We start from the raw sequence: 144,179 nt of genomic DNA on the forward strand, positions 1-144,179 counted from the left end.
CTTCTACATTGTTTGCCACTGCCAAGGCTTATTGGTGCTCACGCTGGACACTGACCCCTCAGCACTCGACATCCTTAGTGGGACAGCTCGCCTCCAGCTGCGAGGACCCGGAGACGTCTAGGATGACCAGGAGCCGAAGTCAAGACCACCGTCAACACACCTGAAGCACCCCACATCGGTCGGCATTCGTCAACATACCTACTTTTATAACTACTGTGTGGTTCCCCTTTTATTTAGCCAATACTATAAGGTTGCACACTGGTAAAACAAGGTGCCTAACATTCCTTCAAGACTTAGCGTGAAGGTTGCTCTCCATAGCTACCACTAGGATAACTTTCACTAAATGTTATCTTTGACCTAATCAACATAAGGGTTGTTTGGACTGGTTCAACGAGCCTACTTTAATCAGTGGACAGCATATACCAGGCCAACTTCTCACAATACTACTTTAGAATCTTCCATCCTGCAGTGTTCTTTTAACGTAAAACGCCCTAGCTCATCCTCACTTACGGGCTCATCCTTTCAACAAGTAAGTGTTTTTGGTTAAAAACAGGAGGCAGTGTTTTCTCATTAATATGAACATCTTTTAATATCAGAGGAGGTCTCTTTGGACCGAGGCTGGCAAACTCTCTTAGCTGACGTTCACCACTAGAAAAGCTGTTTTTAGGTCAAAGGATCTGAATCAAAGCCTTTCGTAGGTTTAAGCTGTTTTTAGGTCAAAGAATCTGAATCAAAGCCTTTCATAGGTTTAAATAGGTTCTGTATAAATAAAATAGGGACAATAATTAAGTCCTAGCAAGATACAATCTCCCTAACAGAAGGTTTCTAGTGTACCAGTCCTTATGAGTGGCATTGGACATTTTTCAGTACTTAATGAGCTTGATATATTGTAAAATTTCATGTTTGAATTTTGAATTATGTAGTATCATTTTTTCTTCGTACCTACCAAAACCGTATCTGGTACCATCTGACAATGATTTTTTCGAAAATATCGTTATCATAAATATCACCCCATTGAACTTAATAATAGAAAAGCTACACCTAATCAGACATTATTTTTGCAAACTTATTTAGGACAACATATTTATGCGGACGATATCCTCTCATACTACAGCCTGGTTAATTTGGTCTTGTGCCAATCCATTCAGTGATAATAATATTGTTCACCAGAGTGAATCCCTTCTGGTCTATAGATATATGCTCTGAAAAGACATAAAATAATTAAATTGTCAGAAAATAGATTTGCAGCAATAAATAAGTTACTTTATAGTTATGGTAGGAACAAATGCTGCATTATTGGCTGAAGTTCATTTACTCATTTCATAATCTAGGTTGGGCTGTTGCAGTGGACATGGGTAAATCTTATGCATATTTGCTTGGAATTTGAAAAAATATGTTATGAACAGGCGAATGACTGATAGTGAAGCTGTCGTGTGATTGGGTTTGAGCATTCTATATTTTGTAGTCTGAAGATTATATCAGAAAATGAGAAGTGGAGGCACATAGGAGTCATATGAAAATCACCTCTTGGCACTTAGTTCTCACTTCTGCCAGAATCCACTAGACAATGTTTGCCTTTCTATCATTCGATGTTTAAAGTAGCAGGCATTGAACAGACAGGAATGTATGTATTAAAGAAAGAGCTGTTACCAATATTCCGGTCAAACATAGGCCAATTTCACCAGCAGCAAGTCCATGGTCATGCAAAACTCCACCCTGTAAGAGGACAGAAGAAAATAAGCCACAGACACCTTCTAGTAGAAGCAGACCAGGCCACACAAACCACATCTATGTAAACATTCAAATTTGTAAATTGGCTCCATATCCAACAATTGCCTGTTTCATCTATGGGGCAGATTTTTTCACAAAGGTTACACAAAATGTGCTTTATGCTGGAAAGTTGGCTGAAACTAATATTCATTGATTTGCGGCAAGGGAGATGTTTGATGGATAGTAAAAGGTTGTTTCCATGCATCCACCCACAATCATTCATGCAAAACCTAATCTCCTAACAATAGTAGCCAAAGTTTTGCACCCAAAAATAATGCTTCTTTGAGGCAGGTGTATAAAGAAGAAACACTTATTTTTCTCTAAACTTTTCCTACTTTGCATATGTGCTGCAGACACATCCAAAGTTAGGAAACGTTTTAAAGTTTGGCTAAGAACAGTATTTTGCAATAGAAGGGTACTCTTCCAGTACAAAACCTGTGCTAGACATGATGCAGACAGCTTTGTAATAATGTGCAATGGTGGGTATATGTGGCGCTAGGGAGCTTAAACGTGCACCAGTGCTAGAGGAGAACAGGATATCTGAGAAGATATGGTGGTTTTCTGCTCTCCTCCTCTCTCACTACAAAGCGCAGCAACATTGGTTGATGCACTGCATTTCGTGACATCTTTGTAAATCTGAGCCGATGTACCTTCTAAGAACGAGGACTTGCACTATCAGCAACACATTTAAAAGCATGAAATGTAGTCCTTGTTGTCAATTCTCACATATGCAGGCTACTCTGCCACAATGAACAGATCTGTGATTATGTTTTTAGTCACTTTCTTAGACACACTGATAGTTCACTAGAGTCATTTAGCAGTCATTTCTTGGTTTGGTATCAATGACTATGGCCCTCTTAAAACCCTTGTGAGAATCTAAGTGCTCATATCTGTATGCTAATTCTTATTTCTAGCCTCACATTTCCAGAGCCTCAGTATTCACTAGAGATACCACTATCTGAGGAAATATGAATTCCACAGAGCTCAGGTTATCCCCTTCGCAGTATTACCTCCCAACCCACAATTTGCAGCTTGAAATGTGAGATAAATGTTTAATATGAGGCATTTTCGCACATCTTGCTTTGTATAACTTAGAGTGTTGCTATTTTTCTCCACTCAGCATTTGCCAGATTTTGTCTGATGAAATTTGTTTTGGAATTTTGCACAACGTGGAATACAATACGGGGAGCAAACTCCCATGTGCACTCAAATCCAGATAACCAAGGCACTTCCAGCAGTGTCCCCTGCCATTTTCTCCAACAACACAATAAATGTATGTCTCTGTCAGACGTTGACTGCAAAGTAGATCTGTATTACATTTATATTGGTATTCTCTATATACCATGTTTTAAAGACATGTATTTCTATATTGACATAGACTTCATGGCAACATCAAACTCTGTTGTACATCTAGATCTGCATAGCTCTAATGATGTTTGTAAAGTGTTCTGAAACCTGAGTGTGAAACCAGATGAACAAGACATCATGGACCCGATGAAAGTACTGGGTATACTTCTCTTCGTCCAACTACAAGTTGTATGACCAAATTCCATTTGCAACAGGGGATCCATCTTCTAGCAAGTGGGCTCTGCTTTAAAGAGCTCTGATGAAGATGGCTTTCATAGGTACCCCCCCTACAGTCTGTAGTGAATCAACAACGTATGCCAATGTTTAAAGGTTTGTCTGAGTAGCACTGTATTATTTACAAGTGGTTTGCACTGGAATCTGCCTGTTCCGTAGGTCACTCCTCCATTTTAATGTGTGTTGGATTTTCTAACACCCACTAATAGTTTCACTACTGAATATTGAAGCTCAGAATATCGAGATACAAGAATACTGTAGACAAACCATCGTAGACCAAAATATCAAAAGGTAAGTACATACAGCAGAAACACAGATTTACTATGCCCAACTTCACAGTTACCCCCCCCAGGAAGATATATATATCACAAAGGATCATATGTATGGAGTTGGGTACAGACAATATATACTCGCCTTAGGATAATTTGGATTTAATATTTTATCCTCGAGATTTGTATACTTATGACTATTCTGGCCAAGCTATGTGAAGTAGCTTGCTGAGTGTTGGGTGGCAAGCAACCTAAGTTTTATGGTGAGGAATATACTCAATGTTGGCAGGTGTCCGGCTGACAGGTGGTAGAGACACTCTACGATCTACTTCATGTTGTAAAGTTCAGATATCACACTAAAAGGTTATTATGCATGACGTGTATTGAAGAGTTTGGAAATGTAAAGCAAAAACAAGTTCTATATTTAGACTTAATCAGGAAATTTTCAAGCACCATGTTTTTTGTAAGAAAGTGAACTTACCAGTGCTCCTCCCAGACCAGCAAAGAAACCATCGCAAGTAGTTTCCACGTATGCAATTTCTCCCAAATTTCTAGACTAAGAACATTTTAGAGAAAGAGACATTATTGATTGTTAATTGATTACATTATTTGAACATCAGTTGAATATATAGCCTCAAACATTTTTTTAAAACATCACAACACATTTCAATGAACCTATGCTGCGTTGATGAAACATGGCTAAACATCTGTTTCTTATTACATCCTCACTTGAGAGGATGCAAGACCTAGGTAGGGCTTTCAAAATTAGGAACAGAATGATTACACAGAGAGAGAACATTACATTTTGTACATCACCAAGCTCATGAGCCAAATTTTTCTCTTTAGAAGAGTAATAGTAGTCATAACACATTAAAAGTTATTCAAGTAGGCACAATAAAAAAATATAAAAATGAAAAGTCAGATGTATGTATTAAAAAAAAGTCAAAAGTGATGCCTCCTAGTGCTGTTAGAACTGAATCACGGATCAGAGAGAATAAAAAATAAGCAATGGCAAATCCAATAGGTCTGGCCTATTGTTAGGGGAAATGGCTGGTAACGATTGGCTGCCTTTGTGTCACCCCCAGCTGTAATAGAAAGAAAATGTCATATAGAGAGAAGAGCCATTTTCCTGATTACACTGAGTTACTAGAATTAAACTTTACTCTCAAACAAGTGTGTTATGAAAAGGATCCGGGATATGAAATTGACAATTTACCTGATGAAGTTAAAACATATAAATAATGAAATATTGCATAGTAAAATATGTTTAAAAGAGACCAGCATTGTCATTGCATCTTTAAGAAAGCCTATGTGTGTACATGTCTTTACTTTATAAAGAAAAAAGGTTGCAAATCCAACATGTTGATATGGCTGCAAACTGGAGTTAATGAGCGCCAAAGAGCAATTAGTTAATGGCACTCTGTCCTTAGGGAAGGTATCAAACAAGAAGCTACCCCATAATGAATGATCAATAAACTCACCATTGAAATGCTGCCATTTCAGCAAAGTAAATACATTGAAAAGAACACACTGGCCTTTGTCTAATAACAGGACAACGCATCAGTCATTTAGAAAAACTGTAAATGATAAAACACATATTGCTCACTATTTACCACTTTGGTAGGACAGGAAATATCGACCGAAATGCATCACCTTTCTGTCTTGAGGTTGTATTTGTTTGTGATATGCTTAAACCTCAGTACCAAATCTGATATATGATTCAAGCGTTCTGATGTTTGATTTTTTGAGATACCGTTAACACATGTTATGGAGAATATATCACCTGGATATCCCCAGCAGTTTTTATTTACATTATGTTGCAATGAACGCTCAAGTTGTTCAATCTTCTCTCACTTTACTGTGAGTGCTTGATTGTGGCATTTTTGGAAATGCTGTCATCAGAAATAAATTTTCCCAAAAATGTCAGTTTGATACAGAGGATTTTACTTACAATAGCCTTTGATTGAGGTACTGAACCACATGCGATCTCCCAATACATGGATGATGTCCTTCTTTACATACGTGACATCCGACAGGGACTTGGGAGCATCAACTCAGTGCTTGACCAATTTAAGAACGCCTCAGGTCTGGGAATGAAAATGGACAAGACTTGTCTTGTTCCATTGAGACCGTAATGCCCTCCACAGCCCCACATGGCAGGACCCCACCAGGTGCACTGGAAACCATCCAAGTTCCGCTACCTTAGCGTTCATATCTACTATAAAACCCGTGATCTACATGATGGCAATCTTACGCGGGCAAGTACCACCTTGAAGCCACAGATATCCTTCTGGAGCACGCTACCCCTCACGGTGCAGGTGAGCTTCTCTCTCTAAGATGGTGATGCTCCCCATCTCCTGTATTACTTCCAGAACCTGCAGGTCACTGTACCACTCTCCACCTTCCACACACCGCATGGGATGTTGGGCTGCCTTATCTGAAACAAAATGCAGATGGACTACCTCATTGCAACCCTTCTCCACCCTTTAAGTTGGGATGACTAAGGGCTCCTAACTTTGAGCATTATTATCTTGTGGCGCCATGGCCATCAAGATGGCGGGCGGGCGTGTCGTGTCTTCCTCGCAATAACGACAGACTACATCTTTATGTATCTAAGAGCTTTATTAAACAGGTGCTCTCAGTTCCCCGTCCCTACTCTAACTGACTAGCCCATCCCCTGGATCCTCTTCTTCCCCCAGCCCACTAACTCCGCCCACCCAACTACTAGACCGCTCACAATCCCACATCTCCCCCTTTCTTATCAAAATGGAATAACTAGTTAATTCATAGTTCCTCAATTAGTCGTCTAGGCCGTCGAACATCTCGTCGAGGCCGTTGGGAGCCTCCATCATAGGCAGTCTCACTCTCAGGCTGAGCGTCCACACTTGGAGGGTCTCTTATTTGGTCACAACTCTCACTGCATTCACCACTGGTTGGTTGAACTGTTCTAGTGAGAGCATCTCTCAGAGCTTGAGTTCATCTTTGGAAATGGGATATATTCCTGCTAATTCTCCGGCTGTCTGATTCTGCAGTCACCATGGTGCCCTTCTGGCGCGTAATGGTCAAAGGATCATCTCGGAATCGACAGTCCGTTTTCTTTTGTTGCTCTTGTTTTACCATAACAGTATCTCCTTCCTGCAGGGAGGAGGGTCTGGTTTGCCGGCGTCGATCAGCATATGATTTCATGATCTTTGTTCGCACCATCGGCAGCTCGGACTTCGGAATGATTGCGGGCAGGGGACACGGGTCTCAGCGCGCCTTCACATGTGGGAATTCTGGTTCGGATAGGTCGACCCAGCGTTAATGTCACTGGGCACTTGCCCGTGGTGGCATGTGGGGTAGTTCTATAGGCCCTCAGCACTTCATTGAGAGCCACTTGGAGATCTCGCTTATTCAAAGTTGCTTGTTGAAAAGTCTTCTTGAGAGTGGCCATGAATGGTTCCACAGTGCCGTTAGCCTGTGGCCATAACGGGGTGACTTTCCGGTGGTGGAAATTTAAATGCTTTGCAAAATCCTCGAACTCCTGACTAGTGAATGGGGGACCATTGTCTGTTTTCAGCTCTTTAGAAACACCCCAGGCAGCAAACACCTAATCTAGTATTGCAATTGTGCTGGACGCACTGGTGGACGATACAAATTGAGCAATTGGGAATCGTGAATATTCGTCAATCACTACAAGGACATATTTGCCAGATTGCAGCGGGCCATAAAAGTCCGTGGCCAATTCCTGCCACACTCCTTGAGGCAATTTAGTCATTTGCAGTGGCGGCGGCAGATCTCCAGACTTGACCAATTGACATTGAGGGCAATCCCTTAATGTGAGTTCGACCATGTGATCTAATCGAGGGAACCAGACTCTTTCTTTCAACGCCCTTTTAGTTGCTACAATGCCACAGTGACCCTCATGCGCCAGATTGATGACTCCCTGGCATAGTTTCTTGGGAATGACAATTCTCTGATTCCTTAACAGGAGTCCCTCTGAGGTGGATGACAATTCCTCTTTGATGTGCTGAAATGCCTGCATTTCTTGCCGAAGCTGTGACTCACTCTCCCCTTCCTTATCAAAGTCTCTCCACCGGTTGTTTCGCAAACAGCTCATAACTTTTTGCAGCGCTGCATCATCTCTAGTGGCTTTCTGAATGACCTCGAGGGGAACTGCCGGTGGCCTGGCCTGATCCACCACAAAATAAAGATACTCCTCAGCCATAGATGGCCCAGTGATCTGAGACCGCTGCGGATGGCGTGACATATAGTCAGCAGGATTGGCCGACTTCCCAGGCTTATGCACAATTGTATAGATGTAGTCTTGTAGTCTCAAACCCCACCGTTCAATGCGAAGCGGCATCTTCGCTCGAGGGTTGCCAAATATCGTCACAAGGGCCTGGTGATCAGTCACCATCATGAAATGTTTGCCATATATGAAGACGTGAAAATGTTCACACGCCCACACAACCGCCAGGCTTTCTTTCTCTGGTTGTGAGTATGCCTTTTCTGGGTCTGTCAAACTGTGACTTGCATAAGCCACAATGTGTCTTTGATCAGTGTCGTTATCATATTGTGCAAGTACTGCACCTACTCCCACCGGACTGGCATCCACAGTGATTTACTGTGTTACGCTTGGGGTCAAAATATGCTAGGTTGGAGGCAGACTCTACTGCCTTTTTGATCTCACAGAAGGCTCTCTCACATTGGGGGGTCCATTCAAATGGCTGACCCTGCTTGGTGAGGGTTCTAAGAGGATGACTGATGGTAGCATAGTCTTTGATATACCTGGCACAATAACTTGCCATGCCCAGGAATGACCTGATGTCTCCAACGTCCTGTGGACTCTTGGCGGCATTAATGGCAGCTACTTTGTCGGGGTCAGGCTTCATCCGGCGGCTGAAAAAATGTGCACGAAGAACTTGAGTGTGGACCGGTGAAACTCACATTTCTCTCGATTCAAGGTCAGGTTGGCTTCCAATAATGCATGGCAAACTCGATCTAGTGCCTTGTCATGTTCTTGAGTGGTGGACCCATACACCAGTATATCATCACTGTAGTTCAGGGTGTTGGGTATATGGTGAATGGTTTGATGAATGGCTTCCTGAAATATTTTCCGCCGCTGAGGATATGCCAAAACTCAATCGCTTGTAGCGAAATAACCCCAGGTGTGTGACAAAGGTCGTGATATATCACGACTTGTCATGCAATTCTAACTGGTGATATCCTTTATTTAGATCAAGTTTGGAGAACACTTTTGCGCAGTTTAAGGCAGATATCATGTCACTCAGATGGGGCCCTGGATGGCGCTCCCGTTCTATGGACATGTTAGGCACTCGCATGTCCACGCACAAGCGCACTCTCTCGGGCGTCCCTTTCTTGGGAACTATCACTACCTGTGACACCCAGGTCGTGGGACCATGCGTACGTTCAATCATGTCAGCTTTCAGTAACTCTTGCAGTTCATCTTCGACGGCCTGCTGGAGATCGAATGGCACCCTGCGAGGGTGATGAGCAACAGGACAGACTTGTTCATTTATGTGAAGTTTAATCTGACACTTATTCATCTTCCCCAGGCCAGAGAACAACTTTGGAAATTTATGAATTATATCAGGATCATTGTTGACTTGATACAGAATTTCTACTAGGCGAAGGCGTTCAGCGGTTGGCAAGCTGAGAAGGCAGTCCGCCTCTGGACCCTCAATAACATGTATGACATCTGATATGGACTTAGCCACTGAACTGTCTTGGGCAATTCTCCACGACCCTTAAATATAAGACTCTTTAGCCATCCATGTGTACACCCGGACATGTGCTGGGTTCAAGGTGGGCATTGGTTTCATTTTTCTATACTCAGTCACTGGGAGATAATTTAGCGATGATCCGCTGTCTAGCACAAACTTAGTGCAATGGTTTCCTACGAGGATATCGAGTCGGGGGTACTTTTTCAACTGGTCCGGGTTAGCCATCATGCTTGCATATTCATTGGTGTCTGTATGTGGGAGCTCATAACCACAACAATAGCATTTCTTGGTACGATCCACCCTTTTGTCTAGCCGACGGGTTTCCGGGCACCGGTGCCCGGCGAGCTGGTGCCAGGCAGATGACCTGTTCCTTCTGAGCCTTTCTCTGGAACGCTTGCGGGATCTGACATTCTGGACTCTGTTGGCCTGCTCTCTTTTCTTCGCACGCCCTGACTTCATCTTCTCGGCATGCTCCTCGGCCTCATCGTTCACCCTTGTCATCTCCTCAATTTCATCAAGTTTGTGACTTTTCTTTAACAGCTTCCTTCTAAGGGCTTCGGATTGACACCTGTCAATGATTCGAAGCCGTTTGGCATCTTCAGTGGAAAATGTGTCAAAATTGCAATATTGTGATAGTCGGCGCAGTCCTGTTAAGTAAGTGCTCATCAGCTCTTCTTTGTCCTGTCGAGCCTGGTGAAACATGTATCTCTCGTAATCAACATTACGCTTGTGCAGGAACTTTTTGTTTAAGGCTTCACAAACTTTGGCATACGTCCCGGTTCCAGCCGGGGGCAGTTCTTTAATTACTTTGCTAATGTCTTTTCCAACTAAATTACGCAATGCAATCAACTGGTCTTCATCCACCGTCACCTTGGACCCTTTGATGTAGTACTCGAAGTCTTCAGCCCACTCCTGCCACAGTGGACCCATACTTTCACCAGCTATCAGAGTCAATGGTTCTGGGGGCCTCAGGTGGGTCATGCCCACCAGGATTGGCTTGGCTTCTCTTTGTGGTGAATTGTGCATGGACATGATGAATGATTTATCTAATGTTCCTGTTTCCTGTAACACTCTATCTCTCTTGACCACGTGTGTCATTTGGATTGTCTTGTGCTTGTTCAAGAACTCTGTTGATGCCTCTGGGCAGTCGTGTGATTCACTGTTCACAGTTTCAAGCGATGCCCTTATTCACGCTGAGCAATCATCTCATGTTATTCATGTTTTCATCAGTTCCTTACCGTGTGGCTTGGAATGTCTCGGGCTTGTCCTCATGCAACAGGGTCACCTCATTCATGTGACTCGTCGGTACACTGTACTCGTGACACTTTATGTCTGCAATTCTGTGCAACACTACAAACGCTCGTGTCCTTCTTTGTCTTGCCTCTTGGGGTGATGCGCTCTTGGTACAGTCCATTATTCGATCATTACTGTGCTCGAATTTCTTTAATTGAATGGCACGCACTGATGCCTGACTCCAAGATGGCCGCTTCATTATTGACCAGGGAGGTCCTTCCCATCTTGCCTGACTTCAAAATGGCCGCTTGACTGACAGTTTTCACTCTGCGATGTCCGACGACATGCACTCTTCACTCGCACGATGCGTTGCAACAGGGACTCACCGGTCGCACCCACACTGCTGGCACATCGATCTCTCCAATCGTCTGCTTGTCTCTCGCCGGCCACTCCCCTTCACCAGATACGCTTGGGCCACAATTCAAACTTCGGCTTTTCGCACGCATGCCACTTCGCACGCTTTTGGGGTGAGGTTCTCTCGTGGCGGGCTATCTCATCTGTTCGGGACTTTTCCACGCATTCATCCTGATCTCAGCCTTCTTACGATTTCATAGCACAGTGGTACTGGGTGACTTCAGAGCTTGTCAGTAGGCCTCACACCATGCCGGGCCTAATCGCTTCTCACCACTTCAGGCACGGACCGGCGCCAAATTCATAACTTCACCAATGCTTGACTGCGCTTCTTCGCTGGGGCTTTACGCGATCTCCCGATCACAAAACAGATACGAACTGCTGGCCTCTCTTCTCTGGGCGGCAATTCTTCTTGGGGCACTTGCGTCGCAACAGCGACTTCCTTCCCAATTTCTAGGAACGGGACCGAATGTCATTTGCTGGTTCAGGGACAGCAAGCTGTGCATTCCACCCTCGTCGCCAGTTGTCGTGTCTTCCTCGCAATAACGACAGACTACTTCTTTATGTATCTAAGAGCTTTATTCAACAGGGGCTCTCAGGTCCCCGTCCCTACTCTAACTGACTAGCCCATCCCCTGGATCCTCCTATTCCCCAGCCCACTACCTCTGCCCACTCAACTACTAGACCGCTCACAATCCCACAGTGTGGTCGACATCTGGCTGAGCTGGCTCATCTACACTGGGCCAAGCTGCTCAAGTAATACATTAACTTCTGTTGCCGAATGGTAAACTCCCCCTGCATTTCAATACCCTATTGAGCTTCACTCTGATCTTTAGCATGTCTGGTACATGTGTCAGAGTTAGATCTATAGGACCTTTTCAGGGATCTGCTCTGAAGTGAGAGGGTCGAACTTTGAGAGGCGGGAGAGGCAGTCACACTGGGCACCTTGTTTCACTAGGGAGCTCTTGCACCTTTTGAGCACCTACACAAACATCATGAGAAACCCTCAGACCATTACCTAGTGCACGGCACAATAATCGATGAATTACAGCGGCTTTGACATATTACAAGAACCTGCGACACAACCATTGTTCAACGCAGTCTATGTGAGGGATCACAAGGTTCACACACACAATGGCCTCTAGTTCTTGGGGCTTGATGCAGCCTGCAAAATTACACTGGGACCAAGACATTGGCCATGAGAGCACTCCTAAAGAATGAAATAGGGCACTCATCTACCCCCATAAAAATTCCAGAAATACAAAGTTCCAATACATCCAGCTCAACATCTTACACTGGGCCTATCGTACCTCCGAGAGACAGCACAGCAAATATGAAAGCAAGTCTCTCTGCCCCAGATGTGATTCTGGAACTGAAGATATGGCACATATGCTCTGGAACTATCCAGGGGCACAGTTATTATAAGGGGCGGTCTTAGTTGCCTTGGCAGAGGTTGCGGGTAGAGTGGATCTCAGCACCATGGAGGTGGAATTACTGAGGATTTTCTGACATAGGAGACAGAGAGGCCCAACAGTCTGATTCATAGACTTAGTACTAATAATAACTAAACAGGCAATTGCCATGAACTGGAAGGGTGCCTGCCTTTTGCACATGTCCGACTGGAATGTGGCAATGTTAAAATGGAGTAAAGCTGAGTCCACTGCGCTGTGCAGGGAGGAGCTGAGGGGCCTATGAAGGGTTCCAATCGTGCAGGAGTGGGATGCTTTTGTGTGTGAGTTACAGGTCCACTTTGAGGGCACCAGGGAAAGGGTGTCCGACAGTGTGTGGTGACTCTGTTCCCACACTCTTTCTTTGCTCCCAAAGCCATGCCTGGAGTGTCCCACTATCTTGGTTCATTCCCACTTCTTGGTGTGGCTGAAGCGGTGCTGCTGTGGGTGAGAACAGAACTAAATATCAATTGTCACACATAGACCCCTCTACATAGGAGACACAGTTCTTGTCTCTGGAAATTTTAGTGCTGGGCCTGTTCAAACTGTAAACAATATCATTTGTCAAGGTTACGTTAATGAATAGACCAATGTCCCCTTCAGATGTTTCCTCTACTATATTTGATATAGTGACCTAATGGGACATTACACATTGATTATCTGAATCATTAAATGATACTGTACAATGTACAATATGCACTGTGCTCATGCTAAAGCCCAATAAAAGGGTTCTTGAGAAACCAAATACAAGAGACTTTGATTATTTTTTTAAGGTGAATATTCGTGTGTGCACATGCAGGGGTCGTTACTAATGCCAAGTAAAGATAACTCAACTCATACTTTGATAGCTATCATCCCTACACTGAGATGGATTTCAATAAATGCCACAACCGCGCAACTATTCCTACATTATTAATAGTAACATACAAGATAGCAAACTTACCTGAGCAATCTTCACGAGTTCCAAGTAGATGTTGTAGTCATTCTGTAACAAAATAAAACATATATTGAACTTGAGGTTCAGACAATGGTGATTAGTTGGCACTTGCCTAATAATTGGACCAGTGACTGGTTTTACAGATTTGAGAAAGTGTAATAGGCGATATGAAGGAACATAAAGCATGCATAACACAACAATCACATGATTACATGAACTACATTTTCTAATTTGATCACTAGAAAAAAACAATCGAACAGAAGGATGGATGGCAAAGGCATGTTATGTCATTGGATACATTGCAATATTGAGAATCTACACATTTACCTAAATCCTGATTCACCTATTCACATCCAGCAGGAAGGGGGTTAGATGTAAGGTCCATTTTTGGTGGACTACAAAAGAGAAGAGGAGGTCAGGTATACGAGGCTGAATGCAAGGACAATGAGATAAGAATAATCCAAGAGCCCTCAAACAGATGTTGGTGGTACTAGGGCACCCTTTTAAAATTGATTAACAGTTACTAAATTGTCCCTTTCTTTCCTGCCTCATTCAGAGTGCAGGGGGAGCCAAATTACCTAATTTTGCAATCACCACCAGCTCGTCAATTAGAAACTCTTTTTTAGTTGACTTCAAAAGGGCAATTCAATTTAGTGTGTGTCCTCCCAGTGCTGTTCCTACTAGTATCTTTTTTGCTGGGTCTGCCCTTTACTCCCTTGAAGTCTCATGCAGAAAAGTTCAGAACTGTCCCATGCACACTGAAAGAAAATTAGAAGTGAGTGAGGAACATTAGTTATATTGTGTCTGAAGAAGAGAAGTCTGTCTCTGTGGATCTGTCTTCTGAAAAAAATATAAATGATGGCATGTCCAAAACAACACAGACAATCTTAAATTTGGAGCGTCTGCCATGCTTGCTTCTGGTGCACCTGCAATATGGCCATGACCATATTTAGGCAGTCTATGATTTAGATATGAGTCACCGGAAGTGGGTAATGTCTCAGCAGGAATGAGTTGCAAGTAGACAGGATGTCAGACCTTCACTGAAAACTACCCAAGGAGATGAAACTAAATTACTCATCATGTAGAAATTGACAAAGGCTCGCCCAACTCAGGGAGCCATACATATGGTGGTGATCTGGGTAGAACCAGGGATGTGGTGCATCATGACCTTTATAGGGAAGGTCAGTGCAGGATTGGCTGACGGTTGGCGCTGTACTAGAGGCATTTGAGTGCTTCCTGGGCTGTTGGAGCAAGTTTGTCAGCTTAGCCCATAAAAGGTGCTGAGAGGCGGCAAATGGGTCTCTTTTCCCACTGGCTACTATGGACAAGACGCCACCTCTCTACCCCATGTGCTTGGAACCCAGAGTTTTGCCTGCATGTTTCTTTGTTTTTCTGTTTCTTTGTTTTAGACTCCTGTGGGCCAATGCTGATTACTGCCAGCACTATGGTAATGGTCTCGAATATCTTTTTTCAGAATCTTCGCATCCAGCTTGGCAGCCAAGGTCCATCAAATGCCTAATAGAGCCACGGGGGCTTGAGAGCCATGTCCCACCATACCCAAGTGCAATTTATGAATTCCTGTACTCAGTGGTGGCTCCGATGGGCACTTCTAGGCTGTGGAGGCGAGGGGGCACTGGGTGGTTTTGGGGTTCCTTTGTTTTCGTTGTTGCACCAATATCATTCATTACTTGGCGTTGTCTGCCTAGGGCTAACTGGAATTCAGGTAAAGCACTCCAATGCATTTGGCTGATTTTGAACTAATGTAGTTAGTCCGGCAGGGGAAATTGAAGTATATTTTGTGGATGCGTGGTTTGCATCCAGCAAACAAGCAAGGTCTCATGCACGTAGGTATCCAATTAGAGGGCACACCTTAAATATGGGAATTGTCTCAAATATCCTCTTTTTAAATATTCACATTGGATCCAGTTTCTGTGAAAGGTGAAAATTCAATAAGGACCTTTCATTGACGGCGTCAACGGGAAGAAACTGCAAGCGGGAGCACTGCTAACTCAACCTTTGCCAGAAAGACCCACAAGCCTATGCTTTCCTAGACACATTCCACACACCTGCTGCTACCTGCACAGAAAAAAAGGCACTTCTCCAACTGAAAGGGACGACTTGCTTTGTGTTGGTGTCTGCAAGCCTGGTTGGCATGAGGAGGAGTCTCCTGAGACTGTGCGAGTGGGGCCAGCCATCATTCCCAGTCCAAAGCATGTGCACAATAGAATGGGTAAGTTGGTTAAGCCAGCCAGTGGCATTATCTATATCCCAGCCTGCATCAAGGCTAGGCGGTTGGTTCTCGAAGGGTGGGGTACACTGCACTGAGGAAGGTAAGAAAATATTCTTGAGAACTTGGTGGCATGGCTAGGACATGTCCAATGCAATTTGGTTGGAGGGAGGCCAGATAGCAGGTGAACTATGCTGGCCTTTGGCTTGTGAGGTCCTGATTGGTTGGACATTTATGCTCTATATAAGGTATCCTTTTCCTTCTACAGCAAAATAACAACAGCATCACAGGACCCTCCAAGGACTGCTGGCAGTGAGTTCAAAGGAGTTTACAGGGGCACAGGTGGTAGGGGGTAGCCTTTGACCTGCTCTCTTTACCTGCCATCCACCCCTGCAGGCACACTGGGCGCAACCTAGCACAATCCCTTGGAGAGGCAAATGATGGGTGTAGGAGGTATACAGTAGAGGTATCCCAGTTGGCAGATGGGCCCCCTGCACAGGAGTATCCCGGTAAGGAAGATCCTTGTGCGGGGTCTTCCCATAAGGAGGAACACACCCAGGTGCAGCTTTGATTGGACACAAGATGTTAAGAGGAAAGGACACTAGGGCCAGTGATGATCTCACCCAAAAATGAATTTTGAGGATGCAATGGAACAAAAATGTTGTTATGGATAGGAAATAAATGTATTAGTGTCTTTGTTAAGGCTAGGCTTTGATTCCTGTAAACCAACTGTACAAATGTTTGTTACTGTCCATAAAGTAAAATGTGTTTTTTGTCTCTTTTATATGTGTAAATAAATACGGTCAGGGATTTATGACCCCAAACCAAAAAAAAAGGACCTTTCTTCAGTTTTGACAATTGTCAGGGGTTTCTGGAGTTGAGGAGAAGGGGTCAGTTAACCAGGAGGCATCGGCAATACCGGGCCATAGTAAATGCGGCCTAAAACTACATAAGAAAGAAATTTTAGAAACACAATCTATTTTGTAAAGTCTGTCGTCAGAACAAAAACGTTGTGCAACCAAGGAAAAAGGTAAAAACATTGAGGCAAAATGCCCATTCCAAGTTGCAGAGGAAAACTACATTTATGGATGATGAGTACTGATGAGCACAACTAGAACTAGGGGGTCTCTACTGACTGTTGCTGCTGTTTTGCTGGGAGCAGGCTGCCACTTGTTATCCTTATCTGCTAACCCCACTGGACTACTAACTGCTCGCCGGACCCGCTTTGCGGGTCACGCTTCGCAGTTTGAGGAGGGTGCCTACTTGTATTTGGTCCAGAGCGTGAGGGGCATCGAAGCATCTGCGGCAGGGCTGCGAGCAGAGTAGGAGGGACTCCGTTTCCCAGGAGCCCCTGCTCAGACCATTGTCCACACCTGGTCCGCTCTCCCTGCTGGCCACGCCCCCCACCCCTTCATAGCATAAACAGGACACTGCTGCGCGGGAGCGTCCCGGGAGAAGCCATGGACAAGGGCGGGACCGTCTGTGGCCGTCAGAAGCCAAAGGAGGCTGGGCTGGGCCCGGTCCCTAACTTTCACACCTTGCCCACTGACGTGGTCAGGTTAGCCAGCTCACGGGTCACCTTATATGTTTAGGTCTACCCCAGTTATGTCTAGTTCACTGCCTTCCTGTGTAGGAGTCTCGATCCTTGGGCCTCTCGACAAATATTTTGAGAAGGCTCACAAGGAAATAGACAAAGAACTCCTACTGGCGGAGAAACGTGCTCAGCGTCGCCGCTCTATAGAACAACTTAAACAAAAAAAAACAATGTCTACCCCACCAGATCCTAATAATTCACAAGATATGGGCAGTATAGGTAGGCCGGACAAGAGATATTGATCTACTTAGTACTGATCAAATCCCTAGTATTTTTTGCGTGCATAACACACCATCCGCTCACTCCGCCTCAAATAGTGAAGGCATTTTAAATAGCCCTCCTATTGTTTCAAATAGCCTTATTGATCTTAATACCCCTGCCACCCTGACTATAGTCCCTCAACTTCACTCAACTCTTACGAATCATTCAGTAGATAGTGTAGTTCCCATGGAGGAGATTCCGCCACTCACCAAGATTGACACCGGACTTAAACCTATGAATTTACCTAATGTTGTCTGTTCCCCGCCAAGGAAAAAAAGGAAAAAGGGTGGTGTTAAAAGAAAAGGCCCCATCCATCAGGGTTCCCCACCCCCTTTAGCTGACCAAAATACCAATTTAACCGATTTTCCCGTGAGAGAGGCACCACCAGTTACCCACCGTTCACCATCTCTCCCTCAAGAAATACCACTCACTAATAAACAAGAGCATATTGAACTTTTCGATAAGCTCTTAAAAGCATACATGCTTCCATTAATGGAGAGAGACAGGATCTTGGGGGAAAAAATGGATAGCCTATTAGATTCAGCTGATCCAACCCCATTTCCCCAGTCAACGAAATCTAAGGTCCAGTCCCAACCGAAAGGTCAGCCTAGTACTACCACTACGATCCCAAGTAAACCTCTAAAAAATAATGGAAACATAATACCCAACAATTCAAATGTCCCCCAAAAACCTACTAAACCAATGTTAGTACCCAAGTCAGTTAAAGAGAAGCCCGTGATGACTGCAAATAAACCAACCCCACCTACAAATGAGGTAACTATGTTCCCTACAAATAAGGTAACTATGTTCCCCGGGGTAGACAAAACAAAAGCCACAAATCAAAGAGCACCTTTTAATCGTAGAAACACAGTGGACCTACCCCCTGACTCGTCAAAATTTGTGATTCTATTAACCGGTGTCCCCCCGATCTCAAATGGTAATCTGGAACACAATGTAAACTTAAAAAATAAAGTTATCTTCTGGCTGAGAGCAAATAGACCCCTCCCTGCCCACCTAAATGGAGAAATTATTTCGGTAAGAAGAAGCAATTGGGTGGGTCTCCGGCCAAAGGATATAGATGGTGACATTGTGATCATCAACTTTAAAGACCACAGAGTTGTTTCACATATAAGTGACTGGTACTCAGGGAATAAGGCAGGAGGCATTACTACACGAAATTTAAGCTATTTCTGCCCAGAGGCTTTGATTAGATTTTACTGGTCAAGTCCACACGGGTGATATCTTAATAGCTACCTGCATCTAAGGAGACATTAACTTGAAATTGTTTGATCTTTGTCTCCCCATACGCATAGGTGGCTGTGATTTTCACCGGTCACATGCTGGTACACGTGGATGCTTAAACACGGTGCCCCCCTGAGTGGTGCTGGTATGTGCTAACGTAGCACCCTCAAGGTAAAATTACCTCAAATTGTGTGCCATTTTTAAGCTGCTACGGTGATGCCCCATTTGGTGGGGTTTGAACGGCGCTCTTTTGCGTCTCTTTTTTATTTCTCACACAGGTCCATAATTGCATGAAAAGACTGAGAATTTCCTACCCCTCATTGCCCTGATGAAATCGCTAAAATTGCAGCGATGAAACATGTCGGCTTGAGTAAAAAGAGAGTCATGGTACATATTTACCATTTTTAAGAAGTGGGGTTCTGCTGCATCAGAATAAAACGGTAAAGCAAGCACAACCCTACCACACTTTTACATATTATTTGTGTGTTTGGTTAGGGGTCTTTACATCTTTTCTCTGTACACTATAAAGTGTGTGTTAGTGGTGAGACGTTTGTCACTATTTGTGTTTTTCACATCACTATTCTCACGTTTGCACTATTATCTCTTTCTAGTGCACTTTTGTCTTTTCACATAGAGAGAGTGGCCAATGATGAGAAGTGGGTATACCGGCAATTACTAACCGGGAACCCCCTCGGGTGGTGCTACCGTGAGGTACTCTCTCTATCTTTCACATTTTTCTGGTGGATGAGGTAATTGTGGTCCTGTGTGATTTTAGTATCTACACACATTCCAACCATAGGATTTATGTCATTGACAAATCCCTGGGGACACTAATAAGAAGGGGTCCCTATCCCTGGTGGTTTTTTATATGGATGTGTACACATGTAGGTGAGGCTCCATTTGTTTAAATACTGTGTGAGTGGGGGGCTTCATCACCTATTCCTCTCCCCCTATATCCCCTAGTGATTGTTCTGCTTTGATTAGACCCCCTGTTTACCCCAGATCTAGTAGGTATGTCCATCCTCCGAATCTGGTTAACCATACATCTCTTTTTTCCTACCCTGTTAATAATCCCATTACCCCCTTTCCCCCTCCTCCCCGCTGTCATCCCCCTAGCCACTTTTCCATACCAAATAACCGTACTAACTATACCAACTACAATGAGTACTGGAATATCCCGTTGCACAATTTGTACGAACCCCTATTATTATTATTATTATTATTATTATTATTGATAACATTTTTAGAGCGCGAACAATGGCCCGTGGGCGTCTCAGCGCTAGGATATCTGCAAAATGTAACCAATGAGGGGAAAAGTGGGTCTACTGATTAAAAAGCCAGGTCTTGAGTTGTTTGCGGAAAGACCAAAGTGAACGGCTTGATTTGATCGAGGGAGGCAGAGTATTCCATAGTTTGGGGGCTGACACAAGAAATCTTCTATCTCCCCATAAAACAGATTTGCTGCGAGGAACCACAAGATCATTTAGACTGGATGTACGTAAGGTTCTAGAAGGACAATAAGGAATCAAATTTTGAGTGAAGAAAGCAGGTCCCATGTTGTGCAAGGCCTTGAACACTATACAGAGAGCTTTGAATTTTATCCTATTCCTGATAGGTAGCCAGTGTAATTCTCTAATCGTTGCAGAAGCAGATTGGTATTTGGGGATTCTGCCCAGAAGCCTGGCTGCTGAGTTTTGGATTATTTGCATTTTATTCAAGACTCTTTCTTGTGCATTCAAGAACAGAGCGTTGCAATAATCTAAGTTCGACAGTACCAGTGAGTTGACCAAGGTTTTGCCAGCTGTATCGGGAAGGAAGGGAAGGATTTTCTTGATTAATCTCAATTTGTGAAAAGCGGCGGACGTGATCTGGTTAGCATGTGGGAGAAAGGTGAGACGGTCATCAAAAATGACTCCCAGATTCCTCACCTTGCTAACAGGCTCAGGAGGAGGGCCTAATGATGAGGGCCACCAACAAGAGGACCATTCCGGGGTCAGATGACCGAAAATAACTACTTCCGTCTTGTCGGAATTTAATTTTAGGCAATTGGAAGCCATCCAGTTCCCAATTGCCAACATGCCCTAATTGAGATCATCGGCTTTTTTGTGGCCGTCATTTCTTATGGCAAGGACCAACTGAGTGTCATCTGCATAGGAGGTAAGGCTCATCCCATGTGCACGAATGATATTAGCAAGGTCCGACACGTAGATGTTAAAAAGTGTCCGACTAAGGGATGAGCCCTGGGGAACTCCGCATGGCAGAGACAAGGTGGAAGAATGAAAAGATCCCATTGTAACCACCTGAGTCCTATCGGCTAAAAAGGAGGCCAGCAGTTTCTTGGCATTGTGTTGGACACCAATGTTTTCGACACGGTCGATCAAAGTAACATGATCGACCATGTCGAAAGCCGCCGACAAGTCAAGCAGTATCAAGACTGCTGTCCCCCAGGCGTCACGGATGGATCTGACATCCTCCGCGGCTTTAATCAACGCCGTCTCCGTCCCATGATATTGGCAAAAGCCAAACTGGGAGTCGTCAAGTAGATGATGTTCCTCTATGAAGGCCGAGAGTTGTGAATTCAGTGCTTTTTCGGCTATCAGGGCTGGACTATAACGATTGACTTGTTATTCCACACGTAGTTCCAGAGGCTATTTTAGATTGTACGGGTATCCTCTCTACCCCAGATATTGTTATTTCTCATGTTGAAGCGTTAAAAGTCAAGCCAATGTACTGTGGAAATGGGAAGTTTGACCCTCTGGCTGGGGCGAGGGGTATGAAACTGGAATCAAATGTGGAGGTTCAGGCTGTAGTGACTCTAGAGGTTGAAGACGAGGTGACTTGCATCAATGGAGAGTCACATATTGGTTGCCGGGAACCAGTGTTGTTAGCATACGGTGAGGTTGGTCTGCATAGATTGGACATAAGGAGTGATGATGTTCCCCTACAGGATGCTCTAAGTTATAGGGGGTTGTTCGTTGATAATGGAGCTTCTCCACCTCATGATGTAATATCCCCCTACCCCAAGGCCAAAACTACTGACCAGGTGGTCGTAAGTGGCTCCAAGTTTGGTAGTTGGAACATTGCTGGGTTTGAGTCCCGTTTGTGTATTCCGGATTATACAGCAAGGTGATGTATGGTCATTCCAAGAAACCTGGGCACACTCACCGGTGTTCCTTGTTGGCTACTTAAATTTCAGTAATCCAGCAATTAAAGGCCACAGAGGATGTGCCATGGGAGGTTTGACTACCTGGGTACGCCAGTACGAAGGTGTAAGAGTGGAGGAGGTTTCGATTGATAGCCCTGACATTTTAATAGTTAGCGTAAAATCTACCAAAGGCCTTAACATTCTCCTGATTAATATTTATGCTAGGGGCATCCAGGGCGGAAGGGTCTCTCCAACCCTCTACCTTCTGGATGATTTCCTATCAGGTGCACGCTCAGATGGGCCCACGGTTGTGAAGGGGGTCTTTAATTCCTGTTTCGAACCCCAGAGTCCAGATGATGCCTCACTTACTGAGGCTGAAGACATGACCTGGGGGATTCCCCAGCTTGAGTTACCCCCGATTGGTAAATGGACACAATCTGCCACATTCATTAAAGGGGTGTGCCAGGATCAGGGCTTGCGAGCACTAAATGGTAGAGTGCGATCAGATAGGATGGGTAGACATACCTTTAGCAACGGCAGACACAGTAGTCGCATTGACTACATTTTAGTCGATGTTGCGCTATGGGCTGCAGTTGAGAATATAGTGGTGATGTCCCACCCGGAAAGCGACCATGACCCGCTGGTAGTGGAACTAAGGGATCACAGCTTTCTTGGGTTGTATCCCAAATACCGTTCAGGACGAAGTCATATTTAGTAACAACATGAGAAGGGTACGTTGGCCAAAAATTTCTGTTAATGTGGAGGCACGTAAGGAGATTAGAACTCTGGTAGCTAACTCCTTGGAAGGAATCCTTAAATGTGAGTCTCAGGACTTCATCAATGCTACTATAACTAACACTCACACCAGCTTATTTTTGGAATTGAAAAAGCTGTTCGTGAAGTCTATCTCTAAGCAGGGTAGGAGGGGGAAATTGAAAACCATAACATGGTTTAATGAGGAGTGTCGCTGGTCCCACGAGGACTTGTTTACAGCAATTAAGCAAAAAAACCTTAGCCAAATTAGGTCCTGTAGAAAGGCTTATAAAGATGCCAAATACAAAGCCAAGACCAACTGGGATGAGGAAAGGTGGCTCTCACTATCCGATGCATGTAGCTCGCGGAACATGCGACAGTTCTGGCATCTATTAAAATGGGGTATATCTCTGGAAAATCGCCCTAGTCCTGCTTCGGTAGGCCAACATCAGTGGGTATGCTACTTTAAGCAACAATTTAAGAACCATAGTAGTGCCCAGGTAGATATTCCCTGCCCCCCCCGCTGGCTGCTCCTCTCATGTTTATGAGCAGTGAAGTTAAACATGTCTTGCAATCTATACCGTGGGGCAAGGCACCAGGCTCAGACTGCATACCAGCAGATATATTCCAGAATGACCAGGATCTTTGGGTCCCTTATTTAGTCCTATTGGCAAATGTTCTAGCCTCTGGTGCTAAGGTTCCCGAGTCCTGGTATGGGGCAGAAACCCTGCCAGTTTACAAGAAAGGCGATTGGTCGGTTCCCTCCAACTACCGGCCGATCAGCCTTATAGATGCGGTCCAAAAAATCACAGCCCGCCTTGTACTTGGCAGTATTTAGGACTGGATTTGTGAGTTTAATATTCTTACTCCACTCCAGGCAGGGTTTCGGTCCCATTTGAGCACCCTAGACCAGGTCCTACGGTTCATTCTTCTTTATTGGAAGACTGTCATCCTAAGCAAAGGTATTCTATACGCAGCCTTTGTGGACTTAAGGTCTGCATTTGACCTTGTCCCAAGGGCAAGGTTGTGGAACTGTCTAGCAAAGTTGGGTATGCCAGCCCCCCTTGTTCACCTCTTGGTGAATTTACACGCTCAGACTTTTGCCCAAGTACGCTGGGGTAAACCAGGGGAGGTACCGGACAAATTTCCAGTTGTTAAAGGGGTAAGGCAAGGGTGTGTATTAGCCCCTACCCTTTTCTCATTATACATAAATGGGGTTATTAATTATTTTATCAATCACCCCACCGATGCCCCGTCCCTGGCTGGCATGAAAATCCCATTGCTCATGTTCGCTGACGACACTCTTCTAATCTCCAAGACCAGACAGGGTCTCCAACAGGCCCTGATAAGGTTTGAATTGTTTTGCAGTGAGCATGAGCTTGAGGTGAATGTGTCAAAAACAAAATTTATGATACTTAGAGGACACACCCCGATTACAGCTAGGGTTACCATGGGGGGCATACCCCTGGAACAGACTAAACAGTTTACCTACCTCGGAGTGACGCTTAGTGAGACCCTTAGCTGGTCCCAACAGGTCAACTTATTGGCATTAAAGCATGCGCAGATAGGAGGAGCCTTGATCAAAGAACATAAAAGCTCCCTTACCCGGCCCATGTCCTCTTTAATGAAGATTTATGGAACAAAAGTTCTTCCATCTGTCCTGTACGGGGCGGAGCTCTGGGGTCAAAGCAATCTGGATCCCCTGAAAGCTGCTCAAAATAAATTCCTTAGGGTGGCTACTGGCCTACCACAGTCTACACCGCGGATCCCTCTTTTGTACGATCTTGGGTGCCAGCCTGTGGAGGACCAAGTCAGACTGCGACCATTAGCATTCTGGCGTCGCCTTTGGACAACGCTTGAACTCCAACTCTATGCGAGAGCTTGCATTGAGGTTAGAGATATTCCAGGTGCACACAACATAGCTTGTTTCAAGGAATTAAGAACTATGCTGTGTGCCTTGGGGCATGGTGAACTATGGCTTAACCCCGCTACTGCAACCTTCCCCTCCAAAAAGGACTTGAAGACACAATACTGGGATTGGGTTGTGCAAAAGAGACACTCGGGCTGACTGTTAGCAACCTTACTGGCTTGTTCATTGCTATAAAGGATGTCCCCTGCCTTGAAAAATATTGGGATGCTATAACCAAGCCTATGGACCGCCAATTATTCCATCAATATAGATGCGGTTCTCTGCCCCTAAGGGAGTTCACTAAAACGTGGGGTAAGGGCGGGTCTGGGCACTGCCCTAGGTGTTCAGGTCAGGGTGAAAGTATAAATCATTTTCTATTTGTTTGCCCACTGTATGTTGCCCCAAGATCAAAGTGGTTAAGTCCAGTTTGTAGGAATTTGGGCACACGCTCAACAGCAATTGCTAGTAGGATACTAAGGACAGATCTGTCACCTATGATTGTTACTGGTGTAGCAAAATATCTAGGTTGGGCCTGGATCATAAGAACAAGGGGGCATATTATCAAGCCTGTGCGCTAAAATTATCGCCGCTTTATCGGCCGAAAACGGCCGATAAAGCGGCGATAATGGGCTTGATAATATGCTCTGTGGAATTCCAATCGAAGCCCATGTTAGATGTCTTCACATCTAACATGTGCTTCGATTGGAATTCCATAGAGCACATTATCAAGCCCATTATCGCCGCTTTATCGGCCGTTTTCGGCCGATAAAGCGGCGATAATTTTAGCGCACAGGCTTGATAATATGCCCCTAGGTTCATTAACTCGATCTAGATTTCTAACCTAAAATGTTAGGCTTTTAGTGTTTATGTGTTAATGTGTAACCATTTACAGTGTCCAAGCTACTATGGTTACTCATCTAAGGATTCATTGTAATCTTTTAAAAATTCGCTCAAATGAAGTCTTGTACAACTGATTTAATACGATCTTAGACTGTTATAATATTGTTTTATTCTTTTAAGGGAACACATGTATTTTGCTATTGTAATTTGTGATGCATGTCAATTCAATTCAAATGATCTTTATTCGGATTTTAGTGCATCCATAAAAGTACATACAGAATGAAAATACATTTAAAACACATTAAAAACATGTATAGAAAAATTAAAAACTGATTATCCAGTTGGGTTTAAGCAGCATATATATCGTAAAGTGCGATGTACATAGTATAAAGTGCAAAATACATAGTGGAGGGAGAAACATTAATCTATTAGTATACTTAGTCACAGAGTTCAATTTATATACTCCCGACGTGATCGTTTATATCAAGACACATATACAATTAAATCTGTAGTCAATTTGTAACAGAGTGATAAAGTGCAAAAAGTGCATAAGATAACATAGTACTGTTATCCATTATCCATGTTCCATACTTGCCCTCGATCTCACACAAACTTTTATAAAGCAGCTTACAGTATATATAACTTCGTCTGTGTGCAGCATTTGAAAACATTTTAATGCAAGATTGAAGTCTCTAAGGTTGTATTTGCGAAGAATCGGCCTTAAATATTGACAGGTATACAATTTGTAATGGCCACAGAAGAAGAGATAGTGCAACAAGCTTTGTTTTCCGCCTTGAGAGCAGGGGCAATCCAACTCTTCTAGTTTTTTGTTATAGCCAAGGGGGAAGCTGAGCAAATTGACTATGCTTCCGTCCCGAAACCTGAACAAAAGGCTCCGATTCCATCTTCCTATTGGGATTGACAGGTATCTGAAAAAATTATTCAAGTTATCATTGCCTGAATCAATAATGCGCAGATATCTAATAACAACAGGTTTAATAGATTCAGATCTCATTCGTTCCTCTTTATATGAGTCAAGCAATGCCCATTTGATACTATTCTTATGAGCGGGTACAATAGTATTTGGAGAACTAAACAGAGAACCTTGACCCACGCTCTGCAGGCTATTCTTGACTGCATTTAACCAAGGTATGTGATGGAATCTTTTGCATAACAAACAGTCAGATATTATACTGCGCGTTAAGGATGCCGCTGGATTTAACCATATTTTGATCCAGAAAAGCGCGGGCCTAGACCTAATAAAATCAACATTGTATGGCAGCCTCAGTTCATTGTGACAAATAAATGTAGGGGCACAGAGAACTCCCCCCAGCACCCTCCTACAAAATCTATTTTCCTCTGACTGGAGAGACGTGCTGTTACAATAACCCCACACTTCTGCTCCATATGTCCCAGTTGGCTGACATTGGGTACGATAAATGTTGAACAGGGGGGTAACGACAAAAGCCAGTTTGGGTTGTCGGAGAGATAAAATTAAATTGATTGACTTGCCAATTTTATTTCTCGCATAGGCAGCATGTGGCTGCCATGAGCCTGAGTTGGAGAATAACAACCCTAAATAGGGGAAAGTGCTAGTGCATTTTAAAATATTGTCGCCGGATTTAATTGAAGTAATATTGTACTTTTTTGGTCCGCAGTTCATGATAAAAGATTTTTTAAAATTGGTATTTAAACCAAGGTCGGACATGAAGGCAACAAACCCAGAGATTAAAATGCGTAAAGCATTCGGGGTACGCCCCATTAATACTGCGTCGTCCGCATAGAGTAAAGAAGTAATGGGGGAACCATTTATAATTGGGACATCCTTAGTGATCTTACTCAAAGTGCTACTCAACCCGTTAATATATAAAATAAAAAGCAGTGGGGCGAGTACGCAGCCCTGTCTAACTCCTCTGCTAATAAAAACATCATTGGATAGATCGCCATCATTATTGATTCGTACTCTCGCTTTTAAGCCCCTATGTAAATAGGAAAGAAAATACACCAGTGAGTCATCCAATCCATAATCAAGCAAAAGTGACCACAACCTAGAACGATTAACAAAATCAAATGCGGAACTCAGATCCATGAAACCTAAATAAAGAGGGGATTTTTTAACAATGGTGTATTTGGCCATGATCAAATTCAAATTTATGAATTAACAATGGTTTGAGATGCACACCGTTAGGTTATCTCTTCAGATTTTTCATTTACTTAATTTATCCCATTTATATCGAAACACTTTCAACGTTTTGGCGTGCATGAACTTTCTTCGCGCTCGTCTCATTGCGCTGTGACAATATGTGCAAGTACGATGGGCCCGATTCCGGATCCACAAAAGTTGCACAGCCAGTATCTGGATTAAATCCAATGAATCAAGTTTGTTTTCAATAATCTTATCTTGTTATATTCATATCGTTTCATTTTAACCATGTATTTTTAATTCAATTCATTTTATTCAATCTGTTGTTTTCACATGTTAAACAGCACTCAGAAGCGTGGGGTTCATTCCATGTCACGATTTATTACTTGTGGTCCAATGCATTTCGGGAGGAAACCTCCCTTCGTCAGGGACATCTATAATTGCAAACAAATACATCATTTTGAATATTCTATGCCAAGATAACAGTGTCATCATGTTACAATTTACAAGTGGTTGAAAACATGTCCATTTAAATATCTAATCCACTGTCATTTATTATGCTCTAACATGGAGCGTGCTCAAACAACATGCTAGGTTCACCATTCTTACACTCGGTATTCTGGTCAGTCTCCCAAGACTAAACTCGGTTATTTAAAGGAAATCCCACTATTTGCTCTAATCTAATTTATCACTCTATACAAGCTCCTGTGTGAAGTATACGCTTACCGTGACTTATAGATAAATCAAATTGTTAAAAAGGGGCATCCCCTTTCATCCATCTCTACGTGAAAAACGTCTCCATTTCTTTTCATTTTCTTAGTGAGCCATCGCGACCAACAACTTCGTTCTGGAGAGCTAGTTCTAAGAACTCTCTCACTCTGCATTTCAACGTGTTCCCGCCCTCCTTAATGATCAACAGGTGATGTACTACACACAAGTTAACCTCCTCAGCCCTCGCAGTAAAAGATTCCTTGCTCTACCAGAATGCATCATTCCTATATGCTCTGATCCCCGTTAAACCTTTAGCTAAAAACATGCGTTTGCTATTATTTCACTCGCAAAATATTTTCCTCCTAGTCTTTGGCATAGCTACTTGTAAACTAAAAACTTCAAACACAACTGCAATGCCTGAAATGGTCAAAATGAATAGATCCCTTTTAGCGTGGCACGTAATTCTTCCCATGCGGTCAATAGATCTTCTGTATGCTTAGAGTCTTTTAGCATTACTGCTGTTTTCAACGTCATTTCATTGATATATTGTTCGGTGGGTGCTATCTCATTATTTGAGACGAAAAGTTCATATTTGTGAATTAACAATGGTTTGAGATGCACACCGTTAGGTTATCTCTTCAGATTTTTCATTTACTTAATTTATCCCATTTATATCGAAACACTTTCAACGTTTTGGCGTGCATGAACTTTCTTCGCGCTCGTCTCATTGCGCTGTGACAATATGTGCAAGTACGATGGGCCCGATTCCGGATCCACAAAAGTTGCACAGCCAGTATCTGGATTAAATCCAATGAATCAAGTTTGTTTTCAATAATCTTATCTTGTTATATTCATATCGTTTCATTTTAACCATGTATTTTTAATTCAATTCATTTTATTCAATCTGTTGTTTTCACATGTTAAACAGCACTCAGAAGCGTGGGGTTCATTCCATGTCACGATTTATTACTTGTGGTCCAATGCATTTCGGGAGGAAACCTCCCTTCGTCAGGGACATCTATAATTGCAAACAAATACATCATTTTGAATATTCTATGCCAAGATAACAGTGTCATCATGTTACAATTTACAAGTGGTTGAAAACATGTCCATTTAAATATCTAATCCACTGTCATTTATTATGCTCTAACATGGAGCGTGCTCAAACAACATGCTAGGTTCACCATTCTTACACTCGGTATTCTGGTCAGTCTCCCAAGACTAAACTCGGTTATTTAAAGGAAATCCCACTATTTGCTCTAATCTAATTTATCACTCTATACAAGCTCCTGTGTGAAGTATACGCTTACCGTGACTTATAGATAAATCAAAATGTTAAAAAGGGGCATCCCCTTTCATCCATCTCTACGTGAAAAACGTCTCCATTTCTTTTCATTTTCTTAGTGAGCCATCGCGACCAACAACTTCGTTCTGGAGAGCTAGTTCTAAGAACTCTCTCACTCTGCATTTCAACGTGTTCCCGCCCTCCTTAATGATCAACAGGTGATGTACTACACACAAGTTAACCTCCTCAGCCCTCGCAGTAAAAGATTCCTTGCTCTACCAGAATGCATCATTCCTATATGCTCTGATCCCGTTAAACCTTTAGCTAAAAACATGCGTTTGCTATTATTTCACTCGCAAAATATTTTCCTCCTAGTCTTTGGCATAGCTACTTGTAAACTAAAAACTTCAAACACAACTGCAATGCCTGAAATGGTCAAAATGAATAGATCCCTTTTAGCGTGGCACGTAATTCTTCCCATGCGGTCAATAGATCTTCTGTATGCTTAGAGTCTTTTAGCATTACTGCTGTTTTCAACGTCATTTCATTGATATATTGTTCGGTGGGTGCTATCTCATTATTTGAGACGAAAAGTTCATATTTGTGAATTAACAATGGTTTGAGATGCACACCGTTAGGTTATCTCTTCAGATTTTTCATTTACTTAATTTATCCCATTTATATCGAAACACTTTCAACGTTTTGGCGTGCATGAACTTTCTTCGCGCTCGTCTCATTGCGCTGTGACAATATGTGCAAGTACGATGGGCCCGATTCCGGATCCACAAAAGTTGCACAGCCAGTATCTGGATTAAATCCAATGAATCAAGTTTGTTTTCAATAATCTTATCTTGTTATATTCATATCGTTTCATTTTAACCATGTATTTTTAATTCAATTCATTTTATTCAATCTGTTGTTTTCACATGTTAAACAGCACTCAGAAGCGTGGGGTTCATTCCATGTCACGATTTATTACTTGTGATCCAATGCATTTCGGGAGGAAACCTCCCTTCATCAGGGACATCTATAATTGCAAACAAATACATCATTTTGAATATTCTATGCCAAGATAACAGTGTCATCATGTTACAATTTACAAGTGGTTGAAAACATGTCCATTTAAATATCTAATCCACTGTCATTTATTATGCTCTAACATGGAGCGTGCTCAAACAACATGCTAGGTTCACCATTCTTACACTCGGTATTCTGGTCAGTCTCCCAAGACTAAACTCGGTTATTTAAAGGAAATCCCACTATTTGCTCTAATCTAATTTATCACTCTATACAAGCTCCTGTGTGAAGTATACGCTTACCGTGACTTATAGATAAATCAAATTGTTAAAAAGGGGCATCCCCTTTCATCCATCTCTACGTGAAAAACGTCTCCATTTCTTTTCATTTTCTTAGTGAGCCATCGCGACCAACAACTTCGTTCTGGAGAGCTAGTTCTAAGAACTCTCTCACTCTGCATTTCAACGTGTTCCCGCCCTCCTTAATGATCAACAGGTGATGTACTACACACAAGTTAACCTCCTCAGCCCTCGCAGTAAAAGATTCCTTGCTCTACCAGAATGCATCATTCCTATATGCTCTGATCCCCGTTAAACCTTTAGCTAAAAACATGCGTTTGCTATTATTTCACTCGCAAAATATTTTCCTCCTAGTCTTTGGCATAGCTACTTGTAAACTAAAAACTTCAAACACAACTGCAATGCCTGAAATGGTCAAAATGAATAGATCCCTTTTAGCGTGGCACGTAATTCTTTCCATGCGGTCAATAGATCTTCTGTATGCTTAGAGTCTTTTAGCATTACTGCTGTTTTCAACGTCATTTCATTGATATATTGTTCGGTGGGTGCTATCTCATTATTTGAGACGAAAAGTTCATATTTGTGAATTAACAATGGTTTGAGATGCACACCGTTAGGTTATCTCTTCAGATTTTTCATTTACTTAATTTATCCCATTTATATCGAAACACTTTCATCGTTTTGGCGTGCATGAACTTTCTTCGCGCTCGTCTCATTGCGCTGTGACAATATGTGCAAGTACGATGGGCCCGATTCCGGATCCACAAAAGTTGCACAGCCAGTATCTGGATTAAATCCAATGAATCAAGTTTGTTTTCAATAATCTTATCTTGTTATATTCATATCGTTTCATTTTAACCATGTATTTTTAATTCAATTCATTTTATTCAATCTGTTGTTTTCACATGTTAAACAGCACTCAGAAGCGTGGGGTTCATTCCATGTCACGATTTATTACTTGTGGTCCAATGCATTTCGGGAGGAAACCTCCCTTCGTCAGGGACATCTATAATTGCAAACAAATACATCATTTTGAATATTCTATGCCAAGATAACAGTGTCATCATGTTACAATTTACAAGTGGTTGAAAACATGTCCATTTAAATATCTAATCCACTGTCATTTATTATGCTCTAACATGGAGCGTGCTCAAACAACATGCTAGGTTCACCATTCTTACACTCGGTATTCTGGTCAGTCTCCCAAGACTAAACTCGGTTATTTATTTATTTATTTAATCAAATTTAGACATTGTTTGACAGTGCCTACTTGGCTTCTAAATCCCAGTTGACTACAATGAAGGACATTATTATCCTCAGCCCAATTCCTTATCCGTTTAAAGATTACCCTTCCTTATCGATCAGTGAGATCGGGCGGTAACAGGCGGGGTCCGACCTGTCACCTTTTTGAATATCGGTACGATGACACTGTTCGACCAGGATTCGGGAATTGAGCTGTCACACAGGTTATTAAATAGGTTGCATAATAGAGGGGCCCAAAAATTAATTTCAGATTTAATCTGGTCAATAGAAAGACCGTCCGTGCTGGGGGCTTTATTACTGGCGCTATCGATTATAGCATCCTCGACCTCCAATAATGAAAAGTTCAGAGGTTCAACGCTATTGGATAGGGGGACAGTATCTAGGGGAGTGGCTGATATAGCATAAATTTGGGAAAAATGCTCTACCCACGCCTCACCCGTTATGTTACAGTTGATTGGTTTGATGTTAGAACCAAAAGATCTTAGGGACTTAACTTCTCTCCAGAAACCTGTTGTGTCCTTTAATGTGGCAGTACGCGTGAGGGATTCCCAGTGATTAATCACTAAAGCCTTGGATCTAGTGCGTAGCGCAATTTTGTATTTTGATCTTAATTCTCTCACGAGTGGAGCATCCCTTGGGTTAGTTTTTAAGGCGGCCCTCAGGTCCCTATTGGCCTTAGAGCAGGAAGAATCAAACCAGCGGGGACCAAGATCTATATTCTGCCTAGCTGGTTTAGAGGATTCTCTTTTAATAGCCCCGCATAGATTGCCAAAGGCAACAACCACATCGCTACCAGGACTCATGTATGACAGGCAGGTCTCTACTGTCTCAGGATGTTTTTTAATTACTCTGGCTAGAATGTCTTTGTTGTCCACTCCTTTCCATATTAGTCTTAATCTATCTGTAGATAATGCCAGATTTTGTGCCCCAATCTCTAATCTCGCTGCAACCTTCATGGTCTGTGGATTGTGTAAATATATTCTAAGCGGATAGTGGTCGCTATAAGCGGAACAGATGACTTCTGCTTTTAGAATTATATCGCTTAATGATGGGCATGTAAATATGTAATCTATCGTGGAGGCACAGCCCTGACCTATAAAAGTAGGTGTTGTTATATTATTTGCACTAGAACCTGCAATTTCCATTACATTTACTAGGTCACGGGAGGCTAGATGGTTTTTCAGCTCCTCACCGTTTTTGCATAGTGGGCTATTGCGATACATATGGGCATTAAAGTCCCCTCCAATGCAGATGCCATCAAAGGGCCCATACTTCTGCCCTTCCATAATTTCGTCAATAAAAATAAACAATAACATAAAATTATCATTAGGACGGGTAACAAAATCATTATTATAAAAATTAATAATCCATAATTTCATTCTGTTAGTGTACTTCATAGCCATAAAACAATTACCCGGTGTAGGGATCAATTTGGTTTGCACCCCGGATTTTATTTTGGACCAGATAGATAGACCCCCACTGGGCCGACCCATATGAGAGGGGGAAGCCTTTAAGTTATAACAACAAAAACCCTCCATTGTTGGTGTAGTTGTGCACCAAGTTTCTTGTAGCATCAATATGTCGCAGTTGTTGTCGACCCAGTTTAACCATTCTTTAAATTTCAATTTGGAATTTAGTCCCGCTATATTCCAGCTAACAAGAGATAGTTCGGAATCCTGGGGCGATTGTCTATGAATCGGGGGTTTTTGACTCATAACAGTCCGTGGCAAAGGTTGTGGGACTACCTGGGGTTCGGAAATTGGTGCCAGAGATGATTCAACTGAGTTAGTCAGAGGTGGTCAATCTTGTGATGCATGTCTTTTATGATGTACTAATCGAATAAATACTTCTTTGACTTGCACAACTAGAAATTCAAAGAGAAGCAAGGATGGTGAGGATACTTTGGAGACCAGTAAAGAGAGTAAGAAGAACAATGTCGAAATAAATTAGGGACATGTGCAACGTTAACAAAGTGTAAAAGTAAGAAAACATATTTTACACTTGAATGCCAAGGTAATAGGCTCAGTGACAAGGTGAACAATCGGAATTACAGCAGGGAAATATGCTCAAAAGTAGAATACGAAGAGTGGATGAGAAAACTTGTGAGGTGAAGACAGAAACTGGACCCTCCACCAAAAAGTGCTAAAAAGAGTGAAGGAACATGTCACAGAGAGAATAGTGATTGAAAGAAATGCAAAGGACAGAGAGAAAACATTTTTATTTATTATTCCTGATGTAGTAATTTCAAGTTTAAGGGATTGTTGCATTTAAATGTGAACTATGCGTGGTCGAATTAGGTGCACAAGAAGTGAGGGATGATCCTTTTCACAGGATGCTTTCCCCCACGAAAGGCCTCCTCTTCATCAGAAGATTATAGGTCTACTCCTTTCTTATTTTTTCATAGCCATAATTTTTCGTGGTGATGTATGAATTTTCCTCATCTTCCTATTGTGAGATTTTTTTAATATATGGATTTTATTACAATATGGATAAAATCCCTGAGAGGCAAAAACAATAAACCGTTAAAATTAATGTTTACCATCCTCTCCTTGAGGGACAAACAAAGATTTATCTGGCATGTCCAGGATAGATCTAGGAGGCCTGATCTATGCGAGATTTTAAGAATATACATGTCAGATAAATTCACATAGAATGAATCAAACCTAAATATCTCTGTGGATCCTGCCCTTGGATGACCATGGTCAGAGATGTTTTAGGGCATCAGCAAAGTGGGCAATTGCCGGGGCACCCATTTTCCAAGGGGCTCCTGGGAAAGTGTACTTTCTCTCTATTCCACCTACTTCTCTGTATTAACCTCTCACCCTCTTCTCTGTATACACCTACCCCTAGCCCTGCCTCCATCTCTGTCTCTGTCAAACCAGTGTCTTTTAAGATTGGTTGAGCTGAGGACAGGACATGTTTAACAACTTTGTTGTGACCGATTTACTGAAAGTTCAACTTATGACTAAGTATTGTTTGGCATCATGTGCGGCTGAATTATTAGAATTAGGTAATAAAATTCAAAGTTGTTCTGAATAGGGGCCTTTCCCCATGTCATTTATTTGCACTTCAATAATGGGTGTAACTAAATCGCCTGTTTCGATTGGTAATCATAACCATGCAAACAAAATGCACATGTAACGATGCGATGGATACAAATCTCTGATTTATGCCTGCACACATATGTGCAGATCCAAACATACCATATTCAATTTGACTCAGACCCTTTCTAATTCTGCCTCCATTTCATTAATGGTCTTAATTGTATCATTGAAAATGCCATGGGAACTTGCATAACGTTTCATAAAATTAGCATCAAGCAATCCTGTGCAGAAATTGTTTATGTGGCCAAATGTTGAGTTCAAAAGACTTGAAGATATCAGTTAGGGGATTGATTAGGGAAAAATCCCCTATAGAAAAAATATGCAAAAGTTTGTTCCAGTAAAATTTGAAAAAAATGCATATATTTTTCTGATTTAAAACAGTTTGCACAGGTCTAGTCTTACCTGCAGGATCTCAAATCTGCATCCCATAGGCTTCAAGAATATTTAGTAACTGAGGCTAGAATCAATTGACCTATCACAGTGGTTTACAATAGGGTAACACTAGAGCAAGAAAACTCTTACCTGATTAAGGAACAGCTGTTGGGTAGACACTCCACAGCTGGCTGCAGTAGTTTCCTGAGGGTAAAGAGAACTTGGTCTGTAGTAAATATATATTCTTGAAGACATCATCCACACTGCTAACCCAGCTGTTTTTCAGGAACACATGGGCAGTAAAAGATGCACTCAGCTGCACGCGTGACTTGGTAATACCCTTCCTGTAAGACATTCTCTTCTGACTTGGCTCAGGCAAGCATGTTTACATCCCTGCAAATCTCATCTGTGTTTTATGTGGAAGATGCTGCAACAATGCTTGGAGTTAAGGAGTCAATGGGTACAAGCTCCTTGTCCCTAACCCGAGACCAGCCCTGGGCGTGCCTGTCAACATGCATCACTGGCATCATTAAAAAACCTCATACACGGTATCTGGCCCCACCCTGTGTGTCCTCTCCTCAACAAACGCCACGGGCTGCTTCTTCTACTCAGACACATCGACATACACCAGTTGAGTCTAACTGAGTCAAATAACACACACAAAATATCATGACATTAAAATTGTTATCATTACCACAAATCTGACGCTGTTTACTACAATAAGTTCATAGGATTCTGCTTTCTTGTTCACAGGCCGATTCTGAAAGAAACAAAGATCAAGAAGTTACTTCAGTATTTGCCTGTAAAGTGTTCAGGCGGGTACGTTTTCGGTGATGTACTGTGTGCCAAGTGGTTCTGTGTGAGGATGAAAGTTGCAGGGACCTTCATGCGATGGATCTAGGAGGGGCACCAGTCTGCACCTTTGTAAATATGAGCTACCCTGGTGTAAAACCAGAGTGCAGGTGCATCAACGCATCATCCTCCCATCCCCACTCACTGCAACAAAGCACCTTTAGCCACCCCGGCCCGTGTATTTTCTTGGACTTGGTGGTAAAGTATGAGGCAGAGACTCTTACCCGGACTGAATTGTAGAGGCAGACAATGCCTTGGAACATGAAGGCGAACATCTGTGCTTGATCCTTCTGCAAGACAATTTGGGAATAAGTCAGTACATTCCTAGATCAAAAAGCAGTTTTATAAATAGCCATCTGAAAACCAATTTGAATTATTATACTCAGTCCTTTCAACTTTCAAACACCGGGACCTATGTTAAATAAAAATTACTCTTGGCAGTAAAATACGGTTATGCTGAAATTAGTACTGGGCAAAGGTGTAAGTACTTTATGGGGAAAATTACTGACAGTAACTCCTACAATCAACTGCAAAGGTTTTGTCATTCTTTAAACAGTTAAAAAATAAACTAGGAATGAAATTAAGCAAAATACAAAAAATAATATCCGACGAAACAAGAAGTCTAAATTTCAGGACCACTTCAGAGCAAAACACACCTCCATCTTTACCTCATGCTGCAATACCTACTAATTTCAGGTTAACCTCAGAGGTGTTCCTAGGGTCCTTCTTAAATTGAGGCCATGAAGTTAAGATCTGGAATCAACTCCAATATACTATTGAAAGGGCTTCGAGTGGAATAAACTCTATTCTTCAAAGGTACTTTATAAAGATACTAGCAGCCCGTACCGACGTTGTCCGGGTATGAATTGCTACCGGCCAGTAGTATATTGTTTTGTAGTATTTCGTTTTGATGGCATTTCTTATCTGTGACAGGCCTGTGAAACGCTCCGATTCACATTGCACTGCTGATGCACTTAAGAGTACGCATGTGAATTCCAGTTTCTCTACTTTATTTTTCCTTGCAATATTATATAGGGCAAACTCGACAACATGGCATGAGCACAATTTACATTACAGAAGAACACATTCATTTGTGGTAGGCACGGGGAGACAAATCGATTTGCCTAGAATCACAGGATGTTGAGCTGATGCCGAGATTTGAACGTAGCTCCCCAGCTCTAAAGTTCGCAATTCTAGAACTTGTGGCGGGAGGTGTGTCTAAAAGTGTATGTCGGTGCTGGCCATCAATGAGAGAAACGTGTGCATTTTTCAAATAGGTGGTGAAAAAATATGAGTATGTTGCAGGAGATGTGGGCCACCGTGCCACCAATGTACTTACCGGGGGAGGGTAAACACCCATTATTCCGCAACTTTCTTTCTGCATACCATCACTTCGCATACTTTCTTTACGAAAGTACCATGACCCCGCAATGCCATTATAACGCATGGCATTACATTTTATATGCTTTTACCATGCATACATTTACAACGAAATTCGTTGTAAATGCATGAATGGTAAAAGCATGTTTTTTTTAAATGTTTGGATAAGGTAAGTATGGGTATAGGGGTATATGTTTTGGGGTACTGAGGTATATGTTTTGGGGTGTTTGGGTATTTTAAGGGTTCAGATATAGTTTTGGGTTATGGGGTACAGGGGTAGATTTAGGGTTTAGGGATAGGTATAGGTTTTGGGGTACAGGGGTATTTTTAGGGTTCAGGGCTTGGTTTGGGTTTTGAGGTATAGGGGTATTTTTAGGGTTCAGGGGTAGGTTTGGGTTTTGGGGTACAGGGGTATTTTAAGGGTTCAGGGGTACAGGGGTATTTTTAGGGTTCAGAGGTAGGTTTGGGTTTTGGGGCACAGGGGTATTGTAAGGGTTCAGGGCTAGGTTTGGGTTTTGGGGTACAGGGGTATTTTAGGGTTCAGGGGTAGGTTTGGGTTTTGGGGTAAAGTGGTATATTTAACGTTCAGGAATAGGTTTGGGTTTTGGGGTACAGGGGTATTTTTAGGGTTTAGGTTTTGAGGTACAGGGGTATTTATAGGGTTCAGGGCTAGGTTTGGGTACAGGGGTATATTTAGGGATAGGTTTGGGTTTTGGGGTACAGGGTATATTTATAGGGTTAAGATGGGTTAGTGTTTAAGGGTGTTGGGGTAATTTAAGGAGTAAGGGTGGGTTATGATTATGGGGTGCAGGGGTATTTAAAAGGAGCAGGGTGGGATTAGCACACGATATGAGACATGGCATGAAGGGCAGAACATACCAGCTTTTGTCACGCACCCAGCACACGCCCACAGCACAATGCAGACACGCCCACAAGGGACTACTTTGCTGGCACGGTTCTTTTACCTTTTAAATGTATATGATGGGCGTCTGCATAGCCTATGTCCTTCTGCTGCAACTGCCCTTTCCAATGTTGTATTGGGTGTTGTGATTGGTGCTGTGGTTCCTGAGATTACCCGCCTCAAAGGTTTGGGCTCTCTCTTTATTATATTAGAATGGATATCCCCCTGAAATATTACTAGAAAATACTAACCCCCAGATGCATTAACAACCCATTTTGCTATTCCTTCATAGCGAAAAATAACAATTTGCTATTAAGGAATAGCAAAATGCAATGCATGAAGAAATCACTAAAAAAATAGCGATTTCATAAAATTCCTTAATTGCGACTCGCAAACTGTGGGCCTAGAGGCACATAGGAATGAAAGGGAAGACATTCTCAATTTGCGAATCGCAATTAGAAAATTGCAAATTAAGAATGCGATTTCAAGCGTGCAGGGGTGTCCAAAGGACACCCTGTTTCACCCCTGAAATTGATCCGTGCACATATGTTGCGCACACACATGCCCTTAGTGCATTTTTCAAAGTTTTTGCAAATTACCATGAAGTTCAACTTCATGGTAATTTGCGAGCCCTATTAGCGAAATCACTATTTTTAAAACTTTAATGCATTGCATTTAAGGTATTTCAATTTGAGATTCCTTAAATGCAAGTAATCGCAATTTTGCGATTTCTTAATTTGCGATTTTTGCATTTGGGATGATGCATCCCAAATGCAAAAATACTGGTCGCAAAGGGGCAGATTCTGAGAATCTGCCCCTTTGCGAGCGGATTTTACCTTGATGAATCTATACCTAAGACCTCAAACTCCTCACCCACCAGTGATACCAAACAACTAAGCAGAGATATTCTCACTGCACCAAACTCCCACAAAGACCTAAAGATGGAGTAAGGAGAACCACAGCCAACTCTTCAATCATAAACACTGCGACCTAATGTGAAGCACCACACACTATTCCACAGGTACACCTGTGACATGTAGTTTGACCGGTGACAGTCACTGTTGGTTACTATTTTGTTTGCTTTTGTCAGCAGTGTTCACTATTTGTTCCTACAGCGTAAAAACTGCACCCCGTACCCCTTTACTTTCCATGCAACCCTATGTGCCTTAAGACCATCCATGCTTGCCCTGTTACTTACGGAATACATTTTCTGTTCTTCAACAGTTCCCTTAAATCCATCTGGAATGAAATGAAACATTTAGCATACCATAGCAGCTTAAATAAAGTATGTGATCTGGTCTCTTGAGTGTGGTTGGGTGACAGGAGATGCAAGGAGAAGCATCTCTGGTGGTGGACTTTACTCATGACTGGCAACAGTACTATTATGTTGTGACACTCTTGTTGGTTTGATCGACTTTCACAAAAGCAATGCAAAAAAAGGACTGTTAGGTTTGTAGTTTGTTAGATTTCTGCTGCCATGTATTTTTTTGTGGCAAGGGCTATACTCTGCTCCATGACAGGTAAACAGTAAGGAGTAACATTGGTAGATATAACCCTAAAATGTTATATGGTAACTTCTCAGGAATAAAATAATGAATGATGATTGTTTGTGCATTTTATTCTGTACCCATCATAATAAGTACATATCCATATCCACTAAGAGGTTAATATATGAGATGGTACCCACTTTTAAAGGCTCAATCAATGGGTCGATAATTGATTATATATTCATTTCCCTAGGCCTCACCTCAAAGGTGAGAGATTATAAAGTAACTGCCTCATCCCATAGTGATCATAACCCTCTGTCAATTGAGATACACTGGAGTGACTTATGGCGTAAACAAGTGGGACAATCCCGGGTTTGCACCATGGCGGTGCCCAGTGATCAGGGCAGAGGGCTCAAATGGGGTAAGGTTGTGGAGGAAAAGTTTATGGATACTTTATTGCCCAAAATTGAGGGACCATTGGAAACTTGTTTGGATCAAACTACTTCAAATCACCAAATCATTACAGCTTTTATTTTTATCTCTGCACAAACCGCCAGGGACCTCACAAAACCTTTATCACAGTACCCTATAAAGCCTCATAAATGGTTTGATATCAAATGCTCAAGGTCCCACAGAGATCTGAAACTGGCCCTTAAGGCTAAGGATAGAGATAAAGAACTAATCTCAAATTTGAGGCGGGCCTATAAAGCAAATGTTAAGGCAAGGAAAAACGAGATCAAAAACAATGCTTGGAATGATCTTCTTAATATAGATGTCCTCAAAAACAGCAAACAATTTTGGGACATTATTAATCATTCTTTTTTTTCGGGGGATGATAATATGGTTACTCTCCTCCACAAGCGCCTCGCACTGCTGTACATTTATTGATTGTGCCGTGTGTCTGCCTTTGTTGACTCTTGACCTGTAATCGGTGCCTGTGTGCTTAACTGTGCCCACGGGAATATTTTATTTTAAATAAGCATTTCCATAACCTTTATTTGCTTTTCTTGTGCCCTAATATCGGCGTGTTAGCCTTTGTGTTTTGTTTTATACGTATTGCCATTTGGTTGTGCCTTCAGCCCGTCCCTCCCCTCACGCTCCCGCCTCCCAGCCGCCCCGCCCACCCACTGGCTATCTGCACCGTCCGGTCCGACATTTCCCTGTGACCAGCCTGTTTCCGGATGCAGCGGTTGCTCCCCCTTGCCTCCTGCAGCTTCTGGGTATCCTAGCACTGTTCTCCTCCACAAGCGCCTCGCACTGCTGTACATTTATTGATTGTGCCGTGTGTTTGCCTTTGTTGACTCTTGACCCGTAATTGGTGCATGTGTGCTTAACTGTGCCCACGGGAGTATTTTATTTTAAATAAGCATTTCCATAACCTTTATTTGCTTTTCTTGTGCCCTAATATCAGCGTGTTAGCCTTTGTGTTTTGTTTTATACGTATTGGCATTTGGTTGTGCCTTCAGCCCGTCCCTCCTACCACGCTCCCGCCTCCCAGCCGCCCCGCCCACCCACTGGCTATCTGCACCGTCCGGTCCGACATTTCCCTGTGACCAGCCTGTCTCCGGACGCAGCGGTTGCTCCCCCTTGCCTCCTGCATCTTCTGGTTATCGTAGCGCTGCTCTCCTCCACAAGCGCCTCGCACTGCTGTACATTTATTGATTGTGCCGTGTGTCTGCCTTTGTTGACTCTTGACCCGTAATTGGTGCCCGTGTGCTTAACTGTGCCCACGGGAGTATTTTATTTTAAATAAGCATTTCCATAACCTTTATTTGCTTTTCTTGTGCCCTAATATCGGCGTGTTAGCCTTTGTGTTTTGTTTTATACGTATTGCCATTTGGTTGTGCCTTCAGCCCGTCCCTCCCCCCACGCTCCCACCTCCCAGCCGCCCCACCCACCCACTGGCTATCTGCACCATCCGGTCCGACATTTCCCTGTGACCAGCCTGTCTCCGGACGCAGCGGTTGCTCCCCCTTGCCTCCTGCAGCTTCTGGATATCGTAGCGCTGCTCTCCTCCACAAGCGCCTCGCACTGCTGTACATTTATTGATTGTGCCGTGTGTCTGCCTTTGTTGACTCTTGACCCGTAATTAGTGCCTGTGTGCTTAACTGTGCCCACAGGAGTATTTTATTTTAAATAAGCATTTCCATAACCTTTATTTGCTTTTCTTGTGCCCTAATATCGGCGTGTTAGCCTTTGTGTTTTGTTTTATACGTATTGCCATTTGGTTGTGCCTTCAGCCCGTCCCTCCCCCCACGCTCCCGCCTCCCAGCCGCCCTGCCCACCCACTGGCTATCTGCACCGTCCGGTCCGACATTTCCCTGTGACCAGCCTGTCTCCGGACGCAGCGGTTGCTCCCCCTTGCCTCCTGCAGCTTCTGGGTATCGTAGCACTGCTCTCCTCCACAAGCGCCTCGCACTGCTGTAGATTTATTGATTGTGCCGTGTGTCTGCCTTTGTTGACTCTTGACCCGTAATTGGTGCCTGTGTGCTTAACCGTGCCCACGGGAGTATTTTATTTTAAATAAGCATTTCCATAACCTTTATTTGCTTTTCTTGTGCCCTAATATCGGCGTGTTAGCCTTTGTGTTTTGTTTTATACGTATTGCCATTTGGTTGTGCCTTCAGCCCGTCCCTCCCCCCACGCTCCCGCCTCCCAGCCGCCCCGCCCACTCAGTGGCTATCTGCACCGTCCGGTCCGACATTTCCCTGTGACTTGCCTGTCTCCGGACGCAGCGGTTGCTCCCCCTTGCCTCCTGCAGCTTCTGGGTATCGTAGCGCTGCTCTCCTTCACAAGCGCCTCGCACTGCTGTACATTTATTGATTGTGCCGTGTGTCTGCCTTTGTTGACTCTTGACCCGTAATTGGTGCCTGTGTGCTTAACTGTGCCCACGGAAGTATTTTATTTTAATTAAGCATTTCCATAACCTTTATTTGCTTTTCTTGTGCACTAATATCGGCGTGTTAGCCTTTGTGTTTTGTTTTATACGTATTGCCATTTGGTTGTGCCTTCAGCCCGTCCCTCCCCCCACGCTCCCGCCTCCCAGCCGCCCCGCCCACGATCCGCCCCCCTCCACCCTCCATTAATGACAGCTGGACAATCGCGCAGCGGTCGCGCCCCAGTTGCGCCGAAGGTGCGCCAAAGGTAAGCCCGTCTACACCCGTCCGCGCCAAGCCCGCGCCCAGCGCCAGACCCCCTGGCTCTTGTACCAGCCACCCCACCCGCATTACATATGCCACCTCCACCCTCTTAGCCCTTAACCCCGGTCGACCTACGCCCAAGCCACCCCTAGACACACCCATGGACCCTTCACATGCAACTCCTGCAAGTTTGACGGCACCAAGACCAACTCCTCATCCACTAACACAAAACAGAGACCTGACACCAACCACCTAAAATGCATCCTACTCAACACCCGCTCGGTCCACAGACACGCCATCGACCTCTGGAATCTACTAGACACCATCTCTCCGGACGTTGCCTTCCTAACTGAAACATGGATGAACGCCTCCTCAGCCCCAGACATCACCATTGCCATCCCGGAAGGCTACAAGATCATCCGAAAAGACCGCACCAAGCAAACAGGAGGAGGCATCGCTATCGTCCATAAGAATTCCATCCGCATCTCAACCAGCTCAGATGTCAACCTCGCTAGCGCTGAACAGCTTCACTTCCAGATCCACACCGACCCCAAGACCACCCTCCTCTACAGGCCACCAGGACCCCGTGCACAATTCAGTGAAGACATCACTGACTTTATCACCCCACACGCCCTCCCCTCCGAGGACTACATTCTTTTGGGAGACCTCAATTTTCACCTGGAAAAAAACAACGACAGCAACACCACCACCCTTCTGGACAATCTCGCCAACCTCGGACTCAAACAACTTGTTAATACCCCCACTCACTACGCAGGTCACACACTCGACCCTATCTTCACCTCCAGCAAACATATCTCCTTCAGTCACACCACAGCTCTCCATTGGACGGACCACAGCTGCGTTCACTTTATCTACAAAAAGACCACAACCCACAACCATCCTCAACCTACTCTGCGAAGAAACTGGAACAAAATCACCATCGACCAGATCTCCTCATCGCTTCTTCAAAACCCCCCTGCCCACTCTTCGAACCCCAACCAAGCAGCCATTAACCTCACTCAATGGCTAACCAACAGCGCCAACAACCTAGCACCCCTGAAAAAACGTCAAATCAAACTAGGCAACAAAAACGCCCCCTAGTTCAACGATGATCCTAAAAAATCCAAGAAACTCTGTCGCTCCCTTGAGAAGGCATGGAAAAAAGACCCAAACACCAGCACCAGGGACGCCTTCAAAAACGCCACCCGCAGACACCACCAACTGATCCGGACTGCCAAGAAAGCCGCTTTCAAAGACCGACTTGACAACAACGCCCACAACAGCAAGAAATTATTCAACATCGTCAAAGACTTTACCAACCCCTCTGCCAACTCCAACGACATCACTCCCTCCCAAGCCCTTTGCGACTCACTAGCTTCGTTCTTCCACGACAAAATCGCAGACATCCACAACAGCTTCGACAACCAACCCGGAGACCAACCCACCCAACCTTCTGCCGTACCTTTACCCCCCTTGAACATCCTTAAAGACTGGAACCCAATCTCCACTGAGGACACCATCCGCCTGATGAACTCCATCCACTCAGGATCCCCCACAGACCCATGCCCTCACCACATCTTCAACAAAGCAGATTCCATCATAGCACCACACCTCCGAGACGTCATCAACTGCTCCCTCAACTCCGCCACCTTCCTGGAAAGCTGGAAACACGCCGAACTCAGCGCCCTTCTGAAAAAACTCACAGCTGACCCCACCGAACTCAAAAACTACCGCCCCATCTCGCTCCTTCCATTCCCGGCCAAAGTCATCGAGAAAGATGTCAACAACCAGCTCGCCGCCTTCATCGAAACCAACAAATCCCTCGACTCCTCACAGTCCGGCTTCCGAGCCAAGCACAGCACTGAGACCGCACTCATCGCAGCAACAGACGACATTCGAACTCTACTGGACAATGGAGACACAGTCGCCCTCATCCTCCTCGACCTCTCCGCATACTTTGACACAGTCTGTCATAGCACCCTGTTACAACGCCTCAGAAACATCGGAATCCAAGGAAAAGCACTGGAATGGATCACCTCGCTCCTCGCCGGAAGAACCCAGAGAGTCCGCCTCCCACCATTCAAGTCAGAGGCCACTGAAGTCATTTGCGGCGTGCCACAAGGATCCTCACTCAGTCCCACCCTCTTCAACGTATACATGAGCCCCCTCGCGGCCATCGCACGCCAATACAACCTCAACATCATCTCCTACGCTGATGACACTCAACTGATCCTCTCACTCACCAAAGACCCTAACACCGCCAAAACCAACCTACATGAAGGAATGAAAGAAGTAGCCGATTGGATGAAGCACAGCCGTCTGAAACTGAATTCCGACAAAACAGAAGTCCTTATCTTAGGTACCCCCCCCTCTGCCTGGGACGACTCTTGGTGGCCAGAGTCCCTTGGAAAAGCACCCACCCCGACAGACCAAGCACGGAACATGGGCGTCATCCTGGACTCCTCACTCTCGATGACCAGACAAGTCAACGCCGTTTCATCATCGTGCTTCAACATTCTTCGCATGCTCATAAAAACTTTTCGCTGGATCCCCACCGAAACTAGAAAAACGGTCACCCACGCACTGGTTACAAGCCGCCTGGACTACGGAAACACTCTATACGCCGGTACCACTGCAAAACTTCAGAAAAAACTCCAACGCATCCAGAACGCATCAGCCAGACTCATACTAGACATCCCCCGTAACGACCACATTTCTGGTCACCTGAAAAACCTCCACTGGCTCCCCGTCAATAAGAGGATAACATTCCGACTCCTAACCCACGCACACAATGCACTTTACGAACTTGGACCCGAATGCCTCAACACACGACTTTCATTCTACACCCCCCCCCGCCAGCTACGCTCCTCCAACCAAGCCCTTGCTGCTGTACCTCGCATCAACAAAACCACCATGGGAGGAAGATCCTTCTCCTACCTGGCGGCTAAAACCTGGAACTCACTTCCCATTCACCTTCGCCTCACTCAGAACCACCTAGCATTCAGAAAGCAACTTAAAACGTGGATATTCGACAAGTAATTCCCCACCCTTCTCCAAGCGCCTTGAGACCCTCTGGGTATGTAGCGCGCTATATAAATTAATTGAATTGAATTCAATTGAATTGTGTAATTCCTGACGAAAAATGGGTACAGCATTTTAGTAATATATATGGAGGTAACAAAAATGAAACCATAGGCATTACTGAGATGGACCATTGTTTAGCCACAGTAGAGTTCACTGAAGAGGAGGTTTATAAAGCCATAATGGAATCTACAAAAAACAAGGCACCAGGCCCCGATGGAGTGCCGGCGGACTTTTTTAAATATTGCCCGACACTCTGGAGCAAAGTATTGGCTAGAGTGTTCAGAGTAACAAACGAAGGAACCCTCTCTGAAACATGGGCAACATCTATTATTGTACCTATTTTCAAGAAGGGAAATCGGGAGGACCCAGGGTGTTACCGCCTGATTTCCCTTATTGACTCTACCTTTAAAATCTTAGGTAGAGTCTTATTGGTCAAACTGAGGGATAATTTAGAACAGCATGGGGGGCTCTCAAATATCCAATATGGGTTCCGTGAAAATAGAGGGACGCTTGAACAATGTTCCAATCTTCACCTCTTGGTTTCCAAGTATACGGTGGCCAGGGAGGGGTCAGTATATCTGGCTTTTATGGACCTCTCCTCAGCTTTCGACTTGGTGAACAGGAGTAAGCTATGGACTCTCCTTCTTGAGATAGGTATAGAGGAACATCTGGTGGCTTTTATTGCTAGGTTACATCAGGACCTTAATGCCAAAATAAGAGTCACTAGGGATGGAAGGCGTACAGACAGCTTTAAATCTGAGAAGGAGGTGCGCCAGGGTTGTATCCTGGCCCCCCTTCTCTTTACCATCTATATAAATGGGCTGGGCAAAGACCTTGAAGCAGGAATGGCTGACGTACCGCGTGTAGGAGGAGAGCAGATACCAGCCCTCCTATACGCGGACGATGCCGTTTTAATTGCACGAACCGGTATCGGTCTACAGGCCCTTCTGGACCGTTTTGGCTCCTTTATGGAGAACTTAGATCTGAAAATTAATGTTTCAAAGTCTCATACCATGATCATAGGACGTAAAGTAAATATGTTGCACAAAAAATCTTTTACCTGCAAGGGCGAGATTCTCTCTAGGGTACCAGTTTTTCCATACCTGGGGTCCTTTTTGATCAAAGAGGGTCCTGGGTCCCCCAGATCAAAGCAAAGAGTCTTAGTCTAGCACGATCATCTTCTGCTCTGCTGGCCTTCACAAAAAGATTAGGAGCTAAACCGATGGAGGCAGTGATTAAAATATATAACAGCAAGTGTGTCCCAATTGCTATGTACGGGGCCGCTATGTGGGGATATGCAAACTTGGTAAAAATACAGAGGGTGGAAAATGGTATTATTAGGAAAATTCTATCTGTCCCAAATTCCACACCCACCTTCTCGATCCATGAAGAAATGGGCTTGCCCTACATTGTTGATAAATTAAAACTAGCCCCACTTCTTTTCTGGTCCAAAACATGGCTGAACCCCGAGCTAACGCTAAATCACGCCATCCTTAAAGATGTTATCTCAAGGGATAATGCCATGAGAATACCCTGGCTGAAATATATCAGATCTACTTTTTCTATGCTGGGGAGACCGGAACTCTTTAATGACCCAATTAACATCAGAAGGGAAGATATTGGATGGGTCAAGCAGGCGTTTCTGGAGAGGGCATGTATGGCAAGAGAGGAGTTGGAGCTTAAGAAACTCTCGGTAAGGGCGCATATAGTTTTAACGACCACCCCCTCCCTGGAACCGTACTTAAAAATTGTGACCAACCCACTCCATAGACTCCTACTTACAAAATTCAGGCTGAATTTAATTCATTATTCATTAGGAAATTTCCCTGTGTGGTCAAAACTTGAAGACGGCCCACCCTGTGATTGTGATCAATTCTCAGTACAAGATACCCTCCATTTTACATTTTTCTGTGGTTTTTACACTAGGGAGAGGGTAAAATATCTACTTCCTGTTTTAAGGGCCGTTGGTTTTACTCAAATAAGGCCAGCTTTAATTTTTCTTCAAATGTTGGCAGACACCCATACTATGTTTAGTGTTGCCTGTTATTTAACAGCTGCATTCAGATCAAGGAAGAAAAGATTACCTAACATAGCCTATTTTTAATCAAAACTTGGTTTTAAAAGGAGATTTTTAATAATTGTAATAATTTTTAACTTTTGTAACTCTTTGGTAAAATGAAGTTAACATGTTGAAATTTAGTAACCAGATCAATTGATGTTTTAAATTGTATTTGTATGTTGTCCTTTTATGATTTTAACAAAAGTCGAATAAAGAGTATTTTGACTGACACTAAGAGGTTAAGGTTATAGCACGAGGGCCGGACTGGGAGCTGTAACTGGCCCTGGCAAACGGCTCGGCCGGCTCTCTGGGGGAGTGGCCGAGCTGTTTACTAGGACCGGTTTCTGACAATTTTTTTTACAGTGGGAGGATATTGCCGGCTCCCGGTAACAAAATTGACCAGCAAGAGCCCAAAACAGGCCCCCACCCTCGTGGCCCACCAGGGAAATGCCAGTGCCAGCTATGACCAGTCTCACCCTGTAAAGAACCCTTTATGTGTCCAGAATATTCAAAAGTCAAAGACCATCCAAAGCTGCATTTTAAGGCACCATCAGTTGTGGTACATTTAGCGTTAGGACAAAGTGAAGAATTGCCATTTAATATGGAAGCCCCCAATTGTCTGGTGAAGCCTGTAGGTCTTTGTATTAAAAGGATGAGCTTTTGGCTTTGCCACATCTTGCCCATACCGAAATATGAAAGCGTGCGTCAAGGTGCATGCGCATGTTTTGTAATTCAGAAATTGATTTCCTATTTAGGGACACTTGTTCTTATATGACTACCATGAGTTATCTTGCATGCATACACATATGTCATAATAGGGTCACCATTTCCTTCGTTTTTTTTATTTACTGTTCCAAGATGGCAGATGATTACTTTGGAGTAGTTCATTAAAAAAATGAGTCTCATTTTGATAACATTGTGCTGCAGTAGCAAAATACAGCAGCCGGGCCCACAAGTCAATAAATAAATCAACAACACAAAAATGTAATCGATGGGACAGGGAAGGGACGGTGTGGAATGGTAGGAATGGAAAGTTGGCAGGAAGTAAACACTGATGATTGGTGGGAGCAAAGGGGAAGACACAAATGAAGATCTATATTTACAAAAAAATAAGTAAGAACTAAAAGCTGGAGTAACGGGGAAGCAACATGCAAATTGGCGGGGCAATGTGAGGAGAAAAAGCAGCACACAGGCAAGAGAGTAAGAAATATTATATGCTCCATGAAGTCCTCAAAATAAAAGAACATTGTAGTTTCCTGAATGCAATTAGGTTGGAGTGCCGAAACTTCAACATCAGCAGAGGACAGATACAAGTTAACCTCAAAACAATGTGAGACCGAAATATTCTTGCACGTGACAAGCACAAAAATAAGAAGGAAAGCCATCGAATCAAGAGAGGGAAGTGAGATAGACTACACATCCCTTTAATCATGTGTAATGAAGTAACCCATAAGCTACTCTAAGTATTTGGGAAACAACAGGCCTGGCCAACAGACAGCTAAAGAATTATGTAGGCAAGGAATTATGTAGACTTTTAGGCTTTTACATGCCTCAATTGAGGCCCAAATTACAATAAGTGTGGAGCAGATTTCCAGTGTGGCATTCTGCTTGGCATTATTATCAGGAAACCCGTGTACCCAGTCCAGAATCTCCAGGTGCGGTTGCACTGGAATATTTTACCAGCCAAAAATCTACATTGCACCCCTGCACCCAGTTCCTGCCCCCCCCTGATCCTTAGCGAAGGCATGGTGGATACTTGTAATGCTATGATTATGTATGGTAATCCCCATTACTCTTAGTCCTACTCGTCCTCGACCCAGTCATCACTCATGAGGTATTCCACAGAGAGGAAACAAAACAGGAAATGCTTTTAGGCTACACCCCCCCTCCTGCCAGGTGCTATATCACACCTAACCACCAGAAGCACATCCTGACACACCAAGCAACAAAGGGAAGGAGGGTGGGAAGTATGACTGGGTCGAGGACGAGTAGGACTAAGAGTAATGGGGATTACCATACGTAATCATAGCATTACCTCTACGTCCCTCATCCTCGACTCAGTGATCACTCATGAGGCATACCAAAGCAACGCCCAAACAGGCCTTTGGCAACCCACACACAACAAAACACAGACCAGACACAAAGGAGTGCAGCAAGAGAAAGTTTCAATAAACAAACAGAATCAGAGCGGAGGGGGAACCCCCACAGCCTGCAACACCCCACAAGCAAAAACTGGTCCGGTCAGACAAGGCACAACCCAACCAGCAGTGCCTCACAAACGTGGACTCGGAGGCCCAGGTCCCAGCCCGACAAATTTCACCAAGAGACACACCCAGGTAAGCAGCCCAGGAGGCAGACACGCCCCGAGCGGAACGTGCCTGGACACCCACCGGACAAGGTAATCCAGTACCAAGATAGGCAAGAGTGATGACAGTCTTAATCCAGCGACCCAAAGTGAGCCTGGAAGCAGCCTTACCCTTACCAGCCAAGCCAAAGGTCACGGAGAGAGAGTCAGAAGAGCGAAACACCCCAGAACGAGCCACATAAATGGACAAGGCACGTTTGAGGTCAAAAGAATGAACAGAATAGCCACCTGGTATGACAGAAACTTAAGGTCCACAGACTCCAAAGGTTCAAAGGGGAAAGACTGCAAAACCCCCAACACCAAGGAGAGACCCCAAGGGGGCACTAAACAGCGAACAGACGGAAAAGAGAGAGAGAAACTTCGAAAAAGGCAAGAAACCAACAAGCCATCAGAAGGAAGAAAGGAATCCGGGTCTCGGAAGGCACGGAAAGCAGCCCATTGGCCACGCAAGGTAGATAAAGCAAAGCGCTTCTGAAACCCATCCAGAAAAAACAGAAGAACAGAAGACAAAGGGCAAGAGGAAGGTGACAGACCAGAGGAGGAACACCACCTCGAAAAAGAAGACCAGTACTCAGAATAGGAAGACAAGGTAGACTACCTACGAGAAGCCTTCAGTACCGAAAGCAAGTGGTTGGGCAGACCACGGGCCCCAAGAGACAACCATTTAACCTCCAAACCGCCAAGGTGAGGGGAACCAGAAAGAGGGACGGAGACCTCAGAGGAGAGGGGTAGTGGGGCAGAAGCCAAGGAGGCCCCACCCCCAGGCCCAGCAGCAGAGGAAACCAGGACCTCCTCGGCCAGTGAGGCAGCACTGCCACCACCTGAGCCCACTCCCGCTGAACCCTCAGCAGAAAGGCAGGAATCAAAGGAAAGGGAGGAAAGGCCTAGAGAAGCCAAGGAGGGCAAAGGAGAGACAAGGCATCCACCCCCCAGGCACCCACCTCCGGAGACCAGGAGCAGAACAGGGGTACCAGGGCATTGGACCCCGAAGCAAACAAGTCCAAAGCCGGAGTCCCGAACCTCAGGCAAAGCATCCGAAAGGTCCTGGGAGCCAGACACATGGACAGAGACGAGGGAAACCTCCGGCTCAGCGAGTCCGCCACCACGTTGTCCACACCCCGAATGCGTTGAGAAGACAGGGCCAGAAGATGAAATTCTGCCCAAGCCGAGATGGTCCCTGGATCTGGTGGCCTGTTCCAACTGCGGGTCCCCCCCATGTGATTTATATAAGCCACAGTCACCGTGTTGTCCGATTTCACCAGGACATGGCAACCCACCACATGAAGATGGAAACAGCGAAGCGCCCCCTCCTCTGCAGACAACTCCCTCCAGATGGATGACCTGTGAGACTCCGACGGGAGCCAATGAGCCTGCACCACCCAATGGGCCAGAGTCGCGCCCCAGCCCGAGGCGCTGGCATCCGTCATCACAACCAGAGGAGGAGGGAGACGAAACAACATCCCCAGGGAAAGGTGGGAGGGGTCCAGCCACCATTGGAGAGCAGACACAACATCCAGAGACACAGGAACAGGAACAGCAAAATCCAGGACAGGGAAGGGGACCCACCGCAGCACATGCCACAGCAGAGGCCACAGATGAACCCTGGCCCAGTGCACGGTGAAAACAGAAGCAGCCATGTGGCCCTGAATCTCCAGCCACTGAAGGAGGGGAGCCGAGGCTTGCGACAACAGCTTCCTCAGCAAGGACTGAAGGCGACGAATCCGGGCGTCCGGCAGGAACACTCTGCCCAACACAGAATCGAACACGGCTCTGATGAAGGACCTTCGGGTCGCAGGCTCCAGGCGACATTTCGGCAAGTTGATCAAGAAACCGTGGCCCCTGAGTGCAGACATGGTCGAGTGAAAGTGGTGAGACATGACCTCCAGGGACGGAGCCTGAACCATTCAGACGACCAAATACGGGAATACAGACACCCCCAGGAGATGGCCACCAAGGGAGCCACCACCTTGGTGAACACCCGGGGGGCGGACCGAAGACCAAAGGGGAGGACGCAGAACTGTCACTGCTGATACGCCAGGCAGAAGCACAGGAAACGCTGACCCGTCACAGCCATGGGGACGTGCAGATACACATCTTGGAGGGCGAGAGTGGAGAACACCCAACCCAACTGGATCAACGGAATAACTTTCTGGAAGGTCTCCATCTTGAACGGGATCTTCCGCATGAAGAAGTTCAGAACCTGAAGGATGACGACCACCCAGAAGCCCCCCATGATCTTCGGCCCCACAAAGATGATGGAGTAGACGCCCAACCCCCGCTCCGCCATTGGAACAGGGACAACCGCAAGCTCGCTGACCAAAGAACGAACCCCGTCCACCAAGGCTAGACGGCGGGAGGCATCCTGAGGAGAAGAGGTCATCACCACCCAGGAGGGGGGAGGGGGGGACAAGAATTCGATCCGGTAGCCCCTCGACAAGAGATCCAGCACCCATCTGTCCGAGGTCATCAGGCGCCAAGCAGGAAGGAACCGGCAAAGTCTCCCACCAAACAGATGTGGACCACCAGCGAGAACGTCCCCAAGGGTGGCATAGTCAGGAACGCAGTGGACCAGACCCGGCACCCCTCTGGGACTTCTTCTGAAACTCCAGTGGAAAGGACCGGCCAGTGCCACAATGACTCCTGAAGGAGGACTGGCGAAACCTGGAAGGCTGGCGAAAAGACCTGGCACCAGCGAAGGAGGAACCCCCACCGGGCGGAAGGACATGAAAGGACAAAGAAAGCTTACGCTCTATAAAAACCATGTGCAGTGACTCCTCCAGAAAGATGCCAAACAGACGGGCACCAGTAAAGGCAGCCTCAAAGCCATGGAACGCTGGGCCGCGTCCGTCTTCCAAATCCGCGGCAACAGGTCCCGACGGGCAGCAATAGAGGAACCACAGGACATCGCAGAAGCCCACACAGAAACAAAAGCATTGTCTGACAGGAATCCCGCCAGGCTCTCCAAAGACTCCAGCAAATCAGGACAACTGCCACCCACCTGCATAGCAGAAAACAGGTACTCGAAACCGGGCAGCAAAGACTGGGCAAAATAGGCTCCATAAATCCCAGAACGAAGAGCCAGGTGAGAGGCGGCGTAAGACACCATCAGAGCCTAATTCAACTATTATCAACACCGTCCATCAGAATGTCATCATCGGTCATGGAAGGACGACCCACAAGACTGGCCACAACGGAATCAATAGGAATGGAACCAGGCAAAGAGCCCGCCATATCCTACAATGGAGAAAGCATGGACATAAACCTGGGCATGGAGAAATGATCCGGGTCCTTCCACTCCTTCAACAGAACCACGGACATAAAAGGATGCACCGGCAGAGAAGAGGCAACAGGCCACCAGAATTGCGGCAAGAGAACATCCAGAGAAGTGCTGGGTGCAGAATCCTCAGGAAACCCCATGTCAACCCACACATGGGAAAGGACGTCAGGCAAGAGCTCCCTGGAAATGGATATGCCCTGCAGCGCAACCGCAGCAAGCGAAGACCCATCAGAATCATCAGAGGAGGAAATATCCGAAGAAAGGCAGAAATCCCAACAGCAAGCCACTGATTAGCCTTAATAACAGAAAGAGTCTCCAGAATAAGGCACCCAATCCGGGCATCAGCACACTTCCAGGGACGCATCACAGGAGGGGGGGGGGGGGGGAGGTCCCCACCGGAATCAGGGGAAGAGGCAGGTACAGGAGAGGAATACCTCCTCTCATGATGGAGATTGCCCATGACTAACGCTCCCAAGCACAAAGCAGCAAGAAATGAACCACAAAGAAAAGAAAAACAGCGGCCAAACAGCCGGGGTGCAACTACCCCTTTAATAACATTAGAGGGCAGTAGAGGGGACGTAGCTCAGTGGAAGAGCGCATGCTTCGCATGTATGAGGCCCCGGGTTCAATCCCCGACATCTCCAGGAGTCTCTGTACAGTATCCTGGCTTGGGCTTATTCATTTATTTATTTATTTATGCAACCGTGCAGGAACACGGAACAGGCATGACTCTGCCCAGCGAGGAAATGGCCCCAAGAACCAGAGCGCCCGGAGCCCACCCGTACGCCCGCCTACACCAGCACCCGGCACCTAACACGGCAGACGGGTGCAACACAGGACAATGCGCATGCGCGCAAACCCAGGAAGACGCCGCTGAGACAGCCGACAAAGCACCGCCGCCGTCCGCCCCAGTGCAGCAGGGCGAGCAACGCGTCCCAGAGGCACACTCAGGAGCCGACACCAGGGCCCCCACAAGGCAATGAGGCCCCTGCGAGATCGGGGAATCCAAAGGGGAGGAGCGCGCTCCACAACAGCCCAGCGCTCACAGCCCCAAACCCCTACCTGCACGGTCGTGGTTCCAGCAGGAAAGAACATCGAGCAGCAGGAGGAAGATCCACAGCACACCAGCAGCTCGAACAGAGACCAGGGCAGTAAACGAAACAGGAAGACCCACGAAGCCAAGCAGCATAGGTCACCTGAGCCCAGGAGGAGAAAGGGAAGCCCAGCAGCCCCACTCCAAGGAATCCCACGACAGTCCATGGGAGCCCCCCAGAGCCCAGCAGAGGAGGATCCACAGGACTAACAAAGCAGGTAAGCGCCCGGCACTCACCCTAGCGCCTCTCATCAAGTAATCCACCTACAGGAAACAAAACAGGATGTGCTTCTTGTGGTTAGGTGTGATATAGCACCTGGCAGGAGGGGAGTGGAGCCTAAAAGCATTTTCTGTTTTGTTTCCTGTCTGTGGAATACCTCATGAGTGATGACTGGGTCCAGGACGAGGGAAGTAGAGGTAATGCTCCTCCATTAGATTACATTTTCTCGTTCTCTATCTATCCCTTTACATAGAGGTGCTGCAGATATTCACCAGTGCCTGGAGCAGGTGATAAATACCTGTCTTAAACCCCTTGGAATCAGGAATAGTGTGTGGAATTTTGAAAGGCAATCTAGGTCTGCAGACTTTTCCCCATTCCGAAGGGTTCAACTCATAACTGAAGGAATCCTGTGTCACAAAAATAGCTAGTACCAGTAATTCTGCTGCTTGGAATGTACTCACAGAATTTCTCCAAACACATATTGGGGCTGTCGGAAGGGTTGTAGCAGCACCAAATATTGGGTGTTATCCTGTTTTGATCACGGACCTCCCAGAGATAGGCATGGGGCATAGGGCCACTGGTTAGGAGAGGAGAAGGGAGCTGAGAAGGTACGCTGTACTTCTGTTGCATCATAAAACCGAATAAAACAACATTGATTCTAAAGCATAGGGACATGTAATTGGTCTGTTGAGGCAAATGGCACTTTAACTCATGTTACATTTATTTACTGTTTCAGATTTTGATATAAATATGCAACATGGTTTTCGAACCGCTTTTCAAGTTTTCAGAACATGTGGAGGACAGGTATTTTTTTTACATCACAATCCATCTGCTCCTCATTCATGTTGTCGGTTTCATCTGTATTGCCTGGGTTTTATATTGTGTATATTATATTGGATACAGTAGTTGCATCTTCAATATTAAGTGAAAATGGGTTTATACATATTGTTAAACAACATGTTATAACACTAGGGTTTTGTGTTTTTGTTTATCAAGTTTGTATTGCAAGTTTTTGCAAGTACTATGTCATAAGGTTTAACAAATACAATTGAAGAGGCAGTCTCCCTAGATATGGATGTCTACCCTTGGTCCATGTGGGCCACATGTTTGCAAGATTTTCAGAAGACCCACAGTGGCTAAATACCCCAACAATGCAATTGATTGGGAATCCTTTACCCCATCAATTGCTGTCCTGAGCGTCTAACATGAATCCGGTCCATGCGAGTCAATGCTGGCCACCTCTACAATGAGATCACTCTTGAATGAATCTTGTTACACAGTTCAGTGAAAAAGATAAACAATTAAACGCTGTCTGACTTACTAGACCTTAGCTTGGAACGGTACTCCTCTTGGGGAGTTTTCTCTAGCAGGGGGAGTCAGAAAGTGGGCAGTCCTTAAACGGAGTTTCTGGACACAGTCCGTGAACTTTTTTCACATGGCTCGAATGCAGCCATCCTTTTCTTCCTTCCAGCTTGACCGCAGTTCTTGTGGATATCAACACCAATTTAGGCTGTTTCCATCTGGGTTCCAGCGGACTCTTCCTGTCGAAGTTCCTCACATAGACGAGATCACCTGGAACGACGTCATGCGGTTTTACTTGGGTGTTGTCCGGAAAGGCAGCCGCGACCTGTGAACGACAAGATTGTAGTGCAGACATCAAGGATGCCAAGTAATCTGTCAGCATAGAACTGTCAACATCAGTAATCTTACGGGGCATAGGCGTCCCCCACATATTCGGAGGCCTACCGAAGACCACCTCATACGGGGATAGCCCTGTCCTAGAATGAGCTACCATTCGCATGTAAAAGAGTGCAACTGGCAAGGCAACTATCCAATCTACACCTTTCTCGGCACATATTTTGGCTAGGCGTATTTTCAGGGTCTGATTATGTCTCTCTACGAGACCTGCGGCTTCAGGATGTCGGACACAGTGGAACTTCCATTGGTAACCTAACAGGAGTGATACCTGCTGCATGAGCTCGGACGAGAATGGCTGTCCATTATCAGAGTACACGACATGGGGCAAACCGTACCGTGGGAAGAACTCACGTACCAGCTGTTTGGCAGTGGTTGCAGCAGTGTAATCGGTGACTGGATATGCTTCTGTCCATCGGAAAAGAGCACATACAACTACGAGGACATACTTGAATCCTCGGCATCTGTCCATCTGGATATAATCCATCTGGAGGACTTCAAAAGGATGGTCAGGAGGATGAAATCCACCCTGTTCCACGGGGACACCTTTTCCTGGATTAAACTGACAACAGATCATGCAAGTACGCACTTTCTGTTTCGCTGCTGCTCGTAAATGTTTGTTGAACCAGAGATTCTGTAAACTGTCTAACATTGCTTTCTCTCCTAAGTGTGCTGGACTATGTGCTGTGTTAATGATGATTTGAACCATAGAGTCGGGGCAGAACCATGTGGCTCTTCCCTTCGTCATCCATCCCTGATTTGTTTGGATCCCTCCTTGTTCAGTCCATTTCTTGATTTCATCTGGGGTTGCATGTGTCTGTATGTCGAGTACATCTAGAGTGGGATCCTTAACTGTCAGGCAATGTGTCAATGTAGTTATATCAGTCTTTGTCATGTCAGTCGGAATGTCTGTCTGAGCTGTGAGCTTGGCTGGTCGATCTGCCAGGTCGTTATCCTGGGAAATAGTGTCAGTGACCTTGGTATGTGCTTTGCATTTCATGATGGCTATGGCTGTAGGCAAGTGTATTGCTTCTAACAGAGCTTGAATAAGGGGACCATCCTGGATCTTGGTACCGTGAGAAGTTAAAAAACCTCTCTCTTCCCAAAGGACTCCGAAGTCGTGAACGACTCTGAATGCATACTGTGAATCTGTGTATATGTTAACTTTCTTGTTCTTGGCTAATATACAGGCTTGAGTCAGAGCAATGAGCTCTGCAGCTTGAGCAGATAGTGTGTCAATACGGTGTGTTTCTATGACTTCAGTTTCAGTGGTCACTGTATATGCGGCCACTAACTCTCCTGTGCTTGTTCTCATACATGAACCATCCACGTAAAGTGTCAGGTCTGGATCGGTCAATGCAATGTCTGTCAAGTCTTGTCGGGGCTTTGTCACTGTATTAATGACTTCCACACAGTCATGTGGTGCTGGATCTGTTGTACTCGAGGGTAACAATGTGGCAGGGTTAAGTATGTTGCAGCGTCTGATTTCTATGTGTGGCTGGAACAGTGTCAGTTCATAACCTGTCAATCGTGCTATGGTCAGGTGCTGAGTCTGGGTACGGTTCAGAAGAACTTCCATGGAATGTGGAACCTGTACTGTCAAGGGATGTCCTAACACTATTGAATCACTTTGTCTGATAGCTAGAGCTGTTGCTGCAACTGATTTCAAGCACGCAGGCAGAGCCTGGGCTACTGGATCCAATGTACTAGAAAAATAATCACAAGGCTTATGGTGTCCTGCTTGATCTTGTGTGAGAACAGATAATGCTGTGCCATCACGTTCTGTGACAAAAAGTGTAAAAGGTTTACTGTAACATGGTGTCGCTAAAACTGGTGCTTGACATAAAGCTTTCTTCAAGTCATTAAAAGCTTGTGTATGTTCCTGAGTCCAAGGGAGGACAGTCGAAGTCGCTGCCTCCTGTGTTGACAACTGTATGAGTGGCTTGGCTAGAAAAGCATATTGGGGAATCCATTGTCTGCTGTACGAAGTGAGGCCAATAAAGGCCCGTACTTCCTTTTGAGTCTTGGGTTGTGGCAGATGTGCAATTAACTGGATACGATCTGGTGTCAACTGTCTACCCCTCTTGGACAGCAAGTGTCCAAGGTATACCACTTGCTGGGCACAGAATTGGAGCTTCGAAGGGGACACCTTGTGCCCCTTTTCGGCCAGAAAATACAAGACTATCAGTGACGCGCGCTCGCAGTCACGTTCGGTCCGTGCTGTGATCAGTAGATCATCAACATACTGTAGTAGAGCAGTGTCAGTAGGCATGTGAATACTGTCTAGTTGTCTTTTCAATGCTTGGCTGTAAATACTAGGACTTTCCGCGAACCCTTGAGGTGCACGTGCAAATTTGAAGCTTCGGCCATTTAAACAGAATCCGAAAAGGTATTGGCTATCGGGATGAATGGGGACGCTAAAGAAGGCGTTCTTAAGATCAATTACAGTAAAGAACGCAGCTTCGGAATCAATGGCAGTCAATAGTGACGAAATGTCTGGGACCACTGGGTACTGTGGTACTATGCATTTATGGAGTTCTCGAAGATCGATCACCAGTCGATAGACTGGAGGTGCATTTGGGTCAGTTCGTTTAAGAATCGGAATGATAGGAGAATTACATACATTGGAGTCAGTTTCTACAACTACTCCTTGAGCAATAAGTTCGTCTATAATTTTCAGTAAGGCTGCTACAGCCTCGGAGGGCAATTTGTATTGTCGGATTCGGGGCAGTACAACACCTTGCTTGAGTGTGACACGATAAGGAGTAATGTGCATACAACCTACATCAGTTGGACCTTGCGCCCATAAATGCTGTGGAACATTTTTCAATCTTACATCAAAATCTCTCAACACATAATGACCCTTAAAATCACGAAGGAATAATCTCACTCCTTCCGGAGAACAACATATAACAGCTCCTAGAGCTTTCAGTGTTTTAATACCAAGCAAGTTTTCAGGACACGCTTTCGTAAGTAACAGATCTGTAGTACGGGACAATGGACCAACTGCAAGGGAAACTGGCTTTGATACTTCGTTAACAATAGGCTTTCCTGAAAATCCAAGGGAAACATTCTGTGAGCCTGAGAGGGGTGCCCCTGTAACCTCGTCATGACTAATGGTAGTTCTGCTCGCCCCTGTGTCAATCAAAAATTTTCTGTCTTTCCCTAATACCTGACTATGTACATAGGGACCATCTTGATCTACAGGAACCTCGATAAGGGGCAAGCCAACCTCCCTCTCTAGGCTGTTTCATGTGTACTGCTGATAATCGGGGTAATCGGACTGTCCATACTGGTACATTTGCTGTGTGACGTGTTGTGTTGCGGCAATGGGTTGGGGTTGGGGTACAGCTACTGTCTGTTGCTGTGCATTCTGTGGAGGTTGCGGATTCTGTGGAATATTCTGTGGAACGTGTTCTGGTCTAGGCGGACGTGGTCTTTCTTTTGTTTTGCCTGTAGAAATATTGCGTCTGAGAACGGCACATTCATTTATAAAGTGACCTGGCTGTTTGCAGTAATTGCAATTCCCTTTAACAGGAGCTGCAGAATGACTAGTCTGTGTGTTCTGCGTGTTACCCCTCTTCTGACCATCTGCTGGAACAGACTGGGCAACTAGTACTTTCATTTTCGTGTCTTTCATACGTCTCTGTTCATGATCGTGTTCCTCTCTAATTCTGTTCTGATGGTACTGTAACATTTGCAACATTTGGGAAGGCCTATTAGCTTGCCATGTACTTTCGACTTTCAATACTCTGTTTTTAACCTGGGGTAAGGAATTCTCTACTAATTTGGTCACAAAAAGATGTGGATATGATTCGCTACTTGTTTTAAGGCCACTATTAATAATGAAACATTTCTCGAATCTGGAATAAAAATCACTAGTGTCTTCGTCTTGTTTCTGTTTGCAGGCTGAGATTGCATCCCAGTCTTCCTTTTTAATTGTCAATAATCTAGGCAAAACCTGTACTAATAATCCTGGTAATGCTTTAGTTTTGTCCCCAAGACCTAAACCTGGGGTACGTCTATTTTCCTCGTCTTCTAATTCAGTCCAAATAATCTTTTTATCTCCCACCTCCCATTCTTTTTCTTTCAGTTTTTCGTAAATCCCTGCTGGCAACAATACTTTTAACATTTTAAGAATGTCGGAATACGTATAATCTCCCATAAGTAACATGTCTTTTAATTCACGGTGGAATCCTGCAGGATCTTTATCGTGACAAGGTACTATTTTCTTCCTTTCCAATAATTCCATTTTGGTCAAAGGAGTATATACGAATACGTGTTCAAGCGTACCCCCTGTATTCAGAACGGGATGAACTTCTCGTAAGGGATTCTATCTGTCTAGGTGATATGGCTGTCTTACTGGGGGTGGAATGGAAACAAAATGTGGAGTCAGGAAAGTTCTGTATTTGTGACGTTCTAGAATGGTATCAATTAAATCGGTACCTAGGCCTCTCCATCTTCTCAGGAGTAAGTCTTGCAATATATTATACAATGGACCTGGATCAGATTGCTGATTTTCATATAATGTAATGAGATGTTGGATCATGTATATACCAGCTAGTCGCTGTTCTTTTGGAGTAAGGCTCAAAAATGTTTGCACTACTGAATCATCTTTATATATACTGTCATTTCCAGCCCATTGGACTGCTGACCGGGCTAGTTCCTGATCACGTAAGGTATTAAGTTCATGATAACCTATTCTTTCTTTCAATATTTTATCAGTAATTTGGAACACATGTTCAAGAGAACATTGCTCTGGTATCGGGGAAAGGAAACGTTTCTTGTTTTCTAGACGAATGGGCCTGTCAAAAGGGCTATCAAAAGGATACTGTTTAGGGAGTTTCACTCTACCTACGTACGCTATTTTATCCTCAGTCGCTACTGGAGTCTCTGTTTCTTCCTCCTCCTCCAAGGATTCATTCTTGTCTGACTCGGCTTCCTTTTCAGCCTTCTGTCTGTTATGTATTGCTACTATATTCTTCCCCTTCCTAAGCGCCTTGAAACCCTCTGGGTATGTAGTGCGCTATACAAATTTTTTTGACTTTTTGACTTTTTTTGACTATTTCTTTACGGATCTTTCTGGACATGGCATCTATACAATTCTGTTTATCATGTTTACAATCTGCAATATTTTGACTCCATTTAGTCAGTACATCCATCTCTTCTTTGACAACACCTGGCCGATCTTGTTCCCTTATCAAACAATTAATTAAGAATCGTAATATTAACCCTTGTGTCTCAGCTTTCTGATATCCCATAGCTTCACGAATACATTCTGGTCTCTTCCCAGTTCTAATAAAATGATATATTTTGTCTATATGGTCTGGCATTTCTGGTAATTGCATCAAATAATCTGTAACACGTCGTAGACGTAACGAGGCTAACATCATGTCTCCTTTCTTGCCAGGTACTGGATCATATCTACAATCCGTAATATACTGTCTAAGTTTTTCATGTGTCATCGCTTTCGGAGTACGTTGCGTTGCTAGTTCTCTGATTGTCATTCGGTGTACTTGTGGCGGCGTGCGAAGGTGGCCTCCTACGGCACCTCCTGAAGCAGAAGCGAGGGCTTGACCTGAGGTCATGGCGGGTAGAAGAGGTACATGTAATGGAGATGGACTCTGAGTAACATCTGTCGCAAAAGGGTTGAGAGGACCAATAGTAGGGGGACCAGTAGCAGCAGCAGCAGAAGGGGAAGTGACAACAGGCGCGGGAAGCGAATCTTGGCGTGGAGGGGTCGTGGCTTGAACAGGCGGAACAGGCTGCTGTACATTATTAATGGGTGGTACGGGTACATTGGTATATGCTGGAGCTACGTCATCTAAATAGGAAGAAAGGAAAATGTCTGCTTCGGTCTGTTTGTGACGGAGTTTAGTCGGAACCAATGGTGGTGGCAAGTTACGGGGTACTTCCGGGGTCGCCTTGGGCAGGCCCTCGGCAAGAACTGGATACATGCCTGTAATGAGTGCATTTCTTTGGCGGTCTAATTGTTCTAATCTGACCTGTTCTCCTTCTTCTAGTAACTCTTTTTCTTTAGCTTTTTCGGATTCTTCTCTACTTTTCTCTGTTTTTCTGATTGCTTTTTCTGTTCTTCTATGCGATTCTTTACGCCACAATTCTATGGCATCTTTCTGAGATTGTCTGGCTTTCTTTTTCCACAATGCTTCTTCTACTCTCATGATGCATTCAGCATCCCATATCCCTGAGACAGGCCATCTAAACTTCTCTTCCAGATCTTTGGTGTAATCCACCCATAAGTCTAAATACAGCACAGCATCTAAGCCGTGTTTGTGGTACATAAAATATCCTGGAGTGTCCCTAGGCGGGACAGGAACTGCTTCTTTGAGTATCCCTTTCCTAGTACCTATCTGACGTAATTTCAAAAACAGCGGCATGACTGGAGTGATTCGGACGTGAACACAATAAACACAGTAATAAACGGTAAACAATCATTCATCCCACGACATTAAAACACATTAAAACATGTCGAACTGAAATTACCTGGAACACAGAAAACACATATTCTGAAAATCTCGAGATAATACTGAATAACTAGATGCACTGCTAAAACAGTACAGACAATACCGGTCTCATAAAGAGACACGTCAGACCGTATTCACCTAAGTGAACACGTCAGGACCAGGTCTGTGTACCCAAACCTGTCTTTACCGGGCACAAATTAATGAACCCGTCTAGATGCGTTCCCAACAACGGTACTCACTTGGAAGCAAGAAACTGAAGGCCTCGGAAACTGGACTGGACTGGACTGCTACGACATCTGACTGTGACGCATCACGCTACCACGCATGCGCTTCGCAACAGGTGGGCCTCCGGACACCTCAGACCTTGCTCTCTCCACTAGGGCTCTGGTCGGGATCCTCCGCATTCCTCACCGCCTCGTCTGGACGCCGGACCGCAGTCTCCGTCTCCCTCATGGGCCCGAGGGAAGATAGCAGGAAAACCCGCAAACGTGCACGGTTTCCGTCGGGGCTGTAGAAGGGGTCAAAGGCCGCGTGACTTCACCGGCGAGTGGGGAAGGAGGGGTCCCTATTCGGGCACCAAATTATGTGGTAAATACATTTTACCAATGCATTTTTCCATATAATTATCAATACAAGACAGCTCATTTAAATGAGAGGCAGAGTCCGTGGTATCTGAGTCATACGGGCTTTAATGGACAATGATCCTCGAGGATGGGATATCATGTTCCATCACCTCTAAGGTTCAGGAAGGGACATTCAACATTTTATTAGCATTACACATTATATATAGTAAAATGATACAGTTGAAACCAATACAGTAGGCGTAACAGGTGGAAAAGAAAGAGATAAGAACACATGTGCATAATAGGAGGCGTGAAAAAGGGCGTACACATGGGCGTGCACTGTGTATGTCAGAGAAACGTCACAAGAATCGTCACATGTGGGTGGATGCATACAGAAAGTTGCAGGATCAGCAGGAACCCTTGACCTGTATGCGCGCGCAACTGGCATGACGTGTAACTGGGGAGAACTGGGGGCTTTGACTTTAGCACTAGTGGAGGAGACTGGTGTCTGGAATGTCAGGGCAACCTGTACCTATAGCATGTCTGGTATCTCATGTTTGGAGGATGTAGTGTCTGAAGTAAAAGGTCTCTTGGGCAGAGGCCGTTCAATACTGAATGCTAGTGCGTGCATACGTGTCTTGGTGCAACGTGCGGAGCCATGGGCCTACCATGGTAACGGATTCAGTAAATCACTTGCAAGGAGGACAGGAAGCCGGGCCCTTTGCTCTGCAGCCGGGAATATGTTTACCTATGGCACTAGACTGGAATGTGTTTTCGAGGAGGCTGAGCAGATAACTGTAGGTAAAACATGAATTTGGCAGGCAGGACAGGCCGAGCCGGGCACCGCTTCGCTGGCAGGGAGTAAGGCAGGGGTCAGGGATGCGTACAGCTTTCGGAGACAGGAGAGATGAGGCAAAGAGGCCTCGTTTAAGGGCCTAGCTCAACTGGGCCAGGAAACATGGAGAAAACGTGTGCGAAATTCAGAAGTGCACCATGTAAAGACGTTGGCACCATATGCCTAGAAGCCTAATTAACGGGATTTCTTTGCATGACTGGATAGCTGACATGTTAAGGATGGACGCAAATGTATTTGCGTCTTTCTAGCATGTACAGAACAGAAGTTACACGACACACAAGGAACATGGGTGCATGGATAGGGTGCGAGTGGGGGACACATTAGCTACCTGAAAATTTCTATTACCTCACAACGCCCCCGTTACTCCGCCGGAGCCGCAGGCGTTGCAGCCTGCTCCATATCCGCTGGTCCCTGGGCAGCACATGATCGAGGCCTTCCTCATGGCTATGAGGTCGCTCACTCCTCCGTTGGGTTCCGCTGTGCCTTCGGGCCAAGCAGCCCCGACTGGGTCCCCCTACGGGCCGGGTGCTTCGGCCCCAGCGCCGTCGGGTGCTTCGGCCCCGACGCCGTCGGCGACTTCGGTCCCGACGCCGCAGGGTCCCGCCGGATCCGGGTCGCCGCCAGTCGACCTCACGACCTCGCTGGCGCCAGCCCCCAGGGTGTCGCCCCCGGCGCCGTCCCAGGACGACGCCATCCCCACTCCTACCCACGATTCGGGGCAGGTCTGCCTGTAGATAGGAACATGGCCAGGCACCACCGCCCAGCTCCGCGTGACCCTTGCTTCCTGTCCACCCACCCCACCCCCGAGAGCCTGGTCATCCAGGCCTCTAACTCCCAGACCGCATTCCCGTCGGCTCCCCCCATCGGGAATCCAAGAGGTATGAGCAATATGGAAAGAAGGCATTCTCCTCCCTGAGTTTGGGACTGAGGTCAGTCAACACCGCATGCCTCTTAGGCCGTTACACCCACTCTCTGTGGGACAGGGTCCGGACTAAACTCACCCAAGCCCTTGCGGAGGGTCGAGATGCAGCACGGTATTCCATCTGGTGTGGGCTGGATACCACGGACTCACTGGGCAGAGCGATGGCAACGAAGGTGGCGATTCGTCACCACGCCTGGTTGAGGTCCGCCAACTTTTCGGCTGATGTCCTAAACACCCTTATGGACATGCCGTTTGATGGCCGTCGCCTCTTTGACGACAAGGCAGACCATGCGCTTGAGCGCTTTAAGGACTCCAGGGCTACGGCAAAGTCCTTGGGCTTCTCGGCCCCGCGCCAGCAAACGCCTGCCTTTTGACCCTTTCGTGGCCAAGGAAGGGGCGCCCCCACATGTTCTGCCAGCCACGGGACGCAGACTACCATCCAGCACGGTGGTGGACGTGAAAACCGCAGTGGCGGCAGTCCGGGACAACGGCAAAGCCAGTCCACACCTGCCCCTGCAGCATCCACCTCAAAACCCTCCTAGTCCGTGCTTTCAGGCCCATGTGACGCCAGTGGGGGGCAGGGTCCGCCATCACCACCATCACTGGCGCACTGTCACATCGGACAGGCGGGTGCTGCAAATTGTCCGAAGGGGCTACTCCCTCCCCTTCGAGGCGTCCCCTCCAGCCATGCCACCTCAGTACCACCGTGTGTCGGGGGATCACTTGAAACTTCTACAAGAGGAAGTTGTGGCCCTCTTGGCCAAGGGGGCCATCGAGAGAATTCCTGGGCCAGAAGTAGGGTTTAGGTTGTTACTCCCACTACTTTCTGGTACCCAAGAAGGGCAAAGGGGGCCTACGCCCTATTTTGGACCTACGGAACATCAACGGCTTCCTTCAGAAGGAGAAGTTCAAGATGCTGACACTGGCTCAGGTCTTAGCTGCCCTGGACCCTGGAGACTGGATGGTAGTGTTGGACTTGCAGGACGCATATTTCCACATCCCCGTCCTGCCGTCCCACCAGCGTTACCTGCGATTCACGGTAGGCCACGAGCACTTTCAGTTTACCGTGCTCCCCTTCGGCCTTACCAGCGCCCGACGGTTGTTCACGAAAGTGATGGCGGTGGTCGCAGCTCATCTGCGCAGGTTAGGGGTTTCAGTCTTCCCCTACATCGACGACTGGTTGTTGAAGCAGGGCTAGCCCCAGACAGTCGTCAGCCACCTCCAGACTACGGCTGACCTCCTGCACCTGCTGGGGTTCTCCATCAATGTGCCGAAGTCACACCTGTGTCCCTCTCAGAAGCTCCTCTTCACCGGAGCAGTTCTAGACTCGGCACAGTTTCGAGTTTATCCTCCCGGACAGCGGGTTTGGGATATTCAGGCTCTGATTCCGATCTTTCAGACGTTATCCTGAGTCTCGGTCAGGTTGACGCTGCGGCTTCTGGGGCTGATGGCCTACTGCATCCTTGTTGTGCATCACGCCCGGTGGCGGATGCAGGCTCTGCAGTGGGACCTGAAGTTTCAGTGGGCCCAGCATCAGGGCAACTTGTCTGACCATGTCTTGATCTTGGAGGGCACTGCAAGACAGTTGCAGTGGTGGCTCACGGACCGCGATTGGGTCAGCGGCAGATCCCTCTCCCTACTCCCAACCGGAGCACGTAGTTGTGACGGACGCGTTCCTCCAGGGCTGAAGAGGCCACATCGGAGAGGCAGAGATCAGAGGCCTCTGGTCTCCGGCGGAGTCCCAGCTACATATCAACCTTCTGGAGCTGCGGGCGATCCCGCTTGCACTGAAGGAATTCCTCCACTCTGTCCGGGGGAGTGTAGTGCAGGTGTTCACAGACAACACCACCGCCATGTGGTACTGCAACAAACAGGGCGGGTGGGGTCGTGGACCCTATGCCCGGAAGCTCTGCGCCTCTGGCAGTGGCTGGAACATCAGGGCATGACCCTGGTGGTTTAACACCTGGCAGGTTCCCTGAACACCAGGGTGGATGAACTTAGCCATCAGAGCATGATGGATCATGAATGGCGTCTGAACTCGGACGTGGCGCAAGGCCTCTTTCAGCAGTGGGGAGAGCCTTGGTTAGATCTATTCGCCACAGAAGAGAACGCACAATGTCATCAGTTCTGGGCGTTGGAATTTCCAAGGCGGCACTCGTTCAGAGGTGCTTTCGAGTGGAGTTGCGGTCTATTGTATGCCTTTCCGCCTATACCACTTCACGAAGATGTTGGTATCCAGAGCTAATCAGCATGTCTGTCGATCCCCCGATTCATCTGCCTCTTCAGGAGGACCTTCTGTTGCAGCAGCAGGGGACGGTCCTCCACCCAAACCTGTCCAGTCTCCACCTCCATGCTTGGAGATTGAGCGGCGACATTTGAGGCCATTTTACTTGCCTCCCGAAGTTTGTAATGTGATTCTGGCAGCCAGGCGTCCCTCCACAAAGTCGGTATACGCCTGCAGATGGAACAGATTTGTGGCATGGTGCACAGCAAAGGCTGTGGATCCACTCTCTGCCCCCCTTTCTGAGATTCTCCTCTTCCTTCTTTCTCTTGCCCAGCAGGGCTCTGCTCTGGGCACTATCAAGGGGTACCTTTCTGCCCTTTCCGCCTTCTTGAGGCTACCTGATCAGCCTTCTTTGTTCAAGTCCCCGATTGTTAACAGATTCTTGAAGGGCATCACTCATATGTTCCCCCTGTTCCTTTCGTGATGCCCCAGTGGGAATTGAACCTGGTTCTAAATTACCTGATGTGCGCTCCTTTTGAGCCGCTTCATAACTGTCCTCTCTGTCTTCTTACACTTAAGACTGCTTTCCTGGTTGCCATCACCTCTGCCAGAAGAGTTAGTGAGCTCCAGGCTCTTTCCTCTAAACCTCCTTTCCTTTCTGTCCATCCGGACAAGGTTGTGTTGCGGACAAGACCCTCTTTCCTGCCCAAGGTAGTCACAGTCTTCCACATTGGGCAGTCCATCACCTTGCCCACCTTCTTTGTGCCTCCGCATCCCTCTAAAGAGGAAGAGCTGCTCCACCGTCTGGACCCCAGACGTGCGCTGTCATACTATCTGGATCGCAAACGCCAGTTCCGGGTGGATGACCAACTCTTTGTTGGTTACGTGGGCGCTAAGAAGGGGCGGGCGGTGCACAAATGGACCATCTCTTGGTGGGTTGTGTTGTGCATCAAGGAATGCTACTCTTTGGCTAAGAAGGAGCCTTGTGTTGGGCTGAGGGCCCGTTCCACTCGGGCCACAGCGGCTACTACTGCTCTGGGTCGGGGAGTCTCCTTGCAGGACATCTGTCAGGCAGCTTTGTGGGCCTCGCTGCACACGTTCGCAAGACACTGCTGCCTGGACAGCCAAGTCCAGAGGGATGGCTTCTTTGGCCGTTCCGTCCTCCAGGACTTTCTGGTGTGATCATTGGTTCGCAGACCCACCACCGGGGTTGGTATTGCTGGGGTATCTATTCTAAGGTAAGGAATCTAATATTAACCTGTTTCTTTCAGATGCACAAGTTACTTACCTTCGGTAACGATATATCTGTAAGAAACAGTAGTTAGTATTAGATTCCTTACCGCCCCACCCATCCTCCCTATTCTGTGAACCGATATCTAGGGTTAAGGTCATCCCCTTTCAGGGCCCTAGTTCCATGGCACCAGTGTTGGTTTTTATCATGGCTCTGAGTTTCTGGCACGGAAAAGCTGTGTATAAGAACTGATGTCAGTGCGCGAGGGCGGGTTCTAAGTACTCCGGCGACGTCATCCCGGCGCCGCCGCCAACGGACGTGGAGCCCCAGATGACGCCTACCGACGCGTAAGGGTACTGCTACGCAACAGTTTCCAGATCCAGTCTGACGCCTGGGGATATTCTAAGGTAAGGAATCTAATACTAACTACTGTTTCTTACAGATATATCGTTACCGAAGGTAAGTAACTTGTGCGTTAATGCTAAACACAGCGGCACCCCTGAGGTCAGCGCCCCCCTCTCCAGGTCAGCATCCAGTGTGTCCGCACCAGTCACACTGCCCCAAAGCCATCTCTGTCTCTGAGGAAAACATATTTTCTCAAAGGAGAAAGCTCAACACAACAAAATGTAGGGGTGATGCTTCACTCTTTGGATCCTGGAATTATAGTATTCCAGCTCTTGAAATTAGTAATTTTCCAACCATTTCCACAGTGGGAAAGTTTTGGATTTCAGTTTGTAAATACCCACAGAGCTACATTTTTGCGGGAATTTACAAACTTCCAGACAAAACTTGCCTTGCAAGGTCCAAGCCCCACACCTTAAATGGGATTTACTAATACAGATTTCTCTATATGTAATCATGACTGACTGCACAAGTTTTGGGTTTTAATTTAACAACCAAATACATTCAGGGAGTTGCAGTTCTGGTTGTCAATAGATGATTCCAATTAGCAAAAACACCAGAATAATGATTTGTAAAAGAAAAGCCCAGGACTGAACTACTGCGTCCTTAGTTGCAGGTCGTTTTTAAACCCTAGCTAAAATATTATCCTCCGGGGCCCCACCTGGTGCAGGCTTGGTGGGAAATAAATACACAATGAGTTTAATCCAATGATGGTGGATAATGGCCACAAAGAAGTATATGCATACGAGCCAAGTTCCTCAGTTCGCTGCATGACTAGGAATGCCAGACCTGGATTTATCTTAGACTTCTGGGACTTCTAGTCATGTTTAACCCAGTATAAAACCAGGACTAAAAGTCCCAGAATTCCTAGAAAAAAACTGGACTAAACTAACTAGTCACGTGTGAACCTGGGATACTTGCCAGCTATGTATATGCAGCAGGGTTAAAAAAATCAACATTACTAATTTCCTTTAAAAGACTGTAATGGGAGGCTGCTACTGATCGGTAAGTGAAAAATGGTGGCAGACACTAATGGACCAAAGCACCAAGCTATCTTTTTAGAGATAGAAATATAAATATTATAGTTTTCTTCATACAAATTGATAGATTTCCAACTTCAGGATATTTACCAAAATGTACTAGAGTACTAGTCCTTGTATGGTTTGTTGTTTGGGCATTCACAGAAATAAATCTGACTATACTTTTATTTTTATTTTTACAGAACAGTATTTCTCTGTTAGAGAAATGCCTTCATGTAGACCCTTATCAAATAACAGGGTGTGTGAGGTATATTAAAAACACTTGTACAAATGTACTACGACCATTGTATAGAGTCTATTTGCCTGTGTTAGTAGGGTGGGGAAACTGGGCAATGTATTCTGTGGCCGTTCACTGTATTCCAATGGCACATCCCGATACCTCATTTGAGAACACCCATGTCTACACCTTTTGACTAAGACGTACTTCTGTGGAAAATTGGCTGCACTGAAATATTTTCAATAACAGAAAGTTTCATCTGAAGGTGTAAATGTTCAGAAATACTGGTTACATGATATGTTTTTGACTGGAATATTGTGAGTAAATTGCATGCCAGGACATACATCACATTCAAAAGTCACACAAGGCATTTAGCAGAATACTAATTTGAGAAGACCATGCATTACAACTGTGGCATACTTCTGTTTCATTGTTCCTGCAAGATACTTCAGACTAGATCCCATCCTCTCCAGGAAAAAAATAAACATTGGCAAAGCAAAGCCAATAGGTTTCGTGTTTTTTAACCATGTTGTACCACAGTATAGCGTACAAAAAGTGCCATGACGCGATCAATGCTGGCCCCTTCATGCAGTTTTCTTTTTAACTTCAACCATGCTGCACAGCAACTAACCAGCTGTACAATATGGAAAATAAAACATCTACAAAGCATACGTGTAGCTGCTGTGTAGCATGGTTGAACATTTTTAAAAAGCGCTAAAAGGCAACCAGTGTGGACCATGTCAAAACACTTTTTCTGTCCTTTTAGTTGGGCTGTACAACATGTATAAATACAAATTTGGCAAGATCTACTAGCTTTGCAATGTTTATTTTAAAAAGTTTTTTGCAGTTTTTATTCAGGGCCCAATCGAAGCAAAGGCATAAGCAACAGTTACATTCCACAGGGTCACTTCCATTTTTAGGCACAGTGAGATACGTGATGCGCCCAGAATCTCAGGATGTTGACTGGACACAGGGATTTGAACCCAGTTCTAGAGGTGGCTGCCCTTTCTCAAACCTCGACCATGCAAATAACAACTTAGGGGAGCCAGAAAAGAATGGTGGGTGCAAGGAAAGAAGAAGGGTTTAGGTAATTTTAGCTAAGACGGGAAATTAGAATGTGCGTATGTGTGTGGACCAGCATGACTTAAACAAATGTATTTGGAATGATCAGCATCCTCTTACTGACATTGGTGATATGTTGATGAGTCAAGGGTGGTAATTTTTCTCTACGCTTGATCAGTCATCAGCATATCACCTGATCACACTACATCTGGAGTCAAGACAACTCACATTTTTTTACACCAATGAAGGAGTATACTGGTTCAAGCGTATGCCTTTTGGTCTGGTATCCGCGGCAGTAATGTATCAAAGGGACATGCACCACTTGTTAAGAAAGAAGATAAGGTGACTAACTTACAAGATGACATCCATGTTTTTTGGAAAGATATTAAAAAGCATGATGAGTTGTTGAGGAGATGGCTGAGGATTGGTGCTGAGTTGTCATGTTCCAGGACTGAAAGAAAATGTTTGGGGTGTGTGTCACTTTGAAAGGTTTTGTGGGGAATGGACTACGTGATTTGCACCATTCACTGACCCTTGGTGGATGTGTTTACTAGGAAAGGTACTAGACAGATTTCATCTAGGATTATCAAGTGGGTTTTGAGATTGATGGAATATACTTTCAGAATGAAGAATGTGCCTGGAAGGAAAAACATGCATGTGGACTGTTGGTCAAGATTACCAGTGGAAAGTGGGAATGAAGGAGTTGAAGAGGAGGAGCATTGCCATGTGGCAAGTGTGGATGTGCTCACTAAGAGTCGGATATGCCAGCTGGAGTGGGTATAGGCAGTCAGTGAGGTGTCACATTGCATCAGCTGAAGGAGTATATGGTTAAGGGATGGCCGGCCAAGAGTAAAACATCTGAGAAGGCAGAGTCATTGAGGAATATTGACTAAGATTTATATGACATTGGTGAGGTGGTTTTTAGGGGTGAATTGTTGGTTGCAGAGGTATTGAGGAATCGCATAGTGAGTTTAGCACACAAGGGTCATCCTGGCATGAGTGCAACCAAGTGCAGAGTGAGGTCAGAGTACTGGTGGCCAGGATTAGACAAACGTGAAAGGGTGATAAGATTGTTTATTGTGCATATGGAGTGACAAATTGCAAAAGACAGTAGAATATCCAGCTGTGGAAGTGGGCAAAATGGATGCACCCTGGAAAAAGTTGGGTTTGGACATCCCTGGTCCATACCGTGTGGTGGGTTTGTGTCCTAGATTTGCTCTGGTGGCCATTGATTATTATTTGTGGTGGCCAGACATGAAACTTACAGATCATGTAACATCTCAGGATGTGATGACATTTCTGGAAGAGTTATGGCATACAAAAGGGGTACCTGAACAGATGGTATCAGACAATGATGTGCAGTTTGTCTCAGAGGAGATGAAGGATTTTCTTAGAATGCATGGTGTTGAGCACATCAGGTCTTTGGTCTATTTTCTTCAGAGTAATGGACTCATGGAGAGGTGGAATAGAACCTTGAACAAGAGTCTGCAACTGACATCGAATCAGGGGTATCAATGGAAGATCGTGACTGTGTCACTGGCAAGGTTCCGTTCGAGGTTATACATAGAAGAAAAATGAGAGGGTTGCTGAAGAGAGATGTCAAAAGAAGAAATTGGGCTGAGAAAGTTGTTGGGCCAGGGAAACCTTTTGGAATTAAAGAGTGGGCTTGTGTAAGTAAAGGACGCAAGGAGGAGAAAGGGTTGCCTCAATTCTCTGATCTTTACAAGTGAAGAAGGTGTATCTGTATACTGTATTATTGAGTGACGGAAATGTGTGCAATTGAAAAAAAGTGGTGACAATTGATGATTGCTTGTGAAAGGTGAAACTGGGGGCGACATTGATGTAGATGGAGATGATGAACATGGTGTGTAGAATGGAAAGAGGCAAATGGGACAAAGAAGTGAAGAACATTATGTTGGTGATTGTACACATCCTTCCATAAGAGTTCCGGTGTAATTGTAGGGTTTTTCTTGTAAGTGATACTTTTGATGCACTTATTTACATTGATGTTAGTTTAGTGCATATACATGTGAACGTCTTTGTGTAATGACCAGCTTACTATTACTGGTGTGAAACCTATGTTGTTTTCAGTGAATTTCAAAGGTTTTTAAAATGCTAATTCCTAACTATAACGTGTGTGAAACCTATGGTTTTTTCAGTGAATATATATATATGAATATATATATATATATATATATATATATATATATATATATATATATATATATATATATTCATATATATTTATATATATATAAATATATATATATATATATATATATATATACATACTAGCAGCCCGTTCCGACGTTGGCCGGGTATGAAATAGAATGTGTGTATTCAGATACGGTCGTTCGCGGGTTCCCCCGCTTGAGGCCCAGCTGCAGCCCTTTTTGATGTTAGCAGGCGCGTGTCCCCCCGCTTGAGGCTCAGCTGCAGCCCTGGTTCATATTAGCAGGCGCATGTAATTAGTGTAGTGATCCACCGCCTTAGCCCGGCTACAGCCCTGGCTGATGTTAGCAGGCGCATGTAATTTGGTTTAATGTGATAGTTCAGTAACAGCGCGCATGAGAGGCTGCAGTAATTGTCCCCGCAGACACCCTCAGTCGTGTGTGCCCCCGCATGCGGGCCAGCGGCGACCATCCAACAATTAGAATTGTGTGAGTCTTGAAAGATTGTTTCCCGCTGTTCTTATTTTTTTATGACCCACTCTGACGCTCTTCGGCCCGAGTGCTTTTTAGACGCACCCAGGCCAAGCCACACACTGTGTTCGGCCCTTTCAGATGCACCCAGGCCATGGCACACACTGCATTCAGCACCCCCAGTATGTGTGAGACAACGGGCAGTCTCCCAAGGGAGTCTTGTGAATGGTTACTTACCATGCTTCGAGGTGAATGCCTTTGTGACGCCCCCAGCACATGGCCACAGCAGACGATCATATTAATGTATGACCCAGATGGCATGAAGCGCGGATTGTAGCACACGCCCCCAGCATTTGTCACACCCCCAGCATGCCCCTTGATGCGGCGTAATTGTGTAATTGGCGCTTCACATGGCATGAAGGGCACACACACACTCACAGCGCGGACACACGCCCACAGCGTTTGTCACGGCCCCAGCGTGTCACGTCCCCAGCATGCCCCTTGATGCGGCGCAATTAAGACTCACATGGCATGAAGGGCAGAACGTACCACACGCCCCCAGCGTTTGTCACGCCCACAGCACATGCCCACAGCAGATCGCAGACATGTCCACAAGGGACTACTTTGCTGGCACGGTTCTTTTAAATATATATGTGGCCGTCTGCATAGCCTATGTCCTTCTGCTGCAACTGCCCTTTCCAAACGCTGTATTGGGTGTTGTGATTGGTGCTGTGGTTACTGAGATTACCCGCCTCAAAGGTTTGGGCTCTCTCTTTATAATATTAGTATGGATATACATTCTCCCGCACAGATAACGCAGCACTCCTTTGGGCTTAACAAAATGTTGTTTATTTCAGATGCAAACTCCTACGCGTTTCGAACTCTGCTATACAACCTCGAACAAGAACAGAGTTCAAAATGCATAGGAGTTTGCATCTGAATTAAACATCATTTTGTTAAGCCAAAAGGAGTGCTGCGTTATCTGTGCCGGAGGATTTTCAGCGAGACACTGTCCCGGTCTCGCCGCATGCACCGACTGGGAAGGTGCTCCTCTCAAGACAGGACATTGTGCGTTTTTTATATATATATATATTCACTGAAAAAACCATAGGTTTCACACCAGTTATAGTTAGGAATTAGCATTTAAAAAACCTATTAAATTCACTGAAAAAACCATAGGTTTCACACCAGTTATAGTTAGCTGGAAATTTTACTGACATAAAACCATTGAAATTCCCACGTTATAGTTAGATGGACTGACTATAACTTGCGCGTGCAATGCACTGCTGATGATGTCACATATTACATCACTCATGACATGGTCAGTGACATCACTCATGACATCACTGATGACACCATCCAGTGAATGTGTGTCTTTCTGAAAAATAAATATATTTTATATATGTATATGTAAAAGTTGATGGAAGAATAAATGTTTAAATAAGTGTCTAAATGGATGGTTTTTAAAAATTGATTGGTTAACTGGCATAATAAGACATCATCAGCAGTGCATTGCACGCGCAAGTTATAGTGAGTCCATCTAACTATAACATGGGAATTTCAATGGTTTTATGTCAGTAAAATTTCCAGCTAACTATAACTGGTGTGAAACCTATGGTTTTTTCAGTGAATTTAATAGGTTTTTTAAATGCTAATTCCTAACTATAACTGGTGTGAAACCTATGGTTTTTTCAGTGAATTTCATAGGTTTTTTAAATGCTAATTCCTTTGTATATCGAGTTTCTAACCTTTTTTTTTTTTTACAATTTGCTGTTTTTTTTAAAGTATTCATGTTTTTTTATATAATTTTTTTCTTTTGCGCTCTGGGTGCGCGCTCTGGGAAGCTTTCAGCTAAGCTCTCCGGTAAGCTTTTCCGTGAGCTCATCTGAAAGCGCACCCAGAGCGCAACTGTCGTTCGTGAAAAAAAATATGAATGAAAAGTTAATAATAATGCAAAACATTTCGTACCATACAAATAAAATTAGTTTTTTTTAATAAGGAAAATGATTATGCATTTCTGTAAAAGTTTGATGACGTCACTTCGGCGCGCAACGTAAGTGCCCTCGGAAGCGCCTACGTTCGCGGCGCATAAACGCACGCAAAGGCGCCTACGATCGCGCCACGTTTGCGCCCCGGAAGCGCCTACGATCGCGCTGCGTAAACGCACCGGAAGTGCTCCGGAGCGCGCAGCGTAAACGCGTCGGGTCATGTGACCCTAAAATAACACTTTTCATTGGTTGCTAACAGTTTTTTTTTACAATGAATGAAATCCCCACCCATTTCCTTCACTTCTTCTTTCACTTTTGTGACTGAAAGACCTGCCTTTTTTGCTGTTCCATATTCCTTGATTAATCATGGCTGCCAGACCATCCAGCAGTGAAGATGACTCCAATGATTTCATTGATGAAGAGCCTCCACAGCCGAAGGTCAAAGAACATTTCATCTGGAATTTTTTTAAGTTTCCAGCAGACCAGAAGAAGGTGAATGCACCAAAAGTAGAGTGCAGGATCTGCAAACAGGTCCTGTCACGGGGTAACCCCCCAAAAAAATACTCTTTTGGCAACTTCACCATGATTCGCCATGTGGAGAGGAGGCACCCCCAGAATTTTGCCCGGGAAAGTGTCAGGGCTCTGGCACAAGAGGTTCCCAGAGATGGGGCCTCTACATCAACAGGAGGAGCAACTTCTTCTGGGAGAGAACAATCGCAGGAGCAGGTGGCAAACATACAACCTGCATTTAACCATGGGGTCGTCAAATGCAGATACTGCAATCAACTCCTCACCTATGGGGAGCAAAGTGTCCTGCTCATGGTTCGAGCATTGGAGAACCATCGCTGCCCTTCCCACCCCTAATTTTTTTCTTTTCTTTTTGCTCCTGTTGAGCAGTTTCCATTCCCTGTTTTTGTTCCTCTTCAGTTAAAAGAAGAAAACCAAAAGTTCTTTTCAGAACTACCTCCAATTCTCATCAAAGAGCTATATTCTTAAAAAAATGAAGAGTAAGTGAAATATAGTGCATTGATAATTGAAAGGAGAATGAGTAAGAAAGAACAGAAAGGTATGAGAGGTGAAAGGAAGTGAAGTAGGAGGAATGAAAGAAGGTGAGTGTTAGAAAAGAAAGTTATGACACAGTGAATAAACTGGAGGCCTCATTTCTGAAAAGTGACGCATCGCTACGTGAAAACAGCGATGCGTCACTTTTCTGGACGCACTCCTTATGACATTCCAGATATGTCATATTTAATATATGACTAATCAATTCGCAAAGAGTTACAGATATGTCAGTATTTCTGACGTATCTGTAAACACAAAAGTAACGCATTGCTGGAGTGCGTCACAAAAGTGACGCAACTCCAGTGATGTGTCCTTTCACATGGAAAAAGCACCATGTGAAAGGTTTGCTGTGAAGCAGGCGCAAGATTTTGGCGCAACAGCATCCTAAAAAAGACGCACTGCGTCATTATTACCAAGCTTTTTGCAGGGGAACACCCCCTCTGCATGCATTATACCTGACACTATTTTTAAAAAGTGACGCATCTAGGTACATGGGTCACTTTTTAAAACTCTGCGCCACATTATATCTGCGTCAGGTATAATGTATGCAGAGGGGGCAATCCCCCGCAAAAAGCTTGGTAATAACGACGTACTGAAATCTATGAGATTTCTCTGCGTCACTTTTAGGATGCTGTTGCGTCAAAATCTTGCGCCTGCCTCACGTCACTTTCATGTTTACAGATATGTCAGAAATACTGACGTATCTGTAACTCCTTGCAACATGATTTGTCATACATTAAATATGACACATCTGGAATGTCATAAGGAGTGCGCACAGAAAAGTGACGCATCGCACCAACAGTGTAAAAAAATGTGCCTCATTGCACTATATTTAAAGGACGCAACAGCATCCTAAAAGTGACGCAGTGAAATCTCAAACATTTCACTGCGTCGCTATTACAAAGCTTTTTGCGGGGGAACACCCCCTCTGCATGCATTATACCTCACGCAGATATAATGTGGCGCTTGATTTTAAAAAGTGACCCATCTACCTAGATACGTCACTTTTTAAATATAACGCAACGAGGCACATTTTTTTACACCACTGGTGCGATGCGTCACTTTTCTGTGCGCACTCCTTATGACATTCCAAGTAACGCATTGCTGGAGTGCGTCACAAAAGTGACGCAACTCCAGTAATGTGTCCTTTCACATGGAAAAAGCACCATGTGAAAGGTCTTGCGTCAGTCTAACACCTGCTGTAAAGCAGGCGCAAGATTTTGACGCAACAGCATCCTAAAAGTGACGCAGTGAAATCTCAAAGATTTCACTGCGTCGCTATTACAAAGCTTTTTGCGGGAGAACACCCCCTCTGCATGCATTATACCTGACGCTATTTTTAAAAAGTGACGCATCTAGGTACATGGGTCACTTTTTAAAACTCTGCGCCACATTATATCTGCGTCAGGTATAATGTATGCAAAGGGGGCATTCCCCCGCAAAAAGCTTGGTAATAACGACGTACTGAAATCTATAAGATTTCTCTGCGTCACTTTTAGGATGCTGTTGCGTCAAAATCTTGCACCTGCCTCGCATCACTTTTATGTTTACAGATATGTCAGAAATACTGATGTATCTGTAACTCCTTGCAACATGATTCGTCATACATTAAATATGACACATCTGGAATGTCATAAGGAGTGCGCACAGAAAAGTGACGCATCACAACAGCAGTGTAAAAAAATGTGCCTCGTTGCACTATATTTAAAAAGTGACGCATCTAGATAGATGCGTCACTTTTTAAATATTGCATAACAATGCGCATTTTTTTACACCGCTGGTGCGTCACAAAAATTGACGCACAGGAGGCGCAAAACTAGCAGCGCAAGGCCTTCATAAATATGGTCCTGGATTTTCCCTGTGCTTCGCCGGTGCGCGTACCATGCGCTTCCCCCGCGCAAAACGAAAAAAAAAAAAAACAATGTAATGCCCTGCAGGACCCTATTTTAGCCCCTACATCAAACCTAGGGGGTCAGAGGGGGTCTACTCTTCCCCCTTATGGTCATTTGCCCCTTTTTTTTTCAAACTCCTTGTGTCTCGATTTTACCGAGACACAAGATGGCGGCCGCTCCAGACTGTTTAGAATGTTTACAGACACCCAAGAGCCAATCAGCTTCCTGCGCGCAAGTCGCGTGTCGCGCCTGGAGCGCACTCCGGTGCGCGCACCGGAGAGCGCCTATAGATATATATATTTTTTTGAACCTAAATTACTCAAAATCCACTGCAGCACATATCTTGAGACATAGCAAAGGCACATCGGGCTACCAGTTCCTTCAATTTTGCCAAGTTTGCTGGAAATCCATTCAGCCGTTCGGGCTAAAAGTGAAATCGACCGCCCTATGGAAATTAACATGGGGAAAACGCGTTTTGGGACCCCCCTTTTATCTCGGCCCCCGCTTGACGTATCCCCCCTAAACTTTCAAGGAAGGACCCGAGCTCGACGAGGCCATTTTCAGGAAATTTTCAGGCAGATTCGTCAACCGGTGCCAAAGTTATACCAAATAGAACTTTGAGATTTAACATTGAAAAAAATCCTAACTATAACTACCTACTGGCGACCGCCAGTAGGTAATATATATATATATATATATATATATTACCTACTGGCGGTCGCCAGTAGGTATATATAGTTAGGATTTTTTTCCCTATGGGATTTTTGAAAATTCTATGTCTAATAACTTTGGCGTTTGTGGACGGAATTGGCTGAAATTTTCAGGAAAATGGCACATTTTGTTTCTGAGCAGCCCCTGAAAATTTGGGGGGGGGTTCGTCAAGGGGGGGCCAAGAAAAAAGGGGGGTCCCAAAATGCGTTTTTCCAATGTTAATTTCCATAGGGCGGTTGGCCTCACTTTTAGCCCGAACGGCTGAATGGATTTGCACGAAACTTGGCAAAATTGTAGGGACTGTTAGCCCGATGTGCCTTTGCTAGGTCTCAATATATGTGCTCCAGTGGATTTTGAGAAATTAACGTTCAAAAAAAGATATATATCTGTGACAGCGCTCTGGGCAGCGCTCCGGTTCGCGTACTTGACGCGTAACGGAACTTCGCGAAGCGAAGCTGATTGGCTCCTGGGTGTCTGTCAACATTCTAAACAGTCCGGAGCGGCCGCCATCTTGTCTCTCGGTAGGATCGAGAGACAAGAGGAGGCCAAAACAAAGGGGGAAATGACCATAAGGGGGCATAGTAGATCCTCCCTGACCCTTAGGTTTTATGTGGAGGTTTTAAAAGGGCCCCGCAGGGCAAAAAAAAAAATTTTTTTTTTTTTTTTGTGTGGGGAGCGCCCGGTTCACGAACCAGGAAGCGTTCTGGGGAGCGTACTATAAGGAAAAAAGAATGATAGACTTTTCAAATACTGTATGTTAATTGATTGTTGGTTTTGTTGATTATTTTTTAATTTCTTTATTTTTTAAGCAATTATTTATTATTGTGATTGTGTTTCAAAATTTAATAAACTTTCTAACATTTCACTGTCTGAAATGTCATTATTTTCATTGAACATAGTTTGTAATCTCTGAGGGTGTAAAATGTCCTAATTTTGAAGGAGGTCATCTACTGCTTGCACACATTGCAGTAGTTCTTGGTCCCAAGTTTCATCCATAAATTCTATATAATTTGGATCAATTATTTCTTGGCTGCTCTCTTGCAGGACAATTTGAAATTCAACTTTGTGTTCGCCTTCCATTTTGCCTGAAATTTGGATAAAAAAATATATATTAGTAGAGATAGGGCACTGTTGGGATTAATTTTAGATAGGCAGTTTTTATCAGTGAATTTATCTTTGGGCAGTGTATAGTATCAGAGTGGAAGTAGGAATATAAAAAAGTGTATGTGATTTAACGTAAGTAAATTCATAATTATACAAGAGAAGCCTAACTCCATCCATAACTATAACAGAGAAGTCTATCTAAATCTATAACTACTACAGAGGGATAGTATATAACTATCAGAAAAAGTTTACCATATTAACTTATAGTGCACAATATACTTCAGTTTTAAAAATAACAACTTACCTTTACAAAGAAGTTGAAGTGATTAGTGAAAATCCAATTGAAATGTACAACAAGAAGTAGTAGTCAAAATGGCTGTGTTTCCTTCTCTTCCTTTATATATATTCAGGTATATAACCAATCAAATGTCAGGTAATAAAAGTAGAAAATGAAAGTAACATTTTCATTGGTTGTCAATTCCAACACTTCAGATGTGTTTTGTGAAGTAATTTACCTCACTGTATTTAGAGAGGTCTACAGGCTAAATGGCTAAATGGAATTTCAATCAAATTTGTGAAAATGAAAGGGATTAGCATGTAGTATGAGCTAATGTATATTTGGTGAGAGTGTCTCCAGTCGTTTTTCTGTAAATTACTTTCCCACCTTTTTTATTGGACCGCTTCCCGGGAAGCGTCCCAATTCGCGAACCAGCAGCGTTACGGGAGTCCACCATTTTGTGTTCCGGTCGAATTAAGATACAAGATGTAGGGCAAATAATGTTCTGAATGGGTAGAAGGGGGCACAGTAGACTTATCTTGACCCCCTAGGTTTTCTGAGGGTGGCTGAGGAGGCTTATATGTGCGAAAAAAAACATTTTTTTATGAAATTCCGCGAGGTTAGCTTTCGGTTCGCGTACCGGATAGCGCCCCGGGGAGCGTACTTTGTTGAAAATTAGTGAAAAAAGTTAGAAAAAAATAATAATTGTGAGTGATCAGATGTAGGGTAGCTCTGAGAAGAGCTTTTGGGATTATGGTACATTTAGGTACTTAAAAGTAGGTACCAATGCACAGTCTTAAATTCAGAATGAAAATTCTGTTGCCCTCATCTGAGAAGTGAACTCCATCTCCTCTGTAGATATCTTGCATGTAGTAACGCAAGTTATTGTTGTACATGGAGCCCATTCCATGGTCTCTCATGTAAGCTGAAACAGATTTGTTTACATGCTTCCTCGACTTCTCAATTTGTGGACAAAATTGGTTGGACCACCTCCATTTCTGTCTTTGGCATATATTTGAATATACCAAGGCAGTTTGAGGAAAAAGTGCCATTAATTGCTCAAAGGTGTCCTTTAAAAGCATTTCCAGACCTACTCCAGTCAAAGTGCCCAAATCATTACCTCCACAGTGCACAATTAACAGGTCAGGTTTTGGCAAATGCATAAAGGTTTTCACCAATGATATCAATTGGTGACATTTTAATCCTCTGTGGCCAAACCACTTAATTTCCACATCTTGTAAATTGAGGTTAGGTAAATTTCTGTTCTCAGCATACCTTTGAGCCCAGTAGATGTAACTATGTCCAACAATCCAGACAGTAAACATGGTGAGAGAAGTTTCTGCTGCAGTCAGATGAAGTGTGGTAATGAAATGGCAGATGAAACAGTAGGAGTTTGTAAAGAAAAAAAACTGTGGAGTTTCAGTGTTAATGATTCACTAGCAGTGATTGGTGGATTTCCATTTCTGAAAACGGAAAGTTTGGGTGCATGGATGTGTTCTTTGAAAGATGTAATTTGAATGGTCAAGGAAAAAACATTTAATGAAAGATTGCACTGGATACACAGGTGCACTGAGAGTTCAGAGTTCAATTGAAACATTGATGTTTGCAAGTTCACACAACAGAGGTCTTTCAGGAGGTGGTTGCTATGCAAAAAAGGCAGAGAGGGCAGAGGGGGGAAGGGTTTTGATTTGAAAAAAGTGAGGGAAGAGTTTTGATTGGCTAACATGAGAGATATGTGTAATGAATATCAGCATTTCTGTGCTTTCTATAGCTGCAGCCTCTGGAGTGCATACTCTTTGTTCTGCTGAAGACAATTTGGTGTATTTCTGAGACTGTTTTGAAACTCAAAAAGTATTTGCTAAGGTGAGAAAAGATTTATTTAATTTAGATAGAGAATAGTATGATTTAAGGAGAAAATTATGAAGAAAGCTGTGTTTTTAAAATGTTGCTTTGTCTCAAGTGATATACAAATAGATTTTGTTTCTTTGAGAAATTGTAATTGCACATTCTGTGTAGATATCTTGCATGCAGTAACGGAAGTTATTGTTGTACATGGAGCCCATTCCATGGTCTCTCATGTAAGCTGAAACAGATATGTTGTGTTTAAAAACGTTTTTTGAAATCAATTACATTTCTGGATATGTACTGCTAGAGCTTCATAGGTTGTTTGGGCCATATTTATAAGGCATTTGAGTGTCTATGATGTTATTTTTCCCATTTAAATTGAAGAGTTTTCTCCATGGGGCAAGTTTCTTGTAATTATGCTCCCACCTGTGCTTGGCAAATTTAGATTTTGATTCTTGGAGTTACATAGCCATGTAAAAAATGACCCAAAAATGGTGCAAGGGCAATCAAAAAACGCTTTCATGTGTCTTAAGGACATTTTAAGTCATTTCCTCTTGAATGTAGGTATACAATTGATTTATATGTTGTGTTTAAAAACGTTTTTTGAAATCAATTACATTTCTGGATATGTACTGCTAGAGCTTCATAGGTTGTTTGGGGCATATTTATAAGGCATTTGAGTGTCTATGATGTTATTTTTCCCATTTAAATTGAAGAGCTTTCTCCATGGGGCAAGTTTCTTGTAATTATGCTCCCACCTGTGCTTGGCAAATTTAGATTTTGATTCTTGGAGTTACATAGCCATGTTAAAAATGACCCAAAAATGGTGCAAGGGCAATCAAAAAACGCTTTCATGTGTCTTAAGGACATTTTAAGTCATTTCCTCTTGAATGTAGGTATACAATTGATTTATATGTTGTGTTTAAAAACATTTTTTGAAATTAATTACATTTCTGGATATGTACTGCTAGAGCTTCATAGGTTGTTTGGGGCATATTTATAAGGCATTTGAGTGTCTATGATGTTATTTTTCCCATTTAAATTGAAGAGCTTTCTTCGTGGGGCAAGTTCCTTGTAAATATGCTCTCGCCTGTGCTTGGCAAATTTAGATTGTGATTCTTGGAGTTACATAGCCATGTTAATAGTGACCCAAAAATGGTGCAAGGGCAATCAAAAAACGCAATCATGTGTCTTAAGGACATTTTAAGTCATTTTCTCTTGAATGTAGGTATACAATTGATTTATATGTTGTGTTTAAAAACGTTTTTTGAAATCAATTACATTTCTGGATATGTACTGCTAGAGCTTCATAGGTTGTTTGGGGCATATTTATAAGGCATTTGAGTGTCTATGATGTTATTTTTTCCCATTTAAATTAAAGAGCTTTCTCCGTGGGGCAAGTTTCTTGTAAATATGCTCCCACCTGTGCTTGGCAAATTTAGATTTTGATTCTTGGAGTTACATAGCCATGTTAAAAATGACCCAAAAATGGTGCAAGGGCAATCAAAAAACGCTTTCATGTGTCTTAAGGACATTTTAAGTCACTGAGGAAACACAGGTGATGTAATTGTGAATTGAGGAAAAGAAACTCCACATTTTTCAATTACATCACCTGTGTTTCCTAAGTTTATGAATGACATTGTGCAGATGAAGTTTAGGTCTGTCCACGGACACAAAAGTGATCTGGCCTTTGTTCAAGAGTGAAGTGGACATGACTTACTTCATTGGTAGGCCTTCACATGTATTATCTCCTCTGTATTCTTCAACAAGTGTAATTCTCATCTGCAACCGTGAGTAGGCCTGACCTCAAACAAACCTCTGGATAGGCCACACCTTATCGTCATCCTGAATCAATCATTTAAAATGTTAGGGACAGATTTATGATAGGTGTATGCCTGTTTTGTACCACTGTGCGTCACTTTTGTGACGCAGTGGTGGTGGAAAAGATTTGCTATGTGGCAACATATTTACAACTTGATGCATCTAGGCAGATGTGTCATGCTGTAAAATAACAAGCAGGGTGTTAAGTTTTTGATGACTGTTATTGATTTACTGTTTGGTAATAGAGGTTAATAACATCTTTTATTATATTTTACCACAGGTTCAACTGCAGATCATTTCAAAATATGAAAATGCCAACTAAGAATCGAATTAGAAAGGCTACAAAACGTCAAAGACAGCAGGTTCATATATTACTGCAGCAGTCCTCTACAAAAAAAACTTGTCAAGTCACCAAGAAAGCTCCGGGTAAGACCACGAAATCATTCATAAGAAATATTTGTAGTAAAAAAGTATTTCTACAGAAAATGTTTCAGTCCAGAAAAAGAGAAGCAATTTAAACGGAAAGGAAAGACCAATCAAAAATGTTACTGCTAGAGCAAGAGATAACTCTGTGCATGATAGTAGAAGGAAACAACAGTTTAGGGACATTCGAAAACGAATGATCCGCAACAGGATAATAGTTAATTTGTTAAAAAATATTAAGAAAGGCCAACAGAAAGTGGCATTTTATAAGAAAAAGAAAAATGTAGAGAAAATTATTGATCAGGCTTTTGAAATTAAGCGAAAGTTATTTATTTTGGTAATCAATAGAATTAGGAAACTAAACAAGGTAATTTCTGATTTCAAATCAAATAGTAGATGGAAGAGAGTAGTTAATCGAAGTAATTTTTGTGAAGTTTTTTCCGGAGAATGGATGCATAGTTCAAGTTGTGAGGCATTTTTTAATGAGGAGAGTTATTTCCAGGATAACGATTTGGTGCTTGCAGTTGACACCAGTGGTCGAGCTTATGAAGTGAAAGATGGTTGTCCAGTTGAAAAAGAAAAACTTGTGACATCAGAGGTGTTAGGTAATGAGGTTTTAGGAAGACGTCCTAAGGGTCCTTTGTACATTTGGAAGTGTAGTAGTATTTGCAGTGTGCGACAGGATTCCATCAATTTGCTTTGTGATTTTGTACCGACATTTAATAAGAAAAGTTTGAAGCAGAAAATGAAGTTGTTGCAAGAATTAGATCCTTGCAGAGTGAGAGAAGCGACAGGTTTGCATGGTCATTCACTGGCTTGTCTTTCCAGGAGAGTATGCCAGAGTGTTTTTCATCATTTCAGGATGCTAGCAGTGCATCATAATAAAGTGAGGAAATTAGTCAGAATGTTGTATTATGCTAAGAGTCCAGCAATTATGCTTAAACAATTATGCGCTGCTCTTTTGCATGGTTCTGAAATAGATGTCAAGAATATTTGTGAAGAAATTGAGTTTTGTTACTTTGGAAGTAAAGATGAGAATGTTCAAATTGACCCAGAAGTAGAGGGTAATGTTGAAGATAATGTACAGGTTTCCAGTACAGAAAATTTTCAGAAGGAAATTGCCACGTTTCAGGTGAAATCAAGTGAGAGGCCTAATTTCACTTGTGTGTGTTGTCGACGCACTTATTATAAGAATCAGATTAAGTTAGTGGATTTATATGCAAAAAGTGAAAGGGAAAATAGTAGTGAATGGAAGGATTTCGCAACATACTTGATGGTAGAAAATTGTTTTGATTTGGGATCGGATCAACGTGTGTGTACTTATTGTTGTAACAAATTAAACCAAAACCAGATGCCTGCTAGGGCGGTTCATAATAATCTGGAATTGGTTGAGATTCCTTCTGAATTGAAGGATTTAAATACTTATGAATCTATTTTGATTCAAAGTATCCATACCTTTCAGGCTATTGTAAGAATGGAGCCAAAGACAGGGAAGTTGCCTCCATCAGATTTACAGAGAGGATTAAAGGGAAGAGTTGTTTATTTGCCTCTAGATTTGAACAAAAACATTAACACAATTGGAGTAGAAAAAGTGGAAGAGGAACCTCTGGTTATCTTAGTTAATGGGGTTCCGACAAAGAATAAGAAAATATGGCAAGATTTAGTGGATGTTAGGAAAGTCAAAAAGGCAACATTGTATTTGAAAAAAAATAATAAGTACTATAAGAATGTATATGTTGCAGAAGAGCAAGTAAGTGATGAAGAGGATAGCGATTTGTGTGCTGGCCAAATTGAGAAAGTAGAAGCCTCTAAAAGTGAAGAAATATATGAACATTATAGTGTTCATCCTTTGCATTCCAAGGAAGTCATGGGGAATGCTATTGAGTTGTTTCAAATGAAACAAGCCAAAGGGAGTCCCATTAGTGTTTGGGAGGAAAGTTTGGAAGCTCGGTGTTTCCCACAGCTATTTCCAACAGGTCAAGGAGGAAGATATGATGAGCGACCTCATCAAATTCCTGCTTCTGAATACCGGACTTTACGATTGTATGCAGAAGATCCTAGGTTTCGTCAATGCATTCCCTATTTGTTTCATCTCCTGTTTGAAAGCGATCTGTCTGGACTGTCATATGCAGTGAACCACATCTTGAAAAGTGGTATACACATGCGAAACATCTCGGCAAGTGACTTTATGCATAAAGTCAATGTCCAAGACAGTATTTTGGATTCTCACCTAATTAATCTCATGGCGTGTCAGCGTGGTACTAATGAGTACTGGTACCGTCGTCATGGTGATTTAAAATGTATGCTGAGGAACTTAGGAACTCCGACATGGTTCCTCACTCTGAGCTGTGCCGAGTATGGCTGGGAAGACTTACTTGAATTTCTACGAGAGGCAAATGGAAACATTGAAAACATTGAATTCAAGACACCCGGAGAACTGTGTTCTTTGGATCCAGTGAATGTATGCAGGTACTTCAATCATAGATTTGAAGCTATGATGTCTTTCATCATGAATAAGAAGAATCCACCTCTTGGAGAGGTGTTGGATTTCTTCTGGAGAAAGGAGTACCAAGCAAGAGATGCTCCTCATATACATATGCTGCTGTGGATCAAGGATGCACCTACATTTGGAACAGATCCGGATGACTTAGTGATGAGTTTCATAGAACAGTATTCTACGTGTGCTGTTCCAAACGCAACGGAGAAGAAAAGCCTAAGAGAACAAGTTCTACGTTTCCAAAGCCATCATTGTGGAAAGTACTGTCGTCGTAAATTCAGAAACAAGGACAAGTTCTACACCAAATGTCGTTTCAACTTTCCACGACCGGTGATTTCTAAAGGAAGAGTGAACAGTTTGATGTCTTCTCTGCGACATAATGTGACGAGGAAATCACCCAAAAACACATACAATTTGAAAAGGAACGAAGAGTCCAAGTACATCAACGACTACAACCCAGTGATTTTGTCCATGTGGAATGCTAACATGGATATACAGTTTGTGGCTGACAACTGTATGGCTGTGGCTCGGTATGTGACATCTTACATCACCAAAAAAGAAAAGACAGAATTGAAGGATATGTGGGAGGACATTTCCCATGAAAAGAGCCTCAGCAAGAAGTTGTACAGTTTCAGTCTGAAGATGTTGTCGCATCGAGAAATCGGAGCTTACGAATGTTCTGACCGGTTGTCTTCAGCAAGTCTTTATGCCAAATCCAGGAGTATCGTTTGGGCGAGTCTTGGTCTTGCTGCAACGCGTAATCGAGTTCTGAAACTTGTGTGGGAAATTGAGTATTTGGCGGAAAAGGAGCCAAACAGTACCGACATTTTGAAGACCAACATGTTGGATACATATTATCCAAATCGAAGCAGTCACCTTGAGAATGTTTGTTTGTATGAGGTTCTACAAAATTACATATTCAACAGGAACATCAAAGAAGATATTGAGAAAGGAGTGTATGCTGTAATTGGAAGTGAGGGATGTCTGGTCAAGCAAAGAAAATGCCACTTGGTAAACCATCAAAAATTGAGTGGCGAATCTCCAGAAAAAAAGGAGTTTTTCTATGTAGCACTTTTGCAACTTTTCAACCCTTGGCGTGCAGAAGAGGAACTGCTTGGAGATTTCCTCTGTTATGAAGACTCTTTCACTGCCGCCAAGGAGACCATAGAATGTCCTGCTTTTCCCAAATATCAAGAAATGTTGACTTTGGAAATTGAGCAGGAAGCAACGATTGCAGCCGAGATTGCCAGAGACAGTTCTCAGGACAGTCAGAGTTCTGTTTCATTGAGTCAGGATCCACTAGGACGACCTGATATTGAAAATGAAGCTGCCACTGCTATGAATGAAGTGGAAAGAGCCATGGCACATGCTCAGGAGGATGCGGTTAACTTAGAAGACTTGGAAAAACAACTCAACGTTGAGCAGAGGAAAATATATGACGAAGTTACCAAGCAAATTGATCATGGATTAAGTCATGAGAAGAAAGAGTGCTCATGTACGTCGTTGAAGCCTGTCCGACTGTACGTGAGTGGAGAAGCGGGAACTGGAAAAAGTTTCCTCATTAAAGAAATTTCTTGTTATTTGCAGGAAAGGACTGAGTCATCGCTGTCTTGTGTTGTTACCGCTCCAACTGGACTGGCAGCACATAACATTAAAGGTATTACTTTGCATTGTCTACTGATGCTGCCAGTGGAGCATGACAACAAATTACAATACCACAAGTTATCTGGAGATGCTTGTTGTGAAGTTTCAAGAGTCTTGAGGAAAATGAAACTTCTTATCATTGACGAAGTAAGCATGGTTTCCAATGTCATGCTTGCCTTTGTGCATTTGAGAATGCAAGAAGTTCTTAAAACTGAGTATGATGTGTTATTTGGTGGTAAACACATCATTGTTTTTGGAGATCTTCTGCAGCTGACACCAGTGAAAGGACAACCTGTGTTCAAAATGCTCACGCATGAAGATACCAGGAAGTGCCTAGGGAGCATTGGCAACGTCAATATATGGTTAAACTTCAATTATGCTGAACTGCATGAAAATATGCGTCAGGCGAAGGATGAAGATTACAAGAATATTCTACAAGATGTTAGAATTGGAAAAGTGACTGAGCATGGGAAAGAAGCTTTACATGCACGATTACTGTCAAATTTATATCCAGAACAAGACGTTGTGCCTGAGAATATTTTTCAGAAAATTACTGAGAAGAAATCCGGAATATGTTTGATGCCAACTCTTGCAGAATGTGCCATCTTCAACAACAAAATGTTGCATTTAGAAAAGCAAGAGATTGTGAAACTGGAAGCTATTGACAGAGTAGAGCATATGGGAGCAACAATTATTTTGTCTGAGAATTTGAAATCAAAATTGGATTCATTAGAGAAGACTATATCTAAAACTGCGGGTTTTGAAAAGACTTTGAATGTGTGTTTAAATTGCCGAATCATTTTGAGAAGGCATTTACATGTTGAAAGAGGTCTGGTAAATGGATCAATGGGTAATGTTGTTGATTTTGAGAAATACAGAAGTAGAGATGGAATTGAATTTTTAAAAATTAAATTTGATGGCATTGAGGAAGTACAGCTAATTGGTCGTTGTTCTGCTAGGTTTTTGCTTGTTAAAGACTTATATGTTCGCCGTAAGCAGTTTCCTGTATGCTTGGCATATGCGGTGACAATCCATAAATCGCAAGGTTTAAGTGTAGATAGTGCATTGGTGAATATTGGCAGTTCTGTGTTCAAGGAGGGTATGGCATATGTGGCATTGTCACGAGTTAGAACTTTATCGGGATTGTACTTGATTGACTGTGATGTCACAAACATTTGTGCGGATCTAGATTGTGTTAAGGAATACAATAGGTTAAGAAGAGAGTATGCGCCACATTTGCCTCAATATCCTTTGTTTGAGAAACGTGTGGTAGGCCGTAAACGAAGAAATATCAGTAATAGTAGGGAGGTTGTAGCAAAAAGCCCAAAAGTCGATGAACCGAAAATTGTAAGCAGAAAGAAAATGGATTCTGTTGAAGATGTTGTTGGTTTTCAATTTGAAAACAGTTCTGGTGTCAACTGCTATGCTAATGTAGTTGTTAATGTTGTCTTTTCACTAGAGACTTTAAAAGAACAGATTGTGATCAATTCGGAACAAAGTTTATGCTGTTTGTTGAATTCTGTGTTAGAGAAATGTAGCACTGATAGAACAAAAGTAGAAAGTGTGTTCGAAGTTCGTTATCTGTTAGACGAATGTTCAGGTCAAACAGACTTCTCTGAAAATAATCAGCAGGATTGTCAGGAGTTTTTAATGTATATGCTTGATGTATTGCAAGATGAGGTTGTAGATGTAGATCACCTGTTTGGGCTTTCTTATCAATGGCAGCATGACTGCGAGAACTGTAGGGTATCAAGTACTACTAGTGTAGACTCAGAAAGATTTATATATTTAACTTTGCCAGACAGTAAATCAGTGTCCTTTAATAAGCTAGTAAAAGCAGCTGATCACAACATGGAGTGTAGCCAATGTAAATCTGAAATGATGTCAACATTATTTATACGAAGATATGGCCAGTATGTCATTTTAATGTTCCAACGATGTAGGCCTGATGGAACAAAATTGACAACTTTAATAAAAAAATGTGTTGCTTCGCAGTTGTCAATATCAGGAAGGACTTTTGTAACTGCAGCAATTATCTATCATGACGGTCCTTCAACAACATCAGGACATTACACAGCTTATTTAAAGTCTAGAAACGGCTGGTCATTCTGCAACGATTCTGTTATAACTTTAAAAAAAAAATTGCCGTATGACCTTAAAAATTCTTACCTGGTGTTTTTAAAACCAAAATTTTAAGGAAAGAATCTCGGGATGTGCTCTGAGGAATTTCAAGAGGTTCATGGAGTAGAGGGAATGTAAGTCTGCAATGCTGTCTAGATTATTGGTCAAAACTTTTGATTATAATGTCATTTTAAAAATCCAACTATATAAACCTGATGCAAGTAAGTCTGCTTCATAGTAAGCAGTATCAGTGTCATAGGAAAAGTAGAACATGAGTGAGCAAGAAGGGTAAGATATTAGTAGTCCAGGATTGTGAAAGTAATCTTAAATGTTTTCTTTCTGAAAGTTGCGAAAATACAAAATGACGGGATTTGCTTACAAGAATTCCAAGAGTTGTAAATCGCTCTAACATGATTTGGCCATGTGGAAACATGTGGTAGAATGTGAGAAGTCGTTTATCGTATGTAACATATTTTTCAAAACGATGGTGGTTTTCTTTCAGAAAGTGGCGGGCTGAAAATATTAATAGCACTACAGAGTGTAAGCTGTTCATAGGACATCCTTCGACGTCATGGAAAGTAAGTTAATTTTAAGGAGTTTTGAATTCAGATTTCTTATGTTGTATAGGTTTTTTAAACACAATCATTTTGATTGTGTTTTTTTTTCCCCGCTGTTACATGATGAATACCTTCAAGTCACTGATTTGAGTGAAATTTGATACATTCTGAGAACAGCAAAAATAAACCATTTAACATGTATAATTAATTTTCAACTTTTTGTACTTATGATATACATTTAGAAATGTGAGGTAGACATGGAGAAACTGAGACTTCTGTAAGTGTCAAAGTTAATGCATACACTGCTGCACTTCTGGGTACTGTTTCATATGCTGGACTACATCTGCACTATGAGATACCTAAGCAAAGGCAACACAGGTGATGTGATTGTGAAATGAGCAAAAGAAACTCCACGTTTTTCAATTACATCACCTGTGTTTCCTAAGTTTACGAATGACATTGTGCAGATGAAGTTTAGGTCTGTCCACAGACACAGAAGAGGTCTGGCCTTTGTTCAAGAGTGAAGTGGACATGATTTACTTCATTGGTAGGCCTTCACATGTATTATCTATTATTATTATGTATTATTTATTATTATAAATTTGATATGCAACCCTGAGTAGGCCTCACCTTAAACAAACCTTTGGAGAGGCCACACCTTATTGTCATCCTGAATCAATCATTTAACATGTTAGGGACAGATTTATGATAGGTGTATGCCTCTTTTGCGCCACTGTGCGTCACTTTTGTGACGCAGTGGCGGTGGAAAAGTTTTGCTATAAGGCGACAAAATTACAAATTGATGCATCTAGGCAGATGTGTCGTGCTGTAAAAAAACCGTGCTACATGAAACCGATGCAGCAGTGATGCAAAAGATGCACCATGTTGCAAGATAGGACTCACTTCATCTGCATCAAGATACTGTTAGTTTAAAATGTATATTTTTAGGACTGTGTAGGGGCATGGAGAAGCAGAGGCTTCTGTAAGTGTCAAAGTTGTTGAAAAACTGTTTGTCCTTCAATCTTTTCCCTTGTCTTTTCTAATTTTTAAAAACATGTTTTAATATTTTTCAAATGTTTGTTCTCTCTTTCACAGATTGAAAGTATAAAAATAACAAATGACTAACTTAACGACAATTATAAGGTAAATGTTTTGTACTCTTTTCTATCACATTTAACTTCTATTAGTTCCACTGCTTCATTTCTTTAACCCTTACTTTCCTGCCTTTGCTACTTCCCTCAGTCCTTTGTCTATTACTTAATTACTCTACTCCTTCCACTATTTTTCTCAGTCTCTCTCTTCTCATACTTCTTCACTCTTGTTCACTCACTCTGTCTCTATTATTGTCACTGTTTCTGACTGATCAAAAAATTTGTTTTAAAAAAAGAACAGTAAGTATAAGGGAAGGAAACAGACAGTTATGTTAAAAGAAAGACAGCTATAGGGAGTAAACTAGGGATACTGTTACCCGCAATCCACTGCTGATGATGTCACTGACCATGTCATGAATGATGTAATATGTGACATCATCAGCAGTGGATTGCGGGTAACAGTATCTCTAGTTTACTCCCTATAGCTGTCTTTCTTTTAACATAACTGTCTGTTTCCTTCCCTTATACTTACTGTTCTTTTTAAAAAAAAATAATTTTTGGTTCGCTCCCGGTTCGCGTACCGGAGAGCGAACCCGGAAGCGAACTAAGAGAAATAGAGGTTGGCAGAGTTCCAAATATTCTACCAATTTTTTTATAACGGGGAGGTAGTTCTGAAAAGAACTTTTTTTTATTGTTTTTTTAAATTTTTTTTTAAATTATTTTTTTGAACTTTTTTTTAGTTTTTTTGTATTTTCTGAACGTTTTTATATTTTTTTTGGTTTTTTTTGGGGGGGGAAATGAAAACGATTCATTGTAAAGGGCTCAACAGGAGCAACAAAAAAAATAATTTATTCTTTGGGGCGTTTCGGGCAGTCATGATTGTCAATAGCTCTGTTGATTAGAGTGATGCTACTTTCTCTGTAGCAAATAAACTGATTGCAACGCACGCACACTTGTTTGATTTCCCCGAACCTCATTTGTATATTTGGGACCATCTCCCTCGCCTCTGGTCCCGTCACTTCCTGTACTACTGATTTTCTGGCCATCGAAGGGGGATTATCTTGCTCGTCACGTAACTGCGCAGCACTGTAGTTGATAGGATGCCACCTACTCATGTGCCGATGCATTGTGTAGTTTCCGTAACTGTACTTCTTCTCGGTCCCTCTGGACAGTCTATCTTTACATATAAGGCAAGTTACGTATCGTGCATTGACTTTCTTTTGGCCCCGGGGAAATTTAAAAAATTGCCAAATATAGTTTTCTTTCCGATGAGACCTCCTGGGCTCCTCAGTCAAAAACTGCCTCTCTTCCTGCTCTTCCTCCTCTTCCTCTTCTTCCTCTTCTTGCTGAATTATAACTTCAGCAGGTGGTCCTCTCTTCCTTGGATGTGGTGGAGGTGGTGGGGAAGAACCAGCTGAAGCTACTAATGAAGCCATTGCTCACTGATAACAAAGGGTCTTTCTCTCACAAAGATGAAAGTCAAAATGAGGAAAGAAGGAGGGGTTTTCATCATTTGGGAAAAACAATAGTTCTAAACCAATGAAAAGTGTTAATTTTAGATCACATGACCTAGTCTTACATCATTAGGAAACCACTGACCATGTCATGAATGATGTAATATGTGACATCATCAGCAGTGGATTGCGGGTGCGCGATATACAGTTAGGGCAACTAACTATATATGAAATTTGAATGGTTATGTGTGAGTAAAATATGGTTTTGTAAATGCTAATTCCTAACTATATATGGTCTATAACCTATGGTTTTTTCAGTGAATATATATATATATATGTATATATATATATATATATATATATATATATATATATATATATATATATATATATATATATATATATATATATATATATATATATATTTGCACAATATCTCTTCCTTCAAGGGTGAAAACACGGAGTCGCTATTGAAAACAATTCCAGCACTTCACTGCATTTAAAGTTTCATCGTGATTTATTTATCCATGGGGTCAAAAAAACAACAAACACCAACGCGTTTCGACAGCGTCCGCTGTCTTGCTCACGGTCAGTTTGTGTGTGTGGCTCACAATGTTATGAAACCTTCTCAAACATTACAGGTACCGCCCACTAGGGGTGTATTTACAAGCATTGTGGGATTTGTAGTTCTAAGCATGATTATAAAACGCAAATTTGGTCAGTTACATTTAAATTGTTTCTCAATCCCTTTTGGACAATATTTATCACAATATTTCAAGTTGAAACCAAAAATGTCAAGCTTTAAAACTTAAAACTAAAAACTTAAAGCTTAAAGTCCTGCCCTCCAGTGGGCGTGTTAATCTACCACAATTATCAGCATTATGGGATTTGTAGCTGGAATTGTATTCATTTATACAATGTCTCCAATTGCTAGGTACCTGCATGATATCACAATTTATACATAAGGAAATTTGCAATTCATTACTGATTCATTTTGAAACAACAAAAGTACTGCCCTCCAGTGGGCTAATTTCCTGATACGTATTTGGTGAGCCCGTGTGCCAAAGAGTGAGGGAAAATGACGTGCAGGGGTAAATTTTAAAATAAAATTAGTGATGTTCATAAAGATGAAGAATTAAAAATTATGAATAAGCGGGCGGAGGCAAAACAGTTATAGCATAATAATTGGATTTACTTTAGAGTCCGCTATAAGTGAATGTAAAGTTCCTCTGACTGGTTGAGGCCAAATGGGGTCATTGTTCTGAAAGATAGGATGTGTCTGGATTCCTTGCGTCTTAAGAGCTTTTCCATATGGCCCCCCCTGTCTGAGAGAGCCAATGTTTCCAGACCCCAGAAGCGTAATTGCTTCCAGTCCCCGTTGTGTTGTGCCTCCATGTGCTTGGCAACAGCATTACTCCTGTCTCTGTGGATTGTCGCCCGCACATGTTCCAGAATTCTCTTCTTTAATTCACAAATGGTGCTGCCGATATACCTTTTGTTGCAGGGGCACTCGATCATGTAAATAGTGTACTTGCTATTGCAGGTTATGCATTCTTGGATTTTCCAAACTTTCTTATTTGGCATTGTAAGTTCTGTGGTCGGTTTCGCAATCTAGCATACCTTGCAATTGTAGCACTTGATGAAGCCCCGTGTTTTTAGCCAGTTTGTCTTTTTCTTAGTTGTTTGGAAGTGGCTGTGGACCAGCTGGTCCTGCAGATTTTTTGCCCTCCTGTATGTGATGACTGGATGGTTGCCCATTCTGTGACCAATTGTTTGGTCCAATTGAAGAATTTTCCAGTTCTTTCTCAGAATACGGTTTATTTGTTTTGCCTCCATACTGTAATCCAGTATTAGCCTGATGGGTTCTTCCTCCACGTTTGTCTGTTTAGATTTCTTTTGTAGGCACTCCATTCTCGTCGTTGTGTTTGCCTTTTCCCAGCATCTTTGTACAAATTTTCTATTGTATTTTCTCCTTTGGAAGCGGTTTATGCATTTAGCACTTTGATCCTGCCATTCCATGTTTTCACTACAGATTCTTCTCAGTCTGAGGAATTCACCGTATGGAATGCTGGAGATTAAAGACTGCTGGTGGAAGCTAGTCGCTTCCAATGTGGCATTTGTTGCTGTCTTTTTCCGGTGGAGTGTGGTGTGTACCTGATTGTTGTTTATGTACACCTCCGTGTCAAAGAAAACAGCTCTGTTGTGATTTATGGTGTGGGTGAATTTTATGCAGGAAGTACTGTTGTTGAGGATTGTGAAATATTCCATGAATTTTTCTTCCCCTCCGTCCCATACGATGAACAAGTCGTCGATGAAACGTTTCCAAGTGATGATATGCTTGGTGTAAGTTCCATACTTGTCCTGCCAGGCTGTTTTCTCCTCCCACCACCCCATGGCAGTGCAGGCATAGTTAGGGCTGAAGGAGAAGCCCATCGCAGCTCCGTTCTTTTGTCTGTACAGTTTGTCCCCAAACATGAAGATGTTATTTGTTAACACACAATTTATCATGGTTAGGAGCATTTCGTTATGCTTCTGGTAATGGATATTCCGTTCTCGGAGGAAGTGGTCACATGCCTGTAGCCCTAGGTGGTTGTCTATGTTAGTATACAGGGCAACCACATCCATAGTGATCATAATATAATGAGGTTGCCAAGTCAGTTGTTCCAAAACTTTGAGAAAATCAGTTGTGTCCTGAATGTATGATCGTAGCATTTTGACATGCGGACTCAAGAAATAATCAATAAAATTTGACCATGGTTCCAATAATGACCCATTGGCTGACACAATGGGTCTCCCTGGCGGTTTAGCGGCATCCTTATGTACCTTTGGCAGGAAGTACAAGGTTGATGTTTTCGGAAAGTCTACTGTCAGGTATTTCCTTTCATCGGCATCGAGTAGACCCTCGTTTTCCCATTGGATTAAGTTTTTATCCAAATCCCTTTTTATTTTGTCTTGCGGATTTGAGTGAAGATTTTCATAAAAATTAGTGTTGTTCAATTGTCCCATGGCTTCTTCCACGTATAAGTTTTTGTTCCATGACCTGTACAAATTAACAAAAACGTTCGGAAAAGACAACTTATCCAAACAGGAAAGAGAAGCCCTAACATCCCTCAAAAATGATCAATCCTTTGAAATAAAAGCAGCGGACAAAGGAGGAAATATAGTCCTATGGAACAAAAACTTATACGTGGAAGAAGCCATGGGACAATTGAACAACACTAATTTTTATGAAAATCTTCACTCAAATCCGCAAGACAAAATAAAAAGGGATTTGGATAAAAACTTAATCCAATGGGAAAACGAGGGTCTACTCGATGCCGATGAAAGGAAATACCTGACAGTAGACTTTCCGAAAACATCAACCTTGTACTTCCTGCCAAAGGTACATAAGGATGCCGCTAAACCGCCAGGGAGACCCATTGTGTCAGCCAATGGGTCATTATTGGAACCATGGTCAAATTTTATTGATTATTTCTTGAGTCCGCATGTCAAAATGCTACGATCATACATTCAGGACACAACTGATTTTCTCAAAGTTTTGGAACAACTGACTTGGCAACCTCATTATATTATGATCACTATGGATGTGGTTGCCCTGTATACTAACATAGACAACCACCTAGGGCTACAGGCATGTGACCACTTCCTCCGAGAACGGAATATCCATTACCAGAAGCATAACGAAATGCTCCTAACCATGATAAATTGTGTGTTAACAAATAACATCTTCATGTTTGGGGAAAAACTGTACAGACAAAAGAACGGAGCCGCGATGGGCTTCTCCTTCAGCCCTAACTATGCCTGCACTGCCATGGGGTGGTGGGAGGAGAAAACAGCCTGGCAGGACAAGTATGGAACTTACACCAAGCATATCATCACTTGGAAACGTTTCATCGACGACTTGTTCATCGTATGGGACGGAGGGGAAGAAAAATTCATGGAATATTTCACAATCCTCAACAACAGTACTTCCTGCATAAAATTCACCCACACCATAAATCACAACAGAGCTGTTTTCTTGGACACGGAGGTGTACATAAACAACAATCAGGTACACACCACACTCCACCGGAAAAAGACAGCAACAAATGCCACATTGGAAGCGACTAGCTTCCACCAGCAGTCTTTAATCTCCAGCATTCCATACGGTGAATTCCTCAGACTGAGAAGAATCTGTAGTGAAAACATGGAATGGCAGGATCAAAGTGCTAAATGCATAAACCGCTTCCAAAGGAGAAAATACAATAGAAAATTTGTACAAAGATGCTGGGAAAAGGCAAACACAACGACGAGAATGGAGTGCCTACAAAAGAAATCTAAACAGACAAACGTGGAGGAAGAACCCATCAGGCTAATACTGGATTACAGTATGGAGGCAAAACAAATAAACCGTATTCTGAGAAAGAACTGGAAAATTCTTCAATTGGACCAAACAATTGGTCACAGAATGGCCAACCATCCAGTCATCACATACAGGAGGGCAAAAAATCTGCAGGACCAGCTGGTCCACAGCCACTTCCAAACAACTAAGAAAAAGACAAACTGGCTAAAAACACGGGGCTTCATCAAGTGCTACAATTGCAAGGTATGCGAGATTGCGAAACCGACCACAGAACTTACAATGCCAAACAAGAAAGTTTGGAAAATCCAAGAATGCATAACCTGCAATAGCAAGTACACTATTTACATGATCGAGTGCCCCTGCAACAAAAGGTATATCGGCAGCACCATTTGTGAATTAAAGAAGAGAATTCTGGAACATGTGCGGGCGACAATCCACAGAGACAGGAGTAATGCTGTTGCCAAGCACATGGAGGCACAACACAACGGGGACTGGAAGCAATTACGCTTCTGGGGTCTGGAAACAATGGCTCTCTCAGACAGGGGGGGCCATATGGAAAAGCTCTTAAGACGCAAGGAATCCAGACACATCCTATCTTTCAGAACAATGACCCCATTTGGCCTCAACCAGTCAGAGGAACTTTACATTCACTTATAGCGGACTCTAAAGTAAATCCAATTATTATGCTATAACTGTTTTGCCTCCGCCCGCTTATTCATAATTTTTAATTCTTCATCTTTATGAACATCACTAATTTTATTTTAAAATTTACCCCTGCACGTCATTTTCCCTTACTCTTTGGCACACGGGCTCACCAAATACGTATCAGGAAATTAGCCCACTGGAGGGCAGTACTTTTGTTGTTTCAAAATGAATCAGTAATGAATTGCAAATTTCCTTATGTATAAATTGTGATATCATGCAGGTACCTAGCAATTGGAGACATTGTATAAATGAATACAATTCCAACTACAAATCCCATAATGCTGATAATTGTGGTAGATTAACACGCCCACTGGAGGGCAGGACTTTAAGCTTTAAGTTTTTAGTTTTAAGTTTTAAAGCTTGACATTTTTGGTTTCAACTTGAAATATTGTGATAAATATTGTCCAAAAGGGATTGAGAAACAATTTAAATGTAACTGACCAAATTTGCGTTTTATAATCATGCTTAGAACTACAAATCCCACAATGCTTGTAAATACACCCCTAGTGGGCGGTACCTGTAATGTTTGAGAAGGTTTCATAACATTGTGAGCCACACACACAAACTGACCGTGAGCAAGACAGCGGACGCTGTCGAAACGCGTTGGTGTTTGTTGTTTTTTTGACCCCATGGATAAATAAATCACGATGAAACTTTAAATGCAGTGAAGTGCTGGAATTGTTTTCAATAGCGACTCCGTGTTTTCACCCTTGAAGGGAGAGATATTGTGCAAATGAATAGCAGTTGGGCTCAACTGCGGGAGTGACGCGACCACGTTTGCAGCGCCGAATTGGGGAAGGAGAGAGCCATAAGGAAGTGATATATATATATATATATATATATATATATATCTCCAAAGGTAATTTCGTGCTCTGAACCCCCGCCCCTTGCAGCGGAGGGCCTGGACGGGGTAGCCAACCCCCAGATATCCAAAGTCGATTCCACACAATACAGAAAGGAATGTCCAGGCCAGCTTTGCAGTTATCCAAGAGCTTTTATTCTTAGCTCCTACTCAACGCGTTTCGAGGTAAAACCTCTTGATCACGAGCTCGTGATCAAGAGGTTTTACCTCGAAACGTGTTGAGTAGGAGCTAAGAATAAAAGCTCTTGGATAACTGCAAATCTGGCCTGGACATTCCTTTCTGTATTGTGTGGAATCGACTTTGGATATATATATATATATATATATATATATATATATATATATATATATATATATATATGTATATAACCGACTGGCGGTCTCCAGTAGGTAGTTATAGTTAGGACCTAGTTTCCAGGAGTGATGTCATCAGGGATGTCATTTGAGATGTCATCAGTGATGTCATGAGTGATGTCACTGACCATGTCATGAGTGATGTAATATGTGACGTCTTCAGCAGTGCATGGCGGGCGAGCGAGTTATAGTTAGCTGAACTAACTATAACAGGGGAATTTCATAGGTTTTGTATGAGTAAAATGACCAGCTTACTATTACTGGTGTGAAACCTATGTTGTTTTCAGTGAATTTCAAAGGTTTTTAAAATGCTAATTCCTAACTATAACGTGTGTGAAACCTATGGTTTTTTCAGTGAATATATATATATGAATATATATATATATATATATATATATATATATATATATATATATATATATATATATATATATTGCTTTTGATAAATTGTATTCCTTTCCTTTTGGTTATTTTAATTGCACTTGTTTAGTAAATGGTTTCTGAGCTTACCAAGATTAGTGGACTAATATGGGAAGGGAGATGTGTTGCATTTACTCTCTTTAAAATCTGCATTACGAGACATGCAGTGCTGGGCTATGCTCCATGCTGCATGTGTCGTGAAATACAAGAGAGATCTTGACCATTGGAGAACTGGCTGACAGTTCCCTCCTGTTGTCTTTTTAATTTAAAATAAAACCTTCCTTTACCTTCCGTACCTGCGCATCTTTTCAAAGGGTTCAAGTGCAAACGCAAATTTAGAAAGATAACAGTAAACTCAGATTTATGAGCAGTTAGCACGATGAAGCACCCATTTCCCTCACTGGACGATGCTCAAGGGACATTGCTATTTTTATCCAGTGAGCAGAGCCAAATCAACAAAAAAAGTACGGTTCATTATTTGTAGCCAAGGAACATAGCAGGCATGCCTGACACTATCTATGTCACTGAATCAGGGACAAGGATAAAGGAGCCAGAACACCTTACAGCCACAGGCCGTGCGTGCTGGTAAGAGCAGTGGGGCAGTGGGACTGGGTAGAGGGGAATTTCGACAGATTACGAAGAGGGAAAATAAGTTATTTATTGCTGTCTATTGAAATTCTACCCACCCGTCCCCACCGCTCTTACTGACAGCTGACTCCTCATCCACCCGCAGTGATAAAATATGAAATCACTGATTGGGCGGATGCGGTTCATTTGCCTGTGAAGAGTGGTATGTATTATTATTTGTACTGGGTTACTGTTGCCAGTGGTTGCGTCTATCTCTCACACTTTTTTTGTTCAATGTAGTAGGACAAGTTTTTATTGTCTTCTTCAATGCGTTTTGTGAATGTTACTGCTGCTGGCTAGCTTTCCATTCAGAGGTTGACAGAGTGACGTATATACACTCTGGTCGCATGTTAATATACGTTTTCCATCATATTTCATCCTCCATCTGCTTCTTGGAAAAGATGAAGAGAGGGGGCGGAGCTAGGATTAGTTCACTAAAAGCTTTTTCGCATGACTTCACTATTAATTAATGACGAAACATGTCTAGGAGAAAAGCCATCATAGGATTGTTTGATATTTCAATGAAACAAAAGAGAAAAAACATCTGGATTAGCTTTTTTTTTAGAGCTGAATACCGGTACATGCAATTTTACTAAACCAGCTTATTTTGTTGTAAGAAGGCTGCACTACTGGGGAGCCTGCCCTTGATCTAATTATTCTCTGTGTTCCTTTACACTGCTGCTTTCTTATTGACTTTGCAGCTGCCTCTGGCTGGTAGGGAAGGGAACAGCCAGAGCTTTAAAAGGTCTGATGCTCTGAACAAGCAATGCACAGAGAGCCGCATGACCAGAAGCATTGTAGCTCTATGTGCTCGCAGGTGCCAGTACCTTAAGGGACTCCTTTATGAGGAAATGTCTAGGGCAGCACTGCAAGTGTTCTTGCTGAGCTGGTCTATGCCAGTGCGTAAGGGCAGGAATGCACCACTTTATTGAAATACAATGCATTCTGGTCCGTTTACTCTGCACTGGTGTACAATTTGCTGCCTAGTGCCAATGCAGGCACTGTTGCACCATGGTGAAAAGGATGTCTGCGTTGCATGCAGGATTGTTTTTGCAGCAAGGGCGCACCTTCCTGCCCAAAAAACAATTTAGAGAAGTGTTTTTCTAATTTTATGCATGCTGCAGAATGCAGCACACATGGAAAGAGGAAAATACGAGCAGAAATAAAAATATTTCTACTCGCTATGCCTCCTCTGGGGAGGCGTAAGGTTTTGGTGCTGCACTAGCTTTACGTGATTAAGTAAATCTAGGACAAAATCCATGAATGTTGCATAGGAAAACCCACAACAGTGCCGATGGAACGCCTCCCTGGCGCAGTTTAAGGCAACACAGCAACTTGCTCTGCTTTCTCTTACTCCATATCTATGAGGTCATGCAAAGCCATGCAAAATGGCTTTGCGTGGCCTCATAGATTTTCTTGCCGAAGTGTCAGAAAAAGTGACGCGGCTCAAGCCTCTCATAAATAAGCCCCTAAGTATTATGAATGAAGGGTTGGGAGTTGGACAGAGGGAGCACCAGACAGGACAGTGGGAGGGAAAAAATAAATAGCACCTCAATCAGAGTGTGAGCAGCGGACAGACACTCATTTAGTTAAATACATCTGTGCTTGGTCTGTGCTCCACAAAAAGCAATGGAACTGAGCCTTGAACTGCACTGCCTAATTAAGTGGCAGCAAAGAAGAATGCCACTAAAGGCAACAAATAGTGAAAAATGTGTGTGCTATAAGCCCTTTATTGCAAAAACAGTGTCTTGTAAGTGAGAGCATGCTCTAGCGCATGCTCATGCAGGTTCGACCCTAAAAATGATGAAAAATCACTTTTATTAAAATATAAAAAAAAAAAAAAATAGTTGGATATTAGCTAATTAAGTTGGACCAAGTCGGAGGTAGGGAGGAAAAACTTGTAGTTTAGAACTTGTACTTATACTGTGTGTTTTTTTCTGTATTTTGGATAATGAAAATGTAACAGTTATTGGAAGACGTCTGCCCTATTATATGTGTTCAGGACAGCCAGCATTTTTACCTGAAGTCCCGCCTTTAAAGTAGGTGTACTTCACAGTCTGCACTTGTCTCCGGCGACTTCCAGTACTGTATCCGATACCTCCTGAAAAAGTTTGAAATTATGAGTCTGAACTTGCAGTGGTGGCGCGTCCATTGGGGGCGTTGGGGCGTTGCCTCCCCCCGCCCACGCCTGCAGCTCCCTCGCCTCTCTGAACTTAAGTAAACTCTTAGTTTACTTAAGTTCAGAGACGTGAGGGAGAAGTTGAGAACTGACAATCATGCAGTCAGCATGACGTCGGACCGCCCACCCCCTTCAAACTAATCCTGTGTCATGCTGACTGAATGTCAGTCAGACCGTCACCAGGGGCAAGTGTGCGCATGAGTGGGGAAAGTAGGAGAATTTTTCCTCCGTGCCCACTCATGCACTTGTGCCTGCACAGGCTGGCGCATGCTCATTAGGTGACCGAGGGTTGAGCAAAGGCTCAAACCTCGGTCTCCTAATGGGCAGGCGGGTGGAGAGCAACCATGCCCTCAGTCAATCCTGGCGCTGCTGGCAGAGCCAGGATTGGCTGAGAGGGGTTGCCACCTACTGCAGGATGCCCGTGGACCCCATAGGAGGGCAGACCCCGTAGTAGGTCCGTGGGCAGCCGGCAGCCCATTCCTGGGGGTGGGGTGGGTAGGTGGGGCGGCGCTGGCTAAGGGGGGCGGGAGATAGGGTGGGGCCAAGGGAGGGGTTATAAGGGTGGCCCCTCCTACCACACGCCCTCTTTGCTGCTGCCCCCTCACTAGTTAGGTCGCATACCTGGCTGCTCCTCGCCAGCAGTAGGGCCGTAGGCTGCCCCCCCTCCCCCTCCCTTCCCGTCGGATGCGCGACCCGCGCTTTTCAGCTCATCTCTCTTCGAGGACAAGGTAAGTGGACCACCATTGCCTCCCCTGGGCCCCGTCCTTGGTCACAACCCAAGTCGACAGGGCTCCGCAGCTATGTCCACGAGGAGGCACGAGGTCCGTGTTCAGTCGGTCGTGTGGGGCTTGTAATGTGAGGTCGGGGTAGCAGTACGGGCTTGAAGCTTGGAATGTAAACTGTTCATGCCATCCGGTATGGGGCCGGGCACCAGCAGACTCAATGGGGGTAATTAATGTACGGCATTGGCAGGCACCAACAGAATCAACGGGGGTAAATACTGGACGGCTTCCCCCTGCGGCATGGGATTTTGTTTCGTTAGGGTGCCCCTTGCTGCATTAGTCGTTTGGGCGGGTGCTTGGTGCCGCCGTCGTCTGCACCGGAGATTCGCCCATAAGATGGCCGTGCTAACAGTCCGAATACACCCCCCCTGGGCAAAATGGCGGTCTGTTACTCACCAGCCGCCCAATATGCCTTGCGATTCCGGGCAGGTTCTCCTTGCTTTTGCTGCAGTGTTGGGCGCTCCGCCCTGCGGGGGAGGCAGTGGGGGGCCCCGTTTGATGTGGGTTGGGCCCCGTGCCGCGGAGCATTACTGTGCCGTAAGTGTTTCCATGCTCAGGGTGCTTGGGGGGCAGACAGTACAATCTTTTGCCGGTGAGTTAGGCCTATGGGCTGAGGCCAACAGGGTGCCCCTCCCACCTTCGCTTACTCACTCTATTCGAGCGGAAATAGGCGGTACGCTTGGCGAAAAGGCTGTGTAACTGGACGTGGGGACAGGCCTGTGGGTCTGTTGTCCCTGGTGCCGAGCTCACCATTCTGGGGGGCCGCATTAGGCGCATCTCGATGGTGTCCCCAGCCGTTTGGTGGTGTGGGGCATGGGCTCTCCAGGGTACGCGCTGGGTGGTGTTCTGGCCTCGGTCTGGTGAGCAGTTGCCTAATCGGATATTTTATGCCCATAGGTTGGCTGTTTGCCCCTACAAGCCCCCCCCCTCCTGTCGTGCGGTGCCTTGGGGTGTACGCAGGGCTGGGCGAGTGGGCTTCACTTTGTACCCTCACCCCGGACATTCAATGCCTTCTGGGAGCCTTCGGCCATTGCCAGCAGCGCCTGTGTGGCCCCTGGGCGGTGCCTGGGGGTGGAACACGGGGCCGGGCGAGCAGGCTTGGCGGGGTTTCGATGTAGTTGCCTCGGTCGCGAGCGGTTTTGGGGGGGGGCCTCTGTCGAGGTTCCTCAATGCCCGGTGGCGTTCCCCTCTCCTCACTGCCTTCAGCGCTGCCCCGGCATCTGTCGTTCAGATGGCCCAGCAGGGGTCCGTCTGGGGTTTCATTGGCGCGGCTCCAGGGTCCGCTCACGGGTAGAAGTAGCAGCTCATTTTACAGATAGGCTCTACCTGGCAGCCAAATTTGCTTGTGACTTCATTATCGTAGGCACGCCATTGAAGATATTTTGTGATAGGTATTGGTGTTGCACAATATAGTGGTATGTAAGAAGTGGCGCTCTCAGTGCAGGATCAGCGGGGCAAAGACGGGGGTAGGCAAGCCTCTTCAGGACAGCGAGAGCACGGTGCCAAGGCACAATAAGAAGGTAAGAACGAGGAAAGGCTGAGGGGGACGCCACGCTGCTTTATAGGGTGGACACAGGCAGTCGACCCCGGGGGATCGGTGTTCATGGTCCGGTCTCCCTGGGTCCTCCTTAGGTTACCTGACGCAGGGTGGGGCAAATGTTAAATTATGTTTTTATTACAATCGATACAGGAGCGAGTCACCCAGTCGGATTAGCGGTCCCATCGCAGTCGAAGGCTAGTCGAAGCCGCCTTTAGACCCCGTCAGCGCGTGAGTGCACGAAGTAAGTACACAAAGGGCAGGGGAGCACCAACAGCAAGAAGGGAGGGGGGTCCACGGACCCACAACAGGATAATAGATTGGATGGTCACCATTACTTTTTCTTGCAGGGGTGTAAGGCCACGCAGGATGTCAGAACAGCGAACAGCATCGGGATCAGGGCCGGCTTCGGACACGCAAGCGGCTATCTTCTTACAACTCGTTAGGACCAATGGCCTGGCGTGGGCCACAGATCTGCTCAATGCCAGCACCCCGGAACCCGGTGGTCACAATGACATTATATCTTTGGATGAGGATGACACAGGCGGGGCAGGACACTCTAGGGCGTCCAAAAGGTTACGGGTTGCTACGAACAAAGAATTCCCACCCCCGCCAAAAAAGAAGGGTGGAGCAAAAACTGCAGTAGCATTGGTGCATGAGGTGCCTGGCCCATCGGGCATGCACGATCTAGCGCGACCCGCGGCGGAATGCGCCACAAAGAGCGATCTGGGCAAGATCATGTCCACCCTAGAATTGTTTATGACGGAAATGAAAGAAAGTGTATCAAATATTGGTGGGGGGGGCAAGCCCCACAAATGTATGGGGCGCTGGGGGCTCAGCCCCTAGCCCACCTGCACCGGCCAGTCCAGCCCCAGGGACCCGCCCGGCGGGGGGCCCGTTGGTGCCGGTGGGGCCAATACCAGAACAGGTTGTCACCCCGGAGCAAGAGGGAACTGCCCCAGCCCCACCGTCCTCCCCCCGCCAGCGCCTCTCGCAACAGTGGCACCGTTACCTGTAGCATCATCCATACCCCTGGAGCTACCGGCACAACCAGCACCATCGAAGCCAAACACACCGAGCACAGTGCCCCCCCCCCTGTCAGCACAGATTCCTCCCGTAACGCCAGCACCAGCATCCTCTTCTGCGTTGCCACCTAATGAGGAGGAGGTGGTGCTGGACGCCCCTTTGTTGTCAGGGCATTCTTCCTTGTCCTGGGAGGTCCCATTGGCGGCAAAAGCACTAATATGGAAGAGAGAGTTCATCGATATTTTCTCACTACTCATGTTAGGGCAGCAAGGTACAGATGTGCGCAGGGCAGGGATAAAAGAAGACGAGAAAAAAGTGAGGTTTCAGCCTTGGCCAGGAAAATTGATTGACACCTGGTTGGAAGCGATTGCTATATTGTCTTCTGTTATTATGGAAAAAAATTCAGAACAAGGCCCAGCCCTGGTCCAGTACGGCAGATTAATTCAAAACGAGGCAAAGAAATGGGGGGCGTAGGTTGGCTGAATTATGACAGGGAGTTCAGAAAGAAGATGTCCAGATCTCCTAACATGCGCTGGGATCATAAGGAAGTGCAACTTTGGATGGACCATATGGGGTCCAGGGCATTGCAAGGGGTTGCGACAAACAGCAAAGGGCAGGACACGCACATAGCGACACCTGAAAAGCGTAACACAACACAACTCACCGAACATAGCACCCCGCCCTTTCGGGGTGGCCAACGGGGGAGAGGTCAAAAAATGGGAGGTGGGAAGTCCCAGGCAGGGTCATGCAGAATGTTCAACAGCGGACATTGCCACTGGGGGAAATCCTGTAAGTTCACACACACATGCAGCAACTGCCGAGGGCAACACCAGGCAGGAGCATGTAGGACATCCAAAGGGCATAGCCCTCCCCAGCTCTGAGCTGCCCTCGTATTCCCCCTCCCAGCCAGCCAGCCACACAGATCAGAGCAGTGAAAGGGCCCTCACCACTAAGACTGGATCGATTGATCACCCTGTTGAATAAATACCCGAACAGAATGGACGGGAGACTGCTCCTGGGAGGTTTTGCTGAAGGTTTTGCTGAAGGTTTTGTCATACCTTATATAGGGGCACCATTGGCACGAGATGCTGAAAACTTGAAATTAGCTAAGGACAACCCTGAGGTGGTTAGAGCAAAAGTTTTCAAAGAACTGGAGTTGGGGAGAGTAGCGGGTCCTTTCTGGCAGCCACCGCTCGCCAATTTCATAGTCTCCCCCCTGGGTATAGTTCCCAAAAAAGAGCCTGGGGTCTTCAGACTGATACATCACCTGTCCTACCCTGAAGGCGAGTCTGTTAACTACAACTTGGAGGAAAGGGTGTGCTCAGTTTCTTACTGCTCATTTGATGTGGCCATGGACCTAGTAAGAAGGGCTGGCAAAGGGGCATGGCTAGCTAAAGCTGACATAGAGTCGGTTTTCCGACTCTTGCCGGTACATCCCAGCAGCCAGCACCTACTGAGTTTCAGGTTGGGTGACGAATACTATTATGACAGGTGTATGCCCATGGGCTGCTCCATCTCATGTGCATTTTTTGAGGCTTTTAGCACCTTCCTCCAGTGGGTACTGCAAGCAACAGAGGGGGTTGAAAGCTTGACCCATTACCTAGACGACTTCCTATTTGTAGATAGGGCAGAGACGCCAGAGTGCGCAGAGGCACTAGCAAAATTCCAGAAAGTGGCTGAACACCTTGGGGTGCCATTGGAAGACAGTAGGGCCAGCGCAAGAACTAGTCTTCCTAGGTGTAGAGATCGACACCAAGGCAGGGGAAGCCAGGCTTCCAGCAGATAAAGTCAACGATCTGGCAGCTCAGATCCGGACAGTATTGGGTCAAGAAAAGGTATCACTGGATGACATACAAAGCTTGCATGGCAAATTAAACTTTGCTACCAAAGTGATCCCCGCGGGTAGAGCTTTTGCGCGCAGGTTAGCCAGGACAGCTGCCAAGATAAAATGCAGACACCATGAGGTGAGGCTGAGCATGGGGGTTAAGGAGGACCTGAAGATGTGGGGGGAATTCCTGGAGCAGTTCAATGGCTCTGTAATATGGAGGGGCCCCTGGACTAGCAGCCAGGAGCTGACGCTGTTTACTGACGCGTCGGGCAGGGAGGGATTCGGCGCGATCTTGGACCGGGAGTGGTGCGCAGAGAAATGGCCCAACGCATGGAGGAAGAAAAGGATAACAGCTAACATAACTGTCTTAGAACTGTTCCCGATTGTAGTGGCTTTCCATCTCTGGCCAGCCTTATTAATGGCAAAAAGGGTTGTCCTGTGGTCCGACAACATGGCTGTGGTTCAAGCTATCAACACACAGTCTGCCAGCTGCACGCTTGTACTATGCTTACTCAGGGAATTAGTGAAGGTATGCCTGTACAACAACGTGGAATGTAGAGCTAGACACATCCCAGGGGTCCAAAACACTGCCGCTGACGCTCTTTCACGTTTTCAGCAGCGGTTCCGAGAGGCATGGCAGAGAGCGAGGGAGGAGATGACACCTTTTCCGGCTTGGCTCTGGCACCTGCTGCGGTGGCGCAGCGCATTAGAGAGCTAGGCGAGCTGTCCCTGGCACCCCGGACGATGAGAAGATATCAGGCATGCGTTAAAAAATTCTGTGAAATCATGGGCCCATGGGAGCAGGCGGCTTCCACAAAGGCTGACAGGGTGCAAGCTTTCATGAATTGGGCCAAAGATGGGGGGGAAGAGCCACTCGTGGATGGCCGGACACCTGTCGGCCATCGGGCACCATGCCAGGCTGCTGGGCAAGAAGGACCCCACTGCATTATTTACGACCAGGGCGGCGCTCAAGGGTTGGGCAAGAGTGGTGCCTAAGTCATTAGACCATAGGGCCCCCATTGACTATGAGACATTAAAAAAGATGCTGGATGCCCTCCCCACAGTCACCCACTCTGCTTATGAAGCATCACTCTTTGCAGCGACGTTCAGCTTAGCGTTTTTTGGAGCCTTTAGAATAGGAGAGCTGGTGGCTCGCTCCAAGAAGGAGAAGAACTCTAGGGCCCTGCAGATGAGGGATGTGCGCCTTACAAATGAATCAGTTGAAATATTCCTACAATTCTCAAAAACGGATCAGTCAGGCAGGGGTAGGGGCATCTCTCTGCACCGCCTGGGTAATGACAGTTGCTGCCCGGTGGCCCTGCTAGCCGCCTTCTTGTCTTGCCGCCCACACACAGATGGTCTATTGCTGATACACCTTGGCGGCTCCCTGGTCACGAAATACCATGTGGAGCATGTGATGCAGGGGTGCCTGTTCCTGGCTGGTTACACAAATGGGGGCGCCAAATACAGATCCCACTCTTTCCGGATAGGGGCTGCCACAACAGCTTCCAAGGAAGGCCTGTCGGCTGAGGCAATAAAGAGGGTAGGGTGCTGGGACTCCAATTGCTACAAAACTTATGTGAGGCCTGCAAGTGCAATACATCCTTCTATGAGAAATGAAGCAGGGAACAATCAGGCAATGAGAGAAGAATATGTGTACATATGCCACGGTTTTAGTGGCCTTGTTTGGCTTTGTCTGTACAGTGTTTGAAGCGTAGAATTACATGTGTCACGTTTTGGTGGCTGTTTGACTTTTCACTGGTTTGAAGTGTTCAATAAACTAAAAACTTGCAAACCAAGTCAAGTCAAGTCAATGAATTTATATAGCGCGCTACATACCCAGAGGGTCTCAAGGCGCTTGAAGAGGGGTGGGGAATTACTGGTCGAATATCCACGTTTTAAGTAGCTTTCTGAATGCTAGGTGGTTCTGAGTGAGGCGAAGGTGAATGGGAAGTGAGTTCCATGTTTTGGCAGCCAGGTAGGAGAAGGATCTTCCTCCCATGGTGGTTTTGTTGATGTGAGGTACAGCAGCAAGGGCTTGGTTGGAAGAGCGCAGCTGGCGGGAGGGGGTGTAGAAGGAGAGTCGTGTGTTGAGGCAATCGGGTCCGAGTTCGTAAAGTGCTTTGTGTGCGTGGGTTAGGAGGCGGAATGTTATCCGTTTATTGACAGGGAGCCAGTGGAGGTCTTTCAGGTGACCAGAAATATGATCTTTACGTGGGATGTCTAGTATGAGTCTGGCTGATGCGTTCTGGATGCGTTGGAGTTTTTTCTGAAGTTTTGCGGTGGTACCGGCGTATAGGGTGTTTCCGTAGTCCAGTCGGCTTGTAACCAGTGCGTGGGTGACCGTTTTTCTTGTTTCGGTGGGGATCCAGCGAAATGCTTTTTTGAGCATGCGGAGAATGTTGAAGCAAGATGATGAAACGGCGTTGACTTGTCTGGTCATCGAGAGTGAGGAGTCCAGGATGACGCCCAGGTTCCGTGCGTGGTCCGTCAGGATGGGTGCTTTTCCAAGGGCCTCTGGCCCCCAAGAGTCGTCCCAAGCGGAGGGGGAGGTACCTAAGATAAGGACTTCTGTTTTGTCTGAATTCAGTTTCAGACGGCTGTGCTTTATCCACTCGGCTACTTCTTTCATTCCTTCATGTAGTTTGGTTTTGGCGGTGTTGGGGTCTTTGGTGAGTGAGAGGATTAGTTGAGTGTCATCAGCGTAGGAGATGATGTTGAGGTTGTGTTGGCGTGCGATGGCCGCTAGGGGGCTCATGTATACGTTGAAGAGGGTGGGACTGAGTGAAGATCCTTGTGGCACGCCACAAATGACTTCAGTGGCCTCTGACTTGAATGGTGGGAGGCGGACTCTCTGAGTTCTTCCGGCAAGGAACGAGGTGATCCATTCAAGTGCTTTTCCTTGGATTCCGATGTTTCTGAGGCGTTGTATCAGGGTGCTGTGACAGACTGTGTCGAAGGCTGCGGAGAGGTCGAGGAGGATGAGGGCGACTGTGTCTCCATTGTCCAGTAGAGATCGAATGTCGTCTGTTGCAGCGATGAGTGGGGTCTCAGTGCTGTGTTTTGCTCGGAAGCCGGACTGTGAAGATTTGAGCGATTGTGTTTCATTGCAGGAACAGAGGTGTGGGTGATGGGGCACTCTTATGTCGCAAGACTGGCAAGATGGGTGAATGCAGTCACTTGGAAGCATGGCTTCAACAACACTATTATATCATGGTTTGGCCTCCCCGGAATGCATTGGTCTGAACTATTAGGAACGCTGCGTAGGAAACTGAAGGAGAGTAGACGACGGCCAAACATCATAGTGGTGCATCTGGGGGGGAATGACTTGGTAGCAGTAGGCAAGAGGCGTCTGCTGGATGCAATGAGGAAGGACCTCAGCATCCTGAGCAGTGAGCTGGGATCATGCAGCTTATGGTGGTCAGAAATAACTCCCAGACTCATATGGCATGGGGCATATTCGTAGGAGGCGCTGGAAGTTACCCGCAGGCGCGTAAATGTAGCCATGCGTAAATTTACGGAAATGCGAGGGGTGGGTTTCATCAGGCACGGCTTGTTGCACGCAAAATCTATTGGCTGCTGGGAATCTGATGGGGTGCATTGGTCCAAGGTAGGCATGGCAATATTCCTACTAGATTTAGGGGAAGCTCTGGAAACAGCAGGGTGCAAATAGAGGAGAACTAGGAAGCTAGGTGGTGGGGGCTCTGGGTGCAGCGGTTGCCACGCCCAGGGCTGTGGAAGATTTATAGGGCGATCCCCATACAAGACAGGCGCAGGAACAGGACCTGAAGCCCCAGTGCAAAGCGCACTGTGCAGAGTCATACATACTCCAAGGGGCCCTTCTTGGGGACTTGGGGTTCGACGGGCGGTTGTAAGCCTGAGCAACCGGGGGCTTGCCTATAGCGCCCCGCCCGGCTGGGGAAGGTGTGAGTTAACTCTCCCTTTTCCAGAGGGCGGAGTGGGTGGACGATAGGTTCACCGGTGGGAGGAGTTATCCTCCCAGGTACCACACCGGGCTATGGCCGCTGGTGTTTCTTTGGCTCATCTTCAGGCTCCCTGCAACAAGGGTTTGCGGGGCGGAGGGGGTCGCCTGTAAGTTAACCCATCCTTTTATTTGTACAACAAATAAACCTGCAACTTCTTCATCCCAATATACTTGTCTGTGTGTTATTTGGGTTCTGGGGAGGCTGTGGGCAGCGGTGTACCGATGGAACTACTATTGCCAGCAGTGATGCGGCTGTTCCATCCTGTAGGCGCCAACAGAGAACGGACTCGAGGCGGCGCAGACCTGCTCAGGTAAGAGTTAATATTTTTTTAAACCCCCCCATGCGACACCCCCGAACGATCCTTAAATAATAACTTTCGCAGTATGAGCACATTATTCATTCAGATATATTGCAAGCTTCTGCCATCTACTGGAAAAACGTAGAATAGTTTTGAAAAACAATTCGAGGTTTCTGATCGACACAAAAACATCATACAACTCCTCTATAGGTTTACTGCTACATTTAGAGTATCATTTTAATTTGGGCGGGGTGGGGTTACGTAGTTCCTTATGTGTGAAACATGGTGGGTGCGGTATCTCAATAGAATGGCTTAAATATTGTCTGACAAATACATTTAATGGAGCAGTATTTTGTAAATTACATTTAAGCCACGATATTTATGTCAAGCACTATTTCTGTTATATTCATTCTGACGTACAACTATCATGAGAGCTCTAGTTACAGGACAGTGATGTGTAGACTGACATATATGTGGTCTGTTGCAATAGCCATTGGGATAATGGTTCTTTCAACACTCTCTTGTGATAATTGCGGTGATTCACTCTCTTAGTCGTAATGCTCCGCACCATTACAATCCCGTGTTTGGTAGCACAAGAAGATGCTGTGGTAACAGAGAATTATTCCCTCTATTTCACACATACCCCAATAATTCTCTCAGATATTTTTCGCTGGTTGCTTCACACCAGTAAAGTTGGTAAAACCAAGTGCATAACTTTAACCGCATGCGCGCTAGCGGGTTTTCCCGCTGTGCGCTGAAATGTCAAAATCGAGCCTTACGTGACAAAGCCAGCTTGTCATGCCCGCAGCGCAGGTAATGCCCGTGACGAGCTGGCTTTGTCACCAGCATCGAAGGGGTTTTAAAGGCTGCAGTTGTACATCCATTCATAATTGCTGCCGCGCAATTACCCGGCCCATACGCTGGAATGCTCCGTGTGCACTAGAGCCCGTTGTGTGTCTCGCACGCGCTAGTGGTGCTGCTGGATGTGCATATAAAGTTGGGACGATACTATAGGGCCACCCCACTGAGCTCAGTCCCTTTTCTGCTGCAGCTGTCCCTTCTATGTGTGCGGAGAGAATGATGAGAGGCTCAGAGCTCTGCTGACCAGAAGAGGAACTGCCAATGATGGGGCTCTGACATCACGGACTGTTGTATAAAATACATAACTGTGCGCCTGTTTAATGTGACACACCTGACTGTATGTAAGCAAAAAGGAGAAAAGCAGTAAAACAGAAAAAAACGAACGAGTTCGAGTCAGATTGACGAATTTGAGACATCATTCTGAGATTCTGAGTCGAGTCTCAGAATGACAGCGTGAGATAAAGGTACAGAGTAAGAAAGACTGGGGTGTTAGAAATCAAAACGAAGACAATGAAAGTTTAAAAGAGATAAAGTCGATGAGGTTAAAAGCAAAAGCATAAAAAAGCTAGGACCAAGAGTAAAAGCTTGAGACACTTCAGAGCAAAAAGGTGTGTAACATAAACACAGATGAAGAAACATCAAAAGGGAAACACCGAAATGTAGAGAAAGATTTATGAAAAATTAAGGGAGAATGACTTTACTACTGCTCCCCAATACACTGCCTCCTAGGGGCGGGCAGAGAAGCTATGCTCGATCGTTACAATTTCACCTTCTTTTATTCCCCACTTGAAGAAAAGTTCACCGCCGCCACTGGTCTGAAGCACAGCTCTGCTGCACCTTCAGATTAAGAGCTAAGCAGATTTTCGTTTTAGAACTTCCTAGGTGTCTTTTTGCAATGGGCTTTGAGGAATTGCCCTGTTCTTTTGCGAAATCTGTCAATGTTGCAGAAAAATCCTCCTCACTGACAAGTATTTCAGACATGAACCCACACATGTTTAAAAGTCTCCCCAAATTTGCTTTTGCAGAGTCCGACCTTACATTTTACTTTTTAAACTGAGTTAGAAATAAACAACAGCCTGCTTGCTGAGTGTGTTTGGGAGTCAAAGTGGGAGCAGGATGGAACTGACTCAACCGAATGGAAAGGATGTAAGTATGTAAATGATAGAAATGTTTACATTTTAGCTTTTTTATTCACCATAGTTGCTCTTCCCCGCCTTCTAAAAGTGTTACCCACACAAATGTTTTATGACAGGTAGACTGTTTGCTTGAGCTGGGCACATGACGAAATGGTTCATGTCAAAATGCTTCTGCTACTTAATAGTAATTATATAAATAAATAGATACATAAACAGATAGATAAGGAAAATGTTAAAAAAATATGTATACAGGCACAGTGGCTCTTAGATTCTAGATTCACTCTCGGTGTTCTGTTCATGTTGTTTGCAAGTCAGGAATTACTGGAAGGACAGAACTGCTGTGTTGTTTTTTTTGCCAAGGTCGAGACATTACCAGTGTATAGCAGGGGTGTCCAGCGTAGGTCCAGTAGCACCTGATCCATGCCAGAATTTTAGAATGAGCACAAATAATGTAAATCAGTTCTGCTCAAAATTATTCCATGCAGACTTATCTTTCCTGCCATGGTTCTGGCCCTCCTTGACCACCGTTGGACACCACTGATTGGACCTGGCATCATTTGGTTACCACCCTCAGATTAATTGATGGTGCTTTGAATAGGATTCCATCCCTGGCATGCAGACAGTAAAGTTCTCTCTGGTTGGACAGGTCACAATAATTTCTGAACTAACTAGAATTTAGAATGAACTTCATCAGGAAATCTCTAGAAAGAGAATAAGCTACTTACCAAGGGAGCAGCAGAGAGCCACTAGGAGGAAGGCAATGACCATCTTCATGTTGGCGAGAGGAGAGTTTGTCGATCTAAAGCTTCAACCTGTTTGAATCTTGATGACAAGCTCTGAGCAGAGACCCTGTACTTGTACCAGTCTCGGATGCTACAGCTCAACCCCCAAGGTGACGTGGCAAGGCAGGTGCTATGTTCAGCAAACAACACACATCCTAGATTAGTGATGTAATGTGCTTCATTGCAGTCATATGTCAACACCAAACACGTAGCACTTGCCACTAAACCTCTAAGCAGAAAGTAAACATTCCCAGGGATCTAGATTTTGAGCTGATGTTTGCTTTTCCTACTACCTCGTTTTTCCAGTAATGATAAACCTTGCCATATCCAAAAGATGTTTCAGTGGAGAAAAAGGTGCATTTGTGAAATCACTTTTCCGTATAATTCTGGACTTCCTTCAGTTGAGGGGAAAATACACATGTTCTGCCGATTGGACAGTGAAGTTACATACTAGAACAAGACAATGAAAAGCAGTGACAATATTGGCTGCACTATATCGTCCACTGCCTTCTGAAAGACAACAAAGGGAAATGTTCAAGTTGTTTTTCAGTGGGCAGGAACCCTCTGATTATTATGTGGCAATGCCTTATTGCAAGGGGATCAGTGGGCACGTTTCATTCCATTGTATAGACAAACTGTAGTGCTGTGACCATGGCCTACTGAATTCAGGATTCTTTGAGTGGAAGTAGCTGAGTTAGACTGAGCTCCAGAGGTGGTCATCACTCTGAATAGGAGTGCACCTCCTAGACCCAAGCTGAACCCCACAATTGAGGTAAATTATGTAATTCCTTGGGTCTGCGTGAACCACCACGTTGTGCGCAAAGACTCCGCCATCTTGAATTTAATGCTCAGGCAAAGGAGCAAATTTAGTGAAATATTGCATTCCGTGATTTCTAAATGTGATTTGGAACCTAAATTGAAACCCAGAGCCAGATTAAAGACATTCTCAAGCAACACAGTGTAGTAGCCAAAAATACTGAGCTCCAGTACATGAGAAGGAGAGAGCAGGTGAACGCAGTGGCATAACGAAACTTGAGGGGGTTCCCATGCAAGGTACGTGGAGGGGCCTCTCTGGACTCAATCAGGAGTTCTCCAGCAAAGGTGCTGTGTTGAGAGGGCCCTCTGGAGCTTGCCCCTCTCCCCCACACTGCAGGGGCTGCTTTGGCCTATGTTACACGCCTGGGAGAGTGCCACATCTACAGAGACATGTCTTTTTCCTCCACCTCACCAGCAAAGAATTTTGCTGTTGAGTGCCATGTACACTCCTTTGCGCTGTAGTACAAGATTGTTTGCTTGAGTCTATCATAGGATTTGTACTGGAAGAGTTCCCTTCCAGTACAAAATCCTATTCCTATACAGCTTTTAAAACTTTTTAAAATTTGTCTGTGTGCTGTAGAGTGCAGCACACATGCAAAGTTGGAAAAGAAAAGAGAAATGAAACCAATACTCCTTTTAATGCCTCCTTTCAAGTGGGATCAATTTGGTGATGTAAAGCCCTGTCTCAAATTTTTGGTAGATATATTGTTGTGTCAAACAGCATTGTTGGTTCCATGGGAACGCCCATGTATCACCCATGTAACGCTGGCTTGATGCTTAGTAATGCAAACGTTACTGTTAGGCAATTTCCCGAAAGTAAATAAATAAAATAACTTTTTGTGCTGGTTTATGTCACTTTTGTGATGCAGGCTCAGTGCAAAATGTTTGTAAACCTGACCCTAAGAATGTAAATAAAATACCACCATTTATTAAAAGCCCTGAAACTAGGTATTCAGTAACGGTGGGCGGCCAGCTACGCTCCGTGCACGGAGTGTGCGTAGTGCCGCCTACTCCGCATTTTGCGGAGCTGGCGGAGCCAGGCGGCACTACGCACGCTCCGCAGACGGAGCGTAGCTGGCCGCCACCCGCCTCCCTCCCGCCCTCCCTAAATACTTTGAAATAAAGGAATAAAATAATTTAAAAAGCACTTACCTTGCCGCCGCTGCCCGCCGCGTCCCCGGGGCTCACTATCTTCCGTCTTCCGTCCGCTTTACTAATGCGCATGCGCGGGCGGCCGCGCATGCGCATTTTCACGAGAAAATGCGCATGCGCGCCCGCCCGCGCATGCGCATTAGTAAAGAAGACGGAAGATAGCGAGCCCCGGGGACGCGGCGGGCAGCGGCGGCAAGGTAAGTGCTTTTTAAATTATTTTATTCCTTTATTTCAAAGTATTTAGGGAGGGCGGGAGGGAGGCGGGTGGCGGGGCTGGCGGCCAGTGGTGTTTGCGGAGTGGGGCTACGCGGAGTGCGGAGGTGGGCGTAGTTTCTCGCCCACTTCGCGTAGCTCCGCGAAGCCCCACTCCGCGAACTCCGCCCAGGGTTAGTATTCAGCCACAGGATGCACAATTCATCTTTTTAAGGTGGTTTAATTGTTGCTACTTTGACAATATGACCTCCTCACTAATGGGATGAAGGCAAGGCCTGATGATGATTCCTCATCCTTGCATGACCTTGCCACAGTTCTTTAAGGAGGTGATAATGATCCAAGGGTACTGCTGGAGGCCAAAAAAGCTGTAAGGATACTTTTTAGAAGAGGCTGAAATTAAAATGTTTGCCAAATTTACAAGCTTCACACTTTGAGAAGTTTGCAAATATATGTAAAGTTTATAGAACATCACATTAGTGAAAATTCTTGCAAAAAAATATTTTGCAGAAGAAATTTTCTGCCCCAAATTTTTGTGCAAGAAAATTCAAGCTTTTGTATAAGGTTTTGGTGGATTTTTCATCAGAGTTGCAGAAATGAAGTGAGCAATAACAGCCATGTTCACAGTGATATCGGATTTGCCCTTTTATATGAAAGTCCTCTAAATGGACAGTTAGGGGTTTAAAACCATTTATCCAATAAAGATATTACTTCCCTCCCACCTGCCCATCATTTGTATCAGTGTACGCATTAGGAACTATCATGAGCATTATATTCTGGCCTGCTATGGCACTTTTCATATATCATGTGACTCAAAGAAGGTGAAAGAATGTATTTTTTGGGTAGACAAAGATTTATATTCCTTTATTTCTCCATTGGCTCCTCTAATTGATATTTTCTCACAACAATTCCAAAAGTGTATTATGTGTACACAATCAAAATAAAATGTTCTTGAGTTTTGTAAGGTGCTTTATTGTCATGTTGTGAACATCCACATTAACTAGACAGCCAGACCCTAGCTTGAGAGCAGACGCTTCCCCTGCTGATATCCATTTGAAAGATCGCTTTTAATAATACTTGACTGATTTGCACATTTTTAGAAATACTTGCTTCTAGTTTTACAATATTTTTTCGTGTCCACTTGTGTAACTGTGTTGTGCTGGGGAATTGAATTGGAGGGTGGAGCTGACGGATACTACCGGGCAATTGAACTGTGGTCAGACTGCTCGAGGCGGTACGGCTGAGACACCATTTTTCCTCCTGCAGGGCGATCTAAACGCTCTGGAGGGGATAAAAAGGGACGCTGCGCTAGCGCGCAGCGGGCGCGTCGTTAGCGCGCCGAAGGCACGCCAAAGGAAAGCCCGTCTGCACCCGTCAGTGTCCCGGAAGTGCCTGGCGCTGGAGACGCTGTTCATCCACTAGGAGATCACCATGGTAAGATCTTACCGCGGCTTTGATATAGCAGAGATAGCTTGTTGAAGATTAAGATACGGAGTGAATGCCGGCCGTTTATGAAGCTAATGGTTGATGGGGAGCATTTGAGATGTGACATCTGCAAATGGAAGGCGGTTTGCTCTGGGAGAGAGGGTAGGGTCTCAGGGGAAAAGGACTACATCCCCAGACTACAAACGACCTCGTCTGCTTTTGGGGAGGAAAGGCTTAAGGCTATGCTTATCAATGCCAGATCTGTAAAGAAACATGAATCTCAAATCTTTGATGTACTTGTTGAAGCCAAGCCGAACATCTTGTTTATACCGAGACTTTGCTCCACGAGGGCTCTAACCCCACTATAGGGAATGCCATACCCCCAAATTATAGGATAATTAGGAATGACAGATTGGGCAATAGAGGGGAAGGCCTAGCAATTATATTCAAAAACTCCCTCCCTTGCTCTTCAATTCCTATCATGTGCCTCGAGGGTGCTGAAGGTCTCGGCTTTCTTCTATCCATCTCTGCCCATCAGTCCGTTGCTGGGGTTCTGATCTATAGACCTCCTGGGCCGGTGGGACGCTTTTTAGAGTCTTTTGCTCATGTTATAGAACCTGTTGCCACGAGAGTCAGCCAATGTCTTGTACTTGGAGATTTTAATCTCCATTTTGACCAAACTGATGACCCAGAACCCAAGAAGCTATGTGAATGCTTAGAATTTTTTAATATGGGAGCGTATGGAACATCCCCCACCCATGAAAGGGGCATACACTGGATCAGATCTTCTCCACATGTAAAATTACTCTTGACGATCCCCTTACTATCATATGGTCTGACCATTGTGAGTTAATGTTTTATCTGGAGAAAGTTTCCTCTAGGACGCTAGTCAAGGTTGGGAATAAATCTAAGGAATCCAGGTCTTTTAAGGCTATTTCACCTGAGGCTTTGATTAGCATATTGAACTCCCATCCGATTCCTGGGGAGGGGTCTCTTGAAGACATCACATCTAGTCTAGAGGAGTGGCTGCAGAATTGGGCACAGTATCTTGCCCACGCCTAGGGTACACAGAACTTCCAGAGATAACGCGTCCGCCCCCTGGTTCACAGAAGCCCTGAAGAAAAGAAAGAGTGCCTGTAAATGTTTGGAACGTCTGTGGAGGAACAGTTTTGACTCTAATAGCAAACAGACATAGCAATTGCACTTAAAGCCCATTATCTTAAGGTACATGAGGAGAAAAAAAGGTATTTGGCCACAACAATTGATTTAGCCAGTAATAAGAGTAGAGAGCTTTTTAGGACAGTAAAAGATTGTGTTTCACCCTCGGCTACCCAAAGACCTTTTGCTCCGACCTTCCAATGGGCCACTCAGATTGCGGCTTTCTTTCATAACAAGATTAAGGCCATCCAAGAGACCTTTGACTTGCCGGCTGTTCTGAATCAAAATATTCTTTTTCAGAAGGAAGATCATAGAGAAGATTTATTGTGGGAGATTCCTGTTATGACCTTGGATACCTCAAGGCTATCATGAAGACATTAAAACCTGGATCCCCTATAGATCCCCGTCCAGCTAAGATAATAGCCGGTGTTGCGCAAGTGTTAAACCCCGCCATGAATAAAGCCCTGAATCTTTCTCTGACAAGCGGTCAGGTCCCGGCCAGATGGAAATTGGGTAAAATTATTCCTCTTCTGAAGATGCCATCTGCAGATCCTCTGGTGGGCACGAACTATAGGCCTATTACGTTGCTCCCTTTTTTTGCAAAAACCTTGGAAAAGCACGTAAGCAATGTTCTCACTAAGTTTATTGAGAATGACACCAATGTCCTGCACCCCATTCAATCAGGTTTCAGGGCTAATTATAGCACGGATACCACTCTGCTGGAGGTCTCAGAAAACATCAAACGTACGCTGGATCGAGGGGGAAAAGCAGTTCTGATACTGCTGGACCTCTCGGCAGCTTTTGATACCGTGCCCCATGAGCGACTCCTTCAGAGATTGGAGGACTGCGGGATTAGGGGCACATCTTTAAGTTGGTTCTCCTCTTTTTTAAAGGACCATCAGCAGGCCGTTTGGACACCTCCTTTTACAGTGGATATCCCTACACATAGTGTGGGAGTGCCCCAGGGCTCAGTGTTGAGCCCTACTCTTTTTTAATATTTATATGTTGCCCTTTGCGCCACTGTCAGAGAGCTTAGGGGCCAAGGCTCTCACTTATGCCGATGATTCACAACTGCTGTTCACTTATGAAAAAGGGGAGCCCTTTGATAAAAACTAAATACATCTATGCTTAAAGGCTGTGTTTAATTGGCTCCGGGAAAATCAGTTATCTTGCAACTCCGCTAAAACGGAAATGATCTTTTTTGGTGGCCATCGGACCAACCGGTTCCTGTTAGCCCGGTCACGACAGTTAAGAACATGGGAGTAATGATGGATTCTGATCTCTCCATGAAGACACAGGTGCAATCAGTGGCTGGAATGTATTTTGGGATGTTAAAAATGATGAGAAATGTTTTTGCATTGTTACCAGTGGCCCATAGAAGGACAGTGGTCCAGGCCCTGATAACGTCAAGGCTGGATTATGCTAATGTACTTTATTTAGGCATCCCTGAGTACTTATTAAATCGCCTTCAGATTGTCCAGAATTCTGCCGTTAGAGCAGTTTCAGTGGTGGGACCTTGAACCCACATGACAAATTATTTGAAATTACACCATTGGTTACCAGTAAGAAACAGAATGGTCTTTAAGGCACTTGTGTTGGCCTTTAAGGCGCTGAATAACAGTGGGGCCCAGTACATCAGGAAAAGAATTGCGCCCTACTACCCCGCCAGGGCACTGAGATCTTCTACCAAACATCTGTTGCAGGTGCCTAAATTCAGCCCCAAAAGGAGGGGCGACCGCTCCTTCCAGGTGGTAGTGAGCAGAATATGGAACAGGCTCCCGCTGTCTTTAAGACAAGAAGGTGACCTTTTGAGCTTCCGCCGGCAGCTGAAAACCTGGTTATTCCATCAATAATCTAGAGGGAGTATGAGTAGATGGGAACGTTAGGCTCTCCCCCTAGGGTTTTTTGGCATAACTTTTCTTAGCGCTGGGACACTCCTTGGAGTAGCCGTGGGCTTGTATAAATACCCCATAACATTAACATTAACATTAACAGCCCATCTAGGGCTCCGCAAAGACATATGCAGTGTTTGGAAGAAAAGATATGCAGATGAGACTTACTGATTCCAGCCTGTATTACCCTCCTTACTCTGGCATTACAAATGTTAGTCCCCAGAATGAAAAATACCCATGCAGACCTGGTAATACCTAGAAATACTTTTCCTATGCTTATTCCGAAGTCTGAGGACCAATCATATGATATTTACCAGTTGCTCTGATCTTAAGGTATAAAGCAGCAACAAATCACAATCAGTGTAGAGGTTAGGGGGTTTGGAGTGTGAGGAGAGCAGGACAGGATAGGGTGCGAAACGGCTGTGGAGAGCATTCCATGCTTTACATGTGATGTAGGGTGTTGTAGGACAGGGACCAGGCTTAAACTCTGTTCACTGATCCTGTCTACTTTAACCTGTTGTGGACATGCAGTTGGTGTTCCATCACCTGGTAATTTGAAATTCTTACTACTGTTCCTTCATAATGGGGGCCAAAAGTCAACACATTTAATAAATTAGCTTTTTTTTTTACTGCATTATTAAATATACAGTCTGGTGATTGCTAATATGGGCATCTTGTGCGAAAGCATTTTTAAGCATGAAAAGTATTCTCCAATAGGCCTACTTTATGTACTCACAAATTATACTCATTAACACGTGGGTGGTGAGCCCAATCTATGTCTGCCCTGTCCCTTATGAAAGAATATCTAAGCCACAAGTGCTGCCAACTCTGCAAATGGAGATGTACGTTTTTTTGATGAAAATGTTCAAGGATAAAGGAGGAGTGGTTGGAAAATGAGAAATATATACTACCAAATCGGGGGAGTGGAGAGGAGAGCGAAGAGAGGCCCAGCTAGGCACATGCACCCCTCCAACAAAAGAGCGAGACAAATGTTTTTCATCGAAGTTACATCAACATCTACTCTGAAAGTACTGCAGACTGAGCACGCTCAAATTTACTCCAACCAACTCTTGATGTAACACAAACTCAAAAGATGGCCAAACACTGGTCCTGCAAGTCGTTCTCATGGAAATCAATGGAGGCAGGGGAGTAGTACTAACAGCACCTAAGCAAAATAGGAAAAAAGTGCTAACATTTTTATTTTTTATTTAGATTTAAAAAAAATGTTTTACTAAATCTCATGCGATAACACTTATTGAGTTTTGAGTCTGTAAGTAATAGATACAGGGAACAAACCTTCATTCAAATGCAAGGGAGTTAATGAAATCCGCAGTCATGATGCCACCAAACCCATTACCAACTAAATATCACTAAAAGATCAATCAGTCACACACTGCCTGCCTGCCCATGTAATAAATCAAAAGAGAGAATAAACATATTTTCCTCATGTTGGTGAATCATTTCTTGAGGGGGAGAGGAGGATACTCAGAATAGGCAGGCAGAAAATAAATGTGACTGGACCCAGGGATAATATGATTACTGCTCGACACATGATTTGATCCTTGACATCACATCAAAAAGGTGATGGGAGAACGCTTGCAATAATTCTTATCACTGGCAATCGCTTGGGGTAGCATTCAACCCATTGTTCTTTTGCCCACCATGCCACCTAGGATTAGACCCAAATCATATTTAATTCGGTCCTAACCTCGCTTAAATCAGAACAATCCAACCTGGACCGCCAAGCCAGGTCCTCTCTGAACCAGGACTAAGGCTATCCAAGACCAGTTTTGTCCTGATTGGGGCTCTTCAGTCGGTGTAGCTTGGTTCCACAGGCACAGTGAGCACAGAACCCACGTCTGGGAATACTGTAGACCACTTAGGGCAGTACATCAAACGCATAAAAGGTAATAAGAGGATGCTTGCAAAACATCAAACCACTGGCAATTGCTCAGGTTAGCATTGCAACCCATCGTTCTTTTGTCCACCATGCCACTTCTGATTAGATCCAGCCATATGCAAATCAACCCTTCTGTGTGTTTCATATACTGTCCTTAGTAGCAAGGATATGCCCGGACATGGGTCCCGTTCTCACTGTGCTGCTGAAACCCACTTTACCAGACCAAGGAACACCAATAAGTGTGAAACCTGTCTTGGGTTGCTTGTTATCCAGTTCAGGGAGGACCTGACCTGGCAGTTCAGGCTGAACTGTTCTCATTGGACCAGGGTCAACAGTGACTGGCATATGGCTGGGTCCAAACTGAGGTGTGACGTTGGGCAAAGGAACGATGGGTTGGAAGACTACCCCACGTGATAGCCAGTGATTAGACACATTGAAAGCACAGCTTCTTCCACCTTTTGTGTGTTTGCTATACCGCCCTATGTGGCATGGGTCCCATGCTCACTATGACAATGGAACCAAGCTACATTCAACTGAAGAGCCCCGGTCAGGGCGAAACCGGTCTTGGTATTTGGTGTTCCTGTGATTGCGTGTGCATACACATAGACATACATATTGTAAAAAACACATATTAGTTAAACCTGTATCCAGTTTGTCACTGCAGACTTGGGTGGGAGCACTTATACTCCTGGTGCTGCGGACTATGTGCCCAACCTGCCATTGCAGTTCTTTGTATATACTAGCACACGTGTGCCCAGGGAATGAGGAATACCTGTGTGTGTTTTCACTACCTTTGGGGCTTGTTCTTCCCATAGGTTAACATAAAGAAGTGAATGACATTACTTCGGGGTGCAATAATGGATTGAAGTGGAGCAGCCTCAAAATGTTGGCTATCAATAGAGTCACCATGCTGAACTCTTCCAAATGGTAAAGGGAGTTTTGGCATAACTCACTTAGAAATGCTACTTCTAGAAATTGGACATTTCTATGCTTTAAGAGTCTTGTGTGCTGTGGTGCCTGCCTCCTGGCCCCAGTGGACACCAGGTGTCTGTGGCGCACATCTGTGCATTTCCCAGCGACAGTCATAGACCATGGGCCTATCATCAGAATGACAGACCTATGCCATTTGAGGGCGGGATGGGATAGACTGAAAAGTAATTTTTTGACACTTAGCCTTTAGATTAAGATCTACATTCCACAGCCCCATAGTATCCAGGCCTACAGTTTAGGGGGGACATCTGTGGTTCAAAGGGGAACCCCCCTTAACCACCCCTAACATCAAAGACACACAACATGATAACTACTGGTCCCATCCTTCAGCAAAGAGTGAGATATGCTTGCAGGGAAATAAGACCATAAACCCGGACTGCATGGTGTACATTGCCAGAGGACTATGTTGTGCACGTGGAAGATTACTGCCTGTGAAGGGTACCGGGTGCACTTTCTGAACAGTGGCTGGCCTGGCCCGAGACCTCCTGAAGTGTGACATCCTGAAGTGTGCTCTCCAAGGGCCCAACAATGAGCCTCTTGTTCTCCCAGAGATTTCAGGGACATCGAAGGTCTCCCGAAAAGGACCTACACCATCTACTGTGACTTCCGGAGAATGGTGCCCTCTGCAAGTTCCCACCTCAGTTACTCAGTCCCATTGAGTAGCTGGTGTAAACATGGAACTAAGACTTGTGTTTGGAGATTGAATTTTCTAGTGCAGAGCTCCAAAGATCTTGCGCACACCTAAGGCATGTGGTACTTGTATCGCATGAACCCTGACACTCATAAGCATCTAGTTGGTGGTGAGTGTATTCACTCTGTGAGGCCGGCTTCATCAATCGTACTGAATCTCTCTTGTGCGTAATGCTGTCTGCTCCCTTTTCACCATCATCGCAGTGGACCCACATCCCTCTCGACAACTAGCCCCTCCCAAAGACATCTAGGTGCCAGGTAGTAGAAAGAGAGATTGACTGGGTTGAAGTAACGCTTTAGAGACAGTCAGAAGTGGGTCAAGAGACTGCATGACTCCATTGTGTTTTAAGACCTGTGGGTGAACGTTCCGAGTAGCTGTAAAATATCCTTGCTTATGTTTACCTCCTAATTAAAACTTGCTGTATATCCCCACCGGTTTCCCGAGGACCTAGTCTAAGTGTGGCTTTGACCACGTTTGGCCTAGTATCCAGGAGGCAGGAATGGTTATCTTCCATCCAGAGGTACCGGACAATCAACTGAACCAAGGTGAACTAAAGGTTAGAGGGAGGCTATAGCATGGAGTCAGCAGAATGTTATTCATTGACTTGCTCGGTACCAGAAGGACTGCATTAGGATACTGAGTGCATTTGTGTGCAAGAGCGTTCTGTACAGACTGGGCTGAAACCTGTTGCACCACGTAGCGGTGCAAAGTGAATGTATATGAGTGGGAGAGGTAGTCTGTGGAACAGCTGTGATTTATGACACTGGCCAGCTTGCTGCTTTATACGTTGATTTCATGCCAAAAGCACAATATACTTGATATTGAGTTTACCCGTGGGTCATGGTTGTGACCCGGGGTGTACCCTATAACTGTTTGGGATAGTATTGTCAGAATTGCTAGGGTGGGCCTAGGGTGGACAGCATGTCGCACCGCATATGATTGCTCTCTCTCTCTCTTTGGAGGGCAGGGGAATAGGAATTGTCCACAGTGGGCATTCTATTGTTATCATAACCATACAAGTGGGCCTAGTACTGCTAGTAATATGTATACATGTGTTTTATGCCCAAAATGATTGAATATGTGTGTTGAATATAAGTGGTATTTACATACATCGTGTTTGAAACCTCTTTTGGGACACTCACTGTATTTATCGCATATGACTACTATGGCTTTGCTTTACACATTGTCTTTGAGGAAAGCCTGACTGCTCAGCGCCAAGCTACTCAAGGGAAAGCACATGTTATACAGTGAGTGTAATCACCCCTCCTTGATAGGAGTGGTAGATTCTGCCTGGCTGGGGGCATCCCTTCAGCCAACCAGAAATACTGGTTCCAACAATCACCATGCCACAGTCACTTTCAGAAAGGCAATGCCTGGCATTAGAATACTACGCCTCTACCCAGTTTCCTCCTTAGGTAGATGGAATTGATTGTCCTACGTGGCACTTCAGCCACCCTACCAGATGGAACAGCATTTCTGAAAAAGCACCACAGGCACTCCATCAGTGTGTAAACTGTATGTAATGGCAGATGCAGCTTCACACAACAGCTCCATTTTGCAACACTGCATTCTTGTACAAGAGTTGGTTGATGGGGATGGTGGCTATATCTGGCTACTAGGGAAATGTAATCTACTCACACTTGGTCTGCATGTGTACCTTGGATATGGATTCATAAAGGAATTATTTCACAACTTCGCCAATACATAATATATAGCTATGAGGTAAATATGAATATGACACTTTACTCCACACGCATTTACAACGTGTGCCATTACCCCGCATTTCTTACTCCGCAAAATCTTTTACAACGTAGGGCTTTACAACACAATACATTACAACGCATTGTCCATTACAAAACATTTTATTATTCTAACTCAACTGGAGCATTGTAATGGGGAATGCGTTGTAATGGTTGGCAGCGTACAGCCCTGCATTGTAAAAGATTTCACAGAGTAAAAAATGTGGGGTAATGGACTGACAATTCAGTTCTTGAAAGGATGTTTATGGGTAAACATTGAATGCATAAATGTATACAATTATCAAGGTAACTACATGTAAAATTTCACATCTTTCCTGCATGTGATGCCGGATATTCTCTCTTTCTTTCCATTTCCTCAACCCCTTCAAATGTCCAATCTCACAGCCTCAACAGAGGTACAACAAGGCACACACACAAATGCGAGCAATTATTGAATACACTTTTGGCATCCTTAAGCCACACTTCATGTACCCTTATCATACATAAGGGTGGGCAATGTGTCCCTAAAAGTGCACAAGGTCATTCTAGTGTGTTTTGTATTGGATAAGCCCTGGTGCTCACATGTAGACCTTACCCCTGACCTACGGCTCTATCCATGATCCCAGGATGGGACATATAACAGCTGTCAGGGTCTCCAGGTGTGCCAAAAACTAGGACCTCACATTTCACCTGAGTTGCAAGTTTGGTTGTTGCATCACAGCGATTGGACAGCTTCAAGTCGATGATGAATGGTAACACCGCCCACAAATACCATGTCGCAACACAATTATGTGATTACCAAATTGCAAATCTATCTCTAATATGCAACAATTGATATATCCTTCATGTATTCATCAACATATTCCATATTACAACTAGATACATAATTCATCCACACTTGTAATTTCCACTCACATCATTACATCCCACCTGTAGTGAACAGACGGCACATAACACAATCTACACATCTTAATATGCACATTTGTCCACTGTAAGTATTAAAAAGATGTGTTGTCATGTATTAGTATGGTGGCATTTTACAGCTCATGCATGTTGTTGCCTTCGATCTGTAACATTTTCTGCTTATTGTTCCTATATGGCAGAGGTCTCCTCCTCATAAAAAAGGTGGAGAACTATGTAGCAGGGCACAGTTGTTTCACAATTTACAGTTAAGAACAGGAAGAAGGGCAGTCTTGAACCATCCAAGTACCATCACTCATTCCTTCTCCATCTTGCTGCTTTTTTTATTCCAGAAACCCCAACATGGCTGAGACAAGAGAAGATAGGTTCAAAAGTTTATACTTGTAAGAATTGGAGGTGATCAGAACAAGGTCCTCCAAAAATAACCCCAGATCTTTGAGGGACTAAAACGCCAGCTGAGTAATGCAGCACTGATTTAAATCTGGGAGGACATTAACACTTGCTGCATTGCATTGCATTGCATTGGGTGTTCACACCAGTTGAGCCAAGGAGTGGTGCTAGCACTGGAAGGACTCCTTGTGCTGAGCCTGAATGAAGACACAGGATTTATTAGGTATATCCTTCAGCCCCATACACCACAGCCCTAGGATCTCTGCACTGCACATGAGGGTCATGAAAACATCTTGATCTGAACTCCCTACTGAGCTGAAGTCTCATGAACTGCAGCAAGGCATAACATTTTACAATATAAAATGTTAAAATGATGTGTTTAATTTTATTTCAAGACACAGAAACTTGCTGTGTTTTTTAAAAAGTTAAGGTCACCTTTTTCATATGGCCTTTTTTTATTAAAGCTAGTGATATACTATTTTTAAATGCACTGAATACATTTGATCTAACTTAATTCTATTATGTCACACACACATCATAAAGAGTGTAAAACACATGTTGTGACAATTTTGACACAGTAACACAGAATATGTTGTAAAAAATCTTGACTGTGTTATGCTAATCTTCTTTCATGTTATGCTGTATTAATAACTACAAATATAGACCAAAACGCACTGTCTATTTAAGTCACATATGAATGATGTTTTATATTAATTTGAGGCGTTCTTTAACTGTAAACTTGTTTTCTAACTTTCTCTTAAAAGCCCAGAAGCCATGGAGCTCAGAGTTGTACCTTTCACAACAGCATAATCTCACTTTCAAACCTGGCAATTGAATGCAGGATTTTGTGAAATTAATTAATTATATATTCTCCTCAAGGCCTTTCAGTACTAGCAGGGGTGGAAGATCCTGCCAATTGGATTAGATACATTTTTGTGGATTAAGTTTCATTGAGATGTAGTGTGAGAAAACATGTTTATCTTACTACGTTTATGTTCTTCAAATGATAGCGCTTTGCTCCATCTGACTGATTTCTAGCAAGCGCCATGCTCACTCAAAATGACACTTGTCTTTGATCCTTTACTGTGCTACTCGCTATTTTACATTAAGCTCTTGTTGGATATTAGGTCTACCACTTTGTTTTGTTTGATTTTTAGCAACGTGAATGCCAGGGAGACACTGCTTTAATCAGTCAGAGCATCCCGTGTGCTAACTTCATAATTCTCTGTGTAGATCTTATACAAATAATGATGTTTAAATGGGAATTAATTTGTTCTTTTGCTGCATCTTTGTCAGTCATACCCACCCCCTGTTAAAAGTAGCAAATGCAAATTATAACCATGCACTGTAAAAGAGAGTGTTGTATGTGACAAAATCACTCTTTGTCGTTGAAAATTGTAATGATGAAGGATATCTACTATAGATGGATTGGCACTTTAATTATTATGCATAAATGTGGAGTCAATCCTCTTCCGTTTTGAGTAGTAACTATACTTTGATTTATTTGTATTGAGCATACATCTTCCAATGCTTCAGCAACACATGTTTGACTCAAACCCATATTCCATGTTATGTTTCTTTGAGTCAAAGCAGCAGAATCAATAGGTAGAATAAGTCGATTTGCTCATTGATGTTAGGCTTTATTATAGATGTTTCCCTCACCTCATGTGCAGGGTTATGGTAAAAACAATGCATCGCGGTGGAGAGTATATCAAATTCTACTTTTTGTTGTGAGTGCAGTGCAGACATCTGAGAACATCCTTCTTCCAGCTCCAGCTCCCATTCTTTTCTTATGTTGTTGTTTTCATTACAGAATGTGTAATAGTCTTTTTTTATTTTTGAATAGATTTTTTCACATGGGCTTAAAGGAAGAGGACTTTTTCTTCATTATTGTGCAGGTCTCTGTTGGGGGAGTGGTTTGGTGGGCACAGTCAAGTTTGTTTTGCTAACTTAGGGCCATATTTGTTTCCTCTTTGGTAATTTATGACATGTGACAGAGGGTTCCCTGAGCTGAATGAATGCAGGTTGGAACCTCCTTGGTAATTTTACTGCTCTTCTTCCTCAAAAAAGAAAAGAAACTCTAGTGATAAAACCTGTAGGAAACTGTCCAATACTTCTCAAACAGTGTAGCCGATTGAAAGTTGGATGTTAAGTTGATTCCCAATACCATTTTGACTAATATTAATGCTATTATGGAAATGTCTATATTCCAACAAACCAAAAGCTTTAAAGAAATAAATGAGAAAGTGCATAATTTATCACCAGTGCTAGCAGTTGGTGCAGAGTTTTTTCTAAAATAAATAACAATGACGGAACGATATATGTATTCTGAAAGACACCCTGAGATCCTGATCTCTGACCTGCGCTATAACGCAGACAAGGGCACAATCATTAATGGCCCCATCTTCCACTCCAGAAAACCAACCTTATGGCACACAACCATTTAGAACCTCCTTAACGTACACAAATCCAGGAACATTCTGTACGACAGCAAGCTCAGGATTGTGCCATCCTTAAATTTGCGAGCTGACCTTACCATCACCTTATACAAAAATGGCATTGTCCTGATCCAAGTGCCAAACAAAGATGTAAAACAATTTGCGGACCTTTTCACCACCCTCAAAAATCACATTCATGACCTTATCCCTCCACGCTCCTCCAGCACCAGCTTTTGTCACCTGACCCCCTCCATTGCTCCGATCAACGCAGCACAAAGGGCAAGGGTAAAAGTCCCTGTTAAGCCCCACCAAAGATCCATCCACTCCCCCTCACCCCCCCCACCCTTTCCTATGGTGCAGACCAAACCAACTCCACCCATGCTGTTCCACACTCTTAATGGGTCTCTAGGCAGTGTCACCTATAAATCTGCTAGGGAATTTCCCTCCACTCCCATACAACTTCTGCCCTATCCGCTTCCTCTCCTATTAGGGTCGGAGTCCCCCATGGATCAACCCTTTCCCCTACCCCCTTTAATCTGTGCCTCGAACCACTAGCAGAAGTACTACGCACCACCAATATCTCCTACCACATGTATGCCGATGACACCCAGATCTACATCAAAATCTCTTCTCGGGAGATCTTTTTCCTGAATGAAGCCTTGTAGTTGAATGTCCAAAGGCTTACCTTCAACCAGCTCAAACTAAATGCACAAAAAAAGGAATTTCTTCTAATCTCCCCACCCAAAACCAACCCTGACATTAAAAAATGGACTAAGTCAATCACAGCCCTAAACTTCCCACCGACCATAGTGGACTCCGACAAATCCCTCAGAATAACCCTGGACACCTGCTTGAATGTGCATGACCACATCAGCTCGATGGCCAAAACCACCAGGTTTCACCTGAGCTATCTAAGAAATCTAAAAAATTTCCTTGACACTCCCTACCTAAAAATGGCAGTCCAGGCACTAGTTATCCCCAGACTCGAATGTGGATGCTCCACCCTTTCTGGCTTATCCAAGATCTCCCTGCCCCCTTTAAAGCCTCCCTCGACGCCACCACCAGACTCCTAACAGGTTCTAAAAATTTGACCACATCTCACCGCACCTGAAAGCTCTGAACTGGCTTCTTTTTTTGAAGCCCGAAACCAACTTAAACTGCCATGTAACACTCTGAAGGCACTATACACTAAATCCCCTGTATTTCGTGCCCAGAAACTCATGGTGGCCGGAGGAGCCAAAAACTCCCGGTCCTCCAGAGACCTCTTACTCCAGCCTCTTCGCTTTCAAAAGGAAAAAACCTATATATGTGCGTTCTTTGGGGGCGCACCAAGAATCCGGAACTAAATCCCACCCGCCATTAGAAGAATGCCGTCTCTGGCACATTTAAAAAAGGAAGCCAACATCTTCCTAGTGGGCAAATTCCTCTCTTAATTCTTGCATTGCACTCACCCTCAGCGACCTTGTTTTATTCTGTTACTACTACACCTTAGACTGACCGGATGCTATACACCCTGCACCTCTTGGCACTCCACCCTTATATTCATTTACCTTCGTTACATTTCAACTTGTAAAATGTTTGTACTTGTTTTTGATCACAAATGTTCCACCACACCTACCTAAGTCTTTTTTTTTTACAATCTGCTAACCCTGTAAGCGCTCTGATACCCTAACGGGTCATGTCTGCGCTCTATAAAACACAAATAAATAAAAGAAAGTATTACATACTATGGGGAACAATTATCAAAATGTTATGCAGGGCAACAGAGCAAGCCATCTTGCTGCACTGCATGAAGGGAAAGGGAAGGAATGTGTCATATTTAACTTCATACAGTGCATTCTTGTCTTTCCATGCACTGTAACACTCCTGGCTGCCTAGCACCAAGGAAGCCTTTATTATAAGCAGTATTGTTTTTATTTAGGAAGGGACTCCTTCCTGCACAAAAACATTCTTCTGGTGAGGCATTTGCCTCTTTCTGTTTGTGCTACAGGACACACAAAAAGAGGAAAATTGAGGAGAATTAAAGATATTTCTCATCCTTACACCTCAACTGGGCATACATAGCATTTTGACACAATCCCAGGTCTCCCAGTTAACCTGGGAATGCACCAAAATCCATGGATGGATGCATCAGAACACCCATGATCCACCCATGGAACTCCTCCCTGGGGCACAGTAACTTAACGTCATGATTTGCGCTGCGTAGTATTACTCTAGATTTATCATGCTGCTTAGGGCCATGCAAGTTGGCCATTCATGGCTTGATAAATTTGACTTTGTTCTTGGGTCGCCCATGCATCTCCTTGCAAGTTGACATAAGAACAATGATAAATATGCCCTTTAATATTTAACCACTCGCACAGTCTGACTGTTCAACCTCTCTTCCCCATGACAGTCAAAACTTAGAAAGGAGGCATCTGACAATTCAATGAACTCCCAAACTTGCAGGGCTATTTGACTTGTGTGATTCCAGAGACAGATAAGTCTTCTAACATAAATTGTTCACTAGCCTATGTTCCAAATAAGCTCCGGAAGCTGACCTGATATTCTGTCAGTGAACAAAATCCCTGCTGTCATGTCTAGTTCTTCAAACTCTGAGTAATGCTTACACACTGTATCTCAGCCAGCTTCTTGGAATAGGTAGATGAGTGACTAATGGTACTATAAGTTATCATTGATTCCTGTAACTAGCAAAAGTCCTCTCCTTGCTTTCTTATCTACCACTGTGAGTAACATTGTTGAACCTCCATTTCTCTTGTGGTGTACTTTTAGTGACGTAACAGACTTTTCTGAGATGAAAGCAACTGTTTTAAGCTCTATCAGTTTTTTGAGGCATTAATTCATTTAATAATTAATGTATTTATGTAATGCACGTTGCAAGTTTACCTGGCACCTAGGTGCCTTCGAAATGATAAAAACTAAAAATGTAGATACAAAAATATCAAAGTACTCCGCCAGATGTGGCAAAACAGACAATTGCAGACCTTAGCTAAATGCATCTTTTTAAAACAAGATGTTTGCAAAAAAAATACTAAGTTGTCTTTTTTTTGGGACATCTAGGAGCATGGAGACCAGAGGCTAGGTGCAAGAACTGAAAGCCCCAAGTGCCCGTGCCATCTTGAGGCATGCATAGCACCACTCGCAATCAGAAATTGTAAGATATTTATTTGCTGGCAGGGACAGAACAGATCATAAACTGGGTGATCCTCGCAGATATATATATATTTTTTGTAAACAAACTTTATTAAGTTACAGCTCATCAAACAGGTACCATACCAAGGATGAAACAATGCCCACTTATTGTTAAATTAATTAGCAACATTTACATTAATGATTATATATTCCTATAAACATTGGCTAACACTTGTCAGATAATGTTTAAAAATAATATGGTTGCTGTTGGATTTGGCCCTTTTTACATTGTCATCCCTGACCTTTTTGCCTTCCTTCTAGCCTTCTTTCTAACATGCTGTTGGTGGTTTTAGAACTCTGGGTACTTTAGCACTGTTTAGCAGTGCAAAGTGCGTGTGCACTCAGCCCTCCATAGGCTAATATTAGGAACCCCACCCCTTATGGGATAACTCCTAAAACGAACAAGGTAAGTATATCATGTTTGGTATGTTTGGAATGGAATTATTAAATGCTGTGCAATGGTGCGCGCAAATTTAATAGCACTATTTTAGGAATGCCACTTTTAGAAGATGGCATTTTTTGTATGCTTTTTGTCTGCCTGCCTGATGTGTATTGCATGTCTGGTTCTGGAAGTGACCGGGACTGGTGAGGTGTGGGTGGCTCCAGGGAGGGCAGGGTGATTCGGCACTAGGCTGAATAGAAGATCTTCAATTGGAGTAGTGGGAGGAGATGTCCCCTGTCCCTAAATAGATCTGCGCATGCCCTGTACAATGCTGGCTCTGCCCCCTGTGGTGTGTCTGATGACCCAGTCCCAGCTCACAAAGGAGGAGGGAAGCCTAGTGATTGACACCCCTCCCTGAGCCAGCTGGGACAGGAACCTCCAAGACTCTTCAAGAGGCTTCTAGAAGGGGGAGAACAAGGAAGAAATGTAATATAAATAGAGGGGCTGTGACCCCAGGTTGTTGTTGTGCTTTTGCATACTGGGAGAGGACAGTCTGGCAGGAGGAACTGCCATGGGAACCAACTGTTGGCTCCTGGGGGTCCCTGCATGCTGGCCTGACTGCGCCCAACTCTGCTCCTCTGCCTTTCACTGGACCAGGAATAGACTTTCCAGGATTAAAGGCTGCTGCGCTGGAAGGATTGCCCCTTAGCTGTGCCTGACTGTTCCTAGGAATTGCTGATCTGTACTAGTGTGCTGTCCCCCAGTCTGCTGACCTTGCCCAGCCTTGCCTTTACATCCTGGAGATTTGCCAGCTTTTCAGCGCCTCGTGAGCGCTAAATTTTACCTACCCAGGACAAGGAGGGGAGCTGGTGGCCAGTAGCACACTGCTACGAAGTCTGTGAGGAGAATCCAGCATGTGGGATTATCCTGAGGCCAGCAGGATCTACCCCACATTTGCACTTGTTTTTGCCATCGGGTGCCCACCCCGTATTTTTGCAGCTTCTCGCGGGCCCCTTCCCCTCTGCTTTTTGAGACTTCAGCCGGTGCCCACCCCGCATTCCTGCTTGTTTTGCTGGCTGGTGCCCTGTTGTGTTTCTATCTAGGACCCTAATTCGATATTCCCGGTTCTAGCCAGCTACACACCACATCCCGACATTGATAAAATGTCAGACTGGGAACTTTTAGTTCAGCTAAAATTACTAATTAAAATACATAGACAATTGGTCCAATATGTCATGCGGACTTCAACAGTCCAACCAACAATTAACATTCCACAACTGATCCCTCATCAGGGGAACACAAACAAAATTACACCACAGAACATACAATTAAGCATGGGCTAATTTTGCAAATCTGGCGTTCGCGAATTTTGCGAATTTGCGAACTCGCAATCGGCAAAATCCGTGAATTCTCGCGAATTTGCAGATTTTTTATTTTTTTTTGTGTTTGCAAGGGTTTCTGCCAGTTCGCGAGGGTTTGGTACCAGTTCCCAATCACGAACTTACTTGTCGGCTCGCAACGGTCGCGACTATGTTGTTTATACGTCTGGTTCATCATCACAGGTTCCCAGCACCCTCTGTTTCACCACTGCCACCCTCTGTTTCACCCATGCCACCCTCTGTTACATCAATGCCACCCTCTGGTTCATCATCACTGTAGATTATGGGGGGGAAAAGCAAGCACACCTGCCCTGCTTCAACTGACATGAATTAATTTGGGGTTAGTTTATTAATGTGTCACTGTTTTAAAATTCCAGGTCTGGCACCTGCTTCCTTATCAGTAATTTGCTTTCTGTTGAAGTGCAATTTTTTTTCCAGGACCTTTGTGGCCTACTTGAAGCTATTCTATGAGCCTGCTGTGAGGGTCAGAGCAGGGTCATACAATTGTTGCAACTAGCAACTGAACTCTGGAGGGGCCCCAGTCAGGAAGCACTACAGGGAATGGTTACTAATGATGAGTTTGAACTCTTGCACCTGCCGAGTGCTTTCAGTTTTGCAAAACTCGTTTTTCTGCATTTTTGCGGGATTTGCGGGGCGCGAACACGCGTGAGATCGGATTCGGAAGCCTCGAATTTGTGCGAATATGCGATTTGTTTTTTTGCGGCGTGTTAGTTCGCAAGGTTTTGTGCGTTTTCGCAAGCCGCTTGTAGCGCAAGGCGCGAAGTTACCCTCGCGGTCGTTCAAGGGCGTGGCCATCTTGTTTGCATGACGTATTTCCATTTCCGGGCGCAAAGTGTAATCTCGCAAAGTGTGCGGCTCGCCAGTACAATTTTGCAAGTGTTCGCGAGGAAAATCTCGCGTGAACTTACCCGCGCGGTCGTGAACGGGCGCGGCCATCTTGTTTCTCATTCATTGCTATGCTTCTGGGCATGCTTCTTGTATCCTCTCTAAATCTCCCCAATCCTTTGCTTGTTTGAAGTTTTTTTTGATCTATTTTGCTTATTATCTATCCCTCTATTTTTCTAGCCCTATATTTTTGTGTTTACTGCTACTTTTGGTTAATTTTAAACTACTTTTTTAAACTCTTTTCTTTTCTTCTCTTCCCTATTCTATTTTCTTTATTCCTGTCCGCCCAGACCATGGTGAAGGGAGCCGGGAAGCATCCCGAGAAGGGGAAGGGTCCCGCACCCCGTGCCCGGCTCCCGTGCGGGCGTTTGAGGGGGGAGCAGGCCGTACCCAAGGAGATCTTTTGCTCAGAGGAGGTGGCCGCACTCATTTTTTATGTTCAGCGCCGCCTCCTCAGGACCATCATGGCAGGCGGCAGGATCGGTGTCGGGTACAGGATCCGGGAGTGCCGGAAGTGGTGGGAGAAGGTGTGCCGGGCCATGTACCACCACTCTCGGGTCTGGCGCACCTACAACCAGGCCACCCACCGCTGGACGGATGTCCTGACCCATGAACGAGATCTGCTCGACCTGCTTGGCCTTGAGATCCCCGGGCTTGGTGAGAAGTAGTAGCTATTTCTTTACTACTCTGTTTTCTCCTGCTGTGTTATTATATTGCAGATTTTTGTTTTTTACCAAGAGCAATAATGCTGCTCATTACATTGTAGGTAAATTATATTTCAAAATCTTCTGTGCATTTCAGGTGCACTGCTCTCCTTCTCAGTAGTGTTGCTACTATGCTTATTTGTTTTCGATTTTATGTTCATTTCATTGGCCTGTGAAATTATGTATGAGTGTAGTTTAAAGAACTGCGTAATGCTACACACTACGGTTCAGATTTTTAATTACCGGCGCATCCCTGCAAAGTAGCAGAGATGCCCCAGTAATTGTGCGCCACGCCACCATCACCCATGGTGCGCCGTATTTACAATGCGGCGCACCATGGGCCCAAAACGTCACCAAAGCATTACGCATCTGTGCCATGAAGGCGGCGCATTGCTGGAGTTGCGTCGCAACTATGGCGCAGCTCCATCAATGCTCTGGGCTGCCCTATCTCCCCAATGCTGCGTCAAGCCGTACATCTGCTTCAAGCAGGCGCAGGGTTTGAGTCACGCATCATTGTCGTTAAAGTGAGTGATTGAAATCTTGTATATTTCCCTCAGCCACTTTTAGGATGCGTTCCTGCGCAGGAATGCCCTCCCTTGCGTCGGAACGCCCCATGATGGCGCAAGGCTTTACAACTTGATGCATCTCCCATATGTGTCACGTTGTTAATATACACCGCACCATTGCGCCTCTTTTGTTCTGCCGCTGCGTAACAAAAGTCACGCAACAATGGAGCAAAAGAGCCGCAAAGGGCTTCTAAATCAGCCCCTACAGACTCAAGTCCAGTCCTTCCTTTGTACACATGGTGATAAGAAGAAATAGTGATGGTGGATTGATAGTTTGAGTATTTTAATGACTGGTTAATGTAGTAGGAAACTTTAGTGTTGTCGCTGATCTGCAATCACAATGGACTTTGGCTGTCACTTCGCGTGCTGCGGACTGCTGCCTGCCAATCCTAGGCAAACCTTTTTAGTACTTTGTTTAGTGAGTTACATAAGAAGTTTCCAATTCGACGGTCCGCAAATCAAGCAATACTAATAACGTAGTAGACTACATTTCGCCAAAATATTTTGTTAGTTCTTTTGAAATGTTTGATTTGGTTGACAAATATTATCCATGTTTTCTGTTTTTCTTTCTTTCATGTTGTACATCAGCTTCCCCCAGGGGCAAGAGGAGGACACAGGAGGAGGAGGAGGAGGGTGCTGTTGAGGATGCAGGCCAGGATCGGGCAGGCGAGGGCTCCTTTGCTGGCCCCAGTAAGTTTTAATTTTAATATAGAGTACTTATTTTTTCCCAGCGTTCCTCATTCGATTTTTTCTAAATCGTCTTTGATCTTCTTGTAGACTGGATCTAAATTCTTATCCTGCCTCGACTATGACTCCGTGTGGTATTACTAGATTATTCTTATTAGTCTGTCTGTGTAGCTAACTAAGATTGCACATTTGGCAATTCCATTGGACTCCCATTCTAGTCAGCAATAGCTCTATGCACTGAGTGCAGTCCTCTTGGATTGTCTATAATGTCTTTTCAAGTCTTCTAAATGTTTATGCTTTGACAATTGCCAACAATAAAAAGGTGAATGACCACCAAGAAAGAATAAGATACTACTTTACTTTTGGTTTGGATAGGAGGACAATCCATTCTACTACTGTTGCAGGGACAAATCTGCACAAACAGAACTATGGACACTAAATAATGCATTGCTTAGCTTATCAATTATATTAGGTGCTGTTAGACTTTCCACATACCTCAGTGATAACAGACTTTGTAGTTGAACCCCCAATCTCCTTACTGACTAGATAGTGTGGCAGAGTCATTTAGCTCCCAAAGTCACCGATGATTGATCCCCAATGATGTCAGAGGCACGGACTCATGCTTGCAAAAATTGCAAAACCTTTAGCTCATCCACTCTAGTCTGGAGGACCAAAAACCACAGAGTCTATTTAAGTTTAAAAGCTTTATTAAAAGTAAACACATTTATTAAAATCAAGTTTGTCATAAAAGTAAACGTTTAACTGAAAATGGAAAAGTGCTTAGTGCTGACGATTAATTGAACACATTTCTTGTGGTCGAGCCGAGCTCTCACCTGGTTTGAACTTGATCCTGCTCGTGTTCTTAGAAGTCAAGCTTCTGTCTGTTAGGAGAAAAAGTGGTGCGTGTAAAAAATAAAAAGCAAGAATTCATCAGTTGTGCTAAAAAGTGCAGCAAGACAACAGCCTTCCCTGGAAAAAGGGACATTTTTACTTTAGAGTAGACAGTCACAAATTATTAAATTGTATACTTTTTTTCACATTTCTTTCTTTCTCCTAGACCAAATATTATATAGTAGTGAGTGGTGTATTCTAACATTATTAAATGTACTTTGTAGGTGGAACATCTGGAGGCGGGGCCAGCGCGGAGGTGGTGGTGGCATTGGACGAGGACAACTCTGGGGATGAGGCGGTGGAAGTGCCGGACAATTCTGTGGGGGATGACACGGTGGTGGCGGGCAGAGGTAAGCTATATATTCCTTACTTATTGAGATTGAAGACTGCAGAGTGTGCTTTCTGCACGGGTGTATTATAAATCAACCAGGTAGTAGCCTCCTCTAAATGTACTTCGACTTAGCTGTGAAGTTTTTGGTGAGAAGAATCCCAATCTGATCTGAGATGAACTTGATGGATGGGATGAACGAAAAGCGAAAGAAGGGTGTAAGTAAGTGTGGAAGGACGAGAAATGTAATGATGACTGGCAAAGAAGAATGATATGTGTTTGCTTGGTCCCCGAGGTGGCTGGGAAGGAAAGAATATGGTATGGTGCATGGCTGGGTGAATGATGAAGCAAGGATGGGTGGAAGGAGAACAGCCTGGGTGGGTGAAACAGAAACTGTATGTGTGCATATACTTTGAATGGATGGATGCCTGGATCATTCATGGTACTATCTGACTCTTAGATAGCATATGTGTATCTAGAGAGAGTAGACGGTCACTGGATGAACTAAGTGTTACTTTGAAGAGCATGTAACACCGCACCCTCACGTTCGTTCCAGTGTAGGAAAGGCAAGAAAAAGAAGTTGGTATTTTGTCCAAATACTACCATGAATAGTAGCAGTAGTTCGTATTGCAACTACAAGCACAGCATATATCCGGTTATTACGGTGGACACTCCCTACCTTTCTTAATAACTTTAGTTTGGTAGTAGTACGTCATTCATGTGTGGGTGTATCACTGTTCACTCAATAATAAGCAAAGCACCTAAAGTCATCCCATATGTCATCAAATACAGCCCATGTGAAGTGATAGATAATCAGATTATTTAGCTTCTTCATTTTCCTTTTCTAATACTCATTTGCACTGTAGGGTGAAAGCTAAATTAATTAAGCAGTAGCCCTTTTAACAGAGTATTCTCAGTGCCACCAGTAATAGAAAAGTAAGAGCTTCACCACCTGCATGTACTGGACCGGTACAGTAACGCAAGTCTGTCTCACTCACCATGGTGTGCGTCTGTTTTTCTCGGGTGCAAGTTCACTGCGCTGGCATTATGCCGGCTTGCATAAGATAACGTACCAATTTTCCTGAAAAAAGAGAGAAGAAGAAGAATAAGACTGGTGTACTGTCATAGTCGACTGTAATGGGAGTCCATAGTGCTCGTAGAATTTGTTCCTTAAACTCCCACTAATGTTAGAGCAAGGATGAAGAAGTTGTAGGTTACATAGATACTGTCTTCAATAGTTATGTACTGTGCTTTCAATTTGCTACTTATACTGTGACACAACTTTCTGCATAATCATTTTGTGTTAATCTTAAGGAGCATTGGTTACAGACTATGTCTTTCTTTCTTCATATAGTTGCTCCTTCCAAATCCAAGAGACCATCAAGGAGGAGGGAGCTGGCTCGAATGGCCCGGCAACGGAGGCTGGATGCCACTGTCGCTGAATATCGGCGGCTGGTGGCCCTGGAGGAGGAGGAGACGCAGTCTGGTACTACAACAACATCCACTGGGACAGCTGCATCCTCCTCTGTGCGGGCTGCCAGCCAGCGCAGTGCTCCAGCGGTACGGAGCCGGGCTACTAAAGCCAAACGCCACCGCCGAGCAGCAAAGACAGCAGCTGCCCCCCACAGGATTTGCAAGGCATGCCGGCGCCGCTTATCCCTCAGACTGTCCTACCTAGAGCAGGAGGTCCTAAGCTATAAGAACTTGGTGGAGGGCCTCCGCTTCGAACATGCCACCCTCCGCAAGGAGCATGATGCCCTGGCTGCTAAAGTCAACAGCACCCTGCCGTAGTGTCCCTTGCCCCTTTTTTAGATTCTTTTGGGGGGTGGGAATTGGGAGTAGGGTTTTTTGGGGACTTTTGAAGGAAAATCGTTGGGGTTAGGGAGGGTCTTGTGGGAGATTATTTTGTTAGGGCTATAAAAATATACTTTTTGAACCTTTATCTGACCATACCTGTTTTTTACTGCTTTTGAGTTTGGTGGGTGGGGGGTTAACAGTAAGTTTGTTTTCCTGAATAGTCCTAGGACTTTAGTAGTACTACCGTCAATCTCTCGTCTCTCCTAATACTCCATTATACTACCTCCAACCAAACGCTTATCTTACCTGTAATTTTTGTTTGAAAGTAGGGCTAGGCCCAGGGCTGGCTCCACGGGAAATGGCGATTAAGGTTGCAATCCAGGGCGGCTGAAATTTCCTCCTCATTGCGGTGGTACTAGTGGTGTGACACAGTGGCAGTTGCATGGCTATGGAAAAAAAGAAAATGAAACCTGATTTGTCCTTACTGTAGCATTACAATGGTACGATAGAGAATATAGCAGGTGACAGTACACTAGACTACAACAGTGCCACAATGTAGCCTAACAAATGGTAAAGTATTGATAGTATAACTTGTACTTGTGTAGGATTTCTTTGACATTGGCTACTACTACAAGAAATAGTACTGATGCTGAGTAAGTCTAGAATATATCCTTGG

The 144,179-nt window shown here is 44.3% G+C and overlaps 1 long non-coding RNA gene and 1 other non-coding gene across 2 annotated transcripts; one reads left to right on the forward strand and one right to left on the reverse strand.

Annotated features, from left to right (window-relative positions):
• Positions 1 to 36,638: 36,638 nt before the first annotated feature.
• Positions 36,639 to 116,994, reverse strand: LOC147660963 (uncharacterized). The gene is made up of 3 exons (XR_015306099.1): positions 116,893 to 116,994; positions 39,872 to 39,912; positions 36,639 to 36,682 (listed from the first exon to the last, which is right to left on the reverse strand). It is a non-coding gene; the product is annotated as an uncharacterized LOC147660963 (long non-coding RNA).
• Positions 54,658 to 54,729, forward strand: TRNAA-CGC (transfer RNA alanine (anticodon CGC)). Its single transcript has one exon. It is a non-coding gene; the product is annotated as a tRNA-Ala (tRNA).
• Positions 116,995 to 144,179: the final 27,185 nt, after the last annotated feature.

This window comes from Lissotriton vulgaris, unplaced genomic scaffold (genome assembly GCF_964263255.1).
Source record: "Lissotriton vulgaris unplaced genomic scaffold, aLisVul1.2 SCAFFOLD_617, whole genome shotgun sequence".
NCBI lineage: Eukaryota > Metazoa > Chordata > Amphibia > Caudata > Salamandridae > Lissotriton > Lissotriton vulgaris.